Source organism: Phyllopteryx taeniolatus, chromosome 6 (genome assembly GCF_024500385.1).
Source record: "Phyllopteryx taeniolatus isolate TA_2022b chromosome 6, UOR_Ptae_1.2, whole genome shotgun sequence".
NCBI lineage: Eukaryota > Metazoa > Chordata > Actinopteri > Syngnathiformes > Syngnathidae > Phyllopteryx > Phyllopteryx taeniolatus.
The window spans coordinates 15,869,879-16,014,057 of record NC_084507.1 but is presented as its reverse complement, the minus strand read 5'-3'; the positions used below and the strand labels follow the sequence as shown (position 1 = coordinate 16,014,057).

The 144,179-nt window shown below is 41.7% G+C and overlaps 3 protein-coding genes across 3 annotated transcripts; 2 read left to right on the top strand and 1 right to left on the bottom strand.

Annotated features, from left to right (window-relative positions):
- The first annotated feature begins 26,884 nt into the window (after window positions 1-26,884).
- Window positions 26,885-92,773, top strand: cicb (capicua transcriptional repressor b). The gene is made up of 21 exons (XM_061777849.1): window positions 26,885-27,151; window positions 38,085-41,899; window positions 67,134-67,283; window positions 67,373-67,541; window positions 68,730-68,841; window positions 71,161-71,343; window positions 71,953-72,085; window positions 72,159-72,343; window positions 72,969-73,107; window positions 73,695-73,792; window positions 75,639-76,497; window positions 79,092-79,231; window positions 79,309-79,472; window positions 82,027-82,226; window positions 84,800-85,207; window positions 87,145-87,437; window positions 87,643-87,800; window positions 87,889-88,040; window positions 88,727-88,861; window positions 90,143-90,277; window positions 91,075-92,773. The coding sequence occupies exons 2-21, from the start codon at window positions 38,176-38,178 to the stop codon at window positions 91,332-91,334; spliced, it is 7,797 nt and encodes a 2,598-aa protein (XP_061633833.1). The 5' UTR covers window positions 26,885-27,151; window positions 38,085-38,175; the 3' UTR covers window positions 91,335-92,773.
- A 37-nt stretch (window positions 92,774-92,810) lies between these two features.
- Window positions 92,811-107,073, bottom strand: znf526 (zinc finger protein 526). Its single transcript, XM_061777850.1, has 8 exons — window positions 106,873-107,073; window positions 101,103-101,446; window positions 99,700-99,863; window positions 99,515-99,616; window positions 98,095-98,855; window positions 97,878-98,016; window positions 94,227-95,660; window positions 92,811-93,384 (listed from the first exon to the last, which is right to left on the bottom strand). Exons 2-8 carry the CDS (start codon window positions 101,389-101,391, stop codon window positions 93,238-93,240), a joined length of 3,036 nt encoding a protein of 1,011 aa, XP_061633834.1. The 5' UTR covers window positions 101,392-101,446; window positions 106,873-107,073; the 3' UTR covers window positions 92,811-93,237.
- A 1,953-nt stretch (window positions 107,074-109,026) lies between these two features.
- On the top strand, window positions 109,027-140,701 carry gsk3ab (glycogen synthase kinase 3 alpha b). Its single transcript, XM_061777041.1, has 11 exons — window positions 109,027-109,177; window positions 109,283-109,468; window positions 118,859-119,046; window positions 119,163-119,246; window positions 131,761-131,871; window positions 135,425-135,555; window positions 135,971-136,175; window positions 136,296-136,391; window positions 137,528-137,714; window positions 137,813-137,890; window positions 139,058-140,701. Exons 2-11 carry the CDS (start codon window positions 109,294-109,296, stop codon window positions 139,123-139,125), a joined length of 1,323 nt encoding a protein of 440 aa, XP_061633025.1. The 5' UTR covers window positions 109,027-109,177; window positions 109,283-109,293; the 3' UTR covers window positions 139,126-140,701.
- Window positions 140,702-144,179: the final 3,478 nt, after the last annotated feature.

Sequence of the window (144,179 nt, the reverse complement as noted above, 5' to 3'; positions counted from 1 at the left end):
TATATTATATAATTTATTATAATATAATATAATTTTTTTAATGTTAATAATATATGTACAACATCTGATATTGTTTCACTACTTCGAATAAATCAATTAACCATTTATTTCATGAGAAAAAGGCTTTAATTAATACATGAATTATAGAAATATGGATATTTATTTCACTGTTTTATTTCGTAGTTTATTTTATATATTAAAATAATCAAAATAATAAAATAAATAAAATGTTTAAAAATGTATAAAATGAACAACTTTACATGTCTATTTATAGTTATATTTGCAATAAATGAACCAAATATGTAAATAAATAGAATAATAAATCATTTTAATGTGAACATGCAAACTCCACACAGTCGAGGCCAGATTTGAACCCAGGTCCTCAGAACTGTGAGGCAGATGTGCTAACCAGTCTTCCACTGTGCCGCCACAATATTTATATTGATGTATATAATCATTTAATTATCATTATCCTTTTATTTTTTTATATATAAAATTTAAAAATATTTTAATGAAAAAAAGCTATAATTCATTCTAATTTTTATTGAATTATGTGTCATGATCTTTTGGAGCATGGGTGGCGCCGTGTGCCTTGTCTCTCCCTCTCCCCCTCTGTCTCCCTAGCAATCAGGAGCACCTGTGCAGCGCACCTGTCTTCAAAGAGCACTGATTACTACCTGCATTTAAAGCCTGTCAAGTTCTACATCCTTCGCCTGAGTATTGACGCTTGTTTCTGACTCACCGGGCGACTCTCGTACTCCCAGGTTTTTGTGATACAATTGTATGATCCTACTACCCGCATCTGTACACACCCGATTGTGTTCCCAGTGTTCCTTCCGTGCCTTCCCCGTCTCGCTGACCGCTCCAGCCACGCCGCCAAGCTACACCACCTGCTCCCGTTCCCGCTTCCTGCTCACTCCTTCTTCCCGACGGCCCGCCACCTCGCCTTTGATAACCTTACCCTGTGCCAACCTTACAATAAACCATTCTAAATCTACTCCCTCCACCTCAGTCTTCTCTTGGGTCCAATTCACATCCTACTAAGTTCATGACATTATGTGTCTTTGAGTCCCCAATTATTTAATAAAAATAAATAGATAAATGATTAAATGTATATGCTAAATTGTTTATTCTGCTATTTATACATGTATTATTTGTAATTAATACATTAAGTAGTTATTTAACGAGAGAATTGAATACAAATTCATAAATACATTTTTTTAATTAATACATTTTGAGTTAAAAAAAACATCCCAAAAATTACAGGACTCATGATTATGTAAATGTTTGTTGGGCTGGATGAGAGAACAAAGTGGGCCATGGACTGGAGGAGTTACAAAAAGCCATAGAAGTGGATGTCCTTGGAAATTAAATGAATTTTGCCATTCAGTTCATTGTTCGAGAATAGTAAATAGTGCAAAAGGTACTGAAACATTAAACAGCTAGAATGTGTATTTAACAGTTTCGAGAAGGTCAAATGAAATTCACCTGGAAAGGTTACGTATAATGCATTTTAGGTTCATCCTGAAATTTCGCCCGACACCCCATTATCCCTAACTTTTTGTGACTAGTGTATTGGCCAAGTAAAGATGGTTGGGACTGAAAAGAAAGCATTGAGGGAGAGAGAGTGGGTAGCAGCTGAGGGGACAGCAAGTGTGGCAGGGTGGCGGTTAAGTTCTCCCCCATCCCTTCCCACACACACCGCACACACTCTCACCCTTCAGCCTTACCCCTCGTGAAAAAAAGCTGCACAGAAAAAGGAGTGGGAGAGAGTCAATGGCGGCTTTGTCATCGGAGAACTTGTTTATTTTCAAGCTCGCTCGCGTCCAACCGCCAGAAGACAGACAAGGCCTGATGTCATCCTCGCCTCCCTTCCTTTCTCTTTCACACTCCTGCCAAGACTCGATGGATGAAGAGATTAAATGAGAATGGCACAAACCTCCAAGGTTGAACAAAGATATTCAGCTAATAAAATTCGAGGAGCGATTGCCAACCACCTAATTGGTCCAAAAATGATTGTGTCTTCACTCAATAATTACAGCAATGTAATAGAGCATTGCGAAGCAAAGCAGCCCATATTACTATCCTGTGAGTGTATTCCATATTTTTAGTCTTCATCATTCTTCCAGTTTTTTTGGTCAAGAATGTGGCCCTGACCGTTTAACGTACCCACACAAATAAGGTATCAAAAGATGTGTCTCGTCGAGACCCAATCTGTTCAACTCATTTTCATGCTGAAAAATGTCTAATTTTCAAAATAAAACCCCAAAATGAAGACATTATTACTTATTTAACGCCAATTTCCACAGTTCTTGACTGATTCAAATAATTCCTTCTTAAAATTGTTCAGCTCATTTCCATTTCTAAAATTATTTAAAAAAAAATAAAAAAGGCCCAAAATTCGGTATCTTTTTATCTTTAACACAAATGAGCACATTTCTTGACTGATGCAAACCATTCTAAAGTCAATCTGTTCAGCTGATTAGCAAAAATTCCTCACAAGTATAATTCAAAAATTAAGATGTCCAATTATCACACACACTTGACGAATTCAAACCATTCAAATTTCAAACAGTTCAACTCTTTCAAACAATCTTGTGAACTTTTTTCCATTCCCAAAATTTCCAATATTTCATTACAAAAGTCCCCAATCAAGACATTTACATATTTTCTTCCTTTTTCCAAATTTATTGACAGATTCAAACCATTCCAACTTCAATATGTTCAGATTATTCAAACCATCTTGTGAACGATTCCCATTCGCAAAATCTTCTAAACAAAAGTGTGAAATTAAGATTTAAGAATTTCACACACATTTGAAATTGGACCATTGAAAGACTTTCCTTTTTGTTGTGAACAAAAGGTTAAAATAGTTCTACAGGGCAAGCCCAACTCGCAATAAAGCCTTCACAAATGCAGTTTTCGGACTTGCAGGGGTCTGCAGACCCATTCAAAATTTCTGTGGGAATTTTCGAGTGTATCTTTGTTCATTTATCTTTGCCAGTGACGTATAGTGACAGGCAGAACAATTAAATGCTCTTACACTAGATGGCAGAAGGTACAGTTAACCTGTGTATCCACCCATTGTCATTCATGCAACAGAAAAATAACTGTGTTCAGGCTCAGATTTCACATTTGTGAATAAAATGAGACAAGATCCTCATTAGTTCACTAAATATAGTGTAGCTTTTGTGACATTTATTGTTTGGTGTTGCACCGTGAGATTTCCCTCATGTAAAATAGGTGCCTTAGCTCAATAGAGGTTGGGAAACACTTCAAGAGGTATGAAAACTGGAGTATGAATGCTTGTAAATAATAAAAGAAAAATTTATGAAGAAAAGAAAAAAAAATCTAAAATGTTCCACTCCGCATAACAGCCTGACAGTGGCTGTTCATAATTCATCCCACCTTGTCTAAGGTTCCAGATATTTTAACCAGACCACCGTGTAATGTCAATTTCCATTCATCCATCCATTTTCCATACCGCTTATACTCACTAGGGTCACGGGCGTGCTGGAGCCTATCCCAGGTGGGAGACACCCCAAACTGGTCGCCAGCCAATCGCAGGGCACGCAGGCACAGGGAGAACATGCAAACTCCACACAGGTGAGGCCAGATTTGAACCCGGGTCCTCAGAACTGTGAATTTTGATGAGAAAAATAAATTATTATATATTATTATTATTATTCATTACTTTTTATTATTTAAATAAATGCAAAAAAAATCCAATACATGAACACATTTTTTAAACATCTGCATTAAATTTGAATTCATCCCTTTAGCTTTGCTCTTTGGCCAATGCCTCAGGTGACTCCAAAATTTTGATAAAATCTGTGTTAGTTTTTTGGTTAATACTGCAAACTAATAAACAAATAGATCTCCTTGGCAGGTTATTCCCATCGCCGTTATTCTTCCTGCCTGTTTGAATTTTCACTGTCCAACTGTCTAGCCGAGACCTGGAGGCCTCCACACAGTCATCCTCTGTGCGCATTCTCCCTGCTGCCCTCCCTCCTTCCCCAGCCCACCTCCCGCTCTTCCCCAGCTGGTATTCACACATGAGTAATAGGATTACCACAGAGAGAGCCGTGTGGCAGTGGTGGAGGTGGAGGTGGAGGGGGTGACGCTGGAGGACAAGCGAGGTCGTCGGTATCAAGATGTCCACCTGGCTGGTCAGTGGGGAAACCGTGGTAAACTTTGTGCCTTCTTACATGATAACTGGAAATGAGCAGTGGTTGATTTTGTCGGATTCAGTACCCGTCACGTGTTACTATTTTCAGTGAGACAGACATTGCACTCTGTCGAATCACCATGGCGATGAAGGAACTATTCAAGAACGCACAGGCACACAAAAAAACTAACTTAACTCTTGAATCCCTAACTCTTACTTACTCGCCCTTAACCCTACTACCCTGACACCTTATCACCCAATCCTAACCCCGAACTCTGACACCATAACATTAACACCATAACTATAAACCTCATCCTTATCCCTACCGCCACAACAAACTAACCACAACTTAAACCCTAACTTCTAAACAAAATACCCTACACTTCTAATCCTATCTCCCAAACAACAAACCCTAACCATCACATCAGAACATCCTAACCTGAAATACTGTAACACCATAACACTCACTCCTAACCTGAGCTCCTAACACCCTAACATTGACACCCTAACCTTAACCCTACATCCCGATCAGAAGGGTGGAAGTGGTGGTGGTGGTGATGGTGGTGGTGGAGGAGGTGATCCTAAAAGACAAGTGAGGGTGGCTGTAGGAGGAGGGCCACCTGGTTGAAGACAGATGGTGAGGATAGTGTGGTAAACTTTGCAGCTTCTTACACAATAAGTGCAAATTAACAGTGGTTGAGTTTGTCAGATTCAGGGCCATACAAAGAAAATCCATCGTGACTTATTATTTCCAGACAGACAGACAAACCGCACTCTCCTTCTGTTAGATCACCATGGCGATGAGAGAGCTATTCAAGAATGTACATGGACAAAAAAAGCTGCTTTGAACGGCGGCAAAAGTAAGTGGTAATGTGAGAGCGGGCGGACGCATTATATTAAACATCTTGGCCCGCTGACAAGGGGGGAGGTGAGGGAAACAGGGAGGGGATCAGTTCTTAAAACCCCCGGGGGGACGTGACATTGATGGACGGAGCCATGACGGAGAGGCTCGGTTGAGGGGAATGTGTCGGGGAAGGTGAATAAGGAAGTGTCGGCATGGAAAAGGCGAGAGCGGAATGCCTGGCCGGGTGACAGTTGCTATATTGAGCTCAGCGTGAGTGTTGACACTATCTGCCACATCGTACCCAGGAACAAAAGTTTTCCTCACTCGCTGGCACAGAGCACAGCTTCCTCTTCCACTGGTTTCCGAGCCCTTGTTCCGATACATCCCATATCATACCAGGAACTGAACAGAAATAGGAGCATGGGATGGTCCATGTCTGTCTTCCCTAATGCACCGCTTAAGGATAATTGGTGCCAAAAAGATACGTGTGCTGTCATATATAACATTATGACGTTTATAACCCACATAATGCAAGATCAGGAACGCATTTACATCATGTCCTTAACCTCAAGTTCAAACACTAAACCCAGCCAACCTTAACTCCAAACCCCCTAACAATGATACACCTAACCCTGACTCCCCAACACCCAATTGTAAAGCCCCTGTAAAGTGGATTTCATCGATGAAATTAAATTTCATCGATGGAGGAGGGGGTCAATTTGGCCAGTGCCGCGGAGGCACTGGACCCCCCCTGTCTCCCCTAGAACTGCCACTGGGGGGGGCTGCGATTATTATTCGATTATTCAATGAGTAATCAATAGGAGAATCGATTCTAAAAAGATTCGATAGTGACAACCCTACATCAAACAGTTTTACACCATTTCAGTTTTCCTCATTTTTTGTGGCATGGCTAAAATGTGGCCCTGTGACACACTTCGGTCCCCGGCATGAGTCGTCCCTCCACCACTATATTAGAACTTGAGCGCCTTTGTTCGCATTAGCGGTTATATGGCGCAGTTGCGAGTTAATAGTTACTAGCTATAATTACTTGGTCCATTTCTACCATTAGAGGGCATAGTTAAGCTATGCTTAACAAGACAAAAATGCATCTTCCCTGGATGCCGCAATTTACAGAACAGCTCGTTATTTAAATTTCTGTTATGTATTTTGTGGTATTCGGGCTACTGTAATACGTCGGAACACAAAGCATTGTGGGTATATAACTAGCAGGAAGTATGTGTTCAAAATGTCTGTCATGTAGTGTGAATCATAGGCTCAATTACGTGTGCCGCCATGTTATGAGGACCCACACACGGACCAAGCGAGATGAACCCGCTGCCCATCCGTGGGCCAAGAGGAGCCCTGGTTAGGTTGTGAGGTAGCTGGTGGCTAGAACCTCTTGTTGTGGCATGGGAAGCCCCGTGATGACCTGGTGGGATATATTCCAGCCACCGGAGGCTTTAACCGGACATATTTTTGTGGCTCAAACATGTAGGGATGTGTTGACATAGGAAGGATGTGTGGTATTTGATTGACAGTTGACAGTTTAGTGGCACGTGGATTCAGCACATTCAGTAAACACGCCCACAGTGTTTGAGAACGTCTAGTTTTTCATGATTTTTAAACCTGCCGATTTTATTTTATCATTCAAATATGTCTCTGTGGTGTGTAGTACTTGGAAGATGTAGACATTAGAAGACCACCAAGAGTTAGGGTTAGACTAAAATGTTATTTTATATGGTCTCTCTATATTGCAGATTTTAACCAATTGTGGGTGGCTCTAGAACATATCCCCTCGTGATAAACACGGATTAACTGTATAATTCCAATTCCGTGGTAACAGACAGAACTGTTACACAGATCATAGAAGGTGATATTAATATACGGAAACAACTGTGCTTCATGTCACTTTCCTTGCCTTTTACTGCAGCAGCAATCCTAGCCTCGACTCCCATATATACCCACTGTATGTCAGAAGATATCCTTGACCTATCCAGTAACAGGCTACCCGTCAATAAATGACTGAGTTACATCCGAGGCACCTCAAAGCTGCGACAGCGTATATGAGAATGTGAACAGCCGTGGAGTGTGAGACACATGTCACTGCTGCCACCTAACACCAGTGTCAAACATGAAGTCACAAGCATGACGGGGACACAGCAGATGTGCACTTGTTCAACTAGAAGTGTGCAGTCATGCTCGCACCAAGTGGTCTGGTACAACGCCTTAACACCGTAACTGGAACCAACCCCAACGCTCTGGTACAGTTTAGCTCGCCGTGGCACATGGTACTACCCCGGTACATCCTAACTCTCTATCACAGTGAGTGACCATTTTCAGTTGATTAGTCGGCAGAAAACCATCACCCTAACCCCTAACTCTACCTACGAAAACCCCGAACGCCTAACCTTGACCCTAACTCCTGAACACATTAATCCTACCCTAACCCTCTAACTCTAACTCACCACCCAAACGGCCAATACAAACTTCGAACCCTTTAACCCTAACCTTACATTCAGAACACTCTAGCACTAATCTCCAACCTTTTAACCTTACTACCCAAAAACTCTAACCCACACAATAGTGTTAACCTGAACAACGTAATCCTAACAACCAAACACCATAACCCTAACTCCCAACCCAACCATAACGGTAAATTTGGCCCGAGCTCCAGAAGACCCTAACTTTTAACCAAAACCAACAAGCCTAACCTTAACCCTACCTCCTGAACACCCTAAACCCCGACCCTTAAGGCCTAATCCTAACTTCCAAAATCATCCTAACTCCTCGCCTAAAAAGATAACCCGAACTCCTACGCCTAACCCCCTGACTGTAACTCTTTTATGCCACCTTTCCTTAACCTTTGTTGGAACACGTCATCAGGTCAAGGAGAATTGAAACGGTCCTTCCTTTCGAGCATAGGATAGTAAAGCACTGTTCCAAATGAATTCAAATCCACTTTTCTTAACTGTTGTCATCGCAGGATGGCGAGTATTGCTGACGTAGGCCTCTAGCTTTCCTCGCTGTCTTTTTACTCTCTCACTTGAAGTTATATCCCTTGCACGTTTCTGTATTTTATAATATTTTATGTTAGTAGCTGTTTTTTTCTGTATGGATAGTAATTTTAGTCTTAGAATTATTGATTAAAATTTGTTCAGATTACTAATGTTCTGTGCGAATGTATTCTTGATGCATGTTTATTTATATATACTGTTCTGTACTATTTTATAAATTTAAATATATACATTTTTTATTTATTTTTAAAGTCTATAGTGTGAAACTCCTAAGTGTCTTCGTATAGTCTGTAAACTTCATTGTTGGCTTGTTGCTTTACATATTGCTGCCGTCGAGGATTGTGGGTAATATATCTCCTTTTCTTTCATAAAGGTTTGTCAGGAGTAACCTTTGCTAAAGGTGGGTTAAAGTTTTCATCGAGGCACCTTTCCTAAACATTTTTAGAATTCGAACCACCAATCCTCCATGTACTTCCGGGTCATCTCACTCAAAAAGGAAAGTTCCTAAACAAAAACGAGAATACGAAGAGGCCCTCTATCTCATAACCCTAACTCCCTAACCAAAACCCCGTAACAAAAACTCCTAATCCAAAACCCAAACCCTGGTTCCCCAACTCTAACTCCTTAACTGTAACTTCTAATCCTAAACCCCAACAAAAAAAAACTTAACTCCTGACCTAAATCCCAACTCTAGCTCTTAACTCTAACCCAATACCCCTAATAGTTTTTACTCAAAAATAAGACTTTTCTTCTCAACTCCCTTCGTGATTTTCATAAAATTCCAACTTTGTCCTTTGCCTGCACCCTCATCATCATCCTTATCATCCTCATCCTCATGGACAGCCGGCCTGTAGGTGTCTCAGCTATGTGTCATGCTTCACATGCCAGTGTAGCGGAGGCCGGGCTGGGCGGACACAGAGCATGTGTTACACCGCCACGTCTGATGTGCGCTACACTCGTACACAGGCACAGGCGCAGGCACAGGCACAGGCGCTGTGGGTGGCATAGATATGTGTCATAATCACCATCATCCCTGGCTTTGTTCCAGCACGTACGCCATCACCCTGGCGCGGTGGAGGAGTTCATCCAGTGTGGGTGCCACCCTTAGGCAGTTCATATCGACCATGCCAGCTAGTGACTGAATGAATGTTTGGCAAATGAAGACATTACAAAAAAGTCATATAATTTTAGGAAAAATTATGTCATATTTGAAAAATATTTTCTTACAGTATTATGAATGGTATTCAACCTCTGTGTACGTTGTCTTTGCTGTATGGTTTATTGTTCCTTCTTGCAACAATATTAAATCGTCTTGAAGCTCATCAAGCTCTCCTAGATATCCATCCATCCATTTTCTGTACCACTTATCCTCACTAGGGTCGCGGGCGTGCTGGAGCCTATCCCGGCTATCTTCGGGCAAGAGGCGGGGTACACCCAGAACTGGTCGCCAGGCAATCGCAGGGCACATATCAATAAGCAACCATTTGCACTCGCATTCACACCTATGGGCAATTTAGAGTCTTCAGTCAACCTACCATGCATGTTTTGGGGATGTAGGAGGACACCGGAGTGCCCGCAGAAAACCCACGCAGGCACGGGGAGAACATGCAAACTCCACACAGGCGGGGCCGGGATTTGAACCCCGGTCCTCAGAACTGTGAGGCAGATGTGCTAACCAGTCGTCCACAATCCCACCTCTCCTAGATATGTTTTAAGTAATTTTAACTCTATCAGTAACATACTGACCTCATTATATTTAAGGTCCCATTCCATCAAAATCCAAAATTTTCCACTGTTTTATGCATAACTTGCATAACTCAAAACGAGTCTGTGGCCTAGTTTAAGTTTGACATCTACGTATGTGCTTTGTTAATTTAATGTAATGGCATTTGAACCAAACTGCTTGCAAAACGGGTGGATTTGAATTCACCGTCATTGTGACGTAGTTTTGTCAATAGTGGGCAGATACTATTTTGTCTGCCCACTTCGTGGTTGCTACACGCCCACTCATCATCTCGGTAAAAATGGCTGAACGACAAAGCGGCCACGTCTTGTGCAAAGGTTTGCGTCACCTGCCAACCTTGGAGGAGTTCTGAAATAAATGGTTTCAATTTATTTCTCATTTTATGGAGGATGACTTCGTAAACATACCGTATTTTCACGACCACAAGGCGCACCGTATTAAAAGGCGCAGTCTCAGTTACGGGCTCTATTTCTGTATTTAACACATACATAAGGCGCACTGTATTATTGGGCGCAGGCATGGTAAAACATACGCTATCTTAAAACATGCATGCTCGCGTATGTTTTTAAGAAGGCAGCGGGAGCAAAACTGACTTCGGTTGTACTTTACTGAAGTATTTAACAATGTACTCATGTGTGTTTTTTTTTTTTTATCAATCCTCATCCACAAATCCATCAAAGGCCTGATCTTCTGTATCCGAAATGAACAGCTGGGCAAGTTCTTTTTGACTTGGCGAAGCCCGTTTTCCTGCTTCCTCCACTTGCGAACCATGGATTCGTTGATCTTGAATTCTCTCGCGGCTGCTCGATTGTGTTGTTCCTCCGCATAACTGATAGCTTGCAGTTTAAACTGTGCTTAGTAAGCATGTCTCTTTGTAGGTGCCATTTTCGGGGGTCCTTAGCCAAACCGACGTTGTTTTGCACAATGCACATACCGGCGCTATATACCTACTGGGGGCGTGTCTTTAGCGTCCTCTGTCACGCGCACCCTTCCCCCTTTACGTCCGCATGCTGTCCTCAGTCACGTCCGCTTTTCCTCTATATAAGCAGCGTGTCCGCAGGAAATGCTCCCAGTCAGTCAAGCGGAGCACTCATCAAAGTCACACAACAACATTCACAGAGTTTGGAACTTGGTGCACACATAAGGCGTGCCGCATTATTAGGCGCCCAGTCCATTTTGGAGAAAATGTAAGACTTTTAAGTGCGCCTTATGGTCGTGAAAATATGGTAAGCTTTCACACACGATACGCTGGAAGTGCATTTCTGGGTTTCAAGTGAGCGATCCAGCCGGGCATCTGTCGCCAAGTCATACAAATACAGTGAATAAAGCCTACACGTGTTGTGTTTTACAACAATACTTAACTTACTTATAAATTGTAATGTATCCGTGGATTAATTTGTCTCCAAAATGTGCGTAAGCGATGAAAGTCTCGCGTGGGGGACATGATAGTGAATTAGTGCTACAGTACAATGTCCTGATCATTTTATTTCTACCCATGTCTCTCTCTCTCTCTCTCTCTCTCTCTCTCTCTCTCTCTCTCTCTCTCTCTCTCTCTCTCTGTCTCTCTCTCTCTTTCTCCCTCTATCTATCTTTATGGTTTAATAAAAGTGATAAAGTGTAATACACTGTGTACTGTATGTGCAGCCTATCGAGGATTGTCCTTCAAGGGCATCCTGTGAGGTCTCTATGAATGATTGGACGCCAAAATGTTGCCAAGGACCAATCAGAGCTAAGCTGATTTTCATTTTTAAATTAAAGCTTATTAATAAATCTAATATTTCACTTGCCAGCTTTTAATAGCATGGGAACCTTAAGATGTTACATTCATAAGATGCAACCTTAACTCCTATCGTCTGCCCCTAAAATTTAGATCTGGAGATTAGGAAGGTACGTGGTGGGGGTTAGGAGTTAGGGTTGGCACTTTGGGAGACTAGGGGGATTAGGGGTAGATGTCAGGGGGTTCGAGTTAAGGTTACAGGGCGAGGAGTAAATTGGCACTTTGGTTGGGAGGGTTATGGTTAAAGTGAGGATTTATGGTGTTTAGGAGGTATGATTAGGTTTATGGGAAAAGCGTAGGGGTTTCGGGGGTTAAATGATTAGGGTTAGGGGATAAGTGTTAAATTAAGGAAGTAGAGTGTTTGAGGTTTGGGGTTATGGTTAGAGGTTTAGGAGTCAAGGCTGGCTGTTTTGGTTAGGAGTTAAGGATGTTCAGGAGTTAACATCCCAAACACCCTAACTCACCTTAACCATAACAGTACTGCCTCAACCAAACCGCCAACTAACGCCTAACCCTGTAACCCTAATGTCTAACCTTAACCCCCCTAGTAATTGAACTGCCAGACCTAACCCCTAATTACTTTAACCTCCTAATCCTCACCCTTTAACCCTACCTCCCAAAAACCCTAATCCTCAACCTCAACTCTTAAACATCCAAACCACTCACCGTCCCAACCCAAAGGAGCAAAGTGCAGGTTGGGTTTTTGCCACGACATGCCCTCGAATTGAAAAAAAAAATCTATTTGAGGTCGCCTTCTGAGGTCACTGCGACGACGCAGTGACCAATACAATCCAATCCAATAGAAGAGGGGCTGGTGGAATTATTCCAGAGTGCTGACCGCAATAGACCAACCAGCGGGAAAATACTCCCCGTTACTTCCTAATTGGCTGCTACGCAAGCACTTCCAAATATGGGAAAGCTTGCACCGAGGCGCCGTCGTTCTTGCGCGCTGCCCTGCGGCAAATACCCCAAAAAAAACGAGTCCAGTGTGAAAAGGCTTTTAGTCCCCCACACCGCCAACCCTTACTTCTAACCCCCCGAACTAAAAAAAGCATTTATTTTTAAATTGAAAGATTCAACTTTATTCCTGACTGCAGGATTAACAGTTGGCATATTCTGCCCCACAGTTCTGAAGTTCATGGTTCAAATCGTGGCTCCGGCCTTCATGTGTGGAGTTTGGATGTTCTGCCTGTGCTTGCGTGGGTTTTCTGCGGCCTTCCTTCCACATTCCAAAAATATGCATATTAAATTCACTGAAGACTCTAAATTGTCCATCGGTGTGAATGTGACCGTGAATGCTAGTTTGTCTATATGTGACCTGCGATTGGCTGGTGACCACTCCAAGGGTGTACCCCGCCGCTCGACCAAAGTCAGCTGGGATAGGCTCAACCTCGACCCTAATGAGGACATGCGCTATAAAACATGGATGAATATATTTGAATGATCAGAGTAAAGGTGCAAATGGCTGAAAATAAAGCTTCACTGTGTCAGTGGTAGCAGACGTCAGTGTGCCAGCTGTCGCTTTAACCAGGATGGCTGCCAGTGTGTGTGTGTGTGTGTGTGTGTGTGTGTTATATTGGTGCCAGTGAGAGACAGTGATGAAGTGCCACTAGACAGATCTGGTTTCCCTCCCCCTGAACACGTGTGTGTGTGTGTGTGTCTGTGTGTGCGTGCGTGCGTGCGTCCGTGCAAATGTGTGTGTGTGTGTGCATGTGTGCGTGCATGTTTCAAAAGTTGTGTGTGTTTGCCACTGACTCACCCTTTGACCTCTTGCCTTCCTCACAAAGTGGCACAGAGAAGACGTGTTTATGGATTTAAATCAAGCCGCAACCCTCGTGTTGAATGTGTGTAACCACCGGAGATGTTCAAATACTGTATCCACTAAATTATGGCCAGGTCTACAGAACCTTAAAATAATAATAATAATAATTATATATATATATATATATATATATATATATATATATATATATATATATATATATATATATATATATAATTATTATTATTATTTTTTATTTTTTTTATATATTTTGTTTTGGGTAAAATTACTTTTTTTTCATGACATTTTTCTTGGAAAAGAAATACGTGGCCACTTGTTGCAAATTCTACCCCTCATGCCCAGATAGAGTAACACAAACACATCTTGACGTTATTAGTCAAAACATTGCTATTAAGTAAAACATTTGAATATGTTTTAATTTTAGAGAGGACAAAGCCAGATCTACCCGAGTCACCGTGGTGATAGGATCACATGATGGCCATTGGTTGGTGCGTGACTCAACGTGGAGGTGGCTGTGTGCGTGCGTGTGCACGCTGTCACACCAGAACACACACACACACACACACACTCCAGCATCATCCTACCTAATCATCCACCTACTGTGACACGCGGAGGCAAAGAGGAGGAGGAAGAGGTGGAAGAAGAGGAGGAAAGATAGTTAACAAGCGAGGCGATGAGTTGGGGAAGGATGAAAAAAAGGAAGGCGGTAAGAAACATTGATTCCTATGGTTTAGTTATATACAAAGCACTATGCAAGCTAGTATGGTCTACTCTATACCATTGGCTACTGGTGGAGTTTTTCTCCAGAGGGTACTATATATATATATATATATATATATATATATATAAAAAGCATTAAAGACACAAAAATGTATCCATTTTTTTTTTATGCCGCCTTGGTTGTATATGGCTACGTCTCCAAAGCTAAAACAGCCATTCTTAAAGTCCAATTTTCAAAACGTTATTTATGATTTAAAGTTGTAGGCATTCATAGTGAAGGCAATCCTTATTGACAGAACAAATGGTGGTGGTAAAGACATAAACAGCTTCATTTAAAAACAAAAATCCTTTTTTTTAACATATGTTGCCCTCGAAACTCTGCCAGTAGAAGTGCATAAATAATCCTAAATTCTCATTAAACCCATTACACTCTTGTCTTTAAACAATTGTAAAAACGGTAAATACATGCAATAGTTCCAACACGTTCACTAATTCATACATATTCATTCATGTCTCAGAAATAACACTATTTATTTACTACAAACATTTGTGGTTAAAGATTTTGTGCTTAAGTTTTATTTTTAAAACAGTCAGATGGGTCACGTCATTTGTAGCGAGGATATGATTTATAAAATAAAAACGTAAAGTGTGAACATAAGATTTGTAAAATAGTGTACGTATATGTATTTGTAAATAATGAAATAATAATCTTTTTTTCATTTTATTTGTAATTTATTTCATATAATGAATTAACCAATGATTTCATTAGAGAAATGAAGGTAAATGCGCTGAATATATAAAATTGTTCATTTTCATTTCATTTCAATATTTTCATTAACATGGGATAAATGAATAAATTATAAATACAAATGAATAATACATTGTAATTAACAAACTAAACAACAAAAAAAGCTACATTATATGCTAGAATTTATACCCTTGGGTCATTTAATGGAAATCTACGCTTCCAACAGCGCTTGTAATTACTAAATGTCAGTGGTGGGAAGTAACGAAGTGCAAATATTTTGTTACTTCTACTTAAATGCAGAGTGTAAGTACTTTTGCCACCTCTGCTAAATACTAAGTTCTATACACACATTGCAAGCAGGTAAATTTTGTTGTAACATATACTGTGCTGTGAAAAAGTATTGTCCCCCTTCTAAAATTCTTAGAGTTTTGTATAGTTTCCCTACTTTAACGTTTAAGATCATCAAACAAATGTAATTATCAGACAACTGAACTTAAAATGCTGTTTTCAAATGGTGATTTCATCTATTAAGGGGAAAAAAAACATTCAGTTACCTGGCTCTGTGTGAAAAAGTAATAGGCCCCAAAACCTAATAACTGGTTGGGTCATCCTCAGCAGCATCAACTGAAATCAAGCGTTTTCTATAACTGGCATTAAGTCTTTCACACTTCTGCGGAGATATTTTGGCCCACTCTTCTTTGCAGAATTGTTTGATTTCAGCAAAAATGGAGGGTTTTCAAGCATGAACGGCCTTTTTAAGGTCATGCCACTCGGATTCAAGGCTTGACTTTGACAAAGCTACTCCAAAACCTTTGTTTTGTTTTTTGAAGCCAACTTCTGACTTGCTGGTGTGTTTTGAATCGTTATCCTACTGCAGAACCCAAGCGCGCTTCAGCTTGAAGTCACAAACTGATGGCTGAACATTTTCCTTCAGGATTTTCTGTTAAAGAGCAGAATTCATGGTTCCATCAATTATCCAGGTCCTGAAGGAGGAAGCAGCCCAAGACCATCACACTACGCCCACCGTGTTTGACTGTTGGTAGGGTATTCATTTTATGAAATCCTGTGCTACATTTACGCCAGATGTTACAAGTCCATATCATATTCTCCCAAACGTTTTTTTTTTTTTTTTTTTGCCAAAGTAAGTTTTGGTCAGCAGCGGTTTTTTTCTCAGTCTCTTCCTTATTGTTGTGTCATGAACTGACCTTGACTAAGGCAAGGGAGGCCTGCAGTTCTTTAGGATTTGTCCTGAGTTCCTTTGTGGCCTCCTGGATGAGTCATTGCTGTTCTCTTGGGGTAATCTTTGTAAGGAATGCTAACGCTTTTGCAATGGCTTTTGTAACCCTTTCCAGACGGATAGATCCTAATTACTTTATTTCTTGTCAATAACTTTATTTCTTGACTGTTCTTGAACTTGTTCGGATCGTGTCATTTTGTTGCAGCTTTTTTAGATCTTTTGTCCGATTTTGTCAGACAGGTTCTGTTTAAGTGATTTCTTGATAGATCAGATCTGGAGGTAATAATGTTTGGGTGTGATCAGTGAAAAGTAACCAAAGGTTGTGATTAGCCACAACTACTATAATTCATTATTTAACAAGGGGGGGGGGGGGGTAATTATTTTTTCACACAGGCCCAGGTAACTTGTAATAGTTTTTGTTCCTTAATAAATGAAATCACCATTTAAAAACAGCATTTAAGTTTACTTGGGCTATATTTGTCTGATATTTACATTTGTTTGATGATCTTAAACATTAAAGTGGGGAAACTATGCAAAAATATAAGAACTTGATAAGGGGCCAAATACTTTTTCGCAGCACTGTATGTAGGATGATACTATGTAGTACAAAAGCTTTGTTTGTCCCCACTTCCTGCGGCCTACGCAGAAAAGCAGCGTCTGTGCACACTTGCAACCCGGCGACATGCTTTAGTGCCACCACGACATTGTGGTTTTCTTTGACAATCTGGTACTAGCATTTCCGTTTTCTTCTATGTGTACCACTAAGCAGCATACATTTTTTTTGGGGGGGTGGGGGGTTATTTTATATTCAGTTTTACAATGTATACTACATGTATTCAATATACCAAAATTATATAAACACAAAAAAATAAGGCATAAAGGATAAATGTACCCTATCAAGGAACCCACCCTATCCTGAAAAAAAATAAAACAAAGTCAGTGCGCAAAGACATTACAAACAACTACATTAAGTACTTGAGAGCTAAATTGCCTGCCAAATTAAATAATACAGTGCTTCCTTGATAATCTATCCCTATTGAAATCACTGTAAATGCCATTAATCTATTCCAGCCTCCGCCCAAAAAAATTCTTTGTAATGTGTTTTTTAATAAGCAAAAAAGCACTCTCTAATGTTGTACTTTATGAAAACAAACAGTCATGGCATAATTAAACAGTAAAGAATTCAACAGTTTCAATCGTATTTTTTGCTTCAATTCAATGGACATTGTGGTGCTCCTTCTGGTGTATGCAACTTGGCCACATAGGGGTGGTATAATACAGACATACAGATATAAATGGAGCCGGCCAAAACTACTCAGTCAGCCTCAGTAATATTAGTTGTTCTTCATAGAGGATAAATCATATGTCTGCAAATATTGTTGTATCATCTGTCTACATGTATTTCTCCAACCTTTGTGTTCAAATAGTCATAGTTTAAAGGATTATAACACTGTGAAAACTATGCTATTCTTAGCCGTCTGTGGCGTTTCCCATTATGTGTTAGCATTAATCTAGCAGACCCTAAGGCAAAGTTATGTGGTTGTTTTAAATACACAATATGCAATTCTCTTTGCTTTATGTTTAATTTGACAGTCAACTTCAACTGGAAGTGGCAATAAAGAGCATGAAGCCTATTTTTTGAAGAATTGTTCACTCTGCTGAACTCTGCTTGTAGTGAAGTAAGTTGAGTTTTCTGCCACCATACAGAACATGCAAACTCCACACAGGCGGGGCCGTGATTTGAACCCCAGTCCTCAGAACTGTGAGGCTGATGTACTAACCACCGGGCCACCATTCAAAGGGGACATTCTATATACATATTTGTAAATTGACATTTTATGTGGAAATGTATCCATTTGCATTGAAGACTGTAATTGATCTCAATATGTATGTAAAATTAACTTCTGTATTTACATACAGTTTTAGATTATCATGCCAAATTTCATATAGTTTATGTATCTTAGATTTTAGAATATTTTGCTAAATTAAAGAACATTTTTATTGATATATTTAAATCAAATTGAGCTCCATTATTATATACTTAAATAACATTTTAGATGATTCATATATTTACATTACTTTTGTCACGTTACGATGGTATAATTTTAACTCTGGACCCAGAAGCAAGCGGAAGCTAAGAGGGTTGTGGTGAAATGTTTATTGGAGGAGAATGATCAAGGTGGATTCCTGGGGCGTATTGGCAGGTCGTCGGGACAGGGAACATGCGGCAGGCGGTGGCGTGAGCAGGTGGATGGCTTGGCTGCATGGTGGAGGAGGTCAGCACGGCGAGGAACGCGGAAGGAGCAGTGAGGACAAGGACGAACACGGAGGCCAGAGGTATGGCAAGACTGGCGTAGCTTACGTGCAGGTTTGAGAGCCGTTATACTGCAGGAGAACAATAATACTCTGGCAAGAGTTTCCGGGATCTGGCAGGCTTTAATGTAGGTAATGATGAGGGCTGATTGATGGCCGAGATGGAGCTGATCAGAGGGAGAGAGAGAGAGAGAGAGAGAGAGAGAGAGAGAGAGAGAGAGAGAGAGAGAGAGAGAGAGGGAGGGAGAGAGGAGCGCAAAGCGCTACCCAAGCTCCAACAAAAGACTGCAGGGTACAGCTCATGACAACTTTTTTAGACCAGATGTATTTTGATTAACTTTGAGATCATGTAATTATATATTTACATAAAGTTTTTTACATTTAGAGTTTTCGTAGATTTTGGATGGAGCACAAAAAAGGTCATTATATTTTAGTTGATATTGTATATGTTATTATGTGTTTATTTATATACATACTTAGCTTTTAGTTCAGATTCTACAGTTATATGAATTATACTGTGTATTTTACATGATTTAGGTTATGGGTGTTTCTTTTACATAAGTTATTTTATTTATTTATATACTGTATATTTAGGTTTTAATTCCAATTCTATACTGATATGAATTATATTGTGTATCTTGCAGCAATACATTTAAGTTTTAGATTAATGGTGTTTTTATTATTGATTTTATTTATTCATAAATACAGGTTATATTTTAGATCGTGGCGGCACGGTGGGCGACTGGTTAGAGCGTCTGCCTCACAGTTCTGAGGACCTGGGTTCAATCCCCGGCCCCGCCTGTGTGGAGTTTGCATGTTCTCCCCGTGCCTGCGTGGGTTTTCTCCAGGCACTCTGGTTTCCTCCCACATCCCAAAAACATGCGTGGTAGGTTGATTGAAGACTCTAAATTGCCCGTAGGTGTGAATGTGAGTGCGGATGGTTGTTTGTTTGTATGTGCCCTGCGATTGGCTGGCAACCATTTCAGGGTGTACCCCGCCTCCTGCCCGAAGATAGCTGGGATAGGCTCCAGCACGCCCGCGACCCTTGTGAGGAGAAGCGGCTCAGAAAATGGATGGATGGATGGATTCTAGATCATTTAAAGCTACATTGACTCTTGAAGTAACCGGACACTGTTGACCTTCTGTGTGTTCACAATTACTGTAGTGAAGTCAAGTTATCACTGACTCAACTTAATGTGCATGCTGGTACACTAGAGGCATGTGAGAAGGTGGTGAAGTGAGAGTCCTGTCTTGCACATGAAGATGGAACGAGTGCGAGGAACAGCTGAGCGGTCTAACGTTACAAGAATGCGGCGAGTACACAAGGAGCAACTGTTCCGCTTGGCGCGGCTTGCGGTGCCTTTTCTGCACCCACTTTATTACGCTTTAATTAAACTCTGACATCCCCTCTCTTCCTCTTGAACTTTTTAGTTGACGAATTTCTGGTCGGGTTGTATCAAATGCTCTTTGGGACCGTAGATGGCCCACGAGCCGTAGGTTGGATCCATTGATTGTGCATTTATTAGATATCCTTGATAACAGCTTAAGGTCTGAACTAAGACGCTCTTTGACCTCACTAATAAGACAATTGAGCGTACTAGTAAAATGACTAGGGAGCACTAGTGATGTTTTTTTTCCACTACTGTATGACTTTTCTCCACACAAGTAGGACAACTTTGGCATACTAGTAGGAAAAGTTACTAGTAAAAAAAAAAAGCAGTAGTTGACATCTGTGTTTTACTAGTACTGCCAGACAAGCACTTAGATGCTTTCTTGTAGAATTTTATAACATCACATGCAGTACTAGTAGTACGTAATTGTCAACTAGTACGGTTTTGCCTCACTAGTAGGATGTAGTTGTTCGACTAGCATGCCTGTGTTGTCCTACTAGTGTGCAGAAATGTCATACATGATACAAATGCCCTACTAGATGTATGTAGTTATGCACTAGTAGTGTGAAATTAATTACATACTATGGAAAGCGTCTGATCCTTTATTCGATATCATAGCTTAAGGTCCATGTACTTGTGCGCTCTTTGCTCTCATTGGATAGACAATTCAGCGCAGTAGTAGAATGACTCTGTCTTATTAGTTTAGTTTTTCTTTCTACTGCTGTATGACATTATGCACTAGTAGAACAACTAGGGTACACTAGTAGAATGCCTCTTTTACTTGTAACTTTATTTCTACTACCGGCTTCCACTAGTAGGACAACTTTAGCATACAGTACTAGTAAAGCAAGTACATGTTACTATTAAGGCAAAACTGCACTAGTTGACAAATGCATGCTATTAGTGACATTATAATATTCTATGAGTTAACATCTAGTGATTCAGTAGTAGCACATATATGTCAACTAGTGCACAGTTTTGGCTCTCTAATAACATTTACAGTAGTTGTGCTATTACTATGTCAAAGTTGTCCTACTGGTGTGCAGAAATGTCCCACTAGTTGCGCGTAGTCTCCCACTAGTAATGTGTAATTACATACTATGGAAAGCATCTGATCATTTATTCAATATCCTTGATAACAAGTTTGAGGTCAATGTACTAGTGCGCTCTTTGTCCTCACGTAAGACAATTCAGCTCACTAGTAGAATGACTGTGGTATCTTATTGGTATAGTTTTTTTTTCTACTGCCGTATGACATTTCAGCACACTAGTAAGACATATTTTGTCCACTGGTAAGGCAACTACATTTTACTAGTGAGGCAAAACTACTAGTTGACAGTTTGGTGCAAACATTAGGGTCCAGGAGGCTACTAGTATGTAACACATGCCTGCTAGTTGGGACTAGTAGTGTTACTAGTACAGTACAGTAGTTTACTAATAAGGTTTAATTGGATACTAGTTGGCCAAAAGTGGCACTAGTCATGGAAAAGTCATTATTGGTAAGGCACCTTTGTTCTAGTAGTGTGCTGAGACTTACTAGTACATAGACTTTAAGTTGGATGTCAAGGATATTGAATAATTGTTCAAACAGCTTTCCATACTGGAAGGAACCACAGGTGCTCCTGGTGAGTGATGACAAGATCCCAACTTAAATCATTAAACTTGCAGGAGTGTCCTCTGGGGACACACGAGCTTCCTACATTCCTTCATTAATTTGAGCCACATCCTAAAGCTCAGGTTAAAGATATATTACTAACCAACACATTTTCCCATTGGAAATAATGGAAAGCGAATTAATTAATTCCAGGCTCAAACTGTTCTAATGTTTTTAACTTTATATGCAATGATTTTAAGTTACATTTTAAAGGGAGCATATCATGAAAAGGGACTTAAATACAAGTACAGTGGCACCTTGAATGACGAATTTAATTAATTCTGTGATAGATTTACTTGTTCCATGATAAATGCCCTCCTAAATCAAATACATTTCCCCCCTTGGATTTTTTTGGCCCAGCAGTATATGGGGCAGGGTGTCCAGTGATTCGCTTGCATGAGACAGGACTGGCCCGTGAAGGCAAGACAAGAAATGTCTGTATTATATAGTGAAATCATAGTATGTCTTTATTAACATTCTTAATGGTTAACTGAGAAAGGTCCAAATGTCATGAGAAAAAAAGCTGTTCTGAAGAAAAATATCACGTTATTATGAGAAACAATTTTTAATTTTGCAAGTGGTAATATTACAGGAGAAATGTCATATCCAGTATATGGGGGAAAAGTTTAATATTACTGGAAAAAGTATTACTACCAAAATGAAATGAAAATGTTCAAAGAAAAAAAAGGCAGTCGAAATTCTATGAGAAAAGTTGGGGTGATAAGATTACCAGCCTCAAGTCTTAATTTACCGAGAAAATTCGAGAAACTTTTCAAATTACGAGAAATTGTTTGAATTTTGCAAAAGCATTTAACATTTTTAAAACTCATTTTTTAGTAAGTAATTGGTTAATTTATTGTAAATAATATTTTTGAAATAGCATTAATTTCATGAAAGAATTAGTAAATGTATTTATAGTACATAATAAAAAAGTAAAATGAAAAATTTAATATGTATTTACAGCAACATCACAATTTTTTTACTTAATTAAATATTTGGTTACTTAATTTTAATGTAAATATAGTAAATAACACAATTTAAAAACGATTATTATTTTCTTGACTATTTGCCTTTTTTTCGACCTCATTTACCAGTGACCTGCCCCATCTGTCCATTTCCAAAATCAAATGTCACCCAAGACCACAAGTTTGCCCACTCCTCTGTTATATTATGACAAGGTAATTGTTCTTAGAGAAATCTAATGAAGTCGCAATGTCACAATTAAAATCCAATATTTTTTTTCCGAGCAATGTTGTCTTTTAGTTGCATTTTAAAGGTACAAATATACAGAGAACTGAACTAATTTACTGTGTAAAAAAAAAAAAAGTAGTAGTCGAGAAAAACTATTGTCAAGTGAGAGGGAACACAAAGGTTATTCAGGGCGATACTGCCACCTAGTGGCGTTTCATAGGTGTTGCTGTAATAATTAAGAGACGACATTTACTTCATTGTCTGGTACCCAGGCGGCACGTCGGACGACTGGTTAGCACATCTGCCTCACAGTTCTGAGGACCCGGGTTCAAATCTGGCCTCGCTTGTGTGAAATTTGCATGTTCTCCCCCTGCCTGCGTGTGTTTTCTCCGGGTACTCCGGTTTCCTCCCGCATCCCAAAAGCATGCAGTGTAGGTTAATTGAAGATTCTAAATTACTCGTAGGTGTGAATGTGAGTGCGAATGGTTGTCTGTTTCTATGTGTGATCGGGTGGTGACCAGTTCAGGGTGTACCCCACCTCTCACCCGCACAGAAGGCGAGCCTGAATTTGAATGTGAATGCAAATGGTTGTCCATATGTGCCCTGCTACTAACTGGCGACCAGTTCAAGGTGTAATCCGCCTTTCGCCCGAAGTCATCTGGGATAGGCTGCAGCACCCAGCGACCCTGAACACGATAAACTGTATTGAGACTGGATGGATGGGTAATATAACCATCCATTCATTTTCCATACCGCTTGTCCTCACGAGGGTGCCAGCTGACTTTGGGCGAGGGGCGGGGTACACCCTGAACTGGTCACCAGGCAATCACAGGGCACATAGAAACAAACAACCTTTTGCACTCACATCCACACCTACGGGCTGTTGTGCCAACCAGTCAGTCATCCACTGTGCCTCCTGGGTAATATTTTTACAATTCAAATGTGACCTTTGAGCAAAAAAAAATAAAAATAAATAAAATAGAGTGCCTTTAACCAAACATGCCTGTTTTTTGTAATGTGGGAGGAAGCTGGAATACCTGGAAGAAACCACAGAAACACGGGGAGAATATGCAAACTCCACATAGGAGGGGCCAGAAGAAGATTCAAACCTAGAACCTCAGAACTGTGAGGTAGACGTGGCAACCACTATGTCACCGTACTGCCCACCATTAAAATTAGACACGCTTATTTTTTTGTACGTGAGCAAACTTACAAATTCAACAGCGGCTCAGATAATTACTAAAGTGATTTCAGAGGTCCAACGTTTCCATTTTGTGACAGTGCATCGGTACAAGTGACTCGCACTATGTGCAGTGTTTTCAAATTTCCACTTGATGTCAGTCTCTATCAGCATTCAAACGAATGCAGCCTTGCCTTTTTGGCAACCCCCAAGTTGTGAACGAGCACAGTGGGAGTCACCTAAGTTTTAAGTCTAAAACTTCAAGTTTCAAGCAAGTCCAAAGCAGAGCAGATATGTACGCTAATCGGGTCAACATTAGGGAGATTCCTGAATCCTGACATGTTATTGCAGTGTCTGCACGGGTTTCAAGTTCTCGGGGCCCCGTGACCACCAGTCATCAACATCTAGTAAGGGGCCATATGCAGAGTACCTTAAGCATTGTTTTGACATTGATATGGACCAATGTCAGCCGATTCTCTGGGCCCCATTCAGCTCGGGGGCCTAGGCAACTGCCTTGGATTGCTTGCCCTGTTGCGCTGTCTCTGCACTCAAGTTACTGTGGCAAAAATTTAAGAAAATGAAGTCGAGTCCCCTCTACATTTCAACCAAGTCAAGTCATTGCTTGGGTGAAGCAAGTCATACGACAAGTTGTGCAATCTTGCTAAGTTTCAAATACAATATAAACGCACATAAGCCACTGTGAACTGTACTTGTGTTAGTTAGCTGTACTAACACATTTGCAATCTTTTTTTATTATTATTGGTGTAAAACCAGTGTCCAAATTGTGCATTTCTTTATTGTCTTCGCAATTAAACTCATAACCAATGTGAAGCTCTGTCCATGTTTGACAAGATATTAGCTAGCTAAACTGTGAAGTTAGCATAGCTTAACTGTCTTCGTAGTAATGGCTGAAGTTAGATGTTGTAGTTGGGTTTTATCTTTGAGTTGCTAACCTTTGACATTGCCATTCTCTTTTTCTTAATTTAATCAAAAACATAATCCTAAAATCCAAATGTAATAATCTTCGGAGTGTCATCTATGATACTTGCTTCATTAAGTGGCCTCCGCTGTCCGAGTTATAGCATACTGTTGGGTTGCTACACAAAAAAAATACCTTTCTTTCAAAAACAAAATCGATGGCAAACTACCTTGGTCCTTGGAAATGGAATGCAGGCAAGAATTGTCAAGTCATGTAGTTCAGGTCAAAGTCAAATCAAGTCTTTCATACAATTTAGCCTAGCAAGTCACAAGTCCTAAAATTGGCAACTTAAATCTGACTCAAGTCAAGTCATGTGACTCGAGTCCCCCACCTCTGACGTGTAGTAACAAAACACACATTTAAAGTAAAAAATACTTGGTTACTGTACTTCATTAGATTTTTCATATCTGTACTTCACTTGAGTATTTCTTTTTCTGACAACTTAATTTTACTCCCTACATTTTAACACGGATATTTCCAACTTTATACTTTATACAACTTTGTCATAACAGTCTCGTTACTTTTTTCAACTTCAGTGTATGATGTCACGATGTAAAAAAATTAAAAATGTAATAGGGAGAGGTGAAGTCAAAAAAGTTTGAGATCTTGATTTATTTATTCAGATCTTGGGGACTCATAAAGTAAAAAACAAAACAAAACAAAAACAGGGATATAGACGACCATGACCCAGGAAGCAATAACAGTGATGACGCAACAGATTTGGAGAATTATTTAAGATCATTGTTTGATGTTGTCAGCTCCAAGAAGTATTTGTGTCTTGCGCTTGTCTAAACACCAGATTCTGGCGTTCAAAAATAGTCAGTTTAATTGGGAAAAAAAAACAAAAAACATACAATGCATTTTTTTCAGTTGCTGGAGACAAATTTGTTGTGTTTTAACATACTTGGCTAATAAAGATGATTCTTTCTGAATGTTACCATTAGCTAACTTCCATTTTTTTTTTCTTTTTTTTTGTTAGTCAGTTCACAATGTCAGCATAGCTGTAAGAATACTGTATGTTGTTTTGATAGCAGAAAACCTCAGCTAACACTATCTAGCTTTTGGTGTAAACAAAGAAACAAACAAAATTAAACTTTTTTGTTTTGTTTTGATGTCCAAAGTTATCAAGCGGGTATTGTAAATGACTGACAGTAAAAAAATAAAAAAATAAAAAATTTAAATGTTTTGCTTTTTTACTTGTCACTTCCCCACCAAATCACATCGACAGGGGGCGCTACCGTCTGTCCCACTCCGGGTACCCTTACTACAAACAAAAGGCGATTATGTAATGTCTGCGTATATGGTACTCACTCGTATTTCGGTATTCGTGGTCTTAGGTTTCCTTTACTACTAAAACAATATTCATCAAAAAAAGAGGTGTCGTGTCCAAATATGTCAATCATCTTCATACAATTTACAAACGGGGTTAGCCGAGTTTACGCTAGACCACGCCCCCTCCGACCAGCTGGTGGCAACACTCTCAGTGACGTCACCATTGCGCGCCGCCATTGGCCAGGAGAACATCGTGCAGCTGGCCTATCGCCTACCGCTGCAGTGACGTCGCCGGGCTCCGGCTTGGTTCACTATGAGCGGAGTAGGCGGGGCGAGGGCTTTTGCCGCGTTGTGATTGGCTGGAGTGGCGGTGAAAGTGGGGCTCTGTTGCTGAGAGAAAGTAAAAAGAGAAGGAAGAGAAGGAAGTCACGTCCTGAAGCAGTATTGCTGCGTTTAGCTTCAATTTACAATATATTCAACTGGGGACAGTTTAAACTCTCCTGAATACCTGTAAGTTTAACAAATGGGATTTGATGCATTATCGCCATGTCCCCACATGCTACTGTCAATTATGGTAAACAGATTGGTTCTGTCAAAGGGGAGGGAGCATTTGTGCCGTCCTATTGGCTCTCGTCGGCGTAGTCCCGCCCCTCAGCCCGCTTCGTGCTGTTCCTATGGTTCCCATAGCTCTCATTGGTTACTGTAAAGTTTGGACGGGACGCAGGTTTGCCTGAGCATGGCCGCCGCTATTGGTCGGCTCGCACCGTCCGTCAAGTGGACCTTGACAGCTCGCTCATCCCCCTCGTCTCGGGACACCGCCGCCGATTGGCTACTGTACGTGTCAGCGATGTCCGATTGGCCGCTGCGCCCAGCTGTTAGTGGTTCATTCACCATTTTGTGACTGTAGTGGAAAAGAGACGAGGGATACTTTGGCGTATCCTCCTCGGAGTTTCAGTGCGGGGAGCTTGGTGATGTTGGACGGTTGAGAAAAGTAACTCGCCCCAAGGGACTCCGGAGTCCTCCGAGACGACAACCGAGGGAATGTTCGCGGGTGCCGCACGGGTTGCCTCATCCGCAAAATAAGACCATAAATCTTTTTTTTCCTTCCCCGCTGAAGAGGAAAAAGCTCCGCTCGGGTGAGTTCAAACTAAGTTAGCGAAGGGGGAGGTTGTGATGCTCAACTGATTTAAAACCTTCCTTTACGGGTGTGGGGATTTGCTGCCACACTACCGGGCTGTTGTTCTTGTTATGCCCGGAAAAACGAACCGCTCGGCAGGCGGGGTAGGGGGGGGGGGGGGGTAGGTATCATACACGAACACACACACACACACACTACATAACAAGCTTTAAAACTTTATCAAAATATCATACCGCGAATAAACATGACAACCAGCACAAATTATAACACTAATATAGCTATATTATAACATTATGGTGGAATTTCGCTACTTTTATCGACACCTTTTCCGTGTTGGCGTCGAGTCGAAAAACACACGTCGGCCTCTTTTCGCAACACTGTGGTCCGAATTAAAAACAGCCACGACGTGACATTTTCTTCATTTAAAAATAAAAATATATATATATATATATAAACGATGATTGTGAGCCGTAACGTGGTAAATTAAAGGCCAATTCGCCCGGTTTACCGCGCCTGTCGTCGTGGTTGTTGTTGTGTAGTAGTAGTAAGTCGTGCGTCGCGTACTACGAAGGCTTTTACAACCGAGCAGCTTTCGTTTAGCGAGCTAACATTTTTTTTTTTTTTTTGTCCAAATGTCAAACGATTTCATAACTGTTTAGCGAATGAAGAGGCAGGAATCCGACCTGTCCTGTTGCCATCGCATAAAAAAAACAACGTCACTTGATTAAACTTGTTTTTTTCTTTCTTTCTTTTTATTTATTTTTTTAAGGTGTTGTTTACTAGCTGGCCTTTGAGTCATAGACATGATAGTTGTACTCTGGCTATGAGCTTTTCCTACACTTCATCACCACCGTCAGTCACAGCCAGTATCATCTGCATTAGGCAGCTTTTTGCCTTTTTTTTAATATATAAAATATATCCTTGGAGGGACCTTGGTGTCCATGATGACAAGTTCGGCCATTCCCGATCAAGGACCTGGGCTCAGTAGGAACCAGAATATAATCGCTCCAGGGAGCAACCTACGGCCCGTGGTCCTTTTACGGACCCCCGAGAGCATTTAAATATGGCCTGTCATGCCCCCAAAAGCTAGTAATGCATCACAACGAATATTTGCCGTGTCATATTTCGTCACGCCAAAGTGTGTGTAAGCGCATCTTGCTCCTTGCTTGGGTGACCCACTTAAAGGCAAACGCTGTCCCCACATCCACCGGTGAAATTCTTAACACAATCAAAGCTGCGAGAAGTGACGAATGCACCCGCGTACCCCCCTTTTCAAGGCAAATCGTCCACATCAGTGGTTCTCAAACTGTTTACACCAAGTACCACCTCAAAAATACTTGGCTCTCCAAGTATTACCCTAATGACCATTATTAAAATACAACATAGTAGGCCTAAGTGTTCATCAAAAATTAGGGGCAGAGGTAGAGGCAGAGGTTTTATCCCTTAAAAATATCAATCCCTCCATCCATCCATTCCCTGTATCACTCATTCTCACGAGGGTAGCGGGTTAGCTGGAGCGTATTCCAGCTGACTTTGGGCAAGAGGCAGGGTACAGTCTGAAGAGGTTGCCAGCCAGTCGCAGGGCACATATAGACAAACAACCATTCACACTCACATTCACACCTATGGACAATTTAGAGTCTTTAATTAACCTACCATGCATGTTTTTGAAATATGGGAGGAAGCAGGAGTACCCGGAGAAAACCCACGTAGGCACAGAGATAACGTGCAAACTCCACACAGAAAGGCCAGAGACCAGATTTGAACCCCCAACCTCAGAACCGTGAAGCAGATGTCCGAACCAGTAAATATAAAAATGTATTAAAGATTATTGTCAGCCATTCAAACATGAACACTGTGCTTAGATATGAGAATATAAAAAAACAATTGTACTTAAATAATGATTCAATTAAAATGAATTGCACATAAAACTGAAATTAAGAAATACCAAAATAAATGTGTGAAAACAAACCGCTATCATATCAAGTGCAAATTTATTATGTTTTAAAGTTAATTGTAACTGTTAATTAGAACTGTACTCAACAAATGTGCAGTACTGGATTAAAAAGGTTTAAGATGCTGTAACATTATGCACAGTTTGAACATTTAATTCAGTGATCGCTGGCATTGATACATGAACAAATAAATATATGTTTTCGGACCAATGAAGTTGTTATTTCTCACAGCTCAGTCTTTGGGAACAATTGGAATTGGGAACAGCTTCAGATTGGAGCTCATTTGGGTGAATTCCCTTATAAGAGTAAAGCCACCGCGGTACGCGCATAAAGACAATAGGGCTGTTTTTGCCCAGAATCTGCCCCTTCCCGCCCAAGCACGTCAACCGCGTCCTACAAGTCATACCCGATGCGATATTTTTCATAAAAGTGGGTTACCAAGACGGCAAGAAGTATTTTCCAAAGCAAGTCTTTTTTTGACGACAACGGTCCCGCCTCAAGTTCCCTCAAAAACACGGGGGTAACATCAGCGTATACCCAAAAGTGTCTGTTCGTCTTCGTTTTTGTGAGATTCCATGTGATCACGTGAGACTTCGAGTTCGGCCGCAGAACAATCTTTATGTGTGGTGTCCTGTGTCGAGATTATTGGAGGACACCAGACACAATACGACCACAACTGTTAAATGCCTGATGTTTTATGTTTATGCGTGTGGTCTGTCACAGAGAAAAAAATCTTTTAAGAGTTGAAAGTCCAAACCCTGGGATTTGCCCAAAATCGCTGCTTCAAACCAAAATGCCCAACTTCCTGTTCCTTTCTGGGCATAGGTTGTTGACACTTTTTTGTGCATCCTGGTATGATAGACATGCCCATTCAATTTTGTGTTGATTGTGCCGATTTTGTCGAACTTTTCCCACGGCACTAACACGACCCTAAAAGACATAACTGTTCGACTCGATACGTGCGTTTGCTAAAATTGGTGAGTTTTACTGCATGCTGATGCTCTTAAAAATGCAAATAATTAGTTGGAATGATGCTAATTAAAAGTGATGGAGGAGCCCTCACGCCCCCCTTTTCATAGCGAAGCCTCAAATGTATTGTCAAACTTTGACGTCATGCTCCGAATACATTAGATGACAGAGACAAAAAAGCCATGCAATTTAGTGTCGCCCTTTTGTCCAGGATACCTGCTTCCAATTGGGGCTCGTTTGGGCAAATTCCCAAAATGTCTGCTTCAAATCAAAATGGCCGACTTCCTGTTCAATTTCGGTCCTTGAGACTTTTTTGTCCACCCATTTTTATGTCAATTGGTGAAACTGGTGTCAGGGGTAATTTTTTTCTGACCTTCCACACGATGCTGAGTGACATTTTCGGGGTGGTGTTCAGGACCTTGAAAATACATAAAGGTTTTCCAGGATACACACAGTAATTGCATGTTGAGTCCCCGAAAAGGTGACTTATTCTATGGAAGAATAATAAACACAACGATTCCAAGGGGGCTCTTATAAAACCCTTTTAGATTTAACCGATAAATGCTCTTAAGAAATAAGAAACTTTTGAGTTTTTAGAAATTGCATGGAAGGCTGCATTAAATGTGCAAATCATCTAAGTGCCATAGATTGCCAACCCATGACCTTTCATATGAAGATTGTGTTAGGGCATCAAAGTAGTGGAGTTTTAAATATTGCACAGACCCCATAAAATCTGCATTTGTGTTCTTGTATATTTAAGAAATGGTGTCATTTCATGTATGTGTTGAACAAAAATGTCCTTTTTAATGCGTTTCAGTAACGTGCGTGTGTGTGTGAGAGCGGGAGAGACAAGAGAGATTGTAACAACGTGTGCATGACTGCTCTGCAAATTCTGCAAAGAAAGCATCAAAGATGTTTAATGTAATGAGAGGACACCGAGGTTACATTGCTTTATCCTGACTGTGTTTGTCCGGTCTAACGCCATGGAAACAACAAGCCCGCCGTTTGTCCGTCTCGTCACAGTAACGTGCTCGCTCTCGATCGAACGCCTTGATCACTCCTCCCTTAGATTACATACAAAGGGAGGATACGTATTGGACAAAGATTACATTTATCGAATACACTAAAAACAAGTGCCGGAGAGTTGACCTCCAGTTGACCAGTTCTCTCTTAATAGTATAGTTTGATTATGTATCCTGTATTATATTGTCTTGTAGATGTATTTTACTGCTTTTTTACATCATGGCCAGGGGACTACAGATGAAAACTAGCCTTCTGGCTAATTCTGGCTTTTTTAACCATGTGTACTTCATGTGTTTTATGAAATTGCATTGTCCCCTTTCAAAAAATAAACTGAACTGAACCATCAGTGATCTAAATATATATTTTTTAATGCATGATGTCGTATTCTTTGTATCCTTAAATTGAATGAATCTTTAGCAGGCTCACACTGGTCATAACACCTTCATAACACCATCATAACACCTCTATTACTGTACACACAATGTTTTAACATTTTAACAATCAAGTCCAAATTTTTACGACTAATGTTACGAGAAAAAAGTACAAATTTTTCCAGAAGAATTTAATAATGTTGGATTAAATCTGATAATAAGTATTGTGAAAAATAAAGTTGTAACAGATCTTTACAATTTTGCAAAACTTTTTCGAAGAAAAGCTTTATTTATTTTAAGAAAAGTACATTGTCATGAGACTTTATTTTGCCAGAAAAGTTATTGCTTTATCAGAAAGCGTTCATGTTCTGTGGGAAAAAGTGTCCTTTTTAAAAGTATGTCATATTATTCAATAATAAAAAAACTGAAGACTGGTCGAAATTTGTGAGTAAACTATAATTGACCAAATGTGTATGTGAATTAATTGTACTGAGCAGCCTGTGTCACAATAAGTCCCATTTCCTATTCTGTGGTAATCATGACACTTGGTCATTTGCCATTATGGTAGCCCTCTGTTTTAGCATCACCAAAAAACAGCAAAGAAAAAGCAAAACACACCCTTGGAGTAAATCTCACTCAGCTAACTTTGGGGGTTCCACTGCATACAGTTAAACATATATTTAAATGTAGAAACGAGCCTTTTATGTATTCATGATACTATATTTCTTCCGAGAGTGGGCTTGGCAGCCTCGCCATTTACGCCAGGAATTTCACATCTCTCGCTCGAGCGAACAAGAATGATGCGCTCTGTTCTTTTTTTAGGCAGAGATGAAAAAAGAAGCCATCGTGCTCATAACTCGATTGACACTGAAGGAAAAGCTATCCCCAAATACTTTCCAGTGAAAAGAAAGAGATGGGTCAAGATGCCAGAATGGCCCAAACTCTTCTGTGTTATAACAGAATGCGAACACACACACACACACACACACACACACACACACACACACTCAACTGCACACACTCACGGCACCGCAAGCATGACCGAACACATTTTTTCCGAGCGAAGATCATCCAGCAATTCCGTGGAGCAGTCGGTCAGCCGAGAGTTGTCGACTCCTTCCTGCTTTTCTCTTTGTGACACATTACGAACGTTCGTTATTAAATAGCAAAATCGGTAGCGCTGCTTACTTGCATAATAACACATATTTGCTTCAAGTCACATTGGGGTATGGAAATGAATTGAAAATGATAATGTGAGTGTTTTCACCTTGAGCAAACTGAATAGCTCTGATGTAAATAAATAAGACCATGATAAGAACATTTTATATATTAAATTGTACAATGCAATTTAAAGAAACAAATAGGAGGAAAGGAAATGTGTGCATTTACTAAGAAGTATTAGGGTAGCGAAAGGTTGAAATATTACGAGGGGAGGGATATTTGACATAAATAAAGTTGAAATACAGTGGTACCTTGACTTACAAGTAAATTTTTTTTGACATGACCAAGTGCATAACTCAATTTACTTGTATTTCAAATCAATTTACCCCATTGAAATGAATTGAAACGCTACTAATCTGTTCGAGCCCCTCAAAACAATTTGTTGTTCAAGAAATACAGCACTGTATTGTATAAAAACATTTTAACAAAAGAATATAAAGAAGCAAACTGGTTTTATAAAGTGTATAACTGTACGTACTGTAGTATTCGTGTGTTAGATGTGTGCCTTTAAGGGGCGTAGCCTAGTGAGTAATGTCAGGAGCTGGAGTCGGGTTGGCCGGTTTGTCAGCGTGAGTGTCTGGGTGTGAGTTGTGTCATACAGCAGCTCCTTGCGAGTGTTCTCATGTTGTATTTGTGTGTTTGAGTATTTGTCCCGTTCAATAAATGGCTGAAAGTGCATCGGCAACTGTGGCTTTCCTTGCCCACATGCCAGGGGATCACAGTACTTTAATTGCTCCATTTTTTTCCCACTTGACTCGAGTGGCAGTGTATCTGTATCTCGCGTTTACCTCAAATTTTCAGCCAGCTCCTATGACCCTGAACAGGATAGACGGTATAGAAAATGGACAGATGGCAATTCAGAAAATATAAAAACAAGTTTTCTGAATCTGGATATAATAATTGCCCTTTTCACACTGCTTGTAAATGCCAGCAATTTTGTGCCTTTTTAGTGCGTTGCGGTTCTGTGTGAGAGGTACCAATACGGAATGGGGGACGGGGCCGGGTGAAGGTGACAATACAATTTCCCGGCTTTGGAGGTAGTGTTTGAGATGAAAGTTTGGAACAGTGACGTAACAGTTTAACTTATGTAACACCCGACAAGCACTTCTTCCGGCATGTTGTGTTGACAGCAACTTATTACTATTAACTAAATATTCTCGTAAATGATGTAACATTAGGGTTCTATTTTCGTGACTAGCACAAATCCAGCGCTGTGCTTGACGCAACTCTGAGGGGAGGTGGGCTTTGGTGATTTCATGGACCGGCATACCCCCAGCACATTTACAATGGGACGTCTGCGCTGGTGTGGGCGTCACCACGGCCAACTTCAATCCTGTCCAATTGAAGTCGCTTCCTTCATTTTCTTTAATAGCGCATGTTGACATCTCTAAATGCAGAAGAGGACACGGCGATCTGTGTGCGACTAGACCAATGAACGTTAGCGGGTACCCTATTTAAATACAGAATGAGCTGGTGAAAAATCGATGATGACTTAAATATGTCCACAGAACTCATTCATCTATGTATATCCCCTCCAACGGTTGTTTGTTTGCCCTACGACTTTATTTTCATAACGTAACAACTTGATTCATACCTTCACTCTCATCAACCCATGACTTTTTACGAGTATTGTCTCGTTACATTACGACTTTATTTTCGTCACGCCGTGACTTTTATCTCGTATATTTTTACTTTATTCTCGTCATTCTGTGACATTTTTCATGCAACATTGCGATTTCCTCCTAATGTTATGACTTCATTTTCGTAACTGCACAACCTTTTTCTTGCAATATTATATTTTTCTGTTGATATTACAATTTTATTCTCGTAATTGTACAACTTTTTTCTGTCATCATTTTGCAACTGCACTGCACCGTAATATTTTGATGTCATTCGCATAACTTTGCAACTTTTTTTCTTGTGACATTACATTTTTCTAGTAATATTACGGCATTTTTCGCTTAATAGTACAACTTTATTCTCATCAAAATACTTATTTCTCATCCCTCTGCAACTTTTTTCTCATCCTATTATGACTTTTTGTAGGATTATGACATTATTTTCATAACTGCACAACTTTTTTCTTGTGACAATACATTTTTCTGTTAACGTGACTTTTTCTTAATGTTACGAATTTATTCTCGTAATAGTACAACTTTTTGTCTCATCACCCTGCAACATTTATTTCGGCACATTACATTTTTCTTGTATTACTTTTCTTGTAACATCACAATGTATTGCTGGTAATATACTGACTTTATTGTCATCACTTTATGACTTTTCTCGTAATAGTCAAACTTTATTGTCATCACCGTATATATTTTTTATGTAACATTGTGTTTTTCCCCTTATAGTATGACTTTATTTTAGTCATTCCAAAATGTTTTTCTTGTAACATTGTGCCTTTTTTTTCTTGTAATGTTATAACTTTATTCTCGTCACTCTGCATCTTTATTATTGTAATACTGAGACATTTTTCTCCTCACTCGACAAAATTGATCTCGTCTCATTTTTTAGTGTTTCAATCTCGTCGCTTTTTTTTAGCGTTTCAATTGTGGCCCTAATAGTTCTTCATGCTTATGCAACAAGCTTATTGTACATTTAAAAATATAATGTTCCCCTCAGTATAATTATTTATTTATATATTCACATGTACATGTTTAAAAATGAAAGTTTAAAACATTTTACCATGGGAAAACAAATGCTATTTTAATTTGTGTTCACATTCTATATCCACTTTTCTTGGCTCAACCATTTTATCACAGAAATGAAGGCTTAAGAGAATGTTTATATTTTCCTACTGAGCTCTGAAAATTAGTAAATGCCACAGTTGTGATTACAATCACTGAAAAATGTGAAAATTACAATCTTTGTTTCTGATTAATAGGGTCAAAGAGATAAGTCATTTTGAAAGTCTTAGGATAAACACGGGATTACTTCTCGCCGTGTGTTGCGAATTACGTCGTCTTTGACAACAAGGTCACCTTATGCAAATGTGTGTATGCACTCACTCTATAGTTTTACGCATGTGGTAATTCTAACGAGGCAAACGTATTTCTACGTTTGTACAGGAATACACTTAAGGACAGCACATGCTGGCATGTTTGAGCAGTCTGTCTTATTTCCTGGCATCTCGTGGTAACCTTTTTTAAAAACATTTCTCCCATTTTTCTCAGCATTATTCCAGTTAGGCTTCCTCCATGCCCAAATGTTTGTGTCGGAAGATGACGGGGGAATGCTCAAAAAAAGTGTGTGTGTTGAGAGAGCGAGAGAGAGAGGCTGTGGAAATTCCCAGCGACTACTCCAGAACGCTCTTAACAAACATCCGCACACCACCACCTCTACCTCCCACTCAAACACTCATGTTGTAGGGTGACCTCACTCAGGGCCGCCGCCAGCCCCTTTCCCTCCCTGATGGAAGGCTAAATAAACGGTTTGTTGTTGTGATGTTGAGTTTAAAGACGCGGCGTGAACCGTAGCGTGAGAAAAGCCACTCCGTCGTATGTCAAAGTAGCTTGAGGTACTTGGGGGAAGTCAAGCATAGTATGACATTTTTCGCTTTTTATGTGCACTTCATTTTATGCGTCCCGCTAAAGCAAATCATGTGTCTAATTCATGTTTCTTGCTCCTCTGTACCAAAATTCCTAATTGTCTTCACTTTTAACTCATTCAGTACCATGGACTTCTATATTCAACTGAAATCCCACCATTTACTGCCACTGACGTACATATTGGCGACGTTGCATCGCTTTGGATTTGAGATCAGCATAGCTTTTATAGTAGAAGATAAAGATTGGGGTAAATCTTGGCTTGTCATGTCGATTATGAGGGAGAGAAATGCCAACATGTTGGATTTCGGAAAGGTTTAGGCACCTCACACTCAAACAGAGTATGTATGTATGGTATAAACAGAGTTGTGGTAGTGTTGCTAGAAAAGATGACAGTTCATCAAGTGAATGCGAAACGGCATGTAAAAAAAAGCTACAGGCGCTCAACTCGAGCAGTGCGGTGAGTCAGCATCACTCACGGCGCGTTTCTTAGTTGTACTGTATATCTCTTAATAAATTATTATTTACCAGTCATGTTTTTGTTGTTTTATGCTTTGAGGTGTCACAAAAGCAAAAATGTTTGCATCAAAGTTTCTCGTCACGGAAAGCTCATTTTCTCAGCTTTTTGGTCAGAAACTCTTGCTTTTGGTGTAACCAACCCATGTTCTCCTGTTGATTGCAAAAGAATGGAAAAGCGAGAAACAAACTTTTTTTACTCGTGAAAGAAGAGAGTCTGTCTACTCTTTCTTTTGGTAGGTTCTGTGCCTATGTTGTAACTGAACACAATATTCTATGGATCTTGAGTTTATAATTATATATTATATAATATATGTTGTTCATAATTATATTATAATTCCAATATTTGGAAGCTTTGAAAACGGCTGGCAATAAATGAGTTAATAACGTTGCGATACTGCAAGCATTTTTTGTGAGCAAACCCCTTTTTTAAAATAAATTGAACAATATTTTAACGAAAGATTTTCCTTGATTTCTTACTTAAAAACCAGTCATCATAAATGTGTTTTGTATATGTAATAATAATATGACTAAACGATTATACACTTGTGGTTTCACAGTCATAACAGCCCACTGAGGGGAAATTATAACTACATTGTGGCCCCCAACAAAAATGAATTTGACATCCTAGGTAAAGGCAGTCAATGGGATACTTAAGTAAAGGCAATGGAGCGACCTTGGATGTCCTTTATCTTTTTTTCCAAAACGGTTGCATATGGCAGAGGGAAGCGTTTATGAGTGAAGTTTATAAATCCTCAGTACTAGGCGACACACTGCAACGCAGTAAATGTCAAATGTCCAACCATGCCAATTGTTACAATTTGGATTGAAGATAGAGCGGCATGGTGATGCATGTGGTTAGTCTCAAAGTCAAAGGTTCTGAGTTCAAATCTTGACCATGTGGGTTTTTTTATTCTGTTTTCCTCCTTCGTTCCATGAATGGATAATTAAAGAGTTGAAATTGTCCATAAGTGTAAATGTGAGTGTGAAGGTGTTGTTTGGATATACATTTTGGTTGGGTGGAGTTTGTGTGGGTTACCCGTTTTCCTCCCACTTTGTCAAAAACATGCATACTGTATATGGTTAATGGAAGACTACAGTAAATCCAATGGCGTTAGTGTACATGTCAAGTGTGAATGCTTGTTTTTCTATATTTAACCTGTGATTAACTGGCGACCAGTCTAGAGTATACCTCACATCTCACCCAGTGTGCTAACCTGAATAGGATACACAGTAGAAAATGGATGCATGCATTAAGAATTAAGAATTAATTAATAAATTTATTATATAAGAATTAAATGACCGTGTCTTTCTATCTTCCCTTCTAGCTCTGTAATACAGAGAAGCGAAGACAGAAGTGCCTTAAAGGAGAGAGTGAGAGAGAAGAGTAACGTCACGCAAATCTGCATCGAAGTAGAAATGAGTCCGTTAAAGAAACAACGGGGGCGATCTCCTTTGTCGTCCCGAGGCCGAGGGGGGCGAAGGCGAGCGGGCGCTAAGGCTCCTCAAGAGAAAGACCCAAAAAGAATAAAGCGGGAGTCACCCGGCAAAACACCACAGAGCACACCCAGCACTTTCTCCAAGCAGAGCCCACCCACAGCAGCCGACCTTCACAAGGATCCGACCGCAGACAACGATGCCTCCAGGAGGGGAGAGTTGACCGGGCTGAGGAAACCGGTCGAGTCCGCCGATAAGGATGCGGTAAAGACAGCAAAAGATGTGACGGCGTGCCAAAGCACGTCCATTGACTCTGTAGCATCCCCTACCTCTCCCGCCACGCCGCAAAGCACGGCCACACCGCCCCTGGCCGCCAACCACAATCCCAGCCCAGCCTCGGTGTCTAGCAGAAAAACAGCCACTTTTAAGGCTCGCGTTCCCAAAAAGAAATACACGTATGAGCACTTTGCCAGCAACGCCACTCCTCCCACCATCCTTCCTACCTCCAGCCCTGCACCCACAGGCAACACTTCCTGCAATAGCAACAGCAAAACCGGTGACAGTGTAAATCTAACTCTGAATAATCTGAGGAACTGCAACAATGTTGGTCATATAATTAACAAAAAAACAGATGCTACTATAAACACTACAAAAAATAACACTAGCATGGCCAATAGCAGTGTAAATAGCAGAAATAATGTGTACTCAGGTAATCAGTCATCATTACAACATGTGACCAGTAAAGCCACAGAACATAATGGGGCTCTCAGGACAGTAGCCACCCAAGAAAAAGAGTCCCAGGTGGGGGAGAATGAATCAGAGGGGGCCCCCAACTCAGTGCACTCTTCCTCCACTGACACAGCCAGTGAGCACTCCGCTGATCTAAACGTGATAGATGCAAACGGACCAAGCAATCGAAAGACCCCCGCCCCCTCGCTGAACTTGCTGCCCAAGGGAGTTAGTGATACAGGCGGGCTTGCTGAAGCACTTGCTAAAGGTTTGAAAAACCAGAGAGTGTTGGGTCGCCAGATAAGGAGCTCCATGGAGAGCAGTGTCTGCAGTACAGTTCAAGGGGGGTTCAGGACAAGAGACTCATACCCCCTGTCCCCAGTGTTCAGACCTGGTGTGGTAAGGGGGGTCAGTGGGGGTACTGTTGAAGTTCAACTCCAAGGAAAGGACACAATTGTTAAATATCCTTTTAATGGCGGAACCATGATGACAGCATCAGGATCTGGGGCCATTGTCGAGTTAGTTTTGGATGCCCCCCCACCCGGCATGTCGCCTGTAGCGGTTAGTACCAAAGTGTGTGTACCCTTCGGTGGAGAGGAGGGGGGTCCTTTGCTGTACAGAGAGGGCGTTGTCTCTCAGGTGGACCCCCACCCCGGTGTCTCGTTCCCCTACCAGGTGGTCCTGATTGAAGATGGAGAGACCTTGGATGGTGGCACTGGCCGTCAGGAGGGAGAAAAAAGTCAAGCTCAGACCGTGTGGGTTTCCCGACAGAATCTGAGACTGCTCACCCCTCCCTGGGATGTCCCACAATTTGAGGGTGGGGGTGCGCGGGAGAGACAGCGGGACAGAGAAAGGGAAGAAAGAGAGTGGAGGGAGGAGATGGAGGTGGAGAGAGAGGTTTGCCAGTTGAGTAGTGGAATGGGTGTACTGGGAGGGGGAGCAAGGCTGAACCACGGCTTGTCTCATCAAGGGGTTGCCACGGGGCATCCCTATGGAAACATACATCCGCCTCCTCATCCCTCCACTGTTACTCCTAGTGGGGGGGCCACCACGGTCTACTCAGACAGACAGAAACAGAAACAAGTCAACATCCCAGAGGAAGATGTTGAGGTATCTCGTTTTAACATGTCAGGACCACCCAAAACAAACTCTACCATGTCACAGCACAGAAATATAATTTCAAAGTCCAGTAGCTACCACCCGTCCTCACCTCACCTCTCTGTAGTGAGAGGTTTGGGACCCCCTCATTTCTCCACCCTAGCAAGCCCCCAGCCTCCTCCTTCACCTGCCTTACTCAGTTCCGAAATGAACAGCACTCCACCAAATCTACCTCCAACCAAGATCACTCCCACTCAGACCCAGACACAATTGTCCATGGGGGGGACTTCCTCTACCTCTTCTCGCTCCAGGACACCCCTCTCGTTGGCTCAGCAGAAATACAAGAAGGGCGACGTTGTGTGCACCCAGAACGGTATCCGTAAAAAGTTCAACGGCAAGCAGTGGAGGAGGCTGTGCTCCAAGGAGGGCTGTATGAAGGAGTCTCAGCGTCGCGGCTATTGCTCCAGACACCTGTCGATGAGGACCAAGGAGATGGAGGCCACTGGAGGAGGGGAGAGGGCCGGAGGGGGCAGCAGCTCAGGGACGGTGACACCGTCTGACCTGCGGGGCAGAGTGAGCAGTGAGTTCGAATGGGATGACACGTCGAGGGAGAGTAGCGAGACCAGTAGCAGGGGAGACTCCAGACCCCGCTTGCTCCTCCCTTCCGTCCTCCCCCATGACCTGTCGGCACGCTTCGACTTCGACGAGTGTGAGGCGGCTACTATGCTGGTGTCGCTAGGAAGCTCCCGCTCTGGTACACCGTCCTTTTCTCCCGTATCCAATCAGTCCCCCTTCTCCCCTGCCCCCTCTCCCTCACCCTCCCCGCTGTTTGGCTTCAGGCCGGCGAACTTCTCCCCAATTACCGCCTCCCCGGTTCTTCAACACCGGCGGCACAGGCAGCCAAGCGGCACAGGGGGGGGAGGGGGAGGGGGCAGCAAGGCGATGACCCCAGCCGGGGGAGGAGAGCGGGAGAGACACACTTCAGGCATCCAGCCGTCGTTCCACAGCAACCTGACGTTTACGGTCCCGATGAGCCCCAGTAAAAGAAAACCAGACGCACCCCCTCCACCGCACCTCCCCCTGCCCCTGCACCACCACAATTACACGCCTAAGACAGAGCTGGAGCAGGGTGACCTCAACAACTCTTTCAGGGTCCTGTCCCCGCAAACACCAGCGACACATTCCCACACACCCACCCTCTCCCGGCTGAGGGTAGCCACCACCCCCTCCTTGAGCAGGCCCCCGTCCCTCACAGCCGCCTCCCCTCCTCCTCTGCTAGTGTCCCCGGCACCTCCGTCCCCTCTGAACTCTGACGGAGGACCTCGTCGCGTGGTCCCTGTGTCCCAGCAGAGCTTGCGTGACTCCCCCGTCATTGTGAGGAATCCTGACGTTCCGCTGACAAAATTCATAGAGTGTCCCTTAGGAAAAGCAGGTGAAAAAGAAGGAGGGGTCGAACCTCCTTTAACTAAAGACAACGGCATAACCCCCTTCACACCCCAACCGATTTCTGGCCTCCAGGTTCCCGTACCCATCAACGCTGCAGCAGCCACAATCCCCAATGGCACCGTCCTTTTGCGAAATCCAGCACAAACTTTGCTGCTCGTGTCACCTTCGCCGTCCTCTCTACCCACCTCGGACACCCCCACCAGCGCCCACCTGCAGGCCCTCTCAGTCACCGTCAGCACAGCCGTCGCCACCCCCGTTCCATGCAGCGTGGACAGCTCTGGGGGAAGAGGGCAGAACCGGGGCTTTGAGGGCGGGGTGCAGCAGCCGGTCCCCTGCCACCCCTCCCCCACGGCACTTCTGCCCCTGATCCTACCTGTGGAGAGCCTTCACCCCGCACCGCGAAAGGACATCATCATGGGACGACCTGGCACAGGTGAGAACGCTTACATTTGTGTTGGTTTGTGTGAGGTCAGGGACCTTTGTAAAAATGCAGTCACAATACACACATGGTCTGTAATGGATTACGTACACAATAAAATACAAAAAAATTATGGTGGAAAACAAATGACATGAAAAAAGGTAAAAAGGAACATAGCGACATTAATGGACTATCATTCGTTGCAAATGTTGCCCATCAATTAGAATTGTTACAACTAAGTAATTTTGAATAATACAAACTACTAAGTAATTACAAAGGAATATAATCAGGGACAATTAGCCAAACTGTCTTGGCACAGGACAAATTTATGTATTGCAAAAATATTCCTCTTTTTCAAGAGTTAATTTTTTTGTCGATGCGGCATTTTATGACAGTCTGGCACGTTACTTATTAGGTGCTTTATTAACAGCTCTCATTCATTGGCATACAAACCAAAGAGAACATTACATGAAAGCACTGAATCGTGTTAACCAAAATGGTCAGAAACTGAGCATCAAGGCCACACTAAAAAGAAAATAAATAATGTCACTATGGGGAAAAAGTCAGACTCCTGCATTTAGGTTTGTGTGGGAATTTTCACTCATAATTATTGTAATTTTTTGATTATTATGTCATTATTATGGCGGCACGGTGGGCGACTGGTTAGAGCGTCAGCCTCACAGTTCTGAGGACCCGGGTTCAATCCCCGGCCCCGCCTGTGTGGAGTTAGCATGTTCTCCCCGTGCCTGCGTGGGTTTTCTCCGGGCACTCCGGTTTCCTCCCACATCCCAAAAACATGCATTAATTGAAGACTCTAAATTGCCCGTGGGCATGACTGTGAGTGTGAATGGTTGTTTGTTTCTATGTGCCCTGCGATTGGCTGGCAACCAGTTCAGGGTGTACCCCGCCTCCTGCCCGATGATAGGCTCCAGCACGCCCGCGACCCTAGTGAGGAGAAGCGGCTCAGAAAATGGATGGCTGGATGGCATAACTTTTTTCAGTATTTTTACAACTTTTTCAATGTAATTAATTATATGACTAATTTCTCATAACTATTGACTTTTGACTTGTCCCACTATCACAGTGAGCTACTTGCATGATGTCTTTGTTCTCGTTACTTTGTTACTTTCTTGAAAAACTGTCACGTAATATTAACATTGTAACATTATGATACTTTCTTGTAATATGATTTTATTCATAACTTTATTCTTGTAACCATATCTTTATTCTTGTAAACTTCCAACTTTATTCTTGTAACATTACAATTTTATTTTTATAACATTAAGACTATTCTTGTAAGATTGTGACTTTTTCTCATAATATTTTAACTTCATTCTTGTAATCTTCTGATCATATTCTGATAACATTACAATTCTATTCTCGTAACATTACTATTTTCTTCCCGTAACTTGAAAACGTCCCCCCCCCCCCCCCCCCCCCCCCCCAAAATCACGTAATATTATGACTTTATTTTTGCAATGTCACAACTTTAGTCTTCTTTACTCTAGTAACATTCCGACTTTATTCTGGTAGCATTGCAACTTCATTTTCATAAAACTGCGAATTACTTTTCTTGTAACGTTACTATTTTGTTATCGTAGCGTTACTACTTTTCTCATGTAACATTACTACTTTATTGTCGTAATTCCAATTTTATTCTCATAAGATTAAAATGTTTTCCTTGTACCATTACAACGTATTCTTGTCGCTGTATGATTTTTTTGTTGTTGCACTTTTACTGTTTTTTTTTCCTTTTCATTATGGCCCTAATACTCCTCCATAGTTTTTAATGCACTGAATTTAAAAGATTGCATTCCGAAAGTGAGAAATTTATTTTTTATCTCCATATATTTTATCCTAAAATACCAGGCAATTATAAATATGCTACTATCACCATCAACAGAAATTCATAATTTGGATAAACATTAATTTACAAGTAGAACTTAATCGTCATTGCAGTGTCACATCCGCTTCACTCATCTCATATCAGATCATGTCCACAGTATTGAACCACAAATGTGGCATGATACGCTAGTGGCGCCGATGCCTGCCGAATAACTGTCACGTAAGCCGACATGCTGTCGTCCCATACGGTCGTCATTCTTGTGTGTCACGCCGAAGCTGATGGTCATGTGGCCTGTGCAATCACCTGCAATTCGTCTCACGGACCTAATAATGCACAGCTGATGTCCCAAAATTGAACATGCTCGCTAAAACGGCACTAATTCAGTAGTTATGGTTTCTTTCACATGGCCATTGTCCATGAGAATCATATAAATGTATAATCATTTCATCATATTATTTTATATACACAATTATTTAACAACAATTTGAAATCAGAAGTCATGGAAAATAGTGACAATCAATTAAATCTAAATACTAGTGTCCAATATATGTTAAGAAGGGATTCATTGGGAAAAAAAAATAGCTTGTAATTTATGGAAAAAGTGACTTTTTTTTGCAATTTTGGTACAGATTTTCTGCCAAAATGAAGAGTACAAATCAATTTAGCAGGAAGCATGAAGTAGACACTGTTGATTTGCTTTAGTGGGTCACAAAAAAATGATGTGCCCGAGTTGAGTTCGACATCTGCCTTAAAGCATCATAGTAGATATACTAAAATACTCTTACATGTTTTTTTAATCTGTGCATTTTGAACTGAGATTGAGGGAAGAAAGTAGACGGTGTTTTTGTGGGAATGAGACGTGTTCCCCAGGATGTGCTTTGACGACGTTATATATTCGAAGTCATTATAGACGGACGGATGTGGGTGTGGAAAGATGGTAAATATCAGTTAAAAAAATAGAAAGTTAGAAATCAGTGTTAGAGACTCGAATCCAAAACACAAGTAAGCGCCGGATTAGAAATTAACATTTCATGACAAGAGCATGAGTGGCTATGGAAGGTGCTGTATGTAGGCCAGTTAGGGAGCAGCTTGTTGGTGTTGATTTGCTGTTTTGATAGCTGCCAGACAAAATGAGGTTTAAATCCGTAAGAGAAAAAAATAGAGAGAAGGTGATGGCTCAGAGAAATAAAAATAAAGCATCTGTGTCAATATTTTGCCTGAACATGACAGGTTTATTTAGCGTGCAAATCCTCTGACTTCTTCAATGTGTATATTTGTTTTATTAGTGACTCATGCCACGACGTAGTGAAACAATGTGTCGGCAGGTACTGTACATACCTATCTAAAAATGCGTGTTTCTTATGTGTGTGTTCCTTGTATTGTCGTGAACTATTTTAAGTGTCGTTGCTTCAAAGTCTGCAGTGACGTGCTCCAAAAAAGAAATGTTGGTCCCTTGCGGCAACCCACTCCACAAACATGATGAACGCAGTGCATGTTAAAGGGTGAGGGCATATCATTTTAAATTATTTCTTCGTATATTAGCTACGGGAGTTTACTTACTGTATCTGCAGAGAGAACCAGGCATCCATTGGGGGTAAGGTGCTACTACTGCACAGAGGCTTTTATTTACACTAACATATTTTTATCATATCAAATAATATTGCTTATTTTACTTAAAAAAAAAAAACTAAATAATAAATATTTTTTCAACAAATTCCTGACAATTATTTAAAATAATAATTAAATGTAATTAATAAAAACTCAATATTTTGTCACTGGCCAATGAAAAGATTGTATCACCAGATTATTATTTTTTTATTATATTTTTCCGAAAATACTCAAAAATGATTTTCCTTCCTTCTTTTTTACCCCCAAAAAATTCTAATTGGAGTTCGAGTACTGAGTGTGGTGCCTTTACATACAAGCTGTTGCTTGGCTGATTTTTTTTGTCTTAAGATACCAGTACAATTTAAGATACGAGTGTGCTTTAGACCCCCCGCTGCTGTTTGGCAGCAGCAAACTTCACAACATCCGGCCACCATCAATTCACATTAGTTTCCTTGCAGTGGAAGGACAGTATCAGTTTGGGGCAGTAATGCACCATTAAGTTGGGTTGTCTACCGCCAATAGACCCCACAGGTGAGGGGGAACACGGAAAGAATACATTAGATACAGTTGTGTTTTATGCATGCATTTTTCATGTTTCCAGGTTATATGGAGAGCAAATGTTAGTGTTTTTATACACCACAATGCTGTTCAGTGCAGTTCTTGCTATTAAAAAAAAAACACGTTAAAAAAAGTTGGGTGTTTTTAGGGGGCTGGAACAGATTTCCATTCAGTTCAGTGGGGAAAGTTGATTTGAGATACGAGCGTTTTAAGAGTCGAGTGTGGTCACAGAAGAAATTAAACACGTATCTCTCTGTAGAGTCTTTTCACTGGATAGTAAAGATGCAGAGTTTATAGATACACTTTCTCTTTAACTCATTTATGGCAACCCTCCCAGTTAACGTGCATATTGGCATATTTGACACAGCTCAGTGGAGGCACGGTGGACGACTGGTTACCACATCTGCCTCACAGTTCTGAGGACCTGAGTTCAAATCCGACCTCCCTGTGTGGTGTTTGCATGTTCTCCCCGTGCCTGCGTGGCGTTTCTCCGGGTACTCCGGTTTCCTCCCACATCCCAAAAACATGCGTGGTAGGTTGATTGAAGACTCTAAATAGCCTGTAGGTGTGAATGTGAGTGCGAATGGTTGTTTGTTCATATGTGCTCTGCGATTGACTGGCGACCAGTTGAGGGTGTACCCCGCCTTTTGCCCGAAGATAGCTGGGATGGGCCCCAGCACGCCCGCGACCCTAGTGAGGATAAGTGGTACAGAAAATGTATGGATGGATGGGAAAAAATGCGATATTTATGCTTTCACGATATACAATTAATTGGGCCAATGCAGCAATTCAGGCTGAGGCCACTATTTGAGGAAATACGACACCCAATTTATCTGTTTTCTAGTAATTACAGTGTTTTACTTTTGGTAGAAAAGACAAAATTCTCTTGAGACATCTTCCATTTTGTCTGAAACATTCTGCGATGCACACAGAAGCACTTCTGTCGTTAAACTCCACCTTAAACTTCAGCTTTACAGATGCCATGCGTGCTTTATGTGTGTTGTAATAATGACGTCTACCGTTACACATTGTGGTGTTAATCATTCAATCTTCACCTAAAAAATGAAAAAGAGGTGGCTCATGGAAGTGTGATGTTTATTCTTTCAAGATGAATGACGTTAATTAATTAGGGTATGGCACATAGTTAAGTAGAGGCCAATGGCCCCTATTGGAGGAAATATGAAATCCCAATATTTTTCTATTACATTAGTGCATTACTTTTCATTAAAACAAATCTGATAGTGAGAGAGCAGAAGGAGCCTATTTTTTTTTTTTTTTAGGTGTGGTGTTTTTTTTTTGTTGTTTTTTTTTTGCTGGTGTACAATGCAGATTAATTGGGGCATGACATCTATTTGAAGGGAGGTCACTATTTGAGGAAACACACCACATCCAGTCTTGTTCTACTTACAATGAATGACTTTTCGTATAAAATTCTACTAAATTCAATCCACATATGTATTATCACAGCCGCCTGTACAATTCACTTCAACCGGGCCCCTTCGGCCTCCCGTGTGAACGCACGTCTTGCCGTATCGAGGCGCGCGACTGTGACAGAGAAGTGGACAGGAAGGGGAGCGCTGTCATTTTGAGTGTATGCTCCCGCCTCACAGCCCCTTTTATACGGCTGAAAGGACGCCGAATGGATAAATAGCATCCCTTTGTGCCGGATCACGCATGGTTGCCCGTGTGCATGTGCCTTTATTTTGACGGGCTTTGAGTGGGCGTCACGTACGTGGGCGTTTTTTTCTTGAGGTATAGACTGAGAAATGCAGCGTGAAACCTCTGTGTACGTATGGAAAGCCGAGGGAAAGAAGCAGTACTTGTGAGAGTGTGTGTTGTGTAGGTGTTTGTCATATACTGTTACATTGTACGCCAACCAACTAACGCCAACTATAGCAGGGGTCAGAGGTTAACAGAAAAACAGCATGCATTTGAATTCTGTCCCAAATATTTTTTTCATCACTGTCAAATAAAATAATATCTCAAACAATTCTATAGTATTCCCAAAAATATTTATTGTAGATTTGTCACACTAAACTGAGGTGAAAAATGTAATAAAAACTTAAGGAAGGCTTGTTCAAAAATAACTTTATTTACACATATAGATATAGAGTAGATTATAGATGTTCCTTAATTGCCTGAAAATAGAACAATAAATATTAATGAAACATAAAATAAAAAAGTTATTTAAAAATTTGAATATATGCTAGTGTTTTAGTAGTTGACGAATGAAAACCGTAAAGAAAAATATTTGATATATTTATTGCTGTTATTGCTGGTAGATAGATAGAGGGATTTTATTTTTTATTTCTTTATTATAAATGTATTTTTAATAGTACTAAACAATAATTGTTCCATAATAATATAAATATTTGATTTATTTCTTGACACTTGCTTTGTAATTTGTCAAGAAATTAATAGAATAACTATAGAAATATTCTGGTCATGTTTTAACAACAAATATATATTACATGACTATCCATCCATCCATTTACTAAGACGCTTATCCTCACAGGGGTCGCGGGAGTGCTGGACCCTATCTCAGCTACCATCGGGCAGGACGCAGGGTACACCCTGAACTGGTTGTCAGCCAATCACAGGGTACACAACCATTCGCACCCACATTCACACCTAGGGGCAATTTAGAGACTTCAATTAACCTACCACACATGTTTTTTGGGATGTGGGAGGAAACCGGAATGCCCGGAGAAAACCCACGCAGGGGAGAACATGCAAACTCCACACAGGCGGAGCCGGGGATTGAACCCCGGTCCTCAGAACTGTGAGGCAGACACTCTAACCTGTCATCTACCGTGCCGCTTATTACATGAATATATATACACACACACACACACACATATATACATTTACAGTGTTCCCTCGTTTTTCACGGTTAATGGGGACCAGAACCCCCCAGGAAAGGTGAAAAACTGCGAAGTAGGATTTGAAAAATTATCACTTAAACAAAAAAAGTTATTGCGAACACAACAGCGTGGATTAGACTGGCGAGACACAACAAGGGAAGATGCTGGGTGAGGCTGCGATGATGCGCAGCCAATCAGCTCACGGGATAAATCCACTCGTGCTCTCATTGGTCGATGTCGTGCCGGGAACCAATCACGCGCTTTGTATGAGTGCCCATACAGTACAGGCATGTACAGGCATGTACAAAGCCTCTGAGTCAACTCATCTCTTTGTTTGGCATGCAGGGCGCGCATCAACATGAAACAACGCGTCTTATTATGAATATTTTGGAAAAACCCGCGAAGCACTAAAGCCGCAAAACGTGAAGCGCGAAATGGCGAGGGAACACCATATATACACACACACACGCATACTTTTCAAGTTAAATACATAATATTATAATAATAATTCTAATATTTTTCTTTGCTCCTTTAATATTTTTTTTCTATACTCCTGTGTGGAGTTTGCATGTTCTCCCCGCCGTGCCTGCGTGGGTTTTCTCCAGGCACTCCGGTTTCCTCCCACATTCCAACAACATGCAAGGTAGGCTAATTGACAACTCTAAATTACCCGTAGGTGTGAATGTGAGTGCGAATGGTTGTTTGTTTATATGTGCCCTGCGATTGGCTGCCGACCAGTTCAGGGTGTACCCCGCCTCCTGCCCGATGATAGCTGGGATAGGCTCCAGCACGTCCGCGATCCTAATGAGGAGAAGCGGCTCAGAAAATGGATGGATGGATATTCAGGCACTTTACGGAGCCTTATGTCTGGTATAAACAATCTGAACTTAACTCAATTTGCTCAGCTTGTACATTGGCTGAGTCGTGTCAAATGGGAGGATTTACATTGCACACAATTTGGTTTCAATTAAAAAACACCGTACATACCCACTGAACTGAACTGAAAATATAGTTCTTACATAGTGCTTGAAAATAGAAAAATAAATAGAGTAAATATTAAAGACGTTGCGGAAAAGAAGGTCAAATATTATGGATATAAACAAAATCTTAATTACTCTGTTATCTAACAGGTCTTTGACGTTTTCTCCTTTCAAAACACGACATGATCTGATTACACTGAAACTTGGTTCCTTGGACTTCTCTCCTCATTGCTTGCTTACCTCGCACACACCCACTCGCTGCACTCGCAAAGCTTCCCTGAACAAACGATTTTTAGAGAGTCGTGTCACGCTGGAGTAGCTAAAATGTACGTAATTGGTCAGTGCATAACAACTCTAAACCCTGGTTAATTTACAGGCATTTGTCAAAATAATCTAATAGCAGCTCTTGGTCCATGTAAAAAGGTGTCCGGACTTTACAACATAATCCAACTCATTTCACTCTTTATAATCAAATGTTTAGCCAGAAAATAATTTCTTTAATACTCAAAACCTTCTTTTTATGTGTGTCAAATAAGCCATTGCACGGTCGTACAATTTACGCGGCATCTGTCATACGTGTATGTGCTGGCCCATAAAAGACTACGCTAATGAGTCAGTAAATGTCTTCTCCCAACTCGCCATAAAAAAAACGCACAGAATCTGGCAGAAATACAATTAGCGGCAAGGTGAGGACTGAGTGAGACCCTATTTTACGGTGTGTGTGTGTGTGTGTGTGTGCGTGTGTGTGTGCGTGTGCATGTGTGTGTGTTTGTGCGTGCGTGCGTGTGTGGGAGAGAGCGAGTGAGGGTAACCAGGCGTCAATCACAGAGTGCTGGCTTTCGTGTGTCTGTGAGCACCAAAACGTCTGTTTCCATGGCAACAAAGCAAACATCCTCCTAATGAAACAGTGACATAACATGGAGGCAATAAATACAATGGTGTGTGTGTGTGGGTAATCTGATGACACAATTTTTTAGAAACTGAAATGCCCACTGATGGGAGAAAGGTTCCCCACCCGTGGTGTAGATGATTTTTTTCTCCCACAGTCATTAATGTACACAGAATTTTTAATGTGACATTTTATATTATTAATACAAGTCTCATCGTGTAGCAAGTTCGGAGAGTGTGTTTGCCGGACTTTATCGGGGTACACATATACTGATAATTGTGCTGGATCTGAGCATTTTCCATCGCTTGACTAGGCAGCAAAGGCCTGATTATTGGATGTCTCTGAAATATTATCCAAAGCGATTATCTTGTGGTGTGGGGTGTGTTAAGATTGATTTTTTTTTTCTGCCTGATCTTGAAAGTGGCTAAAGACGATTGCACACATACCGACAATCAGGCTTAATTTCAAAAAAATGTTCACCCCTCCGATAAAATTCAGCAAGGCCGGATTACCGGATGGCTCTAAAAGATTATCCTGAGTGATTATACTGCGGTTTGGTGTGTGTGTTCAGAGTAACTTTTTTTCTCCCTGATCTTGATTATGGCTAAAGCAGGGTACACACATCCCGACAAGTGCACATAATTTGAGCTTTTTTTTATGATCAAAGTCGGCAAAGGCCCGATCGTTGCTTAGCTCTGAAAGATTATCCTAAGTGATTGTACTGTGGTGTGCGGTGTCTTAAGAGTGATTTTTCCTCCTTGAATCTGCTTGGAGAACTGACAGCCGTAAAAGGGGGGGTTAACCACATACCAACAATCAGGCAGAATTGGAGCATTTTCCACCCTTCCCATCAAAGTAAGTACAGTGGGTACAGAAAGTATTCAGACCCCCTTAAATTTTTCACTCTTTGTTATATTGCAGCCATTTGCTAAAATCATTTAAGTTCTTTTTTTCCCTCATTAATGTACACACAGCACCCATATTGACAGAAAAAACAGAATTGTTGGAATGTTTGCAGATTTATTAAAAAAGAAAAATTTAAATATCACACAGCCATAAGTATTCAGACCCTTTGCTGTGACACTCATATTTAACTCGGGTGCTGTCCGTTTCTTCTGATCATCCTTAAGATGCTTCTAAACCTTCATTGGAGTCCAGCTGTGTTCCATTATGCTGATTGAACTTGATTAGGAAAGCCACACCCCTGTCTATATAAGACCTTACAGCTCACAGTGCATGTCAGAGCAAATGAGAATCATGAGGTCAAAGGAACTACCTGAAGAGCTCAGAGACAGAATTGTGGCAAGGCACAGAGCTAGCCAAGGTTACAAAAAGATTTCTGCTGCACTTAAGGTTCCTAAGAGCACAGTGGCTTCCATAATCCTCAAATGGAAGACGTTTAGGACGACCGGAACCCTTCCTCGAGCTGGCCGTCCGGCCAAACTGAGTAATCTTGGTGAGAGAGGTAAAGAAGAACCCAAGGATCCCTGTGGCTGAGCTCCAGAGATGCAGTCGGGAGATGGGAGAAAGTTCTAGTTCACTGCAGCCCTCCACCAGTCGGAGCTTTATGGCAGAGTGGCCTGACGGAAGCCTATCCTTAGTGCAAGACACATGAAAGTCCGCCTGCAGTTTGATTAAAACAAAAACAAAAACAAAAAAACACCTGAAGGACTCCAAGATTCTCTGGTCTGATGAGACCAAGATAGAACTTTTTGGCCTTGATTCTAAGCGGTATGTGTGGAGAAAACCAGGCACTGCTCAACACTTGTCCAATACAGTCCAAACAGTGAAGCATGGTGGTGGCAGCATCATGCTGTGGGGGTGTTTTTCAGCTGCCGGGACAGGGAGACTGGTTGCAATCGAAGAAAAGATTAATGCGGCCAAGTACAGGGATATCCTGGACAAAAACTTTCTCCAAAGTGCTCAGAACCTCAGACTGGGCCAAAGGTTCACCTTCAAAAAAGACAATGACCCTAAGCACACAGCTAAAATACCGAAGCAGTGGCTTCAGAACAACTCCGTGACTGTTTTTGAATGGCCCAGACAGAGCCCTGACTTAAACCCAATTGAGCATCTCTGGAAAGACCTGAAAATGGCTGCCCGACAACGTTCACCATCCAACCTGACAGAACTGGAGAGGATCTGCACGGAGGAATGGCAGAGGATCCCCAAATCCAGGTGTGAAAATCTTGTTGCATCATTCCCAAAAAGACTAATGGCTGTATTAGCTCAAAAGGGTGCTTCTACTAAATACTGAGCAAAGGGTCTGAATACTTATGGCTGTGTGATATTTCAGTTTTTCTTTTTGAATAAATCTGCAAAAATTTCAACAATCCCATTTTTTTCTTCTGTCAATATGGGGTGCTGTGTGTACATTAATGAGGAAAAAAATTAACAAATGATTTTAGCAAATGGCTGTAATATAACAAAAAGTGAAAATTTTAAGGGGGTCTAAATACTTTCCGTACTCACTGTAAATCCCCAGTAGTTGGATGTCTCATAAAGACTATCCTGAGCAATTATCCTATGGTGTGTAATGTTTTAAGAGTGATTTGCTCTCCCCAATCTAGAAAACGGCTGAAGCAGGGTACACACATACTGACAATCGGGCCAAAGAGTGATTATCTTGTGATGTGGGGTGTTTTAATTGTAATGTTTTCCCTCCCTGATCTGCTTGGACAATGGTCGTGCCAACAATCGTAAAAATGGTGTGCACACTTACTGATAATTGTCGTCAAATTTGAGCACTTTCCCCACTTCCGATCAAAGTCAGCAAAGGGCCAATTGTCAGATGTCTCTGAAAGACTGTACTTAGTGATTATATTGCGGTGTGGGTGTGTTAAGACTGATTTTTCCTCCCTGATTTGCTCGCAAAACGGTCGGGCTGACAATCGTAAATGTTAAACCTGTTCAATACTTGCAAACCCTTTTGTTTATGCTCACCAAAGAGTTGGGCGGAGCCACCAACTTCATGATTGTGACATGAAATGGAATGCTGTAGTTACCAGATAAGTTTCTTCTACTATCCAACTACTACTAGTAGTACTACTACTACTACTACTACTACCTTTTCTTCTTCACATTTTTAGGCAGTCTGGATGCCCCATGGCACTATGCCGCCCCTCACAGGTCAGTCTTGATACTACGACAGACAGCTAGTTTCAGGTAGGAGATTCTTGATTGTCTGTGCAAATATTGTTACGTGTGTGGTATGCTGTTTGTTATCTTGAGTAAGCCACACACTAAAAGAGCAGTAAGAACACACTTATCCGTTTTTCCCCAGTTGTGTATGTGGCCTTACATTTTAAAAATCAATGAAGTTGTTAAAAACAGTTATGTGTGTAAGAGAGCATTAATTAATTTTTAAAAAGAGCATTTTCTGCCTAACAAAACTGCGCCGGATAATTTATGCTCACCATAATTTTTTTTTAACCAATAATTATACTGTTTGGAGGGGCATTTTTATCGCATCTTAAATGTCGCCTTCTTTTCCTCAGAGCAACGTTCAAAATGGCCTCTTCACAACTAATACACTGACGTTCTTCCAAAATTGTGTGGAAATTGCAACATACTCTTTTCCGTGTCACTTACACACACACGACATGTCTCACACACACTTTTCACCACCATCTTTGGAAAAATAATGCTCCGCATTTTCATTTTTAACTCTTTACTCCATCGCACTGCAGTGGTGTCGCCTCCCCCTTTCTTCTCCTCTCTTGCTCTCCTCATCCTGGTCTACCCGGATACGAATACCCGGGAATAACATCCCCGCTCCCTCCCTCCCACCCGTGCCCCACACTTTTTACATAACGCTTTAAAGCCCTCGCATATCCTCACTGGCCATAGCAACAAGCACATCTGGATATTGCACGACCGCCTCCTGCCCTCTAAAAGACTTTTCCCGCAAAAAGTCATTTGGAAGATTAATCCTTAACTGTTAGGAATACTCTCAGTGGGATGGATTTTCAAAGTTTAAAAAAAATCATTATCAGGCCCTGACATCCCAAAAATGACAAATTCTTCATCCCTCTATCCTTGAACCTTTTTTTTGTGCCACACTGTATGTCTGTTCAATGTTTCTGCTGCTCAGAGCTTCTTGGGCATGTATTTGCATGCAAGTAGTGCCCCCATACGGCCAAACTGGAGCATTGCATGTGCAGCAGGGATGCTTTTTCTTTTGAGGTGGGGGGGTCTCAGGATACTTTAACGTCCCTCCATCAGTGTCTGATATCTCTCATTTGTTCACTACAGAACATTCTATTGCAATAGGACGCCTCCTTTAACTTCTCCTGACAGTAGGTCAAATTGTCTCTTTCGGGGGGAGGGGTATCCATAAATCGGGACGTGTGGTTCTGAGTCAGTTGACGGACAGGCGAGGTCCAATTCGATACGATAGGTGGCAACGGGCCCCGGCGACGAGACCTCAGGTGACTTGCCGGATCACTGTTGCCACGGTAACTGCGAAGGACTGCGGCATGTGAGTTATAATTGGACCGAGTAAATGGCGGGCGCCGGGGGAGGGCGGAAGACGGATCCAGGCGAGAACGAGATTGGACGGGAGGGTGACAGAAGGTGGCAGCTCGCCTAAACCATGGCCACCTGAAGCAACGAGTGGGAGTAAAAGTTTCTCAGTCATGTGGCGCACACACACACACACACATACAGACACACACACTAGGCTTATGATGTGTGTGCAATGGTAGAACACCTCCACAGTAACAGCGAGATTTTGTTCGGAATCTTAGTTGAAAGTTGAATCTTAGTTGAAAGGGGCTAGGGGTTCTATTTTTTTCACTCGAAGCCAGTGATAACTAGTGTGACTAAGTGTACCACTAAAGGTATATGAGCTCCATCTAGTGGGACGCAAAAGAATCACTGTACAGTTCCGTAGGATATAACTTTTATGTTCAATACATCCATCCATTTTCTGAGCCGCTTCTCCTCACTAGGGTCGCGGGCATGCTGGAGCCTATCCCAGCTATCATCAGGCAGGAGGCGGGGTACACCCTGAACTGGTTGCCAGCCAATCGCAGGGCACATAGGAACAAACAACCATTCGCACTCACAGTCATGAACAGCAATTTAGAGTCCCCAATTAATGCATGTTTTTGGGATGTGGGAGGAAACCGGAGTGCCCGGAGAAAACCCACGCAGGCACGGGGAGAACATGCAAACTCCACACAGGCGGGACCGGGGATTGAACCCCGCTCCTCAGAACTGTGAGGCTGACGCTCTAACCAGTCGGCCACCGTGCCGCTTTTCAATACATTTGAAATTAATTTTAAACAACGGTTTTGGCGGCACGGTTGACGACTGCTTAGCACATCTGCCTCCCGGCCCCGCCTGTGTGGAGTTTGCATGTTCTCACCGTGCCTGCGTGGGTTTTCTCCGGGCACTCCGGTTTCCTCCCACATCCCAAAAACATGCGTGGTAGGTTGATTGAAGACTCTAAATTGCCCCCTGGTGTGAATGTGAGTCCGAATGCTTGTTTGTTTCTATGTGCCCTGCGATTGGCTGGCGACCGGTTCAGGGTGTACTCCGCCTCCTGCCCAAAGATAGCTGGGATAGGCTCCAGCAGCCCGCGACCCTAGTGAGGATACGCGGTAAAGAAAATGGATGGATGGATAGAACGTTTTCTTTATTATTTAACTTTTGTGTGCAATGCATTTTCCATTTCCCATGCCATAAAAATCCATTTATCCAAGATATTTAATGTTCAAACTGATAAACTTGATTGTTTTTAGCAAATAATCATTAACTTAGAATTTTATGGCTGCAACACGTTCCAAAAAAGCTGGGACAGGGTCATGTTTACTACTGTTTTACGTCACCTTTTGTTTTAACAACATTCAATAAACGTTTGGGAACTGAGGACACTAATTGTTGAAGCTTTGTAGGTGGAATTCTTTCCCATTCTTGCTTGATGTACAGCTTCAGCTGTTCAACAGTCCGGGGTCTCTGTTGTCGTATTTTACGCTTCATAATGTGCCACACATATTCAATGAGAGACAGGTCTGGACTGCAAGCAGGCCAGTCTATTACCCGCACTCTTTTTCCACGAAGCCACGCTGTTGTAACATGTGCAGAATGTGGTTTGGCATTGTCTTGCTGAAATAAGCAGAGGTGTCCATGAAAAAGACATTGCTTGGATGGCAGCATATGTTTCTCTAAAACCTTTATGTACCTTTCAGCATTAATGGTGCCTTCAGATGTGTAAGTTACCCATGCCATTGGCACTAACACAGCCTCATACCATCACAGTTCCTGGCTTTTGAACTTTGCGTCCATAATCGTCCGGATGGTTCTTTTCCTCTTTGGCCCGGAGGACACGACGTCCGCAAATTCCCCAAAACTATTTGAAATGTGGACTCGTCGGACCACAGAACACTTTTCCACTTTGCATCAGTCCATCTTAGATGAGTTTGGGCCCAGAGAAGCCGGCGGCGTTTCAAGGTGTTGTTGATAAATGGCTTTTGCTTTGCATAGTAGAGTTTTAAGTTGCACTTATGGATGTAGCACCGAACTGTATTTACTGACATTGGCTTTCTGAAGTGTTGCTGAGCCCATGTGGTGATATCCTTTACGCATTGATGTCGGTTTTTGATGCGGTGGTGCCTGAGGGATCAAAGGTCCATCACAGATGCTGGCTTTTGAACCTTTCGTCCATAACAGTCCGGCTGGTTCTTTTCCTCTTTGGCCCGGAGGACATGACATCCACAATTTCAAAATACTATTTGAAATGTGGACTCGTCGGACCACAGAACACTTTTCCACTTTGCATCAGTCCATCTTAGATGAGCTCCGGCCCAGAGAAGTCTGCGGCGTTTCTGGATGTTGTTGATAAATGGCTTTTGCGTTGCATAGTTTCAAGTTGCACTTACGGATGTAGCGCCGAACTGTTTTTACTGACATTGGTTTTCTGAAGTGTTGCTGAGCCCATGTGGTGATATCCTTTACGCATTGATGTCGGTTTTTGATGCAGTGGTGCCTGAGGGATCAAAGGTCACGTGCATTCAATGTTGGTTTTCAGCCTTGCCGCTTACATGCAGTGATTTCTCCAGAGGCCGGGAATTGAACTCCTTTTGATGATATTATGGACCGTAGATGATGAAATCCATAAATTTCTTGCAATTGTACGTTGAGGAAGATTGTCCTTAAACTGTTCGACTATTTTCTCACGCACTTGTTCACAAAGAGGTGAACCTCGCCCCAACTTTGCTTGTGAATGACTGAGCAATTCAGGGAACCTCCTTTTATACTCAATTATGGCACCCACCTGTTCCCAATTAGCCTGTTCACCTGTGGGATGTTCCAAACAGATCTTTGAGGAGCTTTCCTCAACTTTCTCAGTCTTTTTTGCCACCTGTCCCAGGTTTTTTGGAACATGTTGCAGCCATAAAATTCTAAGTTAATGATTATTTGCTAAAAACAATAAAGTTGATCAGTTTGAACATTAAATATCTTGTCTTTGTAGTGTATTCAATTAAATATAGGTTGAACATGATTTGCAAATCATTCTATTTTTTTTTATTTATGTTTAACACAACGTCCCAACTTCATTGGAATTGGGGTTGTAAGAGCCGATGAAAGGTAAAAGGCAGGCAAGTATTCCGATCATTTTCAGTTGTTGTGATAGTTACGCTAGTCATTATTCAAGTACCTGCCCACTTTGCTCTTGGTACCCACCAACTCAACTCAGGAGCCCCAAATTTGCATAACGCTGCGTCGCGATAGCCAATCGACGTGGAGAATGTACACAACATCCTGGAGTTGTTGATCATAACAATGGAAAATAAAATAATAGTTGTTTTATTAACTCCTGCTACTAAAACCAGGACTGTACAAATAAAAGAGCAAGCCTGGAGGATTGTGAGCAAGGAAGTTGGCGTATCCGGTAAGTATTGGTTTACATCTGTCAATTGTACTTTACTGTGACCCAAGCTAGCAATAGCGTTAGCTCTCGCTCTCTCACACACACACACACACACTCTGTATTAGGAAATATAAGACATGGTGTTGGTATTTACCAGGAGGAGCCCCTCCTCGTCTTTGTTACTTGTGGCGTGAATGAAGCAAATTCCTGCAGTCAAACTTGCGCAAGTAATGCGAGGCAAATGTTCACTTTATGTCCGGTGTGAACGAGCATTGAATCGATCGGTCAATTGAGGATAGACGCTGAGATATCGCCTATACTACCAATCAGAGCAAAGCTGTTTCTCATATTCAAATTATGGAGAACAGCGATCCAATCAGAGCAAAGCTTATTTACATATCAAATACTAATGAGAAATCCAGCCGTCTTATCTGCCAGGTGTTTTTGACCAACTAGAATAGCTTTAAAAAGGGTATCCTTGGCATTTCCAACCTAAATTATCTTGCAAACCTGATAAAATGACATCAAAGATTATTAAAACAAAAAAGTAAAGTTCTGGCATGGGATCTTTAATAATAATTTAAATACTTTTGTATTGTCCTATATTTAATTGCAGCGTTAATATTCGGACTTTGAATAATGTTACGGTGGCTTACAATAAATAAGCAATATCATACAAAAGGTTGTGATTCTGTAATGTACATCATCACGGGTTCGTATGTAATATCGCTTTTATACAACAGTTCTACAAGCGCCATTCATTAGTTAACAGTAGGAAACAACAACAAATTATGATTTGTTTGGATTTTTTTTTTTTTGGCTCCTCTAACACAAATAGCAGCAAGCAGTGGCGTCAGCTGTGGAATTTGTCGTTAGTGCAACATGCTGACTAGCTGAGATGTCAGCTTCAGCATTGACCCCAAAAAATTAATGAATAAAACTTGTTTTATTGTTTCACTTTTACTGAGCGGCTTGGACGATGTGTCGTTCATGTGTCGCTACATCACATGAGCACAGCATGAGGTTTTCGATGACATCTTTGGGCTTCTCTCCTTGCCTTCGTCCTCATGTGACGGATAGCCATACTTTAAATCAAATGGTATTTCTGGAACTATGTCCATCTTTGTGACTACGTTTTTAACAACCTAATGTCGTCTCGACACGGACCGTTGTTGTGGGCCAAATAAACGGTTTAGAACACCTGTGAGGTGATATGCAAAGACAGACTCCCAATGTTGTTGAAGTATATATTATCACTCATGGAATTACTTTTGTCCAGTCAAACTGCTTGGTCGGAACTACCTGTTGTATAATATACTTTATAGCAATAAAATCTGTTTCTTGGTTTATGAACACTTAGGCCTATGCTATGCTACTGTATTTTAATGTCCGTCATGATTGTGGTACTTGGAGAGCAAAAGTATTTTTTTAGATAGTATACTTTGTGTAAAAAGCCTCTGCTCTAGGCTGCGACTAAGTGCCACGACTTTTTATTTCCATTTGGTGTCAATGTAACCTTTTTTTATTTATTTTTATTTAATAATTTTGCTATTCAAATCCAACATCAGCACACCAAAATACAGTGGTACAGTGATTTATGAGTGTAATTAGGACTGAGCTTAAAACTTAATTTACTTGCACAGTAGTACCTTACGAGTTGAAATCATCCCGTATCCAAGTTCATAACTCAATTTACTTGTTATTTTCAAATAGCTCTGTATTGCAAAATATAAATATAAAGACATAATAAAAGAGGATGTAAAGGATTAAACTGTTTTTATAAAGTGTAATTTAACCGAAAGTCACACAGATGCATAGGGGACGTGGCCTAGAGAGTGACATCATTAACTTCAGTCACACGATTACTGAAGTTCAGTGTTCTGTCGGTTCGATGCTCCTTGTGAGTGTTTTCATTTTGTATTTGTGTGTTTGACTGTTTGTCCTGTATACCTCTAAGCTTGTACTGCTGGAGGCCCTCAGTTTACAAAGGAGTTCCGTTCCTATGGTGGCGACGTAACCTCAATTTGTACATAACTCGGAATGCACAGTAATCCATCACAAACGCTAAGGTAACCTCGAAACTTCGTATGACGGGACCGTTGTAAACTGTTTTAAAGCTTTTAGAAAATGTTTCCAACACATGTTCCCAATATGCAGTAAGAAAAATCAAGTGTGTAAAAAGGCAATATGTGGTTTCACAATATTCAGTGAGAAAAATCCAGGCAATCTCAAAATTTGTCTGAATGTCTAAGATCTGATGCCTGGCATGTTGCAGTACTACAGTGAACAAGTGCAACTCGAAATTCGGACTTGTCTATACCGTAAAAACTGCTAGAGATCACTTAAAAACCAGCGATACAGCAGACCGCGAAAGATGAACAGCAATATAGCAGGGGAACACTGTATCTGGGAAAAGTACGCCAGGAACCACCTTCATTCGGAACATCACATTGAGACATCAGCCAATCTCGTGACCTCGGTTTAGGAAGCATCTAATTTGTGTTTTTGCTTTTTTTGCTACACTTATTCCAAAAGAAGTGGCCTGGGGTGTTTAAAGAAGAATGTTTAAAGAGGATTATACCCGTGAAGTCACCATGCATGCTGTTGCTTGTTATCAAAGTTAGAGTGTTTTGTTGTTTTTATGTTTTACAGTAGTTAACTTGTTTTTACACTTGTGTTACGAAGTGTATGTGTCACTGTCACATTAGACATTCATTAAAATGAGGACTGGTTTGTTGTTTTTATGTAATTTGTAATTTTTTAACTTGAACGTTAAGTTTTGTTATGTTGACAGTCTGAACCTGGTACATCCATCCATCCATCCATCCATTTTCTGAGCCGCTTATCCTCACAAGGGTCGCGGGAGTGCTGGAGCCTATCCCAGCTATCATCGGCCAGGAGGCGGGGTACACCCTGAACTGGTCGCCAGCCAATCGCAGGGCACATACAAACAAACAAACCATCCACATCACATTCACACCTACGGGCAATTTTTAGTCTTCAATTAACCTACCATGCATGTTTTTGGGATGTGGGAGGAAACCGGAGTTCCCGGAGAAAACCCACGCAGGCTGGGGAGAACATTCAAACTCCACACAGGCGGGGCCGGGAATTGAACCCCAGCCCTCAGAACTGTGAGGCAGACGCTCTAACCAGTCGTCCACCGTGCCGTGAACCTGGAACAGATTACTTCCATTTCCATTATTTCCTATGCGAAATATAGTTGCCCAGCATTGCAAAATGGATTGTGTTTGAGTCCTTTTTTTTTCTTTCCTATGTTCAGATATCACTTTATTTCCTCTGCCAAGCAGGTTGTTTTCATTACCATTCATTTAATTAACTTCTTTACTCAAAAATGACACATAAACATTTTTTTTAACATCTTAACTTATTGTTTTACAAATGCAAAAGACCCCACGACACAAGAAGAAAAAAATCGCCAAGTGTGTTCTTACTGTTCTTACCTACAGTGTGTGTTGTACTTGAGATGACAGCGCAGTACACCACACACATAAATGATATCGCGGACAATTGCCAGTCTCCTTCCCCCAAAGAGGGCGAGGAAAAGTCACTCTTAACACACGCCACACCACAGGATAATTGCTCAGAATAATCTTTTAGAGACATCTGATATTCGGGCCTTTGCTCACTTTGTTCGCAAGAGTGGGAAAATGCTCAAATTTGACCCAATCATTTTCACAAGTGTACACAGCTTTAACTGATTCCCACAAAACAGCTGGGGTGGGGAAATGGGTCAAGGAAGCATCTGTTAACCGAGCCATTATTGTGAGACGGTGCTTTTTAAACATTCTACTTCATTTCTTAGTTAATAATGCATGAATCTTAATGACAAAGTGCAGGTGTACAGCTTGGTGCTGAGGGGGTTAAGCGTTTTTACAACAGATGGCAGCCTGCCAGAGTCTCTCCGAGCATCTCTAGTCACATCTCAAGCTCTTGATTGGGCTGACCGTAGTGGAGACCCCTCCCAGTATTCTATTTGTCTGGATGTGCTAGCTCAGCATGACTCATGCTTCTTGCTTGACAAACAAAGCGATTGCTCGCACTGTTCAAGTTCTGTTCTCACAACACTTTTTAGTCTCGTTCCCTTTCTCTGTGGCCTACCCTTCCTCTGTTTGAGAGAACTTGTGTTTTCACAAATTCTTTTCCCTCCTCCTCCTCCCCCATCCATGCTTCCCCTGGTGAAAATTACTCTCTATTTTTACCCACCACTCATGGACCGTTTCAGCCGTTTCCTTCTCTTTCAAGCGACCTCCTCTTTCCCGTTGGCCCTCTCCCACCCCTCATGTGAGCATGTTGCATCAGAACGCTTCACTCTCTGCTTTGAAAATGTCGATTTGTCTACAGTGATTTGAAAGATATTAATTGTGCAAAATGACATCATCACCTCCCTTGCCTTGACTGTGTTTTATAGAGCAATTTGCTGCCTTTTGAAATAAATATTTTGTGGGTGATTTGTGATCAAGAACTTTGATAAAACAGCTTAAAAATGGTAAAACTGACTTAAAAGTCCTCATTAACTTAAATCATATTGCAAAATCTTACGGTACAGAGCTGACTAGAACCTCCCATCAGAAACAAATTGGAGTGTTTGTAGAATTGGGCAGGGTCTTATCGAGCACCCGCGAGCGCATTGGTTAGCGTACATCTGAGTATCGGTCTTCTATTGGTCGCCTTCCACGTCTGTCTACACTTACTACGACAGCATGCACCAATGGTACGAGCCGGTGTGGGGGTGTAAACGAAATAAACTGTTCTCCGCTTTCTGGAGAGTTTAATTCGAACAATAGTTAGTGTTACTGTAATCAATTTAAAGTATATATGTTGTGTTACCGACGGTGGGTCGTATTTTTAAACAAGCTGTAGATTGGACAATAGACAATGCGCCGATGATATTTGCATATGACTGGCATTCCAGTGCACGTTCTGACCAATCCGAGTGGACGGCGGGGACATGATAGGGGGCCGTTCCAGCCAATAGCCGAATCGGGATTGGCTGAGGTGGGCGGGACAAAGGCTGGGCGAGGTTGACAGGAGCAAGAAGGGGAGGGCAAAGCAAAGCAGCCTAGTTTACAACAAGAGGAAGAGGAGGGGAGGAAAAAAAAGAGAATTACCTCGGCCGAGGGGGGCACTTTCGTGGACCGGATTAAAAAAATAATAATTTAAAAAAAACCCGAAGTGGACGACGTGTGCCTATGGTGTCGTCCGCGAGAAGCGCCTAGCTAAACCTTGCGTGTGGACGGCGGCGCTCTCCACGACACTCGCCTCTTGGGCTTCCGCGGCCGAAACGCTTTAAATCCAAGGAGGAGGAGGAAGAAGAGAGAAACGGGCGGTTCGTGTCGTTTTTTGTGCGTCCGCTCACCGGAGTAGTCGCCAGGGTTGTCGTCTTATATCGGGGGCGGTGGTGGCTTACATTGGTCAGGTTGTGATGGATGAATGCGCCAGTCAGCGTCATCTGCCTGTACCTAGCAAACAGGTATACTCACGAGACTGTAATGGGCGCGCTCATTCTTCGCTTTAATTCCGTGGAATAGAAGCGTTTCATTCGGTCGCCTCGATGGGCTGCGACGTGCCCAGAGGATAGTAGTTAGCAAACGGACAGTCGAATTGTGGACAGTGAGTGGTTTGAATGCATCTTTGCAACTAAGACATGAGAACACCCGCGTCGTTTTGGCGTTTATCTGTGCGGCGTGTGCGCGACCAGGGGCGTGCCCGAGGACTCGCTCCGGAATTGGGCGCCGCGGCGGTTCGGGCTCCGGTGCTCGCCTCGGGCATGTATGCGTAACAAAACAAAACAAAATCCATAAAAATAGTCAAGCCCTATTGGACGCACGGCTTGTCTCTTTTTTTTTTTTTTTTTTTTTTTTTTTTTTTTTCCTTATCAACTGTAAGCAGCTTCGCTGTGTCTGAGGGGCTCCAGTTATGCTCAGAGAGGGTCGTGACATGGCCCTGGGAGACTGCGTAGTAGCCGGCCTGATGTTGTAATCCAGGTCGTGGATGCATTGGAGGCCTCGTTAACTCATTCAGCCCCACGACCGCATCACTAATGTAAACAAACAACCGGGGCAGGGCATCAGGGGTAATTGGACCAAAGCCAACAAGGGAACCAAGTCTTTGGACCACAATCGACTCTGTTTTTGTCACATTGAACATTTTCTACTGCGTTTTGTTCACCTTGGAACCCAAACCATACCTCTCCATTTTTCCTGAGCCTACTGTGAAGGATGACACGGATACAAACAGAAACCTCCTGTCGATAGCAGATCAACATTTTGGAGCAGTTCCCTATCTCTCGTCGAAGAGAGCACTGTATAAAAAGGACACATTACCAATTGATTTTATTCAGGAGAAGTGTCACAGATTTTAACTCCACCATGTTCTCATCAGAGAATCCTCAGTATCTTCGCCAAGGATTAAGCATGTTTGGTTAGTTCATGTTCAATTCACCCATTGTTAAATTGCCATTTATTTAGTGTGTCAGCTGTATCAATCTAGAATTTCCCTGTATCTTTCTTATCAATGAGAAATTTGCTACATGCCCACAACCCCAGCCAAACACAATTTCTTGGAAAATAGTGTTTAATACCCATGTTTTGGCAATACATAATGTATTTTTCTCAAGTTTATGTACAAATTTAGGACATCCTGCTGTAGACCTGTTTTTTTTTTTTTTTTTTTTCTCTCCATTCAAGCCTTTGCCTTACTTTACCTGTTTATATTTATGGCTCCAACAATAGATCATTTGCCTCATTCAATTTTCACCAATCAAGGAAATAAAGCAGACTTCCTCCCCAGCACCCTTAAAATTGACATACAGTGGTGTCTCAACTTATGAGTTTAATTTGCTCTGTGACCGCACATGTAACTCAAAACACTATGTCAAATTGTGTTTTTACATTGAAATTAATGGAAATGCAATTAATCTGTTTCAATTTGTGCATCATGCATTTCATGCTTTAATGCACATTAACATTGTGCTGCATCTTCTGGTGTGCATGCCTTGACGACCAGAGGCAGTATAATACAAATAAATAGATGAAGCAGATGGTCTTTTAAAGATCAGTAAGCTGCAGTAACAGTTGTTTTTCACAGAGGATAAATAATATATGCCTGTGAGTTTTGTTATATTGTCCATCTTCATGTGTGCTGCACTGGTTTGGTTCAGCCATACTGTAATATCTCAACTCTGAACGTGGGTTGTTAAGGGCAGGCCTTTTGATTGGCGGTTGTGACATTAAAGAGCAATGGAACCAAGGAACATTACATAATATGAAAAAGCAAAGAGACATATGCCTGGCTCAGACTATAAGACAAATTTGGTCTTTCACGATTTCACTTTGTCAGACTACTGCCATTAAAATCTTGCCATATCTCGATCAAACAGTGGCAACACTACACGACGTATTCGGATACCACCATATCCCATCTTTTACCATCACTGGGCTTTATCTCGTCAAATCAAACACTGTCGGGGAGGTATGACCAGAAAACGTGTCACCTTTCACCGCAACCGGATTCAACTGTTACCATGGTGAGAACACGTTGTCAAACAATAGATTGCCATGGCAATGGTGGGGAAAAAAAGAGAAAAAAAAATCAGGAGAGGATGTTTTGGGCTGTCCATTCAAGGAGGGGTTGAGGTATGTTCATGACTTTGTAGTACAAAATGGCTCGCACGCAGGCAACAAAATGTTGCGTAGCCTAGCAAGCTAGTGCTAGCAATAACGTTTGTACGTAAATATGCTGGCATTCTGTCGATGAATGCGCTAAAGCTTTGGTAAACATGGGTTTGTGCGCGTGAATAACAGGTGTTTAAAACAGTGACCAAATATGTTGAAAATGCCCACAATAGCAAATCGGGCCAATATTGGGGCTAAAATCCTGTAGTCTGATTGAGGCATAAGATGGAATGTTGACTCAAGTCAGGGAGTCTGTGTGTGGTGTGCTTGGATGCGAGTGGTAGCCGATAGCAGCTCTTGTATGTGCATTCTGTTATCGCTCGTAGTAATAAAGCAACTGTCTCATCCTTAAACCACATACAAGGACATTATAATACATTGCTTAAAGGGTTACAACTACCGAGACATCGATGCTAGTTTTGTTAACCAGTCTGTGGCGTTTTGCATTGTATGTTATCATTAAGCTAGCAGACTTTATTTGGGCAAAGGTATGTGGTTTGGTTAAATACACAACATGTAATTCTCTTTGTTTCATGTTTAGTTTTAACGTAAACTTCAACAGGGAGTGGCAATAAACAGCTTGAGCAAACATCAGCCCTTTTTTTAATTTTACGCTATCTGCTTCATGTTGTGACATTTGGTGTCACCATGTAGTATTCGTAACTCAAAATTGGTGCTTACAACTTAAAGACAAAAAAAAAAATCGTCAGAGCAATAGCTCATATCTCATAAAATTTGTTAAGGTCACTCATGAGTCATGTACCACTGTATACTGCACATAAAATAGTGACCTCATTGCAATAAGCATGGATCAAAAAAAGCAAAACATTGTGCCTGAAACAGTTGACGTCCCCCCACCGAAAAAAATGTCCAAGGATCCATTTGTGGATTCTGACACTCAGTTTACACAAATAGTGTCTTCTCCCCACAGTTTGGACCAACGTGGAGCCTCGTTCCGTTCCAGTTTTCCCCTGGCATTCTTTAGTGCCCTTTCTGGCACCCACCCAATCAGACCCCACCTCGCAGCCAGGGGAGGGCCAGCACCCTGTCAATCACACCCACGCAGCCACCTTAAAGACAGGTATGACTGACCAAATCGGGCAAAGTTTGTTCCCAATGTCATGTTAAATGCTTATTTCACCTATGTGTCACCTATGTTGTTTTCCTCAGACTGTCAGATGGGTGTGGGGCCAACTCCTGAACCTGCCGAGGCCCCTCAGATTTTGGAGAGGGGTCCCCTGACTCGGCATGCCGCTGCACCCGAGGAGCCGGAGAAGGAGAAAGTGGACGGGGAGAGGGACAGGCCTGACAGCGAGACGGAGAGCGATGTGGATGACCCGTATGTTCACGTGTCTTCTTTTGGCCACCTCGCATACGCATTTCTCTGAGTAAAGTGGGGTACACACAGCAATTTTTAACAACTTAACCGATAAAATGTGAGAGACCCCGCATGACGAGGAAAACATCGCGAGTGTACTTCCTGCTTTTTTACTATGTGGTGTACTCTGAATGACCACCAGCACAATCATGAGTCCAGATGTCTGTCGTAGTACCAAGACTGACCTGTGAGAGGGAGCACGGTGCCACAGGACATCCAGAATACCGTAATATAAAATGAAGAAATAGTATTAATTTGAGAAGAAATGTAAGCCACTAAGCTAGCTGTTACCATACCTTGTAACTATATTATGGTTACAAACTCTTCTTTTTGTCATTTCTAGTGTGGTGAATAACTAGGAAGAAACCAGGTGGTCCTCTATTTGTGTTCAATAACAGATTTAAGTCGCTTCCTAATTGGCTATTGCTCCGTTTCATGTCATAATCACAGAGTCCACGACTTTGCCCAATTTGGCATAAGACCTGGCCTTTGCCATTGTGAAAATTGAACAGATTTATGATTGTCGGTCCTGACTGTAGTCGGAGCAGATAGGGGTGGAAAAAATAATTAAGACACCCTACACCACAGGAAAATCTTTTCGAGACATCTGATAATTAATGTAAGCCTTTACTGATCACTAGGGGGCCCTACCGTTTTCCAAGATCAAGGAGAGAGAAAAACAAACACTATTAACACATCCCACACCCCAGGATAATTGCTCAGGATAATCATATGACAAATGGGCCTTGCCTGATTTTGATTGGAAAGGTGGAAAATGCCTAAATTTGTGTGTACCCCTCTTTAGCATTTGTGAATGTTCGTACTGTAGTGCGTCGTGTACCCACACATGCAGGGAGTGAGTGTAGTTTTTGCTCTTAATTTGGTCATGGAAGAGCTCAATGCAAGAACAAAGCAGAAAGGAACAAAAGCTTTTCTTCCTTCACTGCGCTCTATTAGCACATGAAAGGCAGTGGCCTCATTGGAGATGAGCTTGTGAAGTGAGTCGTGTCTAATAGGAAATAAACCCTTAGTCTTTAAATATTCAAAGATTTGCGATTTAAAGATATTAAACCAGTGCTAATAAAAGGGCATTTTCAGGTTCCTACTTAACTGTCCACTTCAATTAACTTGAGTTTTTGTCTCCTGTAGCTTCCTCCCTGGCGTTGTGCCAGAGCAGCCCATCTCTTCGTCACCTGTTAAGCGACGTACCCAGTCCCTCAGCGCGCTGCCCAAAGATGGGGACAAGAGCAGCCCCGGAAAGGTAGTCTTTTTCTCCGTTATCAATACAATTGAAAACTCGACGACATTTTGTGCACCATGAGAGAGGATTTTGTTTTTTTTTCAGTGCAAAGGCTTCTTTATACTCGCGCGGGCGGCAACCGCACTGACATCACTGCGGCTATCCCACGTGCAGATTGCCTTTAAACTCAAGCGCAACCCACGCGCACAGCTTTGAAAATGTACTGCAGTTCCCCTCCAAGGTGTTCCCAGGGGTGTCGCAAGAGCTGGTATTGGCTAGGACACCACAGGGTGGAATTTCCGCTGCATTTTTTTTTACCATTTCCGGTAGCCATTTTTCCTTTCCTTTCTGTAACAAGGAACATAGCAACAACAATGGCGACCGTGGAACAGTGCCTGCGAGAATTGCAGGGCACATAGAAACAAACAACCATTCAAACTCACATTCACACCTATGGGCAATTTAGAGTCTTCAGTCAACCTACCACGCATGTTTTTGGGATGTGGGAGGAAACCGGAGTGCCCGGAGAAAACCCACTCAGGCATGGGGAGAACCTGCAAACGCCACACAGGCGAGGCCGGGATTTGAACCCCAGTCCTCAGAACTGTGAAGCAGCTGTGCTAACCAGTCGCTCACCGTGCCGCCCAAGCTTATTTATCTTTCCCAATTTTTTTTATTAAAACTAAACTAAATGGTGTATTAAGAAACTACTCTAATAATAATACTGTACGCAGGATTTCGTTTACATTTTGAAGGAGAAAAGTTAATTTTGTATGGACGTAACATCCTTTAATCGTGTTACGTTCAGTTGTTCAGTAGTTGTTGTTACTACATTTTAATCCCAAAGGAGATATTTTTGTTCATTTGTTGTTAAATTGCCAAACATTTTTACATTAAAAATATTACTCCCCCATATTACTCCAATTCCCAGGCAGCTTTAGAATAGATTTTAAAGTTGTGCTACTGGTCTATAAATTACCAAATGTTTTAGGTCCTGAATACATGAAAGAAATGCTAATGGGATATGAACCTAGTAGGGCTCTGAGATAGGCAAACTCTGGTCAAATAGTGGAGCACAAACTCTAAAGCAAGCACCAACCAGCCAATATTTTACAATATGCATGTAAATACTGTATCTATAAATATATAATATATAATCGTGTGCACAAGATCAAGACAAAAGATAATGCATTGTTGGGATGTCAGTGCTAGGTAAATATTTTAATAATTTAATGTTTAATTGTAAATATGTAATTGTTAGGCGGCACGGTGGTCGACTGGTTAGAGTGTCAGCCTCACAGTTCTGAGGACCCGGGTTCAATCCCCGGCCCCACCTGTGTGGAGTTTGCATGTTCTCCCCGTGCCTGCGTGGGTTTTCTCCGGGCACTCCGGTTTCCTCCCACATCCCAAAAACATGCATTAATTGGAGACTTTAAATTGCCTGTAGGTGTGACTTTGAGTACGAATGGTTGTTTGTTTGTATGTGCCCTGCGATTGGCTGGCAACCAGTTCAGGGTGTACCCTGCCTCCTGCCCAATGATACCTGGGATGGGCTTCAGCACGCCCACGACCCTAGTGAGGAGAAGTGGCTCAGAAAATGGATGGATGGATGGATGTAATTGTTATTAATTTATTCTTTTAAGTATCATTATTTATTTGTGCAATTGCAGTGCCTTGATTTTAGTCAGGTTAGTACAGAGTCATTAATTTCTTAAAGTGGCTTAAATAATACAGTATAAAGACGCTATATACGAAATAATCACGAAAAGTTAACGTATTATATCATGAATATACGGGGCCAGTACAAGCTCTGACAGGGCCAGCACCGGCCCAACACTTTAGGATAATTAAACGTGCACCAGGTCAAATTGACCCAGGAACATTATTGTTGTTCCTTGGAAAAAATGTAACAGGAGGGTTAACTCTCATGACTGGTAATAGACTTGAGAGGTGAGTCTTTTCACATCAGAGCTGACTCTGCGTATTACATTCCATTGTTTTATTATTATTATTTATATGGCGAGATTTTGTACTTGTAAGCCAGGACAGAGATGTGCATTACTTTTGCGGCTACACATCAATAAGTTCAATTTCCTGTTCTATGGCTCAAGGAGTGTCCACATTGCCATTACTGGTACCCTTCTGTCATGTGGCGGTATCATAAAGAACAAAAAAGCCAAAGAAAAGGGGAAACACTGATTATATGCATGACAGTCTTTTACAAGTGTATTTTTGTTCAAATTACAAATTGTATGACTTAACTTGAACTTTTGAGGTTCCAGTGTATAATACTGGAGTTGTCCATCTTCCATACATGATGTTTCTGTCTGTCTTTCTTAGCGGGAAAAGGACCACATCCGGCGACCGATGAACGCCTTCATGATTTTCAGCAAGCGCCATCGAGCGTTGGTGCACCAGCGCCACCCCAACCAGGACAACAGGACCGTCAGCAAGATCCTGGGCGAATGGTGGTATGCCCTCGGACCTAAAGAGAAACAGAAGTACCATGACTTGGCCTTCCAGGTACACTAATGCTTTTTAATAGGGTGTTTAAAAAGAAAACAAGGATTTAAGAGATAATTGCTTTTTTTCACAAATTAAAACAGTTTCCAGGTGCCATAATAACATGACTGAACATGCTTTCGTCCAAATGCCCCACGGATTTATGACACAAGTACGATAGAGGTTCAATTGCATTTTCACTCATGAAGGCAGCATTTTGTCACCAATCTAACATTAATCTGTGTAACCAACAAAACTCAGTGCAGCTCTGCTTACCCTTTGGCTTTGACATGATGTGCGGCATGGGTGCTAATGCACTACAGTATTTCATACGGTGTAGTCCGGCGGCTGCTTGAATATGACTCTGGATCTTCACCAAGCCTAGCTGAAATGTCAGGTGCGGACAGATTTGTTGTGTGGGACGGTTATTATGTAATAGTAGAGCGGAAGTGCAGAACGGTTCACTCCAGACACATTTTCTGAAATAGGCAAAAGAGTTTCTTGGTTATTTAATTTCATTCTTTGGTGGGCAGGCACTCCAGAGACCCCATTTTTTGTATACATTTAAAAAGTAAATTTTTCATTACATATATGTCCATGTACTTATTCTGAGAGTCGTTCTTTTCCCAGGTAAAAGAGGCCCACTTTAAGGCCCACCCTGACTGGAAGTGGTGCAACAAAGACAGGAAGAAGTCGAGCTCTGAAGGACGTGGCGTCCCTGGGGGCAAAGATATCCGTGAGAGGAGCATGTCTGAGTCCACAGGTTGGTCTCTCAACCCCCCAAAGACATGACTCTTGTAGATTTTCCTTAACATCCCTTTTTTTTCATCTGGTAGAACCACATTCTGTGGAAATGAAGGGAGTGGTGGGTCCGGGTCTGGCGGCCATGTCTGAGAGGAGTCAGACGGCGGAGGGACATCTGAGCCAGCTGACACGTCCCAGAGCCTTCTCCCAAAGTGCCGTGCACAGCATGGAGAGGGGCGACAGGGGCAATACACAAGCCCTGGCAGAATTGGCACAGGTAAAGCTGAAGGAACACACAAATTCCCATTTTGAGCCTTTAGTCACAGTTGTTCTTGGAAAATGCAGTTCACGTGTGTAAGTGACTGTAAGCCATAAAAGTCTAAGTTTAGGGAAGAAGGGGATATTTTAACAAGTGAATTTTCAAAATACGGCTTTAGTCTTGTAAAATTACTCCTTTGATTCTTTCAAAAAATAAATAAAATAGGACTGTATTCTCGAAATACAAATAAGAATTTATTCTTGTAATAATACACATTTTTTTCTTAAAACTATATTATTCATTCAGGGAAGTCATATTTATTTGATTATGTGTCACAATCATATCAGCGCTAATAACTTGTCGAAAACTACGGTATGGAGGATTAATTGGTTTATTTTGTTTGTTTTATTGGCATGCCGGTCCCCATTTGTAGTTATGCGACATAATTTATTGGTAATTATTTTGCGGACCCCGAAGCTACGGCTCATAGACCCAAGTTTGAGAACCGTTGAGGTAAGGCATCTCAAATTTGTCAAGCTGTACAATTTATTGCATTTCAGACATTGTGCAAAGCCAGTGATAATTTGTGATTGATTTACCTTTTTACCAATTTTTTATTGTTATTTTTACTTTATTTTTTTAGATGTGTGGGGACGGAGGCAGCCAGTTTTCCAGCCACGCTCCAACCCTGTCACAGTCCCAACGGGGCGTCAGCGAGGACATGACCAGCGACGAGGAGCGCATGGTCATCTGTGAGGAGGAGGGAGACGATGATGTAATCGGTAAGAAGCGGCAACTAAAGTTTTACTTGAGGCCGTCAACAGTACTTCCTGGAGCTAATGTAGAGTAATCCCCAAAACTACAGCCCTAGCGTAGTTTTGGGGCTATGGTGCATTTTGACCTAGAAATTTGGGTTACTCCGTGTCTGCCAATCTATTGTACTTGGCCTGGGCGATATGCCCCAAAAAATAAATCTCTTTTTTTTTTCTCCACAAAAATCTGATTTCCGATTTTTATTGCTTTTTTCATGTCGATAAATCCCTGTTTTGTAACCTATAAATGGGCACTATGTATTTGGCAATCTTGAGAGCAACTGACTCCATAATTGGCTTCAACTGCACTCCTTTCTTGTAATACGTAAAACAGTGCGAAAATGTTTCTGCTCACTTTCTTGAAAAATAGTCACTAGAGGAGTCGGGAAAGTTGCAAAGTTGGCAACACTGACGAGGGTTTTGTAAATGAGCTCCTCTTTGTTTAGAGCCATTAATCAATAACATTTATTATTTGACCAGCCCTACCTTGTACTAAATGTGTTCTGGAATTATGGCATTGAATGTCAAGTGTAGCTGTAGTGTATGTTCTTCTCCAGAGGACCCTTATCCGAGCAGCTCCATTGACCTCAAGTGCAAGGAACGAGTGACCGACAGCGACAGCGAGAGAGGTTCTGGCGACGAGAGCGCTCAAAAGGTAAGCGGTCATCTCCCGGCTGTTGATTCTCAATTCAGTGGAACCTCGGTTAACGAAGAGTTTATTTTATGAGTACAATTTTTAAAGAAATATTGCCTCTGTTAAGGCACTGTACTGTCAGTTCAGGTACAGTCACAGCATCAACTCAGAAGGCGCTGTTGTGTTTTTTCTTGCGCTGCTTAAACATCATTGGCGCCAAGCATAACGCATTGCAGTTACTGTATGTATTTTTTTTTGGGGGGGGGGTCTAAATTAGCCTTTGTATGGCTCCAAAGAAACTGAAAATTGTGTAATTGTAATTGTATTATTCTTGAAAAAAATAATTAATAGTTCAACATGATAATGGTATTTGTGTCAGTGATCTCGCTGTCCAGTTTGATTTGGCGAAAGGTAGTATCTGTACTATTGTTAAGGCATGAATTAGGCAATAAAGGTAGCTCAAGTGACTAAAGGAGTGCCTGTTTTGACAAAGCTAAGACCTTATAAAATAGAAAAATGCTCGTTCGCGCGAGTAATTGAAAAACTTCGCTGGTGATGGTGTTAGCGCGGCTGTAATACAGTATGTGAAAACAGTAAAGGCCTCTTTATACACCCACGCGAGCGACAGCGCCCACATTGCATCACGTGACCGACGCATTGGGCCGCGTGGCCCCAATGCAACACTTGACACACACACGGCACAAATTGTCGCAGCACGCAGAATGCCACAGAGATCATCTCTCGTGATTGTTCCGTTTTAGTCACATGCTGTGATGACGTACTCAGCTTTTCCCTTGGTTCCTCAATAGCGCCATCTTTAAAAGACAAAACATGGAACAGATTGACGAGGGGCTGTGCGAGGAGATGCACAAATATGTGCATCTTTATGATGCTAGCACTAAAAATTACAAAGATGCACAAATGTCAGCGAACTCCTGGCATGAAATTTCCACGGCGGTAGGTTTAGAGGTGTTGGCGTGCCAGCGAAGGTGGAAACCACTACCGGAATTGGCCATAAAATGCAAAGGAAACTCCACCCTGTGGTGTCCTAGCCAATACCAGCCGTAGTGACACCCCTGACTTGGAGGAGAACTGCAGCACATTTTCAAAACAGCGCGCGTGGGTTGCGCTCGAGGAAAGGCGCGCGGGATAGCCGCAGTGACGTCAGCGTGGTCGCCACCCATGCGAATATAAAGAAGCTTTAAGACGTTGCAAGTGTGTTTTCACATGAAAAGATGGCTCGGAAAGTTCTCCTACTTACAATGCCGTCCTTTCGTCCATTCCAAAGAAACTCACTGATTCTGCCTAATTCTGACGGATAATGGCTTCTTGGCCAGGTGCCTTAATGGCTCTCCGCATTTTTTGCATTGAAAAAGAAGGATTCCATACGTGGTGTGGGGCATGCCTCTAAATTAGAGCATAAATAGTTGCGTTTTCCACACAAGCACTGGCTAGTGCATCCTAAAAAGGCCTTGTTGCATGAACTGATGAAGCCTGCTTGGATGAGAGATGAAACGTCTTCTAAGACAAACAGAACAGTCCAGTTGTGATTGATTCAATGTCCTGAGAAAAAAATGACCTGGATGAATGAGAATATTCACTGGCATGAATGAGAATATTCACAGTTGTGTTTTCACTTATTTTTATGTTGTACAGTACTATATTTTTAACTACACTACTAAAAAGAAGGTAATCATCGTTCTGAAACTGGAAAAAGTTAATTGTATTTCTATTCATTTCAACGGAAAACATTGCTTCGGTTCAGGAACATTTCTGTCTTGGAAAGAATGAAGTTCATAAACCAAGGTACTGCTGTACAACACGCAGATGACAGATGTGATCAATGTCGGTCTGCTTTGCTTCGCAGCGAGTCTTCGGTCCTGTCATCTGCTCCACGGCATCCTTATCATCCTCGCATCACAGCAGGAGCGTGTACTTGTCCTCTTATCCGGCCAGCAAGCGCTACGACGAAGGGAGATCAGGGGTTTTTTCTGACCCCAGGAAGAGGGGAGAGGCAGATGTCAAGGACTCTTTTGGGGGTGAGGTTGGAGCGGTGCACGCCTCCCCTCTCTCCCTCTCCTCTGGCCAGTCAGTTATCTCTTCATCGCCTTCGCACCTCGGCATTGGTACCGTGCGAGTGGCGTCCACTGTATTGACCAACGTGATGCGCCCTGTCATCAGCACCCCACTCCCCATCGTCAGCAAACCCAGAGATGGCGGCGCCTCCTCCAGTCCTCACCCGCCCGAGAGGAAGCCCATGACCCTTCAGCAGCCGCAACTTTTGATTGGCTCGGGACCAGTATGCAGCGCCCCAGCCACCCCCAGTGGCTACTTCTCCTCTCCATCGCCCAGCCCCGTAGGTGCCGGGGTGGTGACTAATTTAGTGCTAGGCGGCGCTCTGTCAGGGAAGCCTGCCATGCAGCTCATTACCCCGTCCCCCCAGTCTCAGCCCCCGTCCTCCAACAGCCACTCCAACGGCCCCCTGCCCCTCCTCCAACCCCAATTCCTTCCCACCTCCTCCCTAGCGCCTCCGGGGGGTAAGGCACAGGTCCAGTACATACTACCCACCCTCCCCGCCAACCCCAAGAGCCCGCCGCAGCAGCTCTGCCAGCCGACCAGTATCTTCAACCTGCCTGCAGCTCCACCCACGCACACGCCCTTGGCCAATGGGAAGCAGCAGGGTCATAGTTCGCTCGTGTGTTATTCGCCCAGCCCAGGAACAAGAGGTGAGCGCAAAGTGGGATTTATGGAAATTGGGATGGGACTTTTTTGTGGAAAAATACAACTCTAAAATTATGCATCACTGTCTTCATTTTACTTAAACTTTTTTTGTACAGTGGGTACGGAAATTATTCAGACCCCCTTAACCTTTTCACTCTTTTTTATATTGCAGCCATTTGCTAAAATAATTTAAGTTAATCTTTTTTCCTCGTTAATGTACACACAGCACCCCATATTGACAGAAATGTTTTTGGCAGATTTATTCAAAAAGAAAAACTGAAATATCACACAGCCATAAGTATTTAGACCCTTTGTTCAGTATTTAGTAGAAGCACCCTTTAGAGTTAATACAGCCATGAGTCTTTTTGGGAATTATGCAACAAGTTTTTCACACCTGGATTTGGGGATCCTGTGCCATCCCTCCTTGCAGATCTTCTCCAGTTCTGTCAGGTTGGATGGTGAATGTTGGTGGACAGCCAATTTCAGGTCTCTCCAAAGATGCTCAATTGGGTTTAAGTCAGGCTGGGCCATTCAAGAACAGTCACGGAGTTGTTCTGAACTCACTCCTTCGTTATTTTAGCTGTGTGCTTAGGGTCATTGTCTTGTTGGACCTTCGACCCAGTCTGAGGTCCTGAGCACTCTGGAGAAGGTTTCCCTGCAGGGTATCTCTGTACTTGGCCGCATTCATCTTTCCTTTGATTGCAAGCAGCCGTCCTGTCCCTGCAGCTGAAAAACACCCCCACAGCATGATGCTGCCACCACCATGCTTCACTGTTGGGAGTGTATTGGATGGGTGATGAGCAGTGCCTGGTTTTCTCCACACATACCGCTTAGAATTAAGGCCAAAAAGTTCTATCTTGGTCTCATCAGACCAGAGAATCTTATTTGTCACCTTCTTGGAGTCCTTCAGGTGTTTTTTAGCAAACTCAATACGGGCTTTCATGTGTCTTGAACTGAGGAGAGGCTTCCGTCGAGCTACTCAGTTACTCAGTTTGGCTGGACGGCCAGCTCTCGGAAGGGTTCTGGTCGTCCCAAATGTCTTCCATTTAAGGATTATGGAGGCCACTATGCTCTTAGGAACCTTAAGTTCAGCAGAATTTTTTTTGTAACCTAGGCCAGATCTGTGCCTTGCCACAATTCTGTCTCTGAACTCTTCAGGCAGTTCCTTTGACCTCATGATTCTCATTTGCTCTAACATGCACTGTGAGCTGTGAGGTCTTACAGACAGGTGTGTGGCTTTCGTAATCAAGTCCAATCAGTATAAACAAACACAGCTGGACTCCAATGAAGGTGTACAACCATCTCAAGGATGATCAGAAGAAATGGACAGCACCTGAGTTAAAAATATGAGTGTCACAGCAAAGGGTCTGAATACTAATGGCTGTGTGATATTTCAGTTTTTCTATTTTAATAAATCTGCAAAAATTTCAACAATTCAGTTTTTTTTCTGTCAATATGGGGCGCTGTGTGTAAATTAATGAGGAAAAAATGAACTTAAATGATTTTAACAAATGGCTGCAATATAACAAAGGGTGAAAAATTGAATTCTGAATACTTTCCATACCTACTGTAACGCCGCCACAAAACGATTGAAGATAAAAGTGATGCCTTCCATATAAATGGAAGTTATGGAATCAAAGAATTAGTTTGATTAAGCGGGGTACATAGGTGATCAGGCCAAAATTGATCAGCCGACAACGCCCCCATTGCATCACGTGACCAACGAATTGGCCCGCGCGGCCCCTGTGCACAGCTTGACACGCACACGGCAAAAATTGTTGTTGCGTGTAGAACGGAGATCATCTCTCGTGATTGGTCCCACCCGCGCGAGTATAAAGAAGCCTTTACTCTTTTTTGTTTTACTTTTGTTTTTATCGGTGTTGTGTCAAGTGATTTTTCGTGCCAAAATGTTGAGAACCCTTCAAAATTAAAGGGAACATGCTTAAAACAGGAAATCAAGTTAAAACTTGCACATACTGTATAAACCATTTGAGGTGATAAAAAAGTCGCAAATCACTATTTTAACAATGCTATATTTAACTTTTAGCGGAAATAATAATTTATGAATATTAAGACAATTGGGTTAGTTCCACACACATTGCCTTTTATTTCATAGGTTTGTTATTGATACTGGTTATAATGAACCCCAAATCAAATGTTCATTTTAGTTTATGCTGCAGTCTGCTAAGAAAATGGATGTTCATAATTTGGACACCCTTTATTTAAACTTTTTTGACCCAGCCCCCTAAAAGAATCGGAATTGAGAATTGTTTGGAGCCGAAATCGAAATGAGGAACTGGAATTGGGACCGGAATCGCTCAAATTCAAACGATGCCCAACCCCAGCGGCTGCCCATATCACCCATATCAGAAACTCCCTCTGGTGTACAGTCCACCACACAATATAAGAGCTGTAAGCACACACAGATCAGTTTTTTTTCCTTATCATGTGTGGGGGGTCTCACATTTTAAAAATTGGTATGCATGTACCCTACTTTAGCAATGAAAAGTGGTACGCACTTCCTAGCTGTTGAGACTAATATGGCTAGTCAGTTATATGATGCAACAATCAAATAAATGTTTATTCTTACTCTACTCAGTGCAAACACAGTCTCCGGTGCTCCAGGGTAAAATGGTGGTACCCATGGCAATGGTACGCACTGCACCGGCTCCCACCCAGCAGTTTCCCATCGTGGCCCCGCCTCTTCCTGTCCAGAATGGCACTCAGGCAGGAAGCAAGGTTCACAGCCTCGCACTGTAATTAAGAAAATTAGCTCATTATGCGTAGCACTCATTGCATTTAAAAAAAATATCCAGATCATCCAGATTGCACCCATGCCTGTGGTCCAGTCGCAGCTGCCTCAAGGAGGGGCGCTCAATCCCGTCAGCCCCTTTCCCGTGACAATGGCCACCGCTGCCGTCGTGGCTCCAGGACCCACGCCCCCCTCACAGGCTGTTCTGTTGCCGCCCCCAACCACCAGGTATGACCGTGACATAAAGAAATATCAAACAGTTTCCATTTTGACATATTTACAACACATTTCCACTTCTCAGCTGTTTATTGAATGCTGGAGAATTCTAAACACACTCGGAGCATACTCCTGCAGGTGCTGCTGTTAGCCACAGCTCACGTCCATACATATGCAGATTTTCTGATGTCACACACTACCCCATCAGGCCCCGCCTCTTGAAGGCACATGCATGTACACACACATGAACATATGTTCAGAATTTTCTAAACATTTTATGGTTGGAATTTTTGTGTGTCTATTCAACTAACTAATGGTTTAAATGGTAAATGGACTGCACTTATATAGCGCTTTATCTACACCATCACAGTGCCCACACCGCCTCACATTCATATCACATCACATTCCTCACATATATAAATGTTAAAATGTGCTTTCCGTCCACTTTTTTCTTCCACTGATTTGCTATACTATATTTGTTGATTATATTTTTTATTAACCTGTTTATTTCAACTTACAAACGTGGATTCAATTGTTGGTACCCCGCTGTTAATGAAAGAAAAACCCACAGTCGTCACAGAAATAACTTGAATCTGATAAAAGTAATAATAAATAAAGAATATTATGAAAATAAACCAATGAAAATCAGACATTGCTTTTGAGCTAAGGTTCAAAAAACCTATGAAACGGGCCTGGACAAAAATGATGGTACCCTTAATATTTTGTTGCAGAACCTTCTGAGATAATCACTGCAATCAAATGATTTTTGTAACTTCAATGAGACTTTGCACCTCTCAGCGGGTATTTTGGCCCACTCTTCATGAGCAAACTGCTCCAGCTGTCTCTAGACGGCATGTTTTGTCGCGTCTTCAACCTTTGTGGCTTGTCCGAGGTTCTGGGAGAATGTCCTATGGACAGATGAGACAAAACTTTCTGTTTAACCAAAATTCAAAAGTAGTCTGATTTTTCATTTCATTTAATTATTTCATTTATTATTACTTTGGTCAAATTCAAGTTACTTCTGTGACCATTGTGCATTTTTCTTTCATTCACATAGGGGTACCAACAATCTTCTCCATCAGTGTAAGTCTTATTAAATTAAATTTGAAAAACACTGTCGTTGATTTAATTCTATTGAAACATTTTAATAGCTAACAAGTGAACTGAAAGGCTAGTAGATACTCTTACATATTAATTAATATTCCTACAATTATCGATGCATCTAAATAGATTTGAATAGTGTAGAAAAGTTAATTTCAGTAATATAAATCATAGGGATTAATTAAACAGGGAGGAATATACTTTTTTAGAAATCCTACATAATTTCTATCTTGAAAATCATTTTAGTTGTTTCTTATGTAATATTGTAACTTCTCTGGTGAATTTTGAGTTTTTGTTAGCTGTCAGCTTTAATCATCAAAATAATTTAAAAAATAATGCAACAGTGCTGTAATAAATTCAGTGTCCCTTAAAGTCTGGAGAAATGGAAATTCATGGCAGTGTGGTGTTAGTTCATGTGAATTTTGCAAATTGCATCAATATTATCATTACAAATGTTGGAAGTCATATCTAAGATGTTATGTTTTTAATCAAATTGAATAAAATGTTGTTGAAAATGTAATTTCTTGAAAATATGCCGTTTTTACCGATGTGTCTAAACCAGGGGTGTCAAACTCATTTTTGTAGCGGGCCACATTGTAGTTATGGCTTCGCTCGGAGGGCCGTTATGACTGTGAACCCATATAAAATATTGTCTCATATAATGACATATACACAACAAATTGATGGAAAACTAGTTTTAAAATCAGAAGCCAATAAAAAATGTTCATCTATTATTCAATTTTTTCCAAAAAGGTCATTGTAACATAAAAATGCTTGCTCAACATTGATCTCAACATTATACAAGTAAAGACACCAATTTTGGTATTTTCACAAGAAACATGAAGTCGACACACATGATTTGCTTTCGCGGGCCACATAAAATGATGATGTGGGCCGGATCTGGCCCCCGGACCACCAGTTGGACACCCATGGTCTAAACTTTAGGGACCCTCTGTACTCTGTGTGCATTTTTCGCAACAATAACAAGCAATCAAAATCACGACGTGTTCACACAACCGGCAGGCGAAGTGTTTATTTAAGCACAATAAAAAAGCTGTCAAAGTGGTCCATATTTTGCCTGTCAGTGGTATAATTTTGATGTTTACTGTATCTCCCAAGTTGAGCCCAATAAGTGACTTCTTTGTGTAGTGTCTGGAACTGGTGCATGTGTAGGGGGGGGGGGTGAAGGAGAAATACAGCAGGGGTGCTGCTGTGGCAGAGCAGCTCTATTCTGGATGCGTTAGTCATGCTGCTGCTGGCCCCTGCGCTGCCTCTGCCGTCCACCTCCACACGCTACCTCTCAGCTACACACCCACACATATAACACTACTCGTCCTCTGCAGAACTTCTCTTTTTGTTCTCCTCTCCCCTTCTGACCATACTTCCTTCCTGTATTTGTCACATTGTTAAACCCAGTCACCTCTGTAACGTTTTCCACTAAAACAGTCCTATCACCTCTCTGCAGGATCACCTACATGCATTCCACTCCAGGGGTGCCATGCTCTCTGCCAATGGTGTCCACTGCAGCGGCGCCCTCGTCCTCCTGCCCCTCTCAGCAAGCGCTGCCTCTGCCCGGCTCCGCTTACGTGCCACCTTCCCTTGCCACCCTCGGCTTCACGACCATCCCGCCGCCTGGCCAGACGCTGGTTCAGCCACTAATCGCCGGTTAGTGCAGCAGAGATTTGTATCACCTCATTTATTGTATTAAAAACAAGATTTTAAAAACAACGATGGTCAAATCTCCCTATTGAAATGAATGAAAAAGCCATTATACCGCTCCAGTCCATCCTCTCAAAAACACCACAGTTATATGATGTTTCAATGAAAACAAACAGTGTTAGAGTGTAAAATATAAATATAAAAACATAATGAAAAGGAATTTAAAAAGTTAAACTGGTTTTATGAAACGTAATTAAACTGAAATTCACACGCACACACTGGAGTATGTTGGTGTGTTGTGCCTTTAAATGGTGTGCCCTTAGCAAGTGTAGTGTAAAGGCTTCTTTATACTCGCGCGGGCTGGTATTGGCTAGGACACCACGGGGTGGAGTTTCCTCTGCATTTTTTTGGGCCGTTTCCGGTAGCCGCTTTTACTTTCCTTTCAGTAACGGTGAACAAAGCAACAACAATGTCTGCTAGAACAAATGGACCCAGATGATCAGATGATACGATTAATTATGCTGCAAAATCGATCAAGAAGGCGGCAGCGTAGATGGTATGTAGAACCAAGGGGCACTCTTGAGTAATTCATCACGCCATGTGACTACACCAGACCAATCACGAGAGATGATCTCCACGGCGTTCTACGCGCAGCAACAATTTTTGCTGTGTGCGCGTCGGTCACATGACGCAATGCGGGCGTTGTCGGCCGCACGAGCGCGGGAGTATAGAGGCCTTAAGAGCTACACTAGCTCTTGCTCTCTCTCTCTCTCGCTCGCTCCCTGCTCAGCAGCTCTTGTAGCAGGTACTTGGATGACTAAGCTAACCAGTGAGCGTTCAGCAGATGCCACGCTCACTTTCCAGGACTTCACTTACAATTTTCATTTCTTCTTAGCTGTACTGAGAGCTAATTTTCAGCAAAAAGACAAAATACCTGAAATACATGACGTGCAGTGTGAGAAAATGGATGGATGACAGGAAGCATAGTTTGTGAACCGAAGCAATATTTGCCTGAAAAAAATTGCTTGTAAACCAGAGATGGGGGGGGGGACTCGAGTTGCCAGTTTAAGGACTTGCGACTGACTTCTTTGCCAAATACTTAGGCAAGACTTGACTATAGACTTGGTTGTCAAGAGACTTGACTTTGACTTAAACTACATGACTTGACAAATTATCTCGTTTAGAGTTGTAAATCTGGATTTTAAATAAGACAGTTTGCCCTTTTTTTTGGGAAGGAAAGAAGCGTTTTTTGGGGGGTCATTCGCGCCAACCTGGCCAAGCAGTCTGTATTTTTGCACACTTGCCAGTGTGACGTAGCCACCTCCATGAACAACGATGGAAAGAGATCCAAAGATAATGCAATTTGGATTCAAGGATTCTTATTATTGATGAAGTCTGCAAAAAGAGGATGGGAACCTGTATGGGTTGCAACTCACTTTATTCAAGATTACATTAAAGACACAACAACAACCACGTCAAACTTCAATCCATCACGACAAAACTCACAAAGACAAGTGAGCTAATTTAACATCTTAGCTAGCTGGTCAAACATTAAGTTTCATAGACTGGTTTGGGACGAGTAAAAATAAAAAAAAGGAAGTGATTGTGAATGTTCGAGTACAGCTACGTAATGAAAGAGGTGGGACGGTTTATGATAATTGTCCGAACCTTTCATTTCGGTTCATAGACACGCAACTCTTTTCTCTCTCTCTCTCTCTCTCTCTCTCTCTCTCTCTCTCTCTCTCTCATTTACTCATGAGGTGAAGCGGTGTGCACTCTAGGACAGAAAGTAGCGTTTAAAATATAATGCCAAGCGGTGAATACAGAAGAAGTGAAGTGGGGTTTCTAGCAGTCAGTTGTCGAGATTAAAAAAAAAAAGATCCTTGGTTTAAAGTGCACTTAACACAAGTCATTGTGCGCAAGTCAAGGCAAAAAAATCAGCCATGGGGCGGCTCATGTCTTAAAAAAAAAAAAAAACAGATGTTGGGGCACTCATAAGTCGAGGTAACACCGTTAAGTAAGTTAGCAACTATGGGACAAACTAATTTGGAACGCCCCAGAAGTTGTACAATTCATAAAAGTCTGCCTTTAATTTCATGCAAGATGCATGAGGCTGTGAGGGTCCACAGCAAATGATTGACACCTCTTCGGTCTCGTCTTCTGTCGCTGATACGTTGTTCTTCCTCGGGCATGGTGGTTTCTTTAAAAAAATAAATAAATAAAAAACTTTAAACTCCCCTTTTAACACTGCACTTCAATATAGAAAAAAAAACTACTTAATGATTCAATTAAAATGTACGGCACATAGTTAAATAAGAGTTGTGCCTAAATACATATTTAAAAACAAACAGTTCTGAATGATTACAGTAAATGCAGATGTAATGTATTTAAAAGTTAAATATAACTGAAGCATACTTTGGCAGGTTACCTTTGGCATACCAGTGGACGGAGCCCACATACCACGTGTGGGACCCGTACCACACTTTGAGAATCACTTAAACTAAGAAATTGTTTTATTTTAGGTATACTTGTATGGTTGTCAGACTCCTATTTGAACCCTCTTTTCAAACCACATTCAGGTCAAGCGCCTATCCTGGCCACAGCTCCGTCTCCACAGCCCCCCAGCTCCATCCCAGTCTGCGGTTCCGGCGGCCAGGTCGTCACCGCCATCTACCCTCCTTCGCAGAGCATCACTATGGCAACCGGGGTGGTCTCCATGGCGGCCGTCTCCTGCCCCTCCAGCGCTTCCGGCCACATCGTGGCCAAACACACGCCGCCCACCGCTATTGCGGTCGCGCAGCAACATCCAGAGCGCCACCTGCCTGGGGACAGAGCTGCTGACAGGCAGGCAGAGAGGCAGATGGAAGTGTTGATGCAGCCTGAGCGCCAGGTTCAGAGCTCCATAAGTAGCAGCTCAGCAGCGCGTCCCAGTGGGCCCACTGTTACTGCAAGGCCCTGCAGTCCTGCACTTCAAATCCAAACACCGGGTATGCCTGTTCACATTATGACAAAATACTCGCACTATTTGTACTTAAGTAAAAGTACAGATACAAGTGGGGGGGGGGGGGAAAGTATCGTAGAACTTACTTAGAATTTACTCGTTTAATACCGTAACTTAAATAAAAGTAAGAAACTATAGTTGCTAAAATGTACTTCATTACAAATGGCAAAATAAATGTTTACTTTAAATTATATAGAATATCCATTTTGATAATTTGGCGCGACGAAAAAAAAAACATCCCTTTTATTAATTCAGGTTTTTATGCTATCATAGCTATCTCATAGCTTTGCTAACATTGTGAACTGACGAACAAAATAATGCTAAATTGGCCAATTCCTTAAATCTAAATCTAAAATATGGTGCTGCCAATGTCAATGTCAATGCATTTACACACAATTTCTGCAAATTGCAATTTTTATTTATATAATAACACTGTAATTTGTCATGTATAATACACATCCCCCCCAGTCCCCTAAAAATCATCAAAAATTGATCATGCGTATTATACATAGGTATAAGGGTAATGAAAAAATGTTGTCACATCATGTAGATGTGTACCGGTATCTACGGGTTGTGAAAAAGGTGTGCTTTAATTCCAATAAAATACGTAATGTTCATCCATCCATCCATTATCTGAGCCGCTTATCCTCACAAGGGTCGCGGGAGCGCTGCAGCCTATCCCAGCTATCATCGGGCAGGAGGCGGGGCACACCCTGAACTGGTCGCCAGCCAATCGCAGGGCACATAGAAAGAAATAACCATTGGCCCTCACATTCACACGTACGGGCAATTTAGAGTCTTCAATTAACCTACTATGCATGTTTCTGGGATGTGGGAGGAAACCAGAGTGCCCGGAGAAAACCAACGCAGGCACGGGGGAGAACATGCAAACTCCACACAGGTGGGGCTGGGTATTGAACCCCGGTCCTCATAACTGTGAGGCAGACGCTCTAACCAGTCGATCACCATGCCGCACGTAATGTCTAATGTTACTAATTTATATATAACACTGTAGCATAAATTTCGCTACTCATGACGTCCTCGAGGGGGCCGCCATATTATATTGTAGCGTCTTCAATGACCATGGGAGATGCTAGTCTGTTCTTGTGGCTTATTGTCAAACAACAAAACATAGCTAAAGTGAGATGTAGCAGACGCCAGAAACAACAGAAAACAAAAACATCCCGAACACAACTGTTAGCCAGTCTCTCTCTCTCGCTCTCTCTCTCCCGCCCTCCCTCCCACGTCATCCTTCTTTTCTCCCTCCCCTGTTCCTCCAGTGCGATGCGTTCAAAACCACTCGTAAATAACAGCACTAAACAACAGAAACATCATGTTCACACAATCCCTCAACTGCAACAGGCAACAATACCGACACAACCAGTTTGTTACGATGCAGTATCATATTTGTTGCTAACATGTCCGTTTGATAGCATGTCAGGGCATGCACACAGAGCAAGGCAAAAAGTTTCCTCTTTTCAATAAAGTGTTCCGCATTCGTTTTGTTTGACTTATGCGCAAACGAAGTTATTTCTAGTTTACTTCAGGGAACGTAAAAGATTCTTTAAAAACCTTAGTAAAATACAAATTTCTATGCGCATTGTCAAGGGTGCATTATTATTCATTATCATATCTTGAAACCAATTACAAATTAGCATGGTTCAGAATGTTTCTTTCTTTTTATGTAATTCATTCATTCATTCATCTGCTGTTCCACAAAATGAAATAATAATCCATCTCAGTATTTTCCATTTAATGGTATTTGTATTCTATTGAGTCATATAGATTTGGTAAATCATTTGGTAATCATTTTATACTCTTAAATGTAGGTTTTGTCTCTAAAAGTGTTTTTACTGTACTTTTATTTTGGCTTCAAAACTACATATTTATGAATGATTATGATTTGAATATTCTCTTTTTCAGTAAGCACACCCAACACACTCAAGCTCAGCCAGCTCCCAACCAGGCCGCCCCAGAAGGTGAAAGCCACGCTGGCCAGCATCCCGGTGGGCAGCTACGAGGGAGGAGGTCGCGGTAAGGAGCGTGAAAAGGAGCGGGAGAAAGAAAGGGAAAGAGAGGCCACCGCAGCCACTGCCGCATCCAACAGTCACTTCTCCTTCGACCCGGAACCGCCAGGACCCACAACGGCATCTCCCGCTTCGCATTCGGCAGAGGACCCTGCGTCCTGTGATGGCACTGCAGAAACAACCAGAGAGGTAATCTGCTTACAACTCAGCTTGTACGTCAATGAAACACGTGAATTTTTATTTCTCCCACAATTTAAACAATTTCCAGATGTCTTAACTAGCGTGTTGGTGAAATGCTTTTGTCAAAATACCGCACGGATCTGGAATCATAGATTGGTAGATAGATAGACAGATAGAAAGGGTTAAAACTCTTGGATGGTTGCGTTTTGTTTAGGCTGGATGGAAGGAATCCCTCCCTTCCTCTCCTCTACCGCCTCCATTAGCCACCGAGCCCACCCTGCCGCCCCCCCACACCGACAAAGACGAGCCGGTGCCAAAGAAGATCAAAGTCCGCCCGCCGCCTCTGAAGAAGACCTTTGACTCTGTGGACAAGTGAGTGCTCGCAACGTGACCCCATCAGGGCAACAGGACGGCGCGCTATATACCGTGTGCGTGTTTTTTGTGCGTGCTGGTCGGGAAGGGTGCTGTCGGAGGTCTACTTCGAGGAGCGCTTTGCCGAGCTGCCCGAGTTTCGGCCCGAGGAGGTGCTGCCGTCGCCCACGCTGCAGAGCCTCGCCACGTCGCCCCGCGCCATTCTGGGCAGCTATCGACGCAAGAGGAAGAACTCCACAGGTCGCTATTCATCAATTCATTCATTTTCTATAGCGCTTTTATACACGTACTGTGTTATATATGGTTCATTTTCCAGATACAGTAATTCAATTAATGATGGTAAAGACACTTGCTAGAAAAAAAATAATACAAAATTCTAATTGAGCAATTTTTTCATCCCGTCTTGATTTAATGTGTAAATGTCTCGCATGCTGAAACAGCCATGTTTGAAGTTATTGATGATGGAAACTTTGAGGCCATAATAGTAAATACGATCAAGAGATAAGTACACTCTAAAATAAAGTGCTTTTCATAATGAAATTCAGTGGAGTATGTCTTTACTGTTATTGATCAAATTACATGAAAATGACCCATATCCATGCTCTTGAGTGTGCGGTGCATAAAGTTATTCGACTTGCGACACCCCTTAAAGGCACATCCAACATGATTACTGCAGTAGGTATAGCAATTACACTTTATGAATTAGTTTAACAGGGGAAAAAAAATGGTGCTGTTTTTTTGGGTGCTGGAACAGATTAATTGGCCTTTCAGTTACTTTTAATTGGGAATATTCACATAATATCCAAGTAAATTGAGTTACGAGCTTGGTCACTGACCAAATTCAACTCCCAAGTGAAGGTACCACTGTATACCAGTAATACAGAACACAATTGTAATCTTGTTCTCTTCCATGTCTTGTTTTGTAGACTTGGACTCGGCCACTGACGATCAAGTCTCTCCAAAGAGGAAGAGTCGGCGGCGTTCCAGCTGCAGCTCTGAGCCCAACACGCCCAAAAGCGCCGCCAAGTGCGAGGGCGACATCTTCACTTTCGACCGACCAGGTACTTACTCCACACGCACACCAACCTCCGCACAGTTCAGTGAACCACCGCATATTTGCAAATTCACCTCTTCATGTTTTTTTCTGTGAAACTTATGCTCACCTAGTCATGTTTTTTGTGCACTTTTTATAACTCTAAGATGCCACAAGCTAGCTTAATGTTAACACACAATGCAAAACCATAGACAGGCTCATGAAACTAGCATCGATGTTTCGGTTGTTATAACCCTTTAAGCGATGGCTATTGGAACACAAACAGTGCAGCAACACATGTAGACAGACAATATACCCACACTCACAGGCAGAATCTTTATCCTCTTTGAAAAACGACTATTATTACTCGGGTCCGACCTATATAGATTTTTTGAGGCCAATGCCGATATTTGGCAAAATAAAATTCTGATAACCATCCATTTTCTGTACCGCTTATCCTCACTAGCCAGCTATCTTCGGGCGAGAAGCGGGGTACACCCTGAACTGGGCGTCAGCCAATCGCAGGGCACATACAAACAAACAACCATTCGCACTCACATTCACACCTACGGGCAATGTAGAGTCTCCAATCAATCCATGTTTTTGGGATGTGGGAGGAAACCGGAGTGCCTGGAGAAAACCCACGTAGGAACGGGGAGAACATGCAAACTCCACACAGGCGGGGCCGGGATTTGAATACGGGTCCTCACAACTGTGAGGCAGATGTGCAAGCCAGTCGTCCACCGTCTAGCCCTTCTGATAACCAATTAATTAAAAAAAAATTTAAATGAATAAAGTACCTTATTTTTTTTGTCTCTTAACGCTTAGAATAATAAAGATATGAATTACAGGCAGAACATTTGACTGTTTTGCAAGTCATTGTCATTTAACTTGACGACAGAGAGAATTTTTTGGGGCGGGAGGAATGTTTGTTTGAATGTCATTGTCTTATGTTGTAATGTGCTAATATGTATCAGCCAGATGATTAATCATTCAGGCTCTAATTATTACTGCACCTTACTGAGTCACTAAGTTGCAAAACTTACAACGGTGTAGAGTGCTATTTTGTATTTTTTTTTGAAGTAAAAAAAACTGCAAAAATTTGGAGGTGTTTTTTGGGGGGCTGGCTTTAATGCCATTGCCATTCATTTCAGCGAGGTCATGGAACAAATTGAACTAATAAGTCAAGTCAAGTAGTTGTTAGTTAGGTTCCTTTCTGCACAACTTTTTTTCCGTAGAGATCTTATTACTTATTTATTTATTTTTTATTATTCAATTTTTTTTTGTGTGTGTGTATTTCTTTCCATAGGCACAGATGGCGAGGACATCCTGGCTGAACTGGAGTTCGACAAAGTGCCGTACTCGTCGCTGCGTCGGACGCTGGACCAGAGGAGGGCGCTGGTGATGCAGCTGTTCCAGGAGCAGCAGGGCTTCTTTCCATCAGGTTTACATAACATACTTTATTACACGCATCCTTGACAATATGGCCCCCAAAATATATCTCAGCGCTCGCAACATAGACATATTTCAGCTGTCGTATTGATTCCACACTCAATCGTAAAAAGGGATAAGCTAGAATGCAAGGCAGTTGTCCTCACTGTCCCTTACCGAATATGTTTCGTACAACTCTGTACCATTCCAAATGTTCCTTTTCAAAATAATCTGAATAGGAATACATATAGGGTTACACCCCTAGTACACACACGAGGAAGAATAATAATAATATGAACCCTCCCTTTGTGTTAGTTTATTACGAACATGGGTCAATAAGACCCACTCTGTTTAATCAACAAAAAAGTACACGGGTGGGTCTGGAACGAGGACTGCAGCGATTAATTGAATAACTCAAATTACACTGTGCAATGTCAGTAAAGATTCTATTTTGATATATAAAAGGTAGAAGCAAAATCTCTGCCTTGAAGCTTCGCAGGGATCATTTTTCTACACGGACTGTCGCACACACCACTCCGTGTAAAAGTAAGCCAATCAAGCAATCAAAACTTCATTTTATACAATGCAACCCAAAGTGCTTTACATAAATTACAATCTAGTAGGTGCTGCTGTTTTGGTTAGCAACCAAGTTCAATCCTTTTAACGTTTCCGTGTAAACAATAGCATCTGTGAACGGGGTGGATTACTTCCCCTCTTATTTCTGACAACAACAAGCAAGGCGTTTATTTTGTCATCACACAAAGCCACGAATTGAGCCGCTGCAATTTTGACGTTGTTCTCCGCTTGCAGCTCAAGCCACGGCTGCCTTCCAGACTCGGTACTCGGACATATTCCCCACCAAGGTGTGTCTGCAGCTTAAGATCAGGGAGGTCCGGCAGAAAATCATGCAGACGGCCACCCCGGCCGACGCCGCCTATCTCCCCGTCCCCGCTGACTCGTTGCCCGGACCGTCTGGCGCCCAGTCAGCGGACGGGCCGGGAAGAGAAGACGAGGACGCCGAACCCGGGACCGAGGAGGATCCTGGCGACTCGCAAGACTCTTCCAGATGAGGACTTTTTGCCACAATGTGGACTCGTATTCCCATCTCTTTGAGATGTCTGTTTAGAACAAGAGTACCAAAATGAGAAAAAAAAAGAAAGTTCGAGAAACCGTGGTAACTGTATTAAGATTTCAGAATATTAGATTCTGCGGAACGGCCAAATGTGTCCATCGGCTTTAAAAAGACGACAACCTTTCTTCTTGATTTGTTTTGAATAATGTTAGAGAGGCAAATGCATCATAATTTTTTCCCTGGATGTGGAATCACTTCCAGTTAGCTGACATTCTGGGGGGCTGGGACCCTCAAATACTTTTTTTTTTTGTCCATCCCACTGACCCGAGTGGTCATTTTCCCACCGTTTTGTGACAAACAGACCACTTCAGGAGCGCTCTTAAAAAAATGACTGCAGAATTGACAGAAAGTGAGTGGACTTCTGGCTGTGCCATCTTTCTCGCTGGTCCCTGCATCGTAGTCAGAAGAAAGCAAACATTCCCGTGCCTCTAATTGGTTACGCATGAAGGAAGTAGGTTGGTCCATGGTGGCCATTTTACTCTACAACTTTTGTTTTTGCCAACAGTTTAGTTTTATGGACTTTAAGCATTTTAAATTTTAATATTGTGTTGGCTCCTCCTGTGACTTTTGTTATTCCTCAGTGCTCTCGATGCTCTTCCTTTGGAGGCATGTACTGTTCCCTTTCTCTGTGCTTTGTCTTCCCTTTCCTTTTTTTTTAAAACACATTTCTAGACCCGGGGCGACTGGTTAGCGCATCTGCCTGACAGTTCTGAGGACCGGGGTTCAATTCCCGGCCCCACCTGTGTGGAGTTTGCATGTTCTCCCCGTGCCTGCATGGGTTTTCTCCGGGCACTCCGGTTTCCTCCCACATCCCAAAAATATGCAGGGTAGGTTAATTGAAGACTCTAAATTACCCGTAGGTGTGAATGTGAGTGCGAATGGTTGTTTGTTTCTATGTGCCCTGCGATTGGCTGGCAACCAGTTCAGGGTGTACCCCGCCTCCTGCCTGATGATAGCTGGGATAGGCTCCAGCGCGCCCGCGACCCTAGTGAGGAAAAGCGGCTCAGAAAATGGATGGATGGATTTCTAGACCCGCCTCAACTATCACTCTCCTTTTATCCTTTCCTTTCGCCGCCTTTTATCACTTTATACCTCTCCTCCCTCCACCCAGTCACAATCAAAAACTGTTGGGACAGAATAATTGAGCTTTGTACAAAATTGGTTGGTTATATACAGTAAGCATCTACCATATACAGACATGAAAGAACAAAAAATGGACAACATGGAGAAAAAAAAGCAATTATATGGCTTGTTTTTGTGTTCATGTTTGGCTGTTCCAGTATCCAAGAGACAAATTTCTATGAATAATTTTAAGTTTGTATCTGTAAAGAATTTGTATCAGTATGCCAATAAAGTTAGGTGGTCAATTTAAAAAAAGTAATATTGTGGTGAATGAATTCAAAAGGACGCAAACTACATTTATTGATTTATTTATACCCCTTTTTGTCAAGCTCTCCAGCTATCACATCAAAATACAAATTATAGTAAAAATTATTTAAAAAGTCACATCAGGTACATGTATTCACATGGACACTCAAACCCCTTTAAAGTTCATTTTAAGACTCCTCATTAACAGTTCAACAATTTCATGTTTTCCATTAAAACACATTGCATTTATACACGTTTTCAAACAAAAAGTAGTTTTTTTTTTGTTTTTTTTTAAATAAAGTCTAGAATATATTTCTGATCAATTACATCTGAACTTCATTGGGGGGGGGGAACCTTTTCTTTCTAAAATAACGACATTTCTAATTTACCACCAACTTTTGAACAGTATGTTATGTATTACATATGTGAGTGGTTTTCATAACACGTGTTTCAAAGTGAGTAATTCTTGTGGTTCAGAGCATCTGCAGTCCATCCATGCCGCTCTCCAGGGCCGTCTGAAAGATCTCCAAGGCCTGCTCCAGAGGCAGCGCCCCACCCTCGCTGCTCTCGATGATGGCAATGGTCTCCCCGAACTCGTTGCACATGATGGTATTGGTGCCCTGTGACGGGACAAAAATTTGACACGTGATGCGGTATGCTTCGGATGATGAGTGTAGATCACGGGTGGGCAAAGTACGGCCTGCGGGCACACTGAATTATTTAATCCGGCCAACCGAGCATTTAGATGATCAGACTTCTGTGATATTTGCCACATTGCCACAATGCCTTTCACGCATTTGAAAGTTTTTCTGCTCTGACCTTGTTCTTACTTAACCTTCTAGTTTTGTATTGTTTCCTTTTGTTTGTTATTGATTTGCTGCTTTTATTTTATTGTTACTTACATGTTTGAAATAGACAATCGAAACAAAAATAAAACTGTTCTGTCCCAAACTTGTTTAATCTAAACTGATGTACTAATTTACTTTGTATTTGTTGCATAAACTATAAAATAATATAAACAATTGTGCATATTTTATTAAACAGTTTAGTTACAATAAATTATATAGTTATAAACCAGTGGCCGAAAAATCTGCTTCATAATTATTATTGAAATAGACAAACTTGAATGTTTTACATACAAATTTTAAACCATTTTTATTTCAAATTGTGCTATCGTAAATGTATTGAAAATAAAATAGATTAGTAAAATGAATTGTACACATTTCTTATTAAACAATTATAATTAGCTATGCCATCTACCTACACATTTTACACGCAAATTCTTCACTTTACAAAAATGTTTTTCATAGATGAAGTTAAAATAACCAATTAATAAAATGTTTAAAATTTGTATCTATTCAAATTATTTATTTTAATAAATACAAATGTTAAATATTTAGTATTTTATTAAATAATCAGCTATAATCGGTTATGCCCACCCCTGCTCAAGACATATACGGACCTGCTGAACGTCTGACGATTGGATCTGGATGAAGTGAGGCTGCCCCTTGGGGAGTTCCACCGCAGAAACCTCCACACCCGAGACAGCTTTGGCGTTAGCCTCACGGTCCCGGTCCCTCTTCTGCTGGCAACTGTGTGTCTTCTTGTGGTTCCTAAGGTTGGAAAAGGTCTTGAAGGCCTTTCCGCAGTGCGGGCAGACGTGCGGCCGCTCCCCCGTGTGTGTGCGGCGGTGTTCGACCAGGTGCATGCTTTGGACAAAGCCCTTGCCGCACATCTCGCAGCAGAAAGGACGCAAGCCTGAGTGCGTGCGCAGGTGCTCGCGCAGGTGCGTCCTCTGGCGGAAGCGCTTGCTGCAGATCTGACACGGGAAAGGCCGCTCGCCCGTGTGCACCCGCTGGTGCAGCGCTACGCCTGAGCTGGACACGAACAGCTTGCCGCACACGGGGCACTGGTGGGATTTAGCCCGCTTGCCGGGTGCGCCGCGCAGCCGCACGGGACCGGGGTGGCTCAGCTTGTGGAGCCGCAGATTGGCGGGGGAGTTGAGCTTCTTACCGCAGATGTCACAATCCAAGCCACCTTGAACCAGAGTGCCGGAATCTTCTGCGGTAGAGGGGGACCGCTCCGATTGGCTGGCGGGGTTGCCCCCCGACTCTAGAGGAATGAGGGGATGTTGCGCCGAAGAGTGGGCATCTAGTTGCCTCCTGGTGAGGAAGCCAGTCTCGCAGTGGGGACAAGGGAAGGGTGCGGGAGATCCCTGGTGGTGCGTGAAGCGATGTGCGGCCAGCTTGGTGCACCAGCGGAAGGCGGCGGGGCAGTCGGGACACTTCAGGCCCCCGCTTCCGCCCCCCGCGTGCAGAAGGCTGTGCTGGCGCAGGTTGGATGACTGCGAGAAGGAGCGCTGGCACACGTCGCAGCGGTACGGCCGCACGCCAGTGTGGATCAGCGTGTGGCGGGTGAGGTTGGCGAGGGATGAAAATGTTTTGCCGCAGTCGGCGCACTGGAAAGGCCGCTCGCCCGTGTGCGTGCGGATGTGGTTGCGTACGTGGATCTGCTTCTTGAAGGCCTTGCCACAGACGCCGCACAGGAAGCTGCGCTCGGGCCCGTGCGCCGCACGCCGGTGCTGGAGGAGCTGCAGCTGGGAGGGGAACGTCTTCGGACAAGAGCGACAAGTGAACCCGCCTTTTTCCGAAGACGCGGGCGGAGCGCTTCCTGCAGAGCTGGACGCGACATCTTCGGCAGATTTGTCGTCAGGACGCTCTTCACTCTCCTTTCCTTGACCCTCACTCCTGTCCATCTTGTTCAGATCCGCAGGGTCCTGGTCCATGTTTTCCATCTCCTCCTCAGAGAGGGGGGCCATCATCCGCGTGTTCTTCTCCCTGGCTCGCTGTAGGATGGCCAGAATGGAGAGAGAGGCTCGTTGTGGAGCAGTGTTGACCTGGAGAGGTACAGAAACCACAAATTGAGATTAACATAGTCAGTGATGTAACCAATAATATGGTTGCCAAATCAGTTTGTCGGTTTTTTTGGTACCAGTGCCTAAATCAGTGTTGTCAGAGGTCTCAAAGATGGAGGTGTGTGTTAAAAGTAGGGATGTAGCGATATCTACCATAATTTCTCGTGTATAATGCGCACCTATGTATAATACACACCCCCAAAGTTTACCACAAAATTCTGGAAAACCCTTCCTTCTACCCTTGTAAAATGCATTTTTACAATGCATGATTTTGCTTATACCCATATAATCAAAACAAAGTATATTTGTTAGTTTTTTCAAATAATTATTCTGAAGTTCAGCACTTCATTTAAACACATAATACTTTTTTTATTTACTTGCTCTTATTTTGAAATTCACAGTCCTACTTTTATTTAGTAAATGAGAAAATGCACAGTGGTCCTCATATGTTTGATTACCCAAACAGCATTTGTAAGATGTATACAATTCTCTGAACAAAATATGAAGGACCAGTCAAAACACATTTAATTTTATTTTAATGGGATTCAAATTAAACTGTCAATCATTTCAGAAAAGCATTATCATTAAACAAAACATAACCATAAAGAAATTAATGATCGTTGTTGTTCAGCCATCAGTCGTATTTAGAACAAAAAAACAAGATTTCACAAATTCTGCCTGTGTATGCAGTTATGAGCACAACTGTACATGTATGCAGTCATATATGCATATACCCCTGTCATATTGGAATGAAAGTGTAGGCTACATCTTTTTCATAACCTATAGGTGGCGGTGGCATATTGGAATGAAAGTGTACACCTTTTTCATAACCACTAGATGGCGGCATACAGTTATAAAACACCGACTATAACAGTTATAAAGCATACAGTTAAACACCGATCAGGATGCGGCTTCGTGAAGTGGAGGTCCACCAGCAGCCGATCCCAGCCTGTGGGTCTGCGTTTGCTGGGACGGAGGCCGGCGCGAACAACAAGGCGCCTTTCGCCTAATGACTGCGATGGCATAGGGGCTACACAGTAGCCTTGGGAGGGACTCGGAGCACCGAGTTGTTTCTGCATCTCTCCCAACGCAGCCTTTTGGTCACGTGGGTCAGGCAGCCAATCAGTGCATTTTTTTTGTGACGTACCCCACTTGGTCACATGGGTTACTTGTCCAATCGGATGCGTTTATACTCTTATCGAGGTAGTGGAGTGCTGTAGTCTGGCTGTAGCAGCCTGGCTAAGCGGCGTGGCTGCATAGAGCTGGCCCAAAACCAGATTTTAAACACAACAGCTCATTATTTTGTACCAAGACCTCGACGATATCAAGGCACTTTTAATTTCGCGATATTGCAGTATTGTGAATATTTTTACATCCCTAGTTAAAAGTGATCTGCTTGGAAAACAGTCAAGGCCGAGTGGGGTAGACACTAGGTGTGGAACGGCTAAAATATTTTGGGCCCTCGACGCTACGGTGATGACAGTCGAGTCAACTAATTGATAATGTCATTGATATTTTTTCAGTTGTCAACTAGCAGTCTGCTCAACAGTTTGTCTTCTGCCTCCAAACACAAGCTCACTCTCCCTACCGTCCCCAGTTGCACTTGCCCCAAACCGCAACTTGCTCATCCAGACCACGTTCAAACAACTTCACAGCCTTTCAGACAGTCGGAACTTACACCAACTAATGTAACACAACAGCAGGGTCGCCATTCGTGAGAGTACTAGAACTACAAATAATTTTTTTTTAAATAGGAGGAGCGAATGCTCTGCAATAATGTATCGGAGCGACCTTGTAGTTGTATGTCTAATTTTGCGAGACTTCCATAAGTTTCGACTGTCTATGAAGGTGTCTGTAAGTGATTTGTGATTGGAAGAGCGGGTCAGCGGTGGAGGAGAGTGGATGGAGGAATAGAATAGAAGGCTGTGTGTCTGTGGGGTGAAAGCAGACGGTTCAGCGAAACACTAGATGGACGGGGCTTTTTTTGTGTGATTATGACCACACTAACCATTTTTTTAACCAAAAGAGGTTGTTAATCGACCGCCACAAGTCCTCATATTATTGTTGATGCAGACACTATCCAGTATTCTCTTTCACCAACAACTCCAACTTAAATGTTGGCTGGCAAGACAAAGCAAAAAAAATAAAAAAAATTGTGATTGTCCAGTTGTATCTAGTAAGAATGAGGGTTTGAACTACCGTGGAGGTGTTGGAGGCAGGCATGCCACAGGCGTTGAGGCTGAGGTGTGACCGTCGGTGGTAAAGGTACTTGGTCATGTTGGTGAAGGTCTTGTTGCAGAACTGGCACTTGTGAAGGGGGTTCGCCGTGTGAGACTTCCTGCAAGAAGCACACGAAGGTGAAAGATGAGGCCCCGTGGGAGCAGAGAGGACACCGCCCTCGCAGGGCTTACCTTACCTGTGCATGATGAGGGTCATCTCGGTGGTGAAGCCTTGGCCGCAGTCCACGCACAAATACCTGCTCACACCCAAGTGGGTGCGCAGGTGGGCCTGCAGTGAGCTCTCTTTCTTGAAAACCCTGCCGCACTCAGTGCACTCATGCGTGCCCTGCTCGTGTACGCGCTGGTGAGCTTTGAGCCGGTTGACGGAGCTGAAGTTGCGACTGCACAGTGAGCACTGCTGGGTCTTGGGCAACAGCGCAGGTTTCTTCTCCGTTGTTATGGCTTGGTTCAGTTGCCCTATGGAGTTGTCCGTCTTGTCCACCATTTCCTCGCGCCCCCGGGCTTCCTCCAAGCCGCACATCAGTCCCACCTCCGAACTCTCTTTGTCCTGACCCAGGAAGTGCTCCCCCTGGTGTTGGAGGAGGTCCTCCGGGGTCTGGAAGAGAAGGGAGCATTCAGAGCATTCGTACGGTTGGATGACCACCATCTCTGTCGGCGGTCGCCGGGTGTCGGCGACGCCCACGGGGGACAACATCAGCTCCACTCGGCGGGCGGTGCCGTTCTCCAGGGCGCCACGCTTTTGCCAGCCCGCCACGGACGCAATCTTGCTGGGTTGAGCGCGCGTGCCGGAGCTATCGGCCAGAGCTTGGGCCGTCAGGATCTGAAGGTGCATGGTGGCTGAGCCGGGGGTAGGCGTCACTGTGGGAAGCAGGGAGGGGCAGCTGGCGGACTTTGAGATGGGGTGGCCTTTCTTTTTTTGCTGCTGCTGTGCAAACACCTGCAACGGACACAAGGCAAACCTGTTGCAAATCCTCAGATGCCTTTGTAGGGGAACTAAACCCTTTTGTGCTGGAACAGTTTTGCTTTGCATACACACACACTCACACACATACATACATACATATATATATATATATATATATATACACACACACATACATATGCACATATAATATATATACACATATATATATACACACATATACAGTGTTACCTCGCCACTTCGTGCTTCACGTTTTACGGCTTCAGTGCTTTGCGGGTTTTTCCAAAAGATTCATAAAAAAATAAATAAATAAAAAATATTTAAAAATCCAGCCATATCGGCAGCCATATTGCGTTGTTTCATGTTGATGCGCGCGAGAGAAGGTTTCACTGCATGCCAAACAAAGAGATGAGTTGACTCAGAGGCTTTGTACATGCCTGTACTGTATGGCACTCATACAAGGCGCGTAATTGGTTCCCGGCGCGACATTACAAAAAAAGTATTCTTTTAAAATCCAAATCAAACTCCTATTTTGTGTGTCGTAAACATCAATGCTCAAACCCCCCTCCTCCGCCGCGCTGACGGATACCCACCACCGCAAATATAGAATCCAATCCTGTGAGAAACAATGATAATACTGTGCGTTTCCGTCAAAGGAGTATAAATTGAAGTACCTGTGCCAAAATCTCCCCGGCCTGCCGCTCACTCAACACAAAGTTCTGCATGTTGGTGACAGGAGCCACGGTGCCGTCCGCTTGGACCTCGTACTCCTGTGGCTGGGAATCACAGGCTGATTCGTTAACTTGACTTTTTTAAAGAGACCATTAACCCAACATTTCTTTTCCGGTCTCTGTCTTACAGTCATCTCCGCGTAGGTGCTCGTGGTGCTACTGTTGTGGCTTTTGCGGTGTTCCAGCCACGTGTTGGGCGAGTCAAACAAAGCAAGACAGTCGAGACACTGGTACTGGACCGGTTGGGGTGGCTGTGAACCACAATCTTGGGACACCTCAGCCTCACACAACTCTGGAGTAGAGATCACACACACACACACACACACACATTAAGGAATTCCAAATTTGAAATGACTATTCCATTGATCGTTAGACATTTCCTTCTACAATTACTCGGATTCACATTTTACTATGACTTTTGTAAGGAAAAATATGATTTTGTTTTCATGAAATTACTTTTTCTTGTAAAATTTCGACGATATTTCTGTAACTTTTTCCTGTTAAAAAATATGACCTACACATTTTTCTGGAATATCAAAAACAATTCTCATAAACCTTTATTTCTCACCCACTGAAACCTTTTTCCTGTTCAAAAAAACTCTCTTTTTGTTAAATTTGGTGTTGTGACTTTGGAATTGTGAATTATGTATGTAACATTAGAAAACAAATCCTGTAGAATTACAAATTTTTCTGTCATATGACAACCTAATCATTTGAAATGGACCGCTGCATATTCGCAGTCTGGCATTCGCAGATTTTTGGGGGGAACCTATCCCGTAATTCGCGGAAGCCATTATTTTCGCAATATTTTTTTTCCAGATTCCCCGCTTATTGGTGTTTTTTTTAATGCAATCCCACCGCTTTTTTAAAATTATGATTATTTTTTTAAATAATGAGCATCAATTATTCGCAGATTTTCACTATTCATGGTCAGGCCCGCTCCCTGTCACCTGTATTCAGAGACTTTTTCCTCTCAAAATTCATTTTCTCATAAAATGATGCATTTTTCCTCATACAAATGAGAATTTTCTTATTACTATTTCAGCAATATGGAAAAAAATATTCTGTTGTGAAATTACTACTTTATTTGTTATTTTATAAATTTACAAAATAAATTTCTGTGTTTTTCTGTGCCATTTAAAACTTTCGTAAATTTTAAAAACTTTGTCAAGTTGGTCTTGTTTTTCTTGTAAAATTACCACTATTTTCTCCATGTAAAATAAAATAAGGCAAACTGTCTTAATTAAAATGCAGATTTACAACTCTAAACGAGATGACTTGTCAAGGTATGTAGTTCAAGTCAGTCTAGTCAAGTCTTTTGGCTACCAAGTTTAAAGTCAAGTCTTTCGTAAGTATTGGCAAGCAAGTCGCGAGTCATAAAACTGGCAACTCGAGTCAAGTCAAATGACAAATCCCCCCCATCTCTGCTATAAAGAGATCTCTAATATATTTTTTTAGTGAACTAGGAAATTAGGGAATAGGGAATGAGTGAAGGATTCCAACAAAGACCCCACCCAACAAAATGTCTGACCTTGTTGCTTAGCCTCCATCCCAGCCTCCCGCATGTGCATCTCCTGGTGCAGCAGCAGCTCCTCGGAGTCCACGAGTACCGAGCCACACTCCAGGCACTGGTACTGCTCGCAGTGGACCACCTGGCCCACCTCACCTTCCTCTCCCTCCTGGCCTGTATGAATCTCCTGGTGGATCAGCACATCCTCCAGGGAGTTGAAAAGCTGGTAGCATTCGCTACACATGTATTGGTGTTCCACGCAGTCCTCCTCAGGCTGCTCCACCTCCATGTAGATGCCCTGCGCCTCCATGATGTCAACAGGTCTTGTTTTATCGAATTGATTCAGGGGCAAGGTAATACTGCAACTGTGAACAACATAAAAATAGAATTTGTCATTTAAAAGAAACTTGGAAAAATTATTAATTTGACCGTTTGTGTTGTATAAAAATAAATGTCTCTAGAGTTACTGACCAACGTCAAGCATAAAATTAATCTAAATATTTTGCTGTCCATATGCTACATACAGGAAGTCCTCGATTTACGAACGAGTTCTGTTCCTACGCTGGCGATGTAACCCGAAATTCCGCGTAAGTCGCATTTCATCGTTAAAGTCAACATTTATGTCGAAATACTTCTGTTACGGGTATTGTCCCACGTGATTGTGACAGCAAACTCAGTGTGTGTGGGCGTGTGCGTCGATGTGTGAGTGAGACCGGACTGTGAAGGAGGAAGGAGTGCGTGTGTACAGTGGCAAGTGTAGTGACGGCGACTGGGGAAGAGTAGCGATTAGCGGAGGACCCGTTGACGTTGAATGTGCAGAGGAGCTAATAAAGCCATTAAAGCGGCAAATCAGTACATCGTGCCTTTATTGTTGCCGCCACCCAGCTCAGCTGTGCAACGAGAGAAGGGAGTTAACCCTGAGGAGGACAACTTCGGCACTGGAGAAGGCGTCTCCCCTGCGTTTCCTGACCACGGTCAGGTGACATAGCAGGAAAGGTTAACACTTCGTATAAAGAAACTAAAATCCATCCATCCATTTTCTGAGCCGCTTCTCCTCACTAGGGTCGCGGGCGTGCTGGAACCTATCCCAGCTGTCATCGGGCAGGAGGTGGGGTACACCCTGAACTGGTTGCCAGCCAATCGCAGGGCACATACAAACAAACAACCATTTGCACTCACATTCACACCTACGGGCAATTTAGAGTTGTCAATCAACCTACCATGCATGTTTTTGGGATGTGCCGTGAAAAAACCCACGCAGGCACGGGGAGAACATGCAAACTCCACACAGGCGGGGCCGAGGATTGAACCCCGGTCCTCAGAACTGTGAGCCTGACGCTCTAACCAGTCGTCCACCGTGCCGTCGAAACTAAAATACATTAAAATAAAAAAATAAGATGCTGTACTTACCATTACTGCTGAGAGTGTGAAAAAAGGAGGGCGAAAAAGGCAAAGATACTCAAGGCGCACAGACAAGCACTATGCACTAGCTAAGCAGAAACATTATAGTGCTGGGGACAAAATGGCGGACGAGGCACGGGCGTCGTAAAGTCGAAATGTCGTAGCTCGAGTACGTTGTAATTCGAGGACTTCCTGTATATACAGCGTAGTGTATGAACTGCTGCCTCCATGAGTGAAAATGCTTTTATTGTCTTTACAGGTAGTCACTTTTTTTCCCTTCACATTCTCGGCTTCGTCCCGGTAACTAAATCCGGTCTCAAAATCGGTCCAGTAGTACATAAGGCGATTGTGGACTTCAGGAGGCATCCTTCGCCACAGGTGCCCCTTACGCTGCCCAACTGCCTTGTGTCAACCATTGAGACCTTCAAGTTCCTGGGAATTACAGTCTCTCAGGACCTGACGTGGGAGTTCAACATCAACTCCATCCTCAAAAAGGCCCAGCAGAGGATCTACTTCCTGCGGCTTCTGAGGAAGCACGGCCTGCCACAGGAGCTGTTAAGGCAGTTCTACACAGCGGTGATCGAATCAGTCCTGTGTTCTTCCATCACAGTCTGGTTTGGTACTGCTACAAAAAAGGGCAAACTCTGACTGCAACAGACAATCAAAACTGCTGGAAAAATTGTCAGAGGACTTGGCATCATTTTGCAAAATTGTCAAAAAAATAAAATGCATCGGCGGCGGCACGGTGAAAGACTGGTTAGAGCGTCAGCCTCACAGTTCTGAGGACCGGGGTTCAATCCCCGGCCCCGCCTGTGTGGAGTTTGCATGTTCTCCCCGTGCCTGCGTGGGTTTTCTCCAGGCACTCCGGTTTCCTCCCACATCTCAAAAACATGCATTAATTGGAGGCTCTATATTTCCCATAGGTGTGAATGTGAGTGTGAATGGTTGTTTGTTTGTATGTGCCCTGCAATTGGCTGGTAACCAGTTCAGGGTGTACCACGCCTGCTGCCTGATGATGCCTGGGATGGGCTCCAGCACGCCCACGACCCTAGTGAGGAGAAGCGGCTCAGAAAATGGATGGAAATGTATCGGCATTACCACATTACTGGTAGCCTTTTATTGCTCAGAGACTGTGTTTTTATGTCTCAAAAGTATTCTCTGTCAATTGACTGTCTGACTAACCGGAGACAAATTCCTTGTGTTTTTGACATACTTAACAAATAAAGAGGATTCTGATTCTGAAAGCCCATCCCTCGTTTCTATCCTTGTAAAGCACAATTCACCAACCGTTGGATTGTTGGCCCACTAGTAGGGAACTTGCTCTAAAAGGGGATGTGGAAAATTAAAAGAGAGGGGGATATTTTTAGGGCTGCAACAACGACTCTGGTATTTCGAGTACGAGAAAATGGCGAAAGTGTGGGAACATTTATCCATCCATCCATCCATCCTTTTACTACTGCTTATCCGATGTCGGGTCGCAGTAGCTTTAGCAGGGATGCCCAGACTTCCCACTCCCCAGCCACTTCATCCAGCTCTTCCGGGGGGACCCCAAGGCGTTCCCAGGCCAGCCGAAGGAGGTAGTCTCTCCAGCGTGTCCTGGGTCGCCACACCACACCAGGGAGGCGTCCGGGAGGCATCTGAATCAGATGCCCCAGCCACCTCATCTGGCTCCTCTCGATGTGGAGGAGCAACGGCTCTACTCTCCTTCTTTACCACAACGGATCGATACAAAGTCTGCATCACTGCAGACGCTGCACCGATCCGCCTGTCGATCTCCCGTTCCATTCTTCCCTCATTCGTGAACAAGACCCCAAGATACTTGAACTCCTCCACTCGGGGCAGGATCTCATCCCCGACCTGGAGAGGGCACGCCACCCTTTTCCGACTGAGGACCATGGTTTCAGATTTGGAGGTGCTGATTCTGGGAGCATTTAAATTAATTCTAAAAGGCAAGGTGAGCACCATGACGTGTAATCGTTGTAACACGGATCTTGCTCTCCGCCGAAGACGCCTAGTACCCCAATATGAAGTCGCCGCGGAACCAAAACAAGGAAAATGAAATGTGCAAATCAGTGTGATTAATGTTAATGTACCCTACTAGCACAGCGTTACCCCTGCGGGGATCTAGTCTCTGTCTGCTACATGTACACATTCGCAACAGACAACTGTGCCCCATGTCCCTCTAGTTAACATTTCTTAATTTCCCGCTCTCTCGCTGGTGTCCGCCCTTGCAAAGTGCACACAGTTACGGCAGAGGAGCAGCTCGGCACCGTGAGAGGACAGTGTTTAGCTGCTATCTAGCCGCAGCTCGTACTCTACCTGGCTGGTGTAGCACAAGCGAGCATTCCCACAGTCCTTTCTGAACAGTTGGTAAAGCAGGGAGCAATATATGTGGACACACTGGTCTTTTAACCAGCTCGGAGCTGGTTTAAAAAGAAAAAATACAGTGCTGGCAGCTCTGTGAACACACGTGCATGAGCCTCGTTTTAAACTGAGACAGATATGATGATGTCATCAATAAGAGTTATCGCAATTGGTCGGTTGAGTCCAAATCTGTGCCCTCGACCAAATTTATACCTTCTACCAATTATAGTGTTTATACAGCGCACCCCTAGTGGGTACCAACCACGAAGTGGGCAGGTACTTGAATAATTATTTGACAAAACTGCATCACACTGTCGGTGATTTCAAATTCACCCGTTTTGGAAACCCTATGCCGTTTATTGCCTTTTGCATTTAATCGACAAACCGCATAGATTTCAAACTTAAACCAAGTCACAGACTCATTTTGAGCTGTGTTATGCATAAACAGTAGAAAAAAAATATTCTGATGGGTGGGGAATTTAAGGCGAGTTTTTAGGGCAAGTGAAGATGTTTGCATTGTCACAGTAATTTTGATGCATCAACTTGGAGAGCCCCTGAGAATTGCGGCCCATACCAGTTTCCATCCATCCATTTTCCGTACTGCTTATACTTATTGGTGGATATTTTTATTGGAAACTTCTTAGCCAATCAGAGAAGGGGTTCCCCAAGTAGCAGACGATACGAAAGGGTTCAATGAGTTATGTTGTTATACTGTTTTACTGGAATTTTATGGCATTTTTTTTAACCAGATTTTATATAAGCAATATCACACAAACGTTCCCATCCATCATCTGGAACCCATTATTCGATTTTCTAAATTATTGGTGTATTGTTGGGACGACTTATAGTGAACCACTGATAAGTGATTGAAAAAAAATAAACTACTATTTTTGAACTCCAAAAATGATTGAATAAGCGGGGATACACAGCAGATTAGCCCCCCTACCGCCCAAAAAAAGAAAAAACAAAAAGAAAAACGAATTTTTAAAAAATGTAAGGTTGAAGTGGCCGTAACAACCAGACTTAGCATTTTGGGAAATCTTGTTACATTGCTAATTTAGGTGTGTTTATAATCTGACCCACGGGACATTTGAGTATGTCTTTTGTTAACCTGTGGCATATTCTATATATATATATATATATATATATATAATGATACAAAGAGTAATGACATTAAAACAGACTAACAACTAATTTATTTGTCACCTATAACACAAAGACTGTTTATTATTTACATACAGGTTGGGCCAAAAGTAGGTATACAGTACAATTTACACTTTTTTCCATTTTATTACACAAACAGTTTTATTTCCGGGCATCCTTTCCTTTCTGACCTCCTTTATTCTTTACATTATGCCTTCCTTCCCCAGATCTACTTTCCTGTCTCTTCCATCATACCTGTTTTTTATTCATCCAGCTTTCTTCCATCATTTAAACATGATTTTCTGCCCTCCTTCCACCTTATAGCCTGAAACTATTCAATTTAATTTAAAAGGTGTAACTACTGTACTTTTAGCACGTCGTGTATTTAACTGCTTTGACCTGCATTGGATTGTTGGTTTAAGCGCGTTTAACCCTCAAAAGGTGAAGATCTCCAACATTATCTTGATGTGGAAAGCACCAATAATGGAAGTGTTGATTATGTGGCGCAAACTAAATTATTTTACATTACAACACTGACAAAAAGCCGCAAAAAAAGACATGTCTCGACTTAGCAGTTAGCAAACAAGATATATGGCCCTAGTTGCTAGCTTCGTCCCAGCCACTGGCTACCATGGTCGTGTTCTACCAAAATAACGCTTCTTATTAGCTTCGCTTGTGTATTAAGTGTGTGATAGCGTGTGGAGGGCGGTTGGAGGCGCTCCCTCGGCTTGCGAGGACCAGTTTTTGTTCTCCTCGGCACCGCTATTTCCTGACGTCGGCTGCCCGGTTCGCCGGGCGGTCCGTCAGGCGGCGCTAGCCACTTTTCGCCGGAGCTCTCCGGGCAAAAGGCGGCAGGGGCCCTTCTTTTTTTTATTATTATTACCTCTCATTTACTGTCGTCAGACGGCACCATTCGTAGACATCACCGCACGTCACTCACACGTTCCACAAGATCCGCTCCTCCGACGAGGGCACGCCAAATATAGAACGTGAATTGCTGCTCGCCGCGAACTGTGTTTCAAGGCGTGTAGACAGACGTTAACATACCGTTTTCCTCCATTTTTGTTAAACTAAAAGCCCCGCCCAATATGCGGTTCAAAACTTCGAACCGTGATTGGAGGTCTTTCTTGTCAATCACAGGGCACGCTTTGGGTGGTGGGTATTGTAGTTTTAGCCAGCCGATACTGATTCTGAAGTCTTTTTTTTTTTTGCGGATTTTTGTATGTGATTTGGTCAATTTATGTGTGCTACGGGTTATTTTTTCCCGTTATTTTATCCTAGCATTGCCGTCTTTGTCGACCTCTTTGTATAGATTTAATCTGTCGTTTCCTTCATTTTTGGGTGAAACTAAACCCTGCCCAAAGTGGGTTGTCGTTCAAACCTTGAACGAGCGAATGGGCGGTTTGATTGTCAGCCACCGGCTTGCTTTGTGTGGTTGCAGTTTTTGCCATCTCATACTAATTTTCGCAGTCATTTGTTTTAAAATACAACTTGCTTTTTTGGAATCCCTCATTGTGTCGAATAATAATTCATATTGTTTAATAACTTTTCGTTTGCTTTAATATTTTTGTGTTATTATAATGGGATTTAGCATTGTCGACCTTGTGAAGCGCACTCTAGCTAGCATAAAGCTATGTCAAACCGCCTTTTTTTTTTTTTTAATCACAATCACCTTTATCAAAATCCCCTTTATCGGCCAAGTATGTTATAAAAACAAGGAATTTGTTCTGAGCTAACTCTCCATTTATTATAACCCCTTCTCCATTTCTCTTTCCATCTAAACTGTGGTAAAATAATTTGAACCCTGCCCCTAAGCTTCTTGACGTACTGCCTTTCCACCTGGTCTCCTGGAAACATTATATAACTAACTTTCTCCTAATCATCATGTCAACTAATTCCATAGCTTTTCCAGTCATAGTCCCCACATTCAGTTTTACGCTTTGTGCTTTCCTCTCCTCTTTCTGCCTAAGAACCCCCTTTTCACCTCTCCTTTGTCTTCGATCCAGAGTAGCTGAATTTCCACCAGCACCCTCTAGGTTAACGGCACCAGTGGTGGACATTGTTAACCTGGGCAGCGACTAATCTGGTATGGAATTCTTTGGATGCACGCTCATATTTGTTTGGCAAAGTTTTAAGCCGGATGCCCTTCCTGACGCAGCCCGATGCATTTATCTGGCCTTGGGACCGGCCTTCAGTTTGCACCGGCTTGTGCCACCCTAGGGTTGCATTATCCTGAATCTTTTATTGATGGATTCTGGCATTGTCGACCTTATTAACAGGACTGTGATATGATAATGCATGAAATTGTAAAGCGTGCCTAGAAAAGCGCTATACGTGTAAGTGTAAGGTTGAGATAAGCGGTACAGAAAATGGATGGATGGATGGGTGGATTTAAGAAGGATAAGGTTAAATGGGAGCTGGTAAAGAGAAAGAAAAATAAGAAAAGAGACTCATTAGGGTCATATAGTGAGACTATGAGTCGTGAGGATGAGAAGGGGGAAGTACGGGAATTGTGAGTTGTGAATGTAGTCATGAGGTTTGACAGCGAGGGAGGGATTAACGCTTATATGTCCAACTCAGGCCCGGGGGCCAAATTTGGCCCACGATGTAATTATATTTGGCCAGCAAGACCATATGAATTGCGTATTAGAGCTGGCCCGCCAGTATATAGCAACAACAAACAAATACCACTTTCTTTTATTGCAAATTTGATTTCTCGTGTTTATATTAAAGTTTGTTTCTTCCAGAGTCACTGTTTAAGGAAAATTTAAGTTTGTTGACATGTGTTAAACTTTAATGCTACATTTCTGCAGAGAAGGGAAACATGCACATCACAGTGATTTTTCATTAAATATTGAGTTTGGCCCGCGACGTTGTCCCAACAAGTGGGAGATGTTGAATATGTTATGTTTGTTTGTTTTTATAATTTATTTGGGGTAATAAATTAGTAGGCATATCAGACATAGACTTTATAACAGTAGATGGCGGTAATGCACCTTCGCTTTTGTTGTCAACCGCCATTCAACAACACAAGAAGAAGAAGAAGAAGAAGAAGAAGAACTATCTTTCCCAAAATTCATTGCGGCTCTGACGTCATTTTACGTCACCTCCCCATTCCCCCACCTTCATCGTTCTACAGTACAGAGGAAGAAAGGGGGAGACGGGGCAAAAAGCTGTATAAGAACGCTGTAAGTGTAGTTATTTTTCAATGGGATTTTTTTTTTTCGCTCGTACGTTTGACTTGTGTGAATTGGTTGGCTGTCAGTAACGTTCGCCGTTAACCCTGGCTCTAGTTCACACAAATATGAGCGGCAGCGGGCGGCCCAGGACCAGCTCATTCGCCGAGCCTCCCGGAGCTCCCGGAGCCGCTGCAGCCGGCGCCGGATCAGCAATAGCCGGCGGAAGCGCGACAGGAAAGTCGGGGGCTTCTCAAGCCAGCGGAGGCAGCTCGACGAGCTTTGGGAACGTAAAACTACCACGTAAGCCTCCTATTTAAAATGACCATTCGCCGTACCAGACCATTTGTCACAAATGTCGTCCCTCCTGTGGGTTATATTAGATGGCGTTGTCGACATTTTGTTTTAATAATCTCGATCACAGTCCCTGAGCTAATCTCAGCTAGCAGGCTCTTGGCTAACTTGGTTTTGCAGTGTTTTTCTCCCAATAGTAAACCTCCTCATTGAGAAGCTTTTAACCTCTTTACACCAGTATTGACTGTCGTTATTTTTGGGCGAAAAACTTGTTTATCACGTTAACATTGACATTTTCAATTTCGTCCTCTTCACGTCACCCAGGTTAAGAGTTAGCATTAGCATCCGTGCTTGTAATTTGTGGCAGATCCCGTAGCGTCATGGAATTGGAACTTTATCCATCCATCCATTTTCAACACCGCTTATCCTGGTTAGGGTCGCGGGGCGCTGGAGCCTATCCCGGTTGACATCGGGCGAAAGGCGGACTACACCCTGAACTGGTCGCCAGTCAGTCGCAGGGCACGGAATTGAAACTTATCAAAAACATTTTCGTCATACAATTCGACCCACTGAGATAGAGTTGAGTTGTCATGCTAGTCGTATCTCTGTTAGCATTAACACGGTGCCTTAATTGTAAGTGGAAATGGCCCATCTTGCACGGTACAAAATGTTAAGACTCCCCTCCACTCTGTAGAAAGTGACCCAGTTTAAATGTCCTCACATCCCTTAGTATATGTCTGTAAAACCAACCCTCCAAAATCCCATCAAAAATTCATTAATAATAAACTTTCCCCAAGATGTTGACAATTGGCTATATTAACAGTTTAATATACCTCAGAATATACCCCAAAACATCATTTCAAACTCCTTGCAAAATTCACCTTTAAAATAAATGGCTTACAGATTATTTGATTTAGAAAAAATGCACCGGAACAGGGAGGTCACTGATGTGTAAGCAATTGCTGCCGCTTAATACCAATTAATACTTACCTATCAGCCATTTTATTACATTTTTGACCTGGTGTTGCATGGTTATTCTCATTTTATATACATATGCAGTGTTCTCCCTGTATATCGCAGTCTGTTGTTTATGTCACTGATATGTGCATTTCGATAATGTCAGGCGTGCATTGACAGGACTTTATAATCTACTATACACTGCACTCACATAGTCTTATAGCCGACTTGTGTCAAATGTATCTATCTACATTTAGAAGAATCCTTGTTCTGATCTGAAATATATGATTCTGTGCCCCCCACATATCCTTCACCACCATGTATATGCCATCCCAAAAAAATCAGAATTGTTACTTGAAGCATGTAGTGTAAACCCAGCCTTCAGTGTTTCTTCTTCGTCTTCTTAATATCATGGCTGCATCAGAAGCTAAAACGTATCCACTCATCTTTAGTTACATTTATTATTAAAGTGTTGACTATGACACAGCTGCTCCATGTAGGAAGACCTTTCTCTTTGACTTTGAGCAAAAGTGATGCGGGGGAACTTTAAAGGTGGATGGCAATCCATCATTACCGTTACTCTTCTGTCTTGGCATCACGTTAAAACAAATACAAACAAAGAACAAATTTCAGCGAACCCCCGTTTATCGCAGGGCAAGTGTCCCAGACCAACCTGGAATAGCTAGGTCATATAAGAAAAATACTTTTCTTCTATAATTGTACCGCTCCCACACACTTAAAACACATTTAAACTCATTAAAACGCACTTAAACATGTTAAAACACACTTTTAAAAGTATTCCTTAGTAACTGTTCACGCTCTCTTGCTGCCAAGAAATGGGAGACATCACTTTTTTGGAAACTGAAGGAAAAGAAGACCCAATCAAATCACAAAGGAAAAGAAGACTCACTCGATTGCACAGTTCTCCAAATAAGAGTCAAAGTGTGCTTTCTTCAAGCTTTTATTTGTTATAAACAAGCAGAATACAACAAACTTAACAGGCATATATTCGCTTACTCTGTGGAAAAAATGACTATTACTGTTGGGGATCTTCTCTGCCTCTTCTACTTGTTAATTACGCTGCATCTATTCCAATAGACCTCAGTGCCTCCCTGCATATTACGGCAAAACGTGGTACGACACTGAAAGCATGCAACATTAAATTCGAGTTTACCTGTATATTGTAAAAACCCATAAAATAGGAATGCTGAAAAAATCAATATTGTGTATTGATATTGCTTTGGGCGGGGCTCACTGTAGATGGTCACTAAGCGGGTCGGTCTGTCTGTCTGTTTCTCTCCCTCCCTCCCTCTCTCACTCTCTCTCTCTCGCTGCCATAATCTGTACATTCTTTTATTATTGCAAAAAAAATCTGGATTGTGCGACTTTAGAGGTTCCACGTTCACAATAATTTCTGAAGATTACGTGACGGAGTGTCATGTGAGTGTACAAATAGAATAACCGAGGTATAGTAAAACTTAAAAAAACAAATTGGTTAGTCGCCCTTAACTTTCATGAACATGTAGAGTGACATTCAAGTTTGCCCGAGCAGCCACGATAGTTTGTTTCTATGATTGTCGTCAAACTTTTCCTCATTGCGGTCCCCGCTAACCTTCTGGGAAAAACAACCAAAAATCCAGAGAAAAAGTAAAACATAGTTAAGGAGTTAATGTCTCGTGAGGTTGGCTAAAGTCTCGTTATGTCAAGCATGATGATGTTTCACCCTTGTAGTTTTTGAAGGAGGAAAAAGTGTGAAATAATTATAGTAGTAAAACTGATGTAGTAGTGCAGTGGCCTTGGAGGGGAGTCTTTCCGCACCCCCTTCTATAATTATTGTTGACTTGTTGCTTTAGCCATATCGTACTGAACTGCCTTTACAGAGACACATGTACTGCTTTCATACATGGCAAAAAGTTCCGCTTCCAGCTATATGGTTACTTGTGTTGTGCAATATGGACAACATTTAATATCCTGATGATGATGTATATCCCGATATAGTATTTTTTTTCCCTTAAAATTACATGAAATCAATGGCAGTTTTTTCTTGTCTTATCTCCATTTATTTATAAACACATTTTGTATAGAAAACAAAAGACATGAATATAAGGGAAACAAAAAATAGTAAGACAAATATCCAGTGGAAAAATACCATTCAAAATATCTGGTAGTGCAATCAGTTTTCAAGGAATGTGCACTGTTGTTGTGTACATTGTAGGTCTTCAATCGTCTAGTGGACATGTCGTTTTTACCACTGCCGAGTGACGATTATAGTTTGAAGCCAATCACTTGTTCTGGCATTAACATCACGGACACCTCGCTGAAATCATCAGGTGTTCGGTCGGCACAGCAAACTAGCAACTGCGACACAAACGTGTGGAAATATTTTACTCCGTTGGATCCACAAATCCATCAAAGTTCTCAGCTTCTGTATCCGAAATGAACAGCTGGGCAAGTTCTCCATCAAACACACCAGGTTCCCTCTAGTCATTGTCGGAGTCAGTCTCAGAAATGATGCCGGCTTTTACGAAAGCTTGAACAACAGTGCAAGCAGACACGTTAGCCCAAGCATCCACAATCCATTCACAAATTGTGGCGTAACTCGCCCGGCCCTGCCTCCTAGTCCTAGTAAAGCTGTGTTCGCCATCTGTCATCCATCGGTCCCACGCCGCTCGCAACTTCACTTTGAATGCCCTGTTTACACCGATGTCCAGCGGTTGGAGTTCCTTCGTCAAGCCTCCCGGAATGATGGCAAGCTCCGAGTTATTGCACTCAGTCGAATGGTGACTGTCGAGACGCATCTCCCGGCTGTTCTTTGCTCATTTATCCATTGCTCGAGTTGGTCTTACAACTCGGGCCACCTCGTCTTGTTTCCGCGGAAACTCAGCTTCGTCTTCTTGACTTGGCGAAGCTCGTTTTCCTGCTTCCTCCACTTGCGAACCATGGATTCGTTGATCTTGAATTCTCTCGCGGCTGCTCGATTCCCATGTTCCTCCGCGTAACTGATAGCTTGCAGTTTAAACTGTGCTTCGTAAGCGTGCCGGCTATTGCTGATCCTTAGCCAAACCGTGTTGTTTTGCACAATGGACACCCCGGTGCTATATACCTACTGGGGGCGTGCCTTTAGCGTCCTCTTTCACCCTTTATTGTCCGCATGCTGTCCTCAGTCACGTCCGCCTTTCCTCTACATAAGCAGCGTGTCGGCAGGAAATGCTCCCAGTTAGTCAAGCGGAGCGCTCATCAAAGTCACACAACAACATTTACAGATTTTGGAACTTGGTGCACACACAAGGCGCGCCACATTATAAGGTGCCCCGTCCATTTTGGAGAAAATGTAAGACTTTTAAGTGTGCCTTATGGTTGTGAAAATATGGTACTTACGGTAGGTGCGCATCTCAATAAATTAGAATATCATAGAAAAGTTAATTTGCTTCAGTAGTTCAATTCATAAAACGGAAACATAAATGAAATTACGTATATTGTACAGATTCATTAGACACATTCTTCTGAAGGCAAAATCCTACCTAATTTCTATGTTTAAAAAATTATATTATCAAATTTCACTCTGTGTCGTGATAGAGTTTTTGTGAGGGAATTTTTTTTCACAATATTCAAAATTTTTTGAGTTTAGGGTATAAGAATACAAACCTACACTATTAGTATAAATTGTATACTTCTGTACGCTTACTCAAAAAAATAATCCCATGAATGAAAATTGTGCCTTTCTCAAAGTTTGTGAATTATGTTTCTGAAAAATATTTGATTTTAAAATAAAACACATTTTCCTCACGATTGCAAGATGTAATGACATTCTCAAGTATCGATACTTGGTATCGGTGAGTACTTAAATGTAAGTACTGCTTCTTGTACTTGTGCTCACTTTGAAAAAAGTGGTACTGGTGCATCCCTAATTCAGATGCAACCGTATATGTCGGTATCAATAAATACAATCACTTCTGTATTTCTAGTGTTTAGCAAGGAGTGGCATGATGACGCGGTGCTGTCTTTGGTATGTTTGTCTTCTCGGGTGCAGAATGATGTGTCGTCTTTCTCCATTTAGAGGCACGGCAGTGATCCTGGGAGGGGGGGGGGGGGTGGTCGTGCTGAGACCTGCAAAGTGAACAAGCCCTGGGAAAATGGAGTAGCACCGTGTGGGTGTGGTACTGTCCACACCATTTTAATCACAGCACTCTGACAAAAACGATGTGGGGATGGGCCTCTGCCACGTTCCCTCTCTCTCCTTCACCAATGTCACCGCTCATATTGTTGATTCATCAAATCGCTCTCGCCCTGAACCGCTTCGCCATTACTGGACCACCACCCCCTGCCCTTCTCGAACCAGCTCTGTCAGTTACTGTTTGATATCATGCGCCCGTTTTTTTGTCAAACATAAGCCCGGCGGTGACACTATTTGACTACTTTCAGGAAGTACACCTTGTACTCGCTGAGAGAATACAACCCCAATTCCAATGAAGTTGGGACATTGTGTTAAACATAAATAAAAACAGAATACAATGATTTGCAAATCATGTTCAACCTATATTTAATTGAATACACTACAAAGACAAGGTATTTAATGTTCAAACTGATAAACTTTATTGTTTTTAGCAAATAATCATTCACTTAGAATTTTATGGCTGCAACACGTTCCAAAAAAGCTGGGACAGGTGGCAAAAAAGACTGAAAAAGTTGAGGAATGCTCATCAAACACCTGTTTGGAACACCCCACAGGTGAACAGGCTAATTGGGAACAGGTGGGTGCCATGATTGGGATTCCCCGAATTGCTCAGTCATTCACAAGCAAAGATGGGGCGAGGTTCACCTCTTTGTGAACAAGTGCGTGAGAAAATAGTCGAACAATTTAAGGACAATGTTCCTCAACGTACAATTGCAAGGAATTTAGGGATTTCTTCATCTGCGGTCCATAATATCATCAAAAGGTTCAGAGAATCTGGAGAAATCACAGCATCTAAGCGGCAAGGCCGAAAACCAACATTGAATGCCCGTGACCTTCGATCCCTCAGGCGGCACTGCATCAAAAACCGACATCGATATGTAAAGGATATCACCACATGGGCTCAGGAACACTTCAGAAAACCAATGTCAGTAAATGCTACATCCGTAAGTGCAACTTGAAAATCTCCTATGCAAAGCAAAAGCCATTTATCAACAACACCCAAAAACGCCGCCGGCTTCTCTGGGCCCGAGCTCATCTAAGATAGACTGATGCAAAGTGGAAAAGTGTTCTGTGCTCTGACGAGTCCACATTTCAAATTGTTTTTGGAAATTGGGGACGTTGTGTCCTCCGGGCCAAAGAGGAAAAGAGCCATCCGGACTATTACGGATGTAAAGTTCAAAAGCCAGCATCTGTGATGGTATGGGGCTGTGCTATTGCCAATGGCATGGGTAACATACACATCTGTGAAGGCACCATTAATGCTGAAAGGTACATACAGGTTTTGGAGAAACCTATGCTGCCATCCAAGCCCCTGCCTATTTCAGCAAGACAATGCCAAACCACATTCTTCACGTGTTACAACAGCGTGGCTTCGTAGTAAAAGAGTGCAGGTACTTGACTGGCCTGCCTGCAGTCCAGACCTGTCTCCCATTGAAAATGTGTGGCGCATTATGAAGCGTAAAATACGACAACGCAGACCCCGGACTGTTGAACAGCTGAAGCTGTACATCAAGCAAGAATGGGAAAGAATTCCACCTACAAAGCTTCAACAATTAGTGTCCTCAGTTCCCAAACGTTTATTGAATGTTGTTAAAAGAAAAAGGTGTTGTAACACAGTGGTAAACATGACCCTGTCCCAGCTATTTTGGAACGTGTTGCAGCCATAAAATTCCAAGTTAATGATTATTTGCGAAAAACAAAGTTTATCAGTTTGAACATTAAATATCTTGTCTTTGTAGTGTATTCAATTAAATATAGGTCGAAAATGATTTGCAAATCATTGTATTCTGTTTTTATTTGTGTTTAACACCACGTCCCAACTTCATTGGAATTGGGGTTATACATCGTTATGCATAAGTTGATCCTGAATTATGCCAAGTAAACCTGTGGACCGCATGTAACGCGTGTGTCACTTAGTGGAACAGGGACACGAGGTGATTTGAACTGTTTCTGAGCTGGACATTATCGGCATTTTACAATGGAGTGATCCCCCAATTATTTTGGGGGATATGATCCATTGCGGGTGGACAGTAGGTGAAAATCTGTGCTACAGAGAGAGCAAAACGTGTCCTAGCGGGACACCTGTGCATGGGTGTCTGGACAAGAGCTGTGTCGGGAGCATATTCTCCACGAGGGCTTACACTGTGTGTTACTGTTCTCCCAGTGTTCAGTAAAATAACTGAAAAGCGCATTGGCGGCTGTGCCTCTCCTTTCCCACATGCAAGAGCATTACAATGGGTATACTTCTATCGCTTAAAGAAATGTGATATAGCGGCCGAACATTGTAAAGTGGAACCTGTAAAGTGAGAATGTCTCCAGTTCATTTGGATTTCCAAACAAGTTTTATGGCAGTATGGTGAACTAGTGGTTAAGTACATCTTCCTCACAGTTCTGAGGTTCTGAGTTCGAATCTCAGCGCCAGCCGTCCCATGTGGAGTTTTCCTGTCGTCCAGCGCACATATAGACAAAAAATAATTCACACCTATGGGCAATTTAGAGTCTTGTTTTTGGAAAGTGGGACGTAGCTGGAGTACCTGTAGAAATTCTACCCACACAGGAACAAGCAAATTCCACACAAGAAGGAGCTGAGACTCCAACTCCCACACCTAAGAACTATAAGGCAGATCTGCTAACCACTAGTTGACGGTGGTGCTAAAAGTAAGTTAATCACTGTTATATTAAAAAACAATAAAACACGGTGTCTTAACTGAGTGCAATAACGGCTGTTTTTGTTATTAGTTTTGTGAGGCCAGGAAATGGTTTAATTCCATCATGATAATTTGAATTTCAAGGTTGCACTATAAATACATTGCGTGTCTATTTAAGGGTTTATCGATGAAATAAGTGAGAACAGTTTTAAAGCAAGATGGTCAAGTCCAGGCTTTGGGTTCGGTTGGGATCCATGTGTAACTATACAAACAAGGCATTAATTGCTGCATCATATCTGAATAGACACATTTTCAATACAGGGATTTGAGTAGGGATAGACAGATTATCGGTGCCAATATTTGGCATTTTGACGCATATCGGCATCAGCTTTTTTTTTTTTGTCTAAATCTGACAGTTTATGAGATCAATTTAAAACTGGGTAAACTACAGAGAAGTATTGATTGAGATATATATATATATATATATAACTTAATAAGAGATGCTGCTGACCCACTTTGTTTTTAACTTAAAACAAAGATAAGTGAAATATTAATGTTTCAGTTATTGAAATTTTGGCAAACTTTATTTACTGTAGAATACTTCAGGGAGTTTTCATTTAACTTTACAAGACATGCTGTTGAGCCTGGGAGCTCTCTGTAGTTTTTGTTAGACGACAGACATCTTTGTTTAAAAATTCAAAGATTATTATTACTATTATTAGGGCCTGAGCAGCGACCGCTGCAAGGGTCCTCTTATAATCGTAGGAATTATTCTTTTTCATTATTATTATTATTATTATTATTATCCATGAACGATTGCATTTTTGAGGGTCTAAACATACCCTGATTCGAACCAACCTTTGCACGCACAGTTATTACAAGCTTTTTATTTTTTGAAACGCTGTTGCAATGGTGACACAACAAAGTTGATGTTTTGCCGTGACAACAAAAGCTGTATTCACTTCACTACAAATCCCCAAATCTTTTAAAAATGTCACACACTTGCTTAGAGTCCCGGCCGGAAGACATCTACAAACAATTATTTATTCGTAGTAAAAGGGCCACATACTGGCGAATGTGCAACACACATCAAAACTTCTTGAAGATAGTGCTGTATATACAGTCCCTTCGTATTCATACCCTTTCAACTGCTCACGTTTTATGACCTTATAATCACGAAGTTTTTTGTTGTTGTTTTTTTTTGGTGCATTTTTGTGACACACCAACACAAAGTAGCACATCATTGTGATGTCGAAGAAAAATGATACACAGTTTTCTACATTTTATGCGAATATAAATCTGAAGAGTGTTGTGCGTTTGTATTCAATGGAGCTGCAGTGTGCCTGTACCCCAATGTGCCATCCCAACATGCCAGTACTCCAACCCAGCTAGGGGTGCGAGGGCCCTTAATAGTTGCTCCCAGCTGTAGTTATTATTACATTATGGTCCCTTTTTACAGCAAATGAATATTGGCTCCAAATATTGGTTAATGGCCTCCTTGACTACTAATATTTGGAATTTGTATCGGCCCTGAAAAAAACATATCGGTCTATTTGAACACTGTTTGGGATATTCAGGTTTTTACCACACTGATGTTTTTAATGCGCCCTTATTTTACAGGCGACAGTGGCAAAGTGACTACCGTGGTGGCCACACCGGGCCAAGGCCCCGACCGCCCGCAGGAAGTGTCCTACACGGACATCAAGGTCATAGGAAATGGCTCCTTTGGTGTGGTCTACCAGGCGAGGCTCATCGACAGCCAAGAGATGGTGGCCATCAAGAAAGTGCTTCAAGACAAACGGTTTAAGGTAGGGATTCCATTTTGTATTGATGTGTGACTCTTGGTCCAAAAAACTCACTCTTAAGTGCATGTGTCTTTGAAATTCGGCCTTGTGAACATATTTCCCTTCTTTTCGGTTTATAGAATAGAGAGCTGCAAATTATGCGCAAGTTGGATCACTGCAACATTGTGAGGCTACGTTACTTCTTCTACTCCAGTGGTGAAAAGGTGTGTATATGCTATCGTTTGAACTTTTTCTTGAGGCTGTGTTCACAGTAACATTTTGAGATAGCAGTCATACAAGTAGGGCTGTAGCTAATCGATTAATCTGTCGATTATGTTTTTGATTAATCGATGAATCAGATAAAATAAAGCATTTTTAAATCAAACCATTATTTATTCAAAAACTGGACATAGCATGTCAAAAAATAGGGAAAAATATTAATTGTTTTCCAAAGTAAAAGCAGATGTTTGCAAATGTCTTGTTTTGATTAAACGCAATGAAAATCAGTGTGGACGACAGAAATCAGAGAATATTTACCACTGAGAGGCTGTAATGCCGAGGATTTGGGCAATTTTAAGTTAAGCAATGTCTCCAAACAATTAATCTATTATCTAAATAGCTGTTGATTAATTTGATAATCGATTAGATGTCAATTAATTGTTGCACCTCTACATATAAGTTAACTGAACTAAACTTTTAAAAGGTCCAGATTGAGAACATTTCTTGAAGCAAAGGTCCGGAAGTTCAGTTAGTGTCTATTTATTGTGATATATATGTTTAAGTAGCCTGCTTGTAATCAATACCTTAGTTAAATCCAAAACCAAATTCAAAACCTTTTTGTTTCATAATGGCACTTCTGTCTTTAACTCAACTTCCGGCGTCACGGTGGAGGACTGGTTAGCACATCTGCCTTACAGTTCTGAGGAACCGGGTCCAAATCCGGTCTCGCCTGTGTGGAGTTTGCATGTTCTCGCCTGGCCTGTGTGGGTTTTCTCCGGGTACTGCGGTTTTCTCCCACATCCCAAAAACATGCATGGAAGGTTAAGTACAGACTCTAAATTGTCCATCGGTATGAATGTGAGTGCAAATGGTTGTTTGTTTGTCTGTGCCCTGCAATTGGCTAGCAACCAGTTCAGGGGGTACCCTGCCTTCTGCCCGCAGTTACCTGGGATAGGCTCTGGCATACCTACGATCCTAGTCAGGATAAGGGGTGTAGAAAATGGATGGATAACTCCACACTGATTCGCTTTCTCTCTCCCTTGCTACGTTTCTCCTCGTCTTTGGGCTACCTGCGTGCAGTCAGTGATTACCGCCTGCAATCTAATTTGACTAACTGAAGGGGGTGGCTGAATTCACGTGATTGGTCGGTACGGTTCATCACTACCGTAAAGCCTGTAATGCTGCACCACTTAAAATTGTAGTGCCCAGGGCCACCACAACGTGGCTCATGGTGGCCCTGTCAGAACTTGTACTGGCCCTGTATAGTCATCATATAATGTTAATTTTTAGTGATTATTTCATATTTAGTGTTTTTATACTGTATTATTTAAGCCCCTTTAAGAAATTATTAGTATAATTGTATTCTTGACAATGACTCTGTACTAACCTCATTAAAATCAAGGCATTGCAATTGCACAAATTAATAATAATGCTGAAAAGAATAGTTCAATTATAAAATTATTTAAATATTCACTTAGCACTGACATTCCAACAATGCTTTATCTTGTCTTGATGTTGTGGACATGATGTATAATTAGGGGTGCTCCGATCTGGGTTTTATGCTGCCGATTCCAGTACCGATAATCCAAGAGTAAGATCTGATGATCACTGACGGTACGATTGTATAGATGTAAATTGTTAAATTTATTTATGATGAGTTCTACTGGCTATATGATCTGACATATTTGTTTGGGTTTGCTTCTGAGCTGTTGCGTGCCTGCGGAGTGTGAAGGGGGGTGGGGACACAACACTAGGGCTGGGTGATTTTGGAAAAATTAATAATTATTTATTGATATTGAAATTATGATGAATAAACATGATTATTCATTTACAACCCCAATTCCAATGAAGTTGGGACGTTGTGTTAAACATAAAAACAGAATACAATGATTTTCAAATCATGTTCGACCTATATTTACTTGAATACACTACAAAGACAAGATATTGAATGTTCAAACTGATAAACTTCATTGTTTTTACAAATAATCATTAACTTAGAATTTTATGGCTGAAACATGTTCCAAAAAAGCTGGGACAGAGACATGTTTACCACTGTGTTACATAACCTTTTCTTTTAACAACATTCAATTTGTTGAAGCTTTGTAGGTGGAATTCGTTCCCATTTTTCCTTGATGTACAGCTTCAGCTGTTCAACAGTCCGGGGTCTCCGTATTTTATGCTTCATAATGCGCCACACATTTTCAATGCGAGACAGGTCTGGACTGCAGGGAGGCCAGTCTAGTACCCGCACTCTTTTACTACGAAGCCACGCTGTTGTAACATGTGCAGAATATGGTTTGGCATTGTCTTGCTGAAATAAGCAGGGGTGTCCATGAAAAAGACATTGCTCGGATGGCAGCATTTGTTGCTCCAAAACCTGTATGTACCTTTCAGCATTAATGGTGCCTTCACTGATGTGTAAGTTACCCATGCCATTGGCACTAACACGGCCCCATACCATCACAAATGCTGGCTTTTGAACTTTGCGTCCATAACAGTCCGGATGGTTCTTTTCCTCTTTGGCCCGGAGGACAAGACGTCCACAATTTCCCAAAACAATTTAAAATGTGGACTCGTCGGACCACAGAACACTTTTCCACTTTGCATCAGTCCATCTTAGATGAGCTCGGGCCCAGAGAAGCCGACGGCGCTTCTGGGTGTTGTTGATAAATGGCTTTTGCTTTGCATAGTAGAGTTTCAAGTTGCACTTATGGATGTAGTGCCGAACTGTATTTACTGACATTGGTTTTCTGAAGTGTTCCTGAGCCCATGTGGTGATATCCTTTACACATTGATGTCGGTTATTGATGCAGTGCCGCCTGAGGGATCGAAGGTCACGGGCATTCAATGTTGGTTTTCGGCCTTGCCGCTTACATGCAGTGATTTCTCCAGATTCTCTGAACCTTTTGATGATGATATGGACCGTAGATGATGAAATCCCTAAATTCCTTGCAATTGTAAGTTGTGGAACATTGTCCTTAAAGTGTTCGACTATTTTCTCACACACTTGTTCACAAAGAGGTGAACCTCGCCCCATCTTTGCTTGTGAATGACTGAGCAATTCAGGGAAGCTCTTTTTATACCCAATCATGGCACCGACCTGTTCCCAATTAACCTGTTCACCTGTGGGATGACCAAACAGGTGTTTGATGAGCATTCCTCAACTTTCTGTCTTTTTTGCCACTTGTCCCATCTTTTTTGGAACGTGTTGCAGCCATAAAATTCTTAGTTAATGATTATTTGCTAAAAACGATCAAGTTTAGCAGTTTGAACATTAAATATCTTGTCTTTGTAGTGTATTCAATTAAATGTAGGTTGAACATGATTTGCAAATCATTGTATTCTATTTTTATTTGTTTAAAACAACATCCCAACTTCATTGGAATTGGGGTTGTATTTCAAAACTTTATTCATTAAACTAGCAAAACTCAACCTTAAATATAACTTAAAAGAACAACCACAAAATAAATTAGTCAAAAGTAAAATAATATATTAAAATAAGGGAATAAAAAAAAATACATTCATGGATACAAACGTGCCAATGCTTTTAGCCTAGATTTGTATTGCATTTGCCTATTATAGGTGTCTAAAATAATCCTCTCATTATTATAGCATTTGGCAAATAAATAATTTGGGTAATCCTAATTGACCTAAAACGGGAAAAGTTTAGACTATCATGTCAGTCAGAAAAAACTTTTTTTTTTTTTTACAGTCAATGACTGTTTCTGCAATTCCTGCTGTGTGCATCATAAGGGCAGTGTGGTGCTATGCATGCATGGAGCTACTCGTTTAATGTAAGATAAAAAAAGAGTAGAAGAAAGTCGCGATATGTTAATGAATTTCACAGATTAGGAAGAATATATGCCCATGAGTATTGTTGTATTACCTAAGTGTTACTACGGCGTTTGTGTGTTAATATTTTACACGTTTTTATTTGAAAGTAATCCCTCCCGTGACCAAATGCTAATATTAGCTAGCCCGTTAATACGGTTTTCCTTTGCAGCATTAAGCTGGCGATTTCTAAAACGATGTCTTGTATTTAAATACAAAATTAGGGTAACTATTTTTGCTGTGTGCTGAGTTTTAAAGTACACTACAACTGGGGTGTAAGTAAACAGCTGAAAGCACGCTCGGGGATTGCAAAATATCTTTCTACAGGCTGCAAAGTACGAGCTGCTGAATGAGGCTAGCGGCGTTAGCTTCGGTTTGGCTATCGTCTTGAGGATAACCTGAATGCGTGCTCATTCAGCCAGTCAGGTGGTACTGGTCGCCGTTTCTCCTTGCGTCATCACAACATCCTGCCTTGGACGGGATGTTTTGGTGATTAAAAAAAATAATAATCAGATCGACACTGAAGATGCAGTTTTCAGACATTTTCGGCAGGTGAAAACATTTGCTGATTTAGAAATTTTGGTGGCGTGACACAGTTGTGTAGTGGCCCGGGGCCAGTGTTAAAGTTGAACCCTGCCTGTATGTCTTGAATCATAACCTTTCTTTTTTGGGCTATTGTGTAGGTCCATATGGGACTGCTTCTGGGTCTAGGTCCAATCCTGCACCGCGATCCTCCAGATAGTGACTGTTATAAATTATTAATTGGCAAATTAGTGTAAAGAGTTAACTACTTCATATTTAGGTTTTGCTTTTAGCCTATTGTGTCCTGTTTGCATTTATATTTAAAGGCTCAGGAAAGTAATTTTGATGTCACAGAAGTCTTCTTAACAAGCCTGCCAAATTTTAATGCATAAAAAAAAATAAAAAAATGTGAAATCAGGCTTCAAATTGAGCAATAATTGAGACATTCGTACACACATATGCATATACGTGCACATATATACACATAATGTATGTCTGATGAATCGTATAGGGAGGTGCAAAATGGCATGCAAAGCCAAGACAACACCGACAATCTGTTAATAATCATACAGCAACCCAGCCCCTTGTCAGTGCAAATGAATATCAGCTGGTTCGGTCCTAATTGATGGCCTACAAAAAAGGTCTCATTGCCAAGGTGTGAGTCAAGACGCATCTCATGATGGGTAAGAGCAGAGAGCTGTCTCAAGACCGTCGCAAACTAATTTTTGCAAAACATAACGATGGCATTGGTTACAGGCGCATATTTAAGCTTCTGAATGTTCCAGTGAGCACGGTTGGGGCCATAATATGAAAGTGGAAAGCCAATCATGCCACCATAAATTCGCCTCGATCAGGTGCTCCTCGCAAGATTTCTGACAGAGGAGTGCAAATAATAATCAGAAGAGTTGTCCAAGTGCCAAGGACCACCTGTGGAGAGCTTCAAAAAGACCTCCAATTAGCAGGTTCTGTTGTTACAAGGAAAACGGTGCATAATGCACTCCGCCGCCATGGCCTGTATGCACCCACACCACGCAAGACCCCATTGCAGAAAAAAAAGCATGTCAAAGCTTGTTTAAAGTTTGCTGAACAACATTTGGACAAGCCAGTTAAATACCGGGAAAATATAGTCTGGTCTGATTTGAGCAAAATTGAACTCTTTGGATGCCATAATGCACACCACGTTTGGAGGAGAAATGGCACTGCACATCACCCTAAAAACACCATACCAACAGTGAAGTTCGGAGGTGGGAACATGATGGGGTGGGGCTGCTTTTCAGGAAATGGTACTGGTAAACTTCACATTATTGAAGGAAGGAGGAATGGGCAAATGTACCAAGACATTCTTGACAAAAATCTGCTGCCATCTATGAGGATGAGGAAAATTAATGAGGGTGACATTTCAGCAGGATAATGATCCAAAACAATACTCTCAATTGATTTCAAAGAAAGAAAATAAAGCTGCAAGAATGGCCCAGCTCATCATCTGACTTGAATCCAATTGAAAATCTATGGAAAGAACTGAAACTCAAGGTCCATATGCATAAAAGAAGCCCACAGAACCTTCAAGATTTGAAGACTGTTTGTGTGAAGGAATGAGCCAAAATCATGCCAGATCAATGCATGCGACTAGTTTCTCCACACAGGAGGCGTCTTGAAGCTGTCATTGCAAACAAAGGCTTTTGTACAAAGTATTAAATATCAGTTGGCGTGTTCAATACTTTTGCCCTGTGCCATTTGACATTATTACACACACCTTAATTTTTTACAACTTAACACAACTTAATTTATCTATAGATTATTCCACATTTTCACTCCATGGACTGTTATGCACCTACTTTTAAGTGTGCTACGCACACTTGGTTGTTTAAAATTCCCTCGCCCTCTTAGGTTGTACCCACTCTCTCTAGCCTCAAACATTTTTTGATTTATTTTTTTTTTCCTGGAGGGGAGTTGTGGCTTGCTTTATACAAAATTTGTGCTCTTTTACAGTCTACCAGAAGTGTTTTACCTGAATGAGTTCAATATAACGAAAGTTCATGAACTAATTTCTGCCTGATGAACGTAATTGAGAATGCGCTCATTCTGGCATCAAAGCACGATTTTCGAACGAAAGTTCATTTTCATTCAAGAGTGCCAAGTTTTGTTAGGGACTTATAGGACAAACCTGTCCGAAAACTCTATTTACGTGACTTCATATGATTCAGTGCGACCACGGCCGGTATTCATGGCAGGCACATCGCAGCTGCGTGAGACCGTGAGGTGTGTTTAGGGACGCTGCATAAATGAGAGTGAATGAGAACATAATTGTAAAAATTGATTACTAGGAAAGTTATTTGTCTCAGAATGCTTTAGTTAAAACACTGTACACTGTCATGATATGGATTTTGTTTTGTAATAGAAGAATAGATAAAAATGTTTGTTAATATAGTCAGCCAGAGCTGCGAAGAATGCAAAATTATCAAAGTCCTTTCACCATCGTTCCTGTCAAACTGTGTTTCATGTTTTTGTTTGCATATTCAGGACAAAATTGCTGTTGTTTTAATTCCTCATTTTAAAAAGACCATTCAAGCAACATGTTTTTGAGATTGTAGGGTGAAAACTGCAGCTGGCTACTAGTGTGGAATGAATGGGTGGCAACAATGGGAAAATGAAAAGCCAGTATTTTCAAACTCATTCACTGCCAGCCATCCCAGGTAACATGGATATTTGTCTGTTATAGCCGTCAATGGCAGTGAGTTAAGGGGAATAGCCCGTCAGCAACATATTGAGAAAAAACTAAAAGAACAATGAACTAGTTAATTTTTAGAACGGTGAATTTGTTTAAAAAATTTGAACTATGAACTAGTTCATTTTTGGGACGGTGAACTGAACTTTGAACTAGTTTGTGTAGAAAGTGATCTTTCCCAGCACTGCCAACCAGACCTTTGAATTTCAATGCCCTTGATTTAAAAAAACAAACAAAAAAAACAATTCACTGGTGTGTTTGTAGTACCCCACATTGTGCACTATTCTAATGGGTCATTTTTGCATGGTGCATATCATCTGAAGAGTGCTTTTATATAAGGTTGTCCCGATCCAATCGAAATCGGTCCGATGTCAGCAAAAAAAACGAGTAACGAATTACGTCGGACTGGATGTACAATTTCCGATTTTACCACTCTTATACAAGCAGTCCATTCCATGCTCCGCTCCAGCACTCCAGCATCAGTGCCCTGATGGCATGCAGAGCCCACGTGAACACAACAGAATGCTAAAGTGCTAACATAGTAGAAATGAATAAAGAGTGCATGTTGCTTGCTTAAAGTTGTTTGACACTCCAGTTGAAGTTCACTCTAAGACTAAAGTCACATAACAAAATAATTACACCTATTCAATGTTCAAATACATCACAAACTTGGTTTGTCTGTTCATTTTCGTTCACAAAAATTGCTAGCTCAAATCTAACACACGATGAATGAAAAACTCCATTGACAAGTTTACGAAAATATGCATTGAATTCGCGGCACATATCTCTCTAAATAATGAATATTGGTACACAAACACTGTGTAATCACATACAAACAGACAATATAAAATAACTCTGGGATCCATTCTTCAAACTCTGAAAAATGAGTAATATTAACAATTTTAGATTGTGGCATCTACTTTCTTTGTCATTACGTGTATCTCATTGCCTGCATCACACTGCCCCTCAGATGTCAAGCTGTGCATAGCAGGAACAGCCAGCTAAGCACCTCGAGCCTTAGCATGATTCCTATCCACCACGACATTGTCAGTAAAACTAAACCCAGTGGCATCAAGAAGTTAAAATTTTTTATTGCCGCATGTAGAGAAAGCAAATGCCGGCCCCCCATATACTGACAGTATAAGAATAACTGAATTGAACTTTTATTTTGAATGATTTTCCACATTGAAATTATAATTTGTATTTATTTATTGAAGTTATTCTTCATGGTTTTCTATTTATTTTATTTTTTTTATGTAATCTAGTCAAATGTAGAATATGCTTATGTTTAATCTAAGCATGGTTATGTAGCAATTTAAGTATATTTTTTGTTATTGGTTTTATTGTAGTTATTTTTCAGGATTTTCTTATGTTAATTGTATTTATTTTATTCAATTGTAGTACATTATTCTTAGTTACTTCATGTAGCCCATTGGTTGATGTCAGTTTTTCTCATACCTACTGTTGCTGATCATTGTACTTTGTTTGAGTAATATTACTTGATCAATCATTTTCTAACATCCCATAGTACAAAATAAGTGTGTATGATTATTGCTGATATTGTACCAGACCGATATCGTTATCGGCCAAAATTCAAAGCTGCAATATCGCGTCGGAAGTGAAAAATGGGATCGGGACATCCTTACTTCTATATGTGGTTCCCTAAACTTCAGCACAATAAGTTAAATTTAATTTTAAATTTGTTTTGATTTAAGTTGTTAAAACTAAAATAAATGCTAAAAACCATCAGTGCAACCAACCGTTTACTTTTTTCACTCTTTGTTATATTGCAGCCATTTGCTAAAATCATTTAAGTTCATTTTTTCCCTCATTAATGTACACTTAGCACCCCATATTGACAGAAAAAATGGAATTGTTGAAATTTTTGCAGCTTCATTAAAAAAGAAAAACTGAAATATCACACAGCCATAAGTATTCAGACCCTTTGCTCAGTACTTAGTAGAAGCACCCTTTTGAGCTAATACGCCCATGAGTCTTTTTGGGAATGATGCAACACATTTTTCCCACCTGTATTTGGAGATCCTCTGCCATTCCTCCTTGCAGATCCTCTCCACTTCTGTCAGGTTGGATGGTGAACGTTGGTGGACAGCCATTTTCAGGTCTCTCCACAGAGGCTCAATTGGGTTTAAGTCAGGGCTCTGGCTGGGCCATTCAAAAACAGTCACGGCGTTGTTCTGAAGTCACTCCTTCATTATTTTAGCTGTGTGCTTAGGGTCTTGTTGGAAGGTGAACCTTCGGCCCAGTCTGAGGTCCTGAGCACTCTGGAGAAGGTTTTTGTCCAGCATATCCCTTTACTTGGCTGCATTCCTCTTTCCTTCGATTGCAACCAGTCGTCCTGTCCCTGCAGCTGAAAAACACCCCCACAGCATGATGCTGCCACCAGCATGCTTCACTGTTGGGACTGTTTTGAATCGGTGATGAGCAGTGCCTAGTTTTCTCCACATATACCGCTTAGAATTCAGGCCAGAAAGTTCTGTCTTGGTATCGTCAGACTAGAGAATCTTATCTCTCGCCATCTTATAGTCCTTCAGGGCCCGGTTGTTCAAAACTTGGTTATTTTAACCACTGGTTAACCCCTAAACACCGGATAAATTCTTAACCCGCCGTTAGCTTACCGACCGTTAAATGGGTTTTTCAAAACATGGTTAGTCATGTCGTTGGATAACGCAGTGATTTCCAACCAGAGCTCTTCTTGTGTGCCGTGGGAAATGATAACATTTCACTTAATTGGTCAAAATATAATTTATTTACAACAAATAATGTCTTTGTTCATCTATCTATGCCAGCGGCATATCAAGACAGACAGAACAAATAAATGCTCTTCTATTAGATGTCAGAACGTGTATAATTGACTTGTGTACCCACTTTTTGTGACATTTTTGTTTGTTGATGTGCCGTGAGATTTTTCAAATGTAAAATATGTGCCTTGGCTCAATAAAGGTTGGGAATCACTGGGTTAACGGCACCGTCCAAGTTAACCGTGTGGTTGACGTCACTGGTCAGCGCCAATATATCCCACAATTGCTCATTTTGTTGACTTCCGGTTTAGCGAAAAAACTGTCGTGAGCAGACTTGGCCATTTCGCACAAATCTTGGTGAACTTTCCTGTAAGATTAAACAACCATAAACTTATGGTTTTGTACACTGTATTATAGTCTAATATAGTCTTCAGGAACAACTAAGGGGTGTCTATCGTGATAATAGGTATCATATTGAAATGAAAATCACTGAATTTATTATTAATATTCATGTTCCAAACACGTACAGCTTTCTTTTTTTTAAAGATTGAATACAGAGAAGGGGCATCACCTACAATTACTAGAGATTTTATAGAGGATTCATTGATTTTATGTTTCATATCAAGCAATAATTATCATACCCCATGTTTAATTTTGATAAGGATGGTTTGAAAAACAAACAAAAACAAAATGAATTCATCTCTTTTTTTATACTGAATGCCAGTTTAGGTTTCATTGTACTTTCTATTGTTTTTTTTAAATTTATGTATAATTTGAAATATAATAATATAAACACTAATGACTTGCGTATATTTATATAAAATGCATCATCATTGCCATGTCTCTTTGAACGAACTTTAAATGGTATTCAAAGATCCAGTGGACAGAGAAAATCAGTAAAAACTTCACAGCAGATATTTTGTGGGTGATTCACATGGATGTAATATGATTGTCAATATCTCTTAGTGAAAAACTGACTTCATTGTGGGACAGAATCAACTATTCTTAATAAACCCATAAGCTAATTCTTTTGGCTTGTTGGATCTATTTTAACCTATATTATTATATCTAATTGAATCAAATTTTAGACTGTTATTCACGTTACCGTGGACAAGGAAAATATGGACATTTTATGGGTGCTTCATACAGATGCAATGTTTATCTATTTCCAATATTTGTTTTTGACTTCATTATGTAAGATCGTTACAAATGTCCAAATAGATCACAGTCATGTCTTATTTATTGAATAAATATATGAAATATATGTTATTTTCCCAACTTTCAATGTCCCGTGTCTTGAGATGATACACACCAAGTTTGAAGCGAAATCGTTAGCCGCGAATGCCATCTTGAGAGTTAACCACACTGTTAAAATGTTAGCGGTGGCCCTGAGGTGTGTCAACTTTAATATCAAGTTAACAGCCGGTTAAAGTTAACCGAGTTTTGGACAACAAGATAACTGTGCCGTTAAACTTAACGGTCGGTTAAGTCTACTTAATCAGTGGTTAAAAAAAATAACCAAGTTTTGAACAACCGGCCCCAGATGTGTTTTTTTTTTTTTTTTTTTTTTTTTTTATAGCAAACTCCATGCGGGCTTTCATGTGTCTTGCAATGAGGAGAGGCTTCTGTCGGCCATAAAGCCCCGACTGGTGGAGGGCTGCAGTGATGGTTGACTTTCTAGAACTTTCTCCCATCTCCCGACTGCATCTCTGGAGCTCAGCCACAGTGATCTTTGGGTTCTTCTTTACCTTTCTCGCCAAACCTCCACCGATTGCTCAGTTTGGCCGGACAGCCAGCTCTAGGAAGGGTTCTGGTCATCCCAAAAGTCTTCCATTTAAGGATTATGGCGGCCACTATGCTCAGAGGAACCTGAAGGGCAGCAGAAATATTTTTGTTACCATGGCCAGATCTGTGCCTTGCCACAATTCTGTCTCTTCAGGCAGTTCCTTTGACCTCATGATTCTTATTTGCTCTGACATGCACTGTGAGCTGTAAGGTCTTATATAGACAGGTGTGTGGCTTTCCTAATCATGTCCAATCAGTATAATCAACCACAGCTGGACTTCAATGAAGGTGTAGAACCATCTCAAGGATGAACAGAAGAAATGGACAGCACCCGAGTTCAAGATGAGTGTCACAGCGAAGGGTCTGAATACTTACGGCTGTGTGATATTTCAGTTTTTCTTTTAATAAATCTGCAAAAATTTCAACAATTCAGTTTTTTTCTGTCAATATGGGGTGCTGTGTGTACATTGAGGAAAAAAATGAACTTAAATGATTTTAGCAAATGGCTGCAATATAACAACGAGTAAAACGTTTAAGGGTGTCTAAACCCACTGTACAAAAGGAGGGAACATTCATTGGCGGCATTTGTGTTTTCTGGATTCTCCACACTTTGCCTTTTAAATATTAAATTATGAGTATAGTTAAGTTTTATTGTAAAACACAATATTGTGTATGATGTTTTGGTATGGCTTGGCAGCGGACGGCTGAATTTCGCCTCATAACCGCTGGGAAAGCATTTTTTTTTTTTAAGGGCAAATGTGACACCACATGGTGTTTTTGATTGACCGTTACATCTGCAACGTTGTACCTGCGTAGTTATAGACATGAGTATGAAGAGTGATCTCATCTATATAGTTGTATACGACTCCCATGTTTCCCTCTCTCTGTTTTGTGCAGAAAGATGAAGTCTACCTGAATCTGGTGCTTGACTTCGTCCCTGAGACGGTGTACAGGGTGGCTCGGCACTTCAATAAGGCCAAAACAACCATCCCCATCATTTATGTAAAGGTAAACACCACATTCTCATCACATTCTTGCTTCCACTTGCCAGTTTAAACAGAGATCCTTACAAAATATCTAGTGGAATGACACAAAATTCAATCTGGAATAGACTGAAAGTAAAGGTTGTTTGCTTAAGGTAAATGACCCAGCGGATGTTTTCCTGTTTGGCTCTTCAAGGATTACAGTAGCACCGCAGGAGGGAAAGCCACTTGGCTCCCAGTCTTTTCAAAGGCTTTTAAAGGGTGTGTTTTATTGTGTGTGTCGCAGCAGAGAGGGAACATTCCGATTATCTCATGGGGCACGTCACTGCTTCATTCAGCCTGCAGTTTCCTCAAAGCTTTCAGACACGTCTTACTCATCCTTCTGCCTCCGGGGTTACATTTCCGTCACAGCATGTCTTAAGCTCCTCACTCACTTTCTCTGCCTGTTCAAGCAATGTCGCTCCGATTTTAGTCTTTTTGTCTTTTATCACGCTGTGATGCATCGTGAGGCTTGCAATGAATGATGATGATGGTGATTTGTCATGCTGAGATGCCTACCCTCTGCACCAACCAGCATCTCCCAAGTTTTGTGAATTTTCCCGCTACGAAAAGCAGGAATCTTTTTTCATGTTTTTATCCCTAATGAAAAGCGCATATAATTTTAAAGGTCCCATATTTTGGCTATTTAGTGCCTCTCTAAAATGGACTTACTATAAAAGTATCAATTTCTTTTCAAAAAACACTTTGGTTTTGTCATACAAATGTCCAGAAAAGACTCCTCTGACAGCTACTTCTATTTGACCCAGTTTTGTATCCGCTTTGTCCGTATTTGGCTAAGACCGCCCCCTTTCCGCTGATTTGTTGTCTCCGTATAGAAGACCCACTTATGAGCGCACACGTTTATGTTGACAGCGCTGGCTCGGGAGCGGAAAGGGAAGGTGGAGATCTTTGACGGAGATAAGGTTGAGACATTTGAATGACCTGATTCCAGGCCTCTCGGCAGGAAAACGTCTGGCACTTAGGAATGCGTGGATGATTTTAATTTATATTTCACGTTTATTGAGGCTCGCCCGAAGATAGCTGGGATAGGCTCCAGCACGCCCGCGACCCGAGTGAGGAGGAGTACAGAAAATGGATGGATGGATGTTTATTGAGGCACCATTGAAACAATATTACATCCCAAATACTAGAAAGAGTTGGTTTGCCAAAATACAGGACCTTTAATCCCCAATGAAAAGCATGTCTCGCCACATTTTATGAGTTGTGCCAAATAAAAAAAATAACATACTGTACTGCCAAATTTTTAGCCTAAGGAGACACCATACAGTATCTAAAAATATTGCTTCCCCCAGGGGAAGGAAAAAAACTACATTTCTGGGATGTTTTCCCCTATGAAAAGTAGACTTTACACCAATTTTTATCGGGCTGATCGGTATCAGCTGATATTTAGCATTTTATGCTAATCAGCTTTGTCGTAATTCCTCGAGCCATTGAATGACGTCATTGATTGGCTCCTCAAAAGACATTTACTCCCCCTCGCCGCGTGCACAGTATATTTGAATCCAAAAGCTAGTTTTTTAGCCTTGCCGCGTGTCTTTTGACGTAGTACTGTTAATATCTGACGGCCAATGAAGTTCCATCCATCCATCCATTTTCTGAGCCGCTTCTCCTCACTAGGGTCGTGGGGGTGCCTACCCCAGCTAACATCGATTAAAAAAAATAAAAATAAAAATAATACATGTCGGCAGTGTGGGACAGACAACACGTCGTAGACAGGCAACACGTAATGTCGGGATCAGACTACAAGACAAATTTGGTCTTTCACGATTGCACTGTCAGACTACTGCAATAAAATCTTGTATTCCGATACCACCGCATCCCGTTTTTTACGATCATTGGGCTTTATCTTGTCAACTCAAATGCGAGCGGATAAACTTGTTACCGTGGCGATGACAAGAAGAGTGGAGCGAACCGGCTCGACTGTATTATAAGGACAAAATGGGAAAACCGTGTGTTGGTGGTCACCAGCGCTCAGGACAGGAGAGGACGTTCGTTGATGTTCCCGTACTTTTAATACGATACGGCTCACAAGCAGGCAATAAAACATTATGTAGCCTAGCAAGCTAGTAGTAGCATGAACGGTTGGACGTAAACATGCCGCCGTTCTGTCGAATCATGCGCTCAAGTTTTGGTGTGGGTGAAGGATTTTAATTAAAAATAATTTAATTACAGGAAGTTAGCATCCATTAGTTATGTCATTTAATGTTGGTTTGACCTGACTGATTAGAATACATGACTTGTCTAGAGCAGTGATTTCCAGGCTTTATGTAGCCAAAGAACATATTTTACAATTGAAAAATCTCACTGCACAACAACAAACAAAAATGTCACAAAAAGTGGATATGTTAATTACTGTATTTACTTCCTGCCATCTAATAGAAGACCGTTCATTTGTTCTGTCTGTCACTATGCCTCACTGGCATAAATAGAGGAACAAAGATACATTATTTATTGTAAATATAATTTTTTTAACAATTAAGTACACAAGTATATACAGTAAATGAACAGGTTATTTAAATAGACACATTCCTCCATCTTGTGATCGGTTATTGTTTTTTTAAACTCTCTGATCGGCCCCAAAAATCCTGATCGTGTAAAGCCTAATGAAAAGCATGGACTTCCACACACGGTGTATTTTGCTCAAATAAAAATATGCCAAATTTGACGTTTCCCAAATGAAAAGCATGCAGTTCCACATTTTGGAAACCCCTGACTCACGAAAACCTTGTATCTCCAAATATTATTATTATTTTTAATATGAAAAGCATGTACTGTACCTCCAATTATATTTTTTTTGTCCCTTTATGAAAACCATGTATTGCCATATTTTTACTTTTTTTTCCCCCAATGAAACGCTTTAAGTTCTGCGAATGTATTCATACCACTGCATTTTGTGTACCCCCCGCCCAAAAGAAGTGTATACCTTCACATGTTGTGGGTTTTCTCCGAATGAAAATCATGTATCTCCAAATTTTGAGTCCCCATCTCTTAAAAACCACATTTACTTTTTGTACATTCAAACCCACATTTCTGGAAAATGTGAGTTACTACCAGATTAAAAGAATGCATCTCCAAATTTTGAGTTTTCCCCCATGATGTTAAGATTTATTCCCAATGTTAAGCATGTATGTGTACAATTTAGTTTTTTTCATTTAAATTTTAGAATCTCACACAATGGTTTTATTGCACTGCGGTCTGCATGCGACACCACGCACCATTCCTATGCTTGATGACTCTATGACATGAAGAATAGCCCACGCATACATTACTGTCTTTGGTGAGAAAAGGCATTGTGATTAACGTCTGATAATTCTGTCGAAAAGCCGTTGCACAACTATAAGACAGTGTGAGTCACAATTAATGCCACCACCACCCACATTTGGAAGCCACAGCCTTGGTTGACTCAAGCTTAGTATAGGTCACGTGCAAGTTAAAACTATAGTAAAACGGCAAGACTATGAATACAAATCATCTCAGTGGACTTTTTATGCATTGAACCATTTTGTCCATCCCACCAGGTGTACATGTACCAGCTATTCAGGAGCCTGGCTTATATCCATTCCCAGGGTGTGTGTCATAGAGATATCAAGCCCCAAAACCTCTTGGTGGACCCAGAGACAGCCATCCTCAAGCTCTGTGACTTCGGCAGGTTAGCAGCACACGTTACACTCTTTTGTCTTCAACATTCTTTCCATTGCCGTGTGCGTCAACTCTCTTACATGTCTTGGTTTGCTCACTTATGTTTAACCAAATGGATTGATTAAAAGTGTGGTAGTAGCTTGAACTCACCGAATAAGGGGGCCAGCACTTACTCTTAAAACTGTTACCATTTACTACTGGTAATGATTTACAAAAGGTATAACACTTAATATAGCCTTTATAAAGATAAACTTATTGTAACATGGAATCATGTTTGAATTGACAGTTAAGTTGTACTCATTGAAGGCATAAAATAGGTACAATAGTACCTAAAGTTTAATTGGGTTAAGTTTATAATATAAATAAAAATGCTGGTCAACTGTCCTTCCCTAATTGTTTCTGTCCACTGTCGCTTGAACCCGCAGCGCGAAGCAGTTAGTCCGGGGCGAGCCCAACGTGTCGTATATCTGCTCGCGGTACTACCGCGCCCCAGAACTCATCTTCGGCGCCACCGACTACACGTCCAACATCGACATCTGGTCGGCAGGCTGCGTGCTGGCCGAGCTCCTACTGGGCCAGCCCATTTTCCCGGGGGACAGCGGTGTGGACCAGTTAGTAGAGATAATCAAGGTACATACATCAGGGAGTTGAATCTGATGAGATTCAATACAAAACGGGTATTGGAAATTCTGCCTTTTACAAAGATAATAATTCATAATTCTAACCAGTGTTTTAAACATCTTTTGTCAGGTTCTTGGAACTCCGACAAGGGAACAGATCAGAGAGATGAACCCCAACTACACAGAGTTCAAATTCCCACAGATTAAAGCTCACCCTTGGACAAAGGTAATTAATTAATTTTGAATGACTCACAGGAGTCAAATCAATATCTCTCTTCAAATCTGTTTGATCTCATGCCACATGACGATTGCCTGCTACAAAGTACAGACTTCTGTTTTCAAGACGAGGCATTGTAATTTGGACCACCTACAAACGTCTTGATTACTGTACATGTAGTAATATATTTACTTGATTGCAGATAGGGGGGTTTATTTTACAACCCCAATTCCAATGAAGTTGGGATGTTGTGTTAAACATAAATAAAAACAGAATACAATGATTTGCAAATCATGTTCAACCTATATTTAATTGAATACACTACAAAGACAATTTAATGTTCAAACTGATGAACTTGATTGTTTTTAGCAAATAATCATTCACTTAGAATTTTATGGCTGCAACACGTTCCAAAAAAGATGGGACAGGTGGCAAAAAAGACTGAGAAAGTTGCTCATCAAACACCTGTTTGGTCATCCCACAGGTGAACAGGCTAATTGGGAACAGGTGGGTGCCATGATTGGGTATAAAAGGGGCTTCCCTGAATTGCTCAGTCATTCACAAGCAAAGATGGGGCGAGGTTCACCTCTTTGTGAACAAGTGCATGAGAAATACATTTTAAAAGCCCTGTTTTCTTGCCTTATTTTTTTCTCAGTTGTGCATTTTAATATTTCGATTAAAAATATATTCTTTAAAAATTTTGACTCTTATTTATCTTGACTTAGGGGTCCAAAGGGCCCACCCCCAATTTTTCCCCATTAAAAAAGTAATAGCTTGAATTTAAAAACTTTGCCAATTTATTTTTAATTTAAAAATAATAATTTCAAATTATTTTGAAAGGCTCTATTTTTTTCCAATTTTTTATTGTTCATTTAGAAAAAACAAAAGCTAGAATTTGGAATCTGTTAATTTATTTTATTTTAGTGTTGTAAACAAATATTCTTTTAAAGCCTCATTTGGACCGTAGCTTTCGCAACTATTTATTTATTAATTTGGTTTGTCATTTACCTCTTACGGAATTTGCTCCTGGTGGTTTTTTTTTTGGTTTTTTTTTCTTCCCTAGTTTTGTCCAACAGCAGTATAAAACAAATCTAGGAGGTAAAAAAAAAAAAAAAAAAAAGTTAACTGTGATGCCTCCCAACCAGGTGTTTAAGCCCCGCACGCCGGCGGAGGCCATCGCCCTCTGCTCTCGACTGCTGGAATACACGCCAGTCACCCGTCTGTCTCCGCTAGAGGCCTGCGCACATGCCTTCTTCGATGAGCTGCGCCAGCCCAACACCCGCCTGCCTAGTGGGCGGGAACTGCCTCTCCTCTTCAACTTCAGTCCCGTCGGTCTGTTTCCGTACACACTCATCAGTTATGTGAAAAAATTGATGGGGAGTGAAGCCTGATTGGTTTTTTTCTATCTGCCTTCTGCTGTGTCTCCTTAGAGCTGTCTATCCAGCCCCAGTTGAATTCAACACTCATTCCTCCTCACGCTCGTGCACAGACAACACCTGGCTCACATGGTATGTAGAAGACACAAACACTCACACACCCTTATGCATAACATTGCAAACGTTGTTTTGTTTGTAGTCATTTTTTTCACTAGCCCTATTGAACATATACACAGTAAATTTTGTCATACATTTTCCGTACTGCTTATCCTCACTAGGGTCACGGGCGTGCTGGCGCCTATCTCAGCTGACTCTGAGCAAGAGGCCGGGTGCACCCTGAACTGGTCGCCAGCCAATCATAGGGCACATATAGACAGTCATTCACCCTTGCATGCACGCCTATGGGCAATTTAGAGTCATCAACGGGAGAACATGCAAACGCCACAAATGAGGCCCGATTTAAACACGGGTCCTCATAACTGTGAGGCAGATGTGCACAGTACCAAGTGACAACAACTGGCAAAATGTGGCTCAAGGCTTTTTTTAAGCCGGAATAATTTTCATCTTTTAATGGATTTACATTCTTTTCACCCTTTTTCTTTCAAACATCTGAATTTTTTTTTTCTCCACTTCATTTTGATTATAAAAATGTCATTTTGTTTGTTACTTTTTCAGGTATTTTTCAGTTTTTCTAAACTTTAATTCAAACAAATGCAAGTCTTTAAATTTAAAATATTTGTTTGCATAGCATGAAAAGTAAAATTTGTTAAAAAAAATTGTTTTTATCTAATTCATTTGAATTTGAAAAACAGCTTCTCAAGTGTAAATTTGAGGGTTTTTTATTTCTGTATTGTAAAACAACTTTCCTTAAACAAAGATTTTTTTTCTAAATTTTATTTTTAATTTAAAGGACTTGCAGACATTTCAATGAATATTCAAAGTAAAAAAAATACAAATTATCCTGAATTTTTTTTTCTCCATTTATTTACTAATTGTAAATCAACATTTTTTTCTTTTTTTTCCTTTATTTTAAAGTCAAAGGATTTATGGACATTATTTTAATGACTTGTCAAACTAAAAAATACAATTTAATAGTTTGTAGGATGGCAGGAAACCCATCGCAGCTAAATGTTTTTTTTTCGGGTTTTAGGATACACATTTTTTAGATATTGTATTTGATTTGTTATTGGTCTTGCAATGCTATTATGTGCATAAGCCTTTATGTGGAATATTAAATGCATGTATTTTTTTACTTTTGTGTATTTTACTGACAAATGTAATACCTTTGTCGCTCTGCAGATGGCAGTGTGTCAGACAGTACCGCCCAGCCCGGCTCGGCGCCAGGCTCCGTCAACAACAGTACCTGAGCAGCCAACGCCATCATACACACCCCTACCAACACCACCCTGCCATGCTTTTATTGTTTTAATCTTCCCATTCTGCTCTTCTTCCTCTCAACACTTAGAAAGACTATATACACTTGCACACACGTCATGCATTGCTGTTTCCCCCCATGATAGGCTTCATATATATATAAGCTGACTTTATAAGTCCAGGTAATGTGGGATGTTTGGGGTTGTACATGCATTCTCTGTTTTATGGACATTTTATCCCCTCTTTTTTTATGTTCGTTTTTATGTAGCTCATTTTATGTGCAGCAGCCATTTTGCTTTTGGAGAATGACAATCACACACACCGCTCCTAAAAAAAAAAATGGTACAAAAACCCTCTCTGCTCCTCCAGAGTGTCACTTTGTACCCTAAAAAACCCAACTCCATTTAGTTTTTTTAAACAAGTAGAGCATCAGCTAATTGTCGTTTTTAGATGAGAGGTGATTTTAAAAGTTTTGTGACAAATGAAGCACACTGCAGCAGCCTTTCTTTTTCCTCCTTTAACTTGCCTTTTTAATGTGCGAGTGGGGAGTTTCTGTACAAATATTTGGCGTTTAAAATCTGTCTTGATTGGTCATGTAAGCTGGATAGTGTTTCAGGAGGCTAAATGGATGGGTCCAAAAACATCACCATCATCATCATCTTGGCCAAGAGCTACTTCCTCCGGAGCAGCCCTCAACTTCCTGTCGCAGATCTTGAACTTTCATCCTTCCCCCCCTCGTTCCTCCTCCATCACAACACAGCTAATCTGTAAATATCAACTAGCTTTTATTTTTTTTAAAATCATTATTCTATTCTTGTTCTTGTAATTATTTTTTTCTTCCTCCAGTAGATGGCGCGTCCTAGCGACAAGACTGTTTTATTCTGTGTCGCAGTCTGTAAATACTGTATTACTTTTTTTTTTTTTTCTCCCGATCCCTGGTACCGGAGGGCGCAAAAAAAAACAAAAAAAAAACAAAAAAGTATCACTTCTTATTCTCTCTCCTTCCATTTCTCCCGTCTTGACTTCCCTCCTGCCCGTAGTTGTCTTAACTGTCTTATTTATTGTATTGTTTTTTTTTGTATATTATTTTTAAAAATGTGTAGTAGTAGTAGTAGGGCAGAAAACTGTCACATCCAAGATACTGTACATCGACTCGGACCTCGAGCCGTTTGGTGGAACGCTTGTTGTTTCCATTGAGATTCAATGTGAACAGAATGTTACAAGGATTTGTTGCTCGTTTGTGTGTGTGAGAGTGAGTGTGTGTGTAGTAAAAGGGGGTGAAAACAGAATCTTCCATTGACCGTCTCCTGTGTCCGACCGTCTCCTGATTCCACTCCACTGTTGTACGCCGTGCTCTTTTAATGTAAGTTTTCTTTTTTTTCTTTTCGTTTTTTAAAAATTCGTTCGGACCCCCCACGCTCTTTACCGCCCTCGTCGTTTGTGGAGAGGCCAGCGAAATGTTCGGATAGAGGAGATGAAGAAGGAGGGATGGATGGAGAGAGAGAGAGAGAGAGACACCGTATTTTGTTTGTCGCTAAAATAATTAAACTCATTAAAGTGATGAACAGGTTGGTGCCTCCACATGTTTTAATTGCGCCGCGTTAATCGAGGCTCCGATCTTGTCACCACGTCCCCCCCAATCGCCTTGGGAACAGGGTGACATGATTGGTGCCTGTATGTTAATCATTTCACGCTGGCGGGGACAAAGGGAATGTCCCAAAATATGTCAAGTCAATTTGTTTCAGGCTCAACTTGTATTAACTGTACTGACAATTTTAAAGTAACATTTTAACATTCTTGGCAGTCGTACAAGTATAAAGCATAACCTGCCTCGCTATAAATTTAGCCAGCTCGGCCGCAACGCTAATCCTCATGCACTATTGTAGTGAATTAAGGTTCAATTTACATAGTGATGACAATTTAATATCCTTAAATGTCTTGCATGTGCAGTACAATGATACGTTAACCACCGTATAAACTAAAATGTTATAAAACTACTCACCTCTTCAAAGTTGACCACTGTGTCGTGAAACTGAAACTGTAAAACTACTCACCCTCTGAAAGTTATCCCCCATTTGTAATGAAACAAAAGTGCAATAAAACTACTTAGTCGTTGAAGAAGGTCGCGTAATGGTGAGAATAGTTTACATAGCGATACTGTCGCCCAGTGGCCTTTTATAGGTATTGCTGGATCTAAGCAGTGTTTCCTAACCTTCATTGAGCCAATGCACGTCTTTTTAAATACAAACACCACACACACAAATGTCACAAAAAGTGGGTACATGGCTTAATTATGTACCTTCTGCCATCTAATGGAAGAGCATTTCAGTAATTTGTTCTGCCTGCCACTATAGGTCACTGCACAACTGAACAAAGATACATTTGTAGTTAATACATTTAGTGAAATTGGATGATTTCCCACGGCACAATGTGCTGAAACACTATTGTTGGGAATCACTGGTGATATGTAATGTATTTACTTTACAATCTGACTGGCAAAATTAATGTGTAATTGATAGTGAAGATAAAAAATGTCAAATCGTACAACCTTTTATAACAATAATACCTTTTGATATACAGAACGTATCTATACAGTTGTCAATAATTAATTAGTATCATACAAAAGTTGTATTTTCGTAGTTCAATTCAAAAAGTGAAACTCATACTAATTCATGAAACACGTAAGAATGTTTTTCAATAGGCCAATTCTTACCTAATTTCTACATTAAGAATAATTTTGATTTAGTATTTGGGGTTTTCATTAGCTAGAATCATCAAAATTAGAAAAAAATAAATGAATTAAATATTTCACTGTTTAGTTAATCTATGGAATGTATGAGTTGAGTTGAGGAACTGAAATAGTTTTCCACAATATTCTAATTTTAGCACGGAGATAACTGGTTAGAGCGTCTGCCGCACAGTTCTGAGGAGCGGGTTCAATCCCCGGCCCCGCCTGCGTGGGTTCTCTCCGGGCACTCCGGTTTCCTCCCACATCCCAAAAACATGCATGGTAGGGTAATTGAAGTCTCTAAATTGCCCGTCGGTGTGAATGTGAGTGCGAATGGTTGTTTGTGTGTGTGTGTGCCCTGCGATTGGCTGGCAACTAGTTCAGGGTGTATCCCGCCTCCTGCCTGATGATAGATGCTCGTCCGTGACCCTAGTAAGGAGAAGCGGCTCAGAAAATGGATGGATGGATTCTAATTGATTGGCCGGCATCTCTATATACTTTAATTTCCCCCATGTTGTTCAGCATCCTTGAAGCCCTTGAAATGCACTATTTCAACACTTATTGTTCAATATATCATGCTGAAAATGCATATGGTTATCATCATATTGTCCTGCTCATCAACCCCAAAACGCCCAAGAAAAAGTCAAACACACTAAAATGGACTTAGATATTCCTTAAACTGAAGTCTTTTAACTCAATATTGTACCACTTTCGGCGTGATTGAGGTTGTAGCTAGTGACGTGCATTATATCTCATTAGCTGTACAAGAGGGGACACAACCACCTATCTACACTGCTGTCTGTGAAATTCCCTGTCAATCAAAACTAAGCGTCTTCGAATTTTAGACACATAGTGCTTTGCGCAAGTACACCTAAATAATTGAGTCACGGACAGTGAGGCTTCAGGGTACATGGATATTTAACTAGGCCCAAACTTTCTTACACACTGTCTCAAGGCGATAATTTTTCATTCACACAAGACCCTTCTGTAAAAGTGTAGGTTTTAATGAAGTCGGCGGGTGTGCAGGAACATTTTACATCCTTTTTATAGAATATTTAGAGGCATTGGCAGAGTGCTTGAGTTTTTTTTTTTTAGTACTTTTCAGCGCTGACTATACTTTGTCCCTCCAGGCCCTGGCTAATTCTTTGGGTCTTATTCTTAAAATTCAATTGAAGTCACATAGGTGAAGAGATACAGAGGTTGGGCATGAATGCGCTTGGAGTTTATTTTAAGAGATGCAAGAGCAGCTGCAGTCTCACATTGACTCATATCAGCTCATGACTTAAGTGAGCAACCAGCAAATCTGAGAACAGCTGAAATAATAAAATACACCACGAGCTGAAATAATAAAATACACCACCTGATCCAAACCACAACCAAAGTGTGAAGACAAACCTAAGGGTTGCAATTCAAAAGTGACTGCACCTGAGGCAGGTTGACAAATGGAATGCTCTTGGAGATTGCACCTTATGGGGGGGAAACTAACTGAGTCATCACTTAGACTGGATGGAATCGATCACAACATTTCACGTGCGGGCAGGCGGAGTGAGATTCCTTCCAAAGCGCGAAAAAGTGAGGGAATCATCTGAGACCGAATGCTGGTGGGTAGACTAGTCTTCCTGGAGATTGCACTTGTGGGGGAGTCTGTCAGAATATGCATGGGATTTGGACCGATGGAATCAGTCTAGAGATTGCACCTGAGGGGAAGTGGAAAAATTAAATCCCTCCTGGTGGGAGACTGACTGAATCCTGCCCAAGACTGCACCTGAGGGCAGGCCAATTTATGGAATCCCTCCTGGAGACTGTACCCAAGGGGTGCAGACTGCTTGACTCCTCAGAGCGATGCAACCTACATAGACTGCCTCCATACCCTAAGTGATAGAATTCTCTTATAAATGTGCCTGAGAAGAGGTAGAATGATGGTATCCCTCATGAGGACTACACCTGATGTGGGAACACTGATGAAATCCTCCTGGAGATTTTACAGTGTGTTTGGGGGGGCAGATTGGTCTAGTCCCTCATGGGAGATTGCACCTCGGGGCAAGCGGACTGATTCCCATTGAGACTGCCCCTTAGATGGGTAGGCTGTTGAATTTCACTACAGAAGAGTGCACCTGCGGAGCAGTCTGATGAATCGCACCTGGAAAGTACACCTAAGAGCGGTAGTTGTTATCCCACCTGGAGACTGCACCTGTGTGTAGGCATAATTATGAAATGATCGAAAGGACACACCTGAGGAGTGTAATCTTGGTATCCTTCCCAAGACCTGCATCTGAGAGAGAAGCGGACCGCTTCTCCCAGAAACTTCACTTAATGGAG

Coding starts and splice junctions, on each gene's coding strand:
- cicb (XM_061777849.1), top strand. CDS start 38,176: ATGAGTCCGTTAAAGAAACAACGGGGGCGATCTCCTTTGTCGTCCCGA. Junction 67,284..67,372: donor CGCAGCCACCTTAAAGACAG/GTATGACTGACC, acceptor TGTTTTCCTCAG/ACTGTCAGATGGGTGTGGGG. Junction 85,208..87,144: donor ACTTCAAATCCAAACACCGG/GTATGCCTGTTC, acceptor TCTCTTTTTCAG/TAAGCACACCCAACACACTC.
- znf526 (XM_061777850.1), bottom strand. CDS start 101,391: ATGGAGGCGCAGGGCATCTACATGGAGGTGGAGCAGCCTGAGGAGGAC. Junction 99,864..101,102: donor GATGGAGGCTAAGCAACAAG/GTCAGACATTTT, acceptor TCTCTACTCCAG/AGTTGTGTGAGGCTGAGGTG. Junction 98,017..98,094: donor ATGACCCTCATCATGCACAG/GTAAGGTAAGCC, acceptor TGCTTCTTGCAG/GAAGTCTCACACGGCGAACC.
- gsk3ab (XM_061777041.1), top strand. CDS start 109,294: ATGAGCGGCAGCGGGCGGCCCAGGACCAGCTCATTCGCCGAGCCTCCC. Junction 119,247..131,760: donor TCTACTCCAGTGGTGAAAAG/GTGTGTATATGC, acceptor TGTTTTGTGCAG/AAAGATGAAGTCTACCTGAA. Junction 136,176..136,295: donor AGTTAGTAGAGATAATCAAG/GTACATACATCA, acceptor ATCTTTTGTCAG/GTTCTTGGAACTCCGACAAG.